Raw genomic sequence first — 144179 nt, forward strand, 5'->3', positions numbered from 1 at the left:
AGTTTGGATAAATTCTATTCTGTTTTTTATGTAGCTGCTCTTGTATGATTTGCCCAGTTGATTAAGTTTTAGCTCATTGACTGATATAATTAAAAATAGATAGTATTTACCAACCTCCTGAATAGTTTTTTACTGTGCAGTATTGTTTTAGTATATGTTTTCATAGTCACAAAACACTTTGAAAGTCAATCATATCAATTTTAAGGAAACTCATAAGAGATGTATATGGATTACATTTATCAAGGCTATAGACGAGAAAAAACATTAACAGTTATCCAATGTCTCACATTCTGTTAAATAAAGCAGAACAAAATAATTTCAGGACTGATCATACAAATTAGTGAGACAACAGATTAAAAACAGCAAATATATAAGGACAAACCACATTAAATAATGTACGGTTGTATATTACATAATAACATTATTTTGTTATAGCAATGGGATACTATTTCATTCTATAACGCAAGGAGGCAGTCCCAGACCCTCTGGCAACCATTTACTGCACCCCTGGGTGGTGCCTTCTGGGCACATGCAACCCCTCTCGCTGCACATCCCTGCTGGCAGTGTGACCCCCTCCCTGCACCCTCTGCATGTCCCTGGTGCCAGTGTGGTGGCTTCACCAGATAGTCCACTCAGCCTCTTCTGTATCTGTTGAGACAAGAAGGCCCTCTTTGGAGGATCCTCATGCATTCCAGGGGGCTCTGTGGGGCTCCGCCCCTCTGGAGGCGGACCCAGGCCCATGCCTGGCCCGCCCTGCTTACCGGTTACCAAAGGATCCAGCACCGTCACCTGACCATCTCGCAACCCACCAGTGCTGAGTCCTAAACTGTGGGGTCTTCCTGCTCTGGATCTTGGCTGGTTCTGGGTGAGGTGGTGGGGCAGGGTTCGATCCATGGTTCGGGCTCTGGCTGATCGAACTCCGCCCTCAGGAGCTCCAGGAATTCCCAGTAACCTATTCTGTCTGTTTCTCCTCATTGCCACATGGCTACGTCCCAGCCCCAAGCTGACCCAGTCAGACGCGTATAGTGGTGATTTTGTTCGCGTCTGAGAGCCACAGGATGCTAAAAAGGACTGGCATGTACCTGTATCGACACACACATATTTGAATTCCAGCTCTGGCTTTTTGTTTTACATGCTTGCTCACCTGTTCCATTAGCGTGTCACTTCTGGGCCTGACTGATGGCAACCATTTCATTTATAATCAGGGCTTTTTTTTATCCACCCGCCTCTGGAGGTTTGACCACAAGTTCTCAATTGGATTAAGGTCCAGGGAGTTTCTTGGCCATGGACCCAAAGTTTCAATGTTTTGTTCCCAAAGCCACTTAGTTATCACTTTGGCCTAATGTCATGGTACTCCATTATGCTGGAAAAGGCATTATTCTTCACCAAACTGGATGGTTGGGAGAAGTTGCTGTCAGAGGAGTTTTGGGGATCATTGTTTATTCATGGCTGTGTTTTTAGGCAAAATTGTGAGTGAGCCCACACACTTGGATGAGAAGCAGCCCCACACATGAATGGTCTCAGGTGCTTTACTGTTGACACAAGATAGGGCTGATGGTAGTTCTCACCTTTTCTCCTCTGGACAGTCAGTTTTCTAGATGCCCCAAACAATGGGAAATGGGTTTCATCAGAGAAAATGACTTAACCCCAGACCTCAGCAGTCCAATCCCTGTACTTTTTGCAGAATATCAGTCTGTCCTTGATGTTTTTCTTGAAGAGAAGTGACTTCTTTGCTGCCCTTCTTGACACCAGGCCATCCTCCAAAAGTCTTATCCTCACTGTGATGGACTCACACCTGCCTGCTGCCATTTCTGAGCAAGCTCTGCACTGGTGGCATCCCAATCCCTAAGATGAATCATCTTTAGGATACGGTCCTGGCGCTTGCTGGACTTTTCTTGGGCAAGCCTTCTTCACAATGCTCTCTTTGAATCTGATAAATGTTTGATTTAGGTGTAGTCTTAGTAGAAGTATCCTTGCCTTTTTATGCAATGCAATGATGACTGCACAGAGGTTATCAGAGGAAGAACAATGATTTCAAGCATCACCCTCCTTTTAAAGCATCCAGATCTTTCACCTATAAAGAGCAAATGGAGCATCATTGAAACATTTTTTTTAACTCTTCAGCAGATGAAAACAAGAATAGGACCAAATACCAAAACCAGAACTCTAAGAACTCATTACCTTGATATCCAGATGATGTGTATTTAAATATTTTATATCTTTACAGCTACCAGGTGGTGCAACATCAGTTTCTAATTTATGAACAGCAGTAGATTACTATTGCGGCTGCTTGGCCCTTGAGAAAACAGGAAGCGCCAGCAAGGCTCAAAAACTGGGGGGAAACTGATTCTTGTGGTGAGGAGTCTCCTAATCCATGAAATGTTTTAAACCAAATCTCCTCAGTGTATAAAAAAGATAGGGCCATTCCACTCTATCAAAAGCCTTTTCAGCATCTAGTGATATGAGGGCGTCCTGAGCTTTGGAGTCCAGAGTGTTATAAATTGTATTAAACAGACATCTAAGGTTAAAGAAATAGTGTCTATTTCAGATAAATCCTGTATGGTCTGCAGAGATGATGCTCGGAAGGGTAGATTCTAGTCTTCAAACCAACAATTGTGACAGTTTAAACTGTTTAAAATAGGCATTCAACAAGCTGAGTTAGAGTTAAAAGATTCACTATACATATCTAATAATAATGGACCAGTTTATCCCAGAACTTTCTATAAAATTCACAAGGAAATCTGTCAGGTCCAGGACATTTTCTGCTTTGTTGAGACATCGGTGCAGTTCAAAGTTCTGCAATAGTAATTGGTTTCTCTAAATCCTCAGCAACGTATTGGTCAGTGGAGGGAATATGGAGGTTTTGCCTGAGACTGTTTGAACCTGTAATATTTGACAGATTGATTGATGGCATATTCATTATCCAAATGAGAAAAAGTTTTTTCTCATAGCCTAGATAAGAGATAATCTCCCCCCTTATATAAGCTGGGTTTCCCACAACAGAAATGCTGATATATCCAGGCTTTTATTCAAGCTAACAAATAAGTCAGTCTGTCGTAAAATGAACTTATTAAACTGGCATCATTTGACAGTCTGATATAGATGTAAGTAGTCTATTATCCACCAAGAAAAGATCAATTCATGAAAAAGTATGGTGAACTTGAGAAAAAAAAAGTCTTCAGGTTTAGTTGTATTAAAGAAGCACCAGACATCAGAAACAGCAAATTCTTTCACAAAAGATAAAATAACCTTAACTGACCTAGAAGGAGCACAAACTGCAGAGGAAGAGCGGTCCAAGTGAGGAATAAGCCAGAAATTTAAGTCACCTCTTAATATTAGATAGTGTGTGGACAGATCAGGAATCATTGAGGGTTGAATCATCCTCATGCTTTCCCCGAAGAGTAAGAGCGGTAGGGTTGATTGACCCAAACCTTCTTAAATCTGACATGTTCTGAGGGTTTAAGATGTGCTTCTTGTAAAAATATTACATGGGCACCTACGTGATGAAGATAATAAAAAATCTTACTATGTTTTATAGGATTGTTAAGTCCCCTACAGTTGAAACTAGTGAACAAAATGTTCCCTCCACCTGGCATCGATACAGAATTAGCCTTGAGCAATCTCAAAGTAGAACTCCCCAATAGAGTGGGAAGTAAAGTAAGCTGATTGAAAAATTACATTAAAATAACATAAAAGCAAAAACAATAAATAAAATAAAAAGCAAGGCCCCACCCAACCTAGCAGAAGCCTTTCCCAAAACTGTCATTTGTTTCATACTCAGCAGCAGACTTTCGTTTGCATCCGCCAGTTTTGATGACAGTGGTGTCGTCTCAGTCCAGCCATGTCAGGTTAGGCTCACGGCTGGTCCAGATCTTTGCAGTCCTTCTGAGGTACTTTAGTGACTCTTCTTCTCGTTTGCCATTGGTGGATTTTTAAAGTGAAAGTGAAGTGATTGTCACTGTGACACGCTGCAGCACAGCACATGGTGCACACAATGAAATGTGTCCTCTGCTTTTAACCCATCACCCTTGGTGAGCAGTGGGCAGCCGTGACAGACAGTGTGTGGGCACAGTGCTTTGCTCAGTGGCACCTCAATGGCACCTTGGATTCGGCAACCTTCTGATTATGGGCTCGCTTCCTTAACCGCTAGGCCACCACTGCCCCACTCTTTACTCTAACTTCCCACAGTTAATGAAAGTCCTGTTGATAGATTGAACAAGCTTCTAGATCAGAGTGAACAAAGTGGCTGACCTAGATGACGAGACCTTTCAAGACAAGGGAGAAAGATGGAGAACATTAGTGCGGAAATTACTTGCATGTTTGTTATGTACTGTCCTTATGCTAATCTATACTCAATATTCAAGTGAATAGACCAATCAGTGAATAGACAGCAAAGGACATGCAGCTGAGAATTGATGAGTACTAGCAAGAACAGAGACCTTCATTACAGGAGGAACCTCCTCATTGTTTGAATAGTCATTCTGCTGTTCTTCATAGTGAGAATTCAGACACCTCACCTGTTCCACTTGTGATTTTTGCATTGCTGTAATTCCCAGTAAACTGGTTAAGTTATGATGCATCATATGTTTCACATGTTGGAACAAGTGCTAGATAAGGTGCAGCAGTGAGATGTGAGACCTGGAAGATTTGAATAGGAAAGATTTTGAATTGCTCTGATTACTGCTTTGCACACTCTTGGCATTCTCTCTATAAGCTTCAAGAGGTGGTCTCCTGAAATGGTTTTCCAACAGTCTTGAAGGAGTTCCCAGAGATGTTTAGCACTTGTTGGCCCTTTTGCCTTCACTCTGCGGTCCAGCTCACCCCAAACCATCTCTATTGAATTTTTAATAAATACCAAACATTGTCAACAGCAGAACACCCCCACACCATCAAACCTCCTCCTCCATGCTTCACAGTGGGAACCAGGCATGTGGAATCCAGCCGTTTAACTTTTTCTGCATCTCACAAAGACACAGCAGTTGGAACCAAAGATCTCAAATTTGGACTCATCAGACCAAAGCACCAATTTCCACAGGTCTAATGTCCATTCCTTGTGTTTCATGGCCAAAACAAATCTCTTCTGCTTGTTGCCTCTCCTTAGCAGTGGTTTCATGGCAGCTATTTGACCATGAAGGCCTGATTCGCGCAGTCTCCTCTTACCAGTTGTTCTAGAGATGGGTCTGCTGCTAGAGCTCTGTGGCATTTATCTGGTCTCTGATCTGAGCTGCTGATAACTTGTGATTTCTGAGGCTGGTGAATCGGATGAACTTGTCTTCAGAAGCAGAGGTTACTCTTGGTCTTCCTTTCCTGGGTCGGTCCTCATGTGTGCCAGTTTTGTTGTAGCGCTTGATGGTTTTTGCGACTCGACTTGGGGATTTTTTAACAGTTGTCCAATAGGCTGTCAGCTGTGTAGTAATCTGACCTCTGCACAACACAACTGATGGTCCCGACCCCATTGATAAAGCAAGAATTTCCACTAATTAACCCTGATAAGGGACACCTATGAAGTGAAAACCATTTCAAGTGACGACCTCTTGAAGCTCATTGAGAGAATGCCAAGAGTGTGCAAAGCAGTAATCAGAGCAAAGAAACTAGAATATAAAACATGTTTTCAGTTATTTCACCTTTTTTTGTTAAGTATATAACTCCACATGTGTTCATTCATAGTTCTGATGCCTTCAGTGAGAATCTACCAACGTAAATGGTCATGGAAATAAAGAAAACACATTGAATTTGAAGGTGAAAGTGAAATGAGCGTCATTGTGATACACAGCACAGCAGACGGTGCACAAAAAAAATATGTCCTCTTCTTTTAACCCATCACCCTGGGTGAGCAGTGGGCACCATGACAGGCACGCGGTGAGCAGTGTGTGGGGACGGGGCTTTGCTCAGTGGCACCTCAGTGTACCTTGACTGCTTCGAAACAGCATGTTTGATTCCATGAAGAAGACTCAGATTGCAGATAATGGAATGGTCTTCCAGAACACTGTCATGCTGGAAATAAGTGATAGTCTCTTTTACATGCCAGCCGTAGTAGCTGACAGAGTGACGTTGGGGGCTATGCTTGACAGTGGTTCCATGACTTGCACCATGAGTGCTTCTTCTGAATCTAAGCTTCTAGATGGCAGATTAATTGGTGAAGATTGCCGTTTTGACAGAGATCCTCCTCATTGGATGTGTCGGTGTACAAGTTAAACCAAAGTGTGTGTACAACATTAACTTGGAAGTTTATGGTTACAAGATGGTCATGCCCACCTTAGTTGTTGAAGGTCAGCATGCTGAGCTCATTTTGGGGACCAACATTCTCAGATATGTATTCCATGAGTCGAAGAAGTGCACCACTTACTGTGTAGAAGTGTAAAATCCTTGCCCCACAATGAATCAGGAATCTGTTGAGTTTTTTTCAGTGTCAGCTGGCTTGTGACAAAGTTGGCACAAAAATTCCTGATTTGGGAACATCTCCTCACATCCTGTACCTTGTCACCAGGCAGTACCGTGATGACTGAACCCACAAGCTCTGATCCAGGGGTGGGTCCCGTTGAAAGTCATCAATCGACCAGTGACAGTGAGACATAATGAAAAGTTGGCTGATATTTTTTCCTCTATTGCTTTATAAGATATGGATGAAATATGGATGCAATGGATTAAAGAACACCTTGGATGGAATTGACATCAATTCCTGTGATGTGTCAGAGCATTGTGAGAGTGATCTTGTTGATCTGGTCTTGCACTATGAAGATGTGTTTTCACGACATCACCTTGATTGTGGTGAAGCTAAGGAATTTGTGCATAGAATTCATCTCATCGATCACAAACCGTTTCATCTTCTTTACAGAAACGTACCACTTAGACAGTACCAAGCGGTTGCTGTTTCTCAGAAACATTTTGATTCCATGAAGATGACTCAGAATGCAGATAATGGACTGGTCTTCCAGAACACTGTCATGCTGGAAATAAGTGACGTTGGGGGCTATGCTGACTGAACAATGTAGACAGAGAGTGTTATACAATAAAAAAGTTTGAGGAATGGACAACAGAAAAGTATTTGAATTGACGACAGAGCATTATTAGCAAAAAAGACTGAAAGAGGAACAAGGAAATTAGCGGATTGTTGGGTATCTGCAATCTGCAATCTCGCTTTGGTCCTATTATTCGTCCTGTGAAAAGTTTTTGGTCGCCATGTTAAGTCAGAGTGTTGTTGATGATGCAAAGTCAAGCATTCATAATGTTTGCAAGTCTTTTGCACACATTCTTAAGTCCTGTGAAAGGCAGAATAAGAGAGACTGGGGGATGAAGTATTTCATGTTTTGGGTTGTTTTGTTTGAGATGTGTAATTTCTTCTGTTCTACACCTGTGGAATGATGGATGGGTTTCCACTAGTGCACTAGCTCATGGTATGGGTTTGTACTAGTGACTGAGGTTGGGTGGGTTGTAGTCTGCATCCTATGTCCAGGAGTCGTTTGGAGAGTTTAGCGCTGCTCTCCATAACACATTTATTATTTTTAGTAATACCTACATGGTTGGTCCTTTGTGACCCATATGTATGTGTAGTAGCCTAGCGGGTATCACACTCATCTATGAACCAGAAGACCCAGGTTAAAATCCCACTTACTACCATTTTGTCCCTGAGCAAAACACTCCGGGGGGGACTGTCCCTGTAACTACTGATTGTAAGTCGCTCTGGATAAGGGTGTCTGGTAAACGCTGTAAATGTAAAAAAAAAAGGTTCTTTTGGGGTGTATTGTATTGTTATGCATTTTGTTTTGTTTTGACTGTATACTTTCCATGTGGTGTCTTCCATTTTGTCCGAATTCAGCAAGGGAGTATGTATAGTTTGTAGCATTGGTGCCGAGGGTTGTGAATGGTTTGTTTGGAAACCCTAGTACCCCTCGCATCTCGTAAATGTGCCAGCAGCTTTGTGGAAGTTGCATAAAGATGTCTGAGTGCATAGGTCCTTAGGTGCTGGTCATCATTGCGGCCTGTCACTCATGGGGCTCCACTCATAGGTCTGTCATGAACTCTTCCAGTAGTTCTGTGTATTTATGCAAGTCTGATGTTAACAAGACCATTACATGGAAAACACTAAATGAGGTGTATATCAACTCAATACAATTGCCTTCCTATCACCTAACCCATCACCTCAAACTCAATTCCAATATTCATTCCAGCAGATTCTTCACCACATCAGGATCTTGCTATTTACCTGGACAACTCACAGCTCTCTCCTTCTACAACAGCCTGCAACCTTGGAGTAACAATAGACAACCAACTCTCCTTCTCAACTCACATCAGCAATCTTTCCCGCTCCTATTTCAGACGAATCCGCCCTTATCTGTCAACACAGGCCACCCAACTACTGGTTCAGTCCTTAGTAATCTCACGACTGGATTACTGTAACTCCCTTCTAGCTGGTCTACCATTATGTACCATCAGACCTCTTCAACTCATACAAAATGCAGCAGCACGACTGATCTTCAACCTTCCCAAGTTCTCCCACACCACCCCTCTGCTACGTTCCCTCCACTGGTTCAAAATACTGATGCTGGCCTACAAAGCCAAACATGGAGTAGCCCATCCTACCTCACAGCCCTTATTACACCTCGCACTGCACCTCGTATACTCCGAGCCTCCAGTACTGCTCGCCTGGTCCCTCCATCTCTGAAGGTAAAAGGAAAACATTCATCTAGACTCTTCTCCGTCTTGGTGGTGGAATGAACTTCCCCTCGAGGTCAGAACAGCTCAGTCACTGAGTATTTTCAAATGACAGCTCAAGACCTTCCTCTTTAATGAATATTTAGATTAACTTGTACCTTTCTTATTGTCTAACTTATGTACAGAATCTACAACAAGAGTGAATAAAAAGATTATATTCATAGTTGAGGGTCCTAATAAACTAGAATTGATCACTTCATCGATGGTAACTTGAAAGCACGTTGTAAGTCGATCTGGATAAGGCCGTCTGCCAAATGCCTTAAATGTAAATGTGAACAGAGGTGATTTCAGGGCCACTAAGAAGAGACTGAGCCTGACATAACCCTTCCCCATTTTTGTCTTGTGTTAAATGTGCAGGCTGCATGTGCATAAATAAAGCAGCTGCAGTTTGGTTTGTTACATCCCGCTCTCGTGTCTTCAATCTACTGGCGGGTGTGAACGCACACCGCCACACTAAAGGGGACCTCAGTGGCACCTTGGTGGTTCAGGATTTGAACCCGCAAACAGCGAAGAACAATGTATCTTGCGGTTTGAGTGCTAGCACTCTTAGAAGATTGCACTACAGTCGTAGTGTGGGAGGGAAGCGGATGCTAGCTGAAAGATGGTTCAGGACTTGCAGATGGTGCAAGTCTTTTATTTGTATGGCAGTAAAGATTGGTGTGGTGTGACTGCATCGCTCGCTTTGCTGAGATCTCTTCCAAGGGGTCAGTGTTGAACTGAATGGCTGAATGGCTACTAACTTCAAGTGAGTCCGTGCTGAAAAAGACTAATTCAATTCTCATGTTCGTCTGTCAGAATGACTGCAGAAAGGTGGCTCTCTTGTCCCTCAGGCCAGCAGTCAGCCAAAATGGGGACTGGAGTTTTAAAAATACGTGAGTGTTTGTCCCATTTCCATGTTAGTCGCATTTAAATGTTTCAGATAATCCAAAAATATTAAGTATTAGTCAAAGACAACACGTGTTGTAAATTTTATGTGTTATTATGAAAGATTTTATTATTAAGGGAGAAAAAGTCCACACCTACATGGCCCTGTGTGAAAAAGTGATAAAAACTTAACAGTGGTTCATTACACCTGAGTTCAATATCTCTAGCCACACCCAGGCCTGATTACTGCCACACTTGTTCTCAATCAAGATATCAATTAAATAAGACCTGCCTGTAGACTAAAAGATCCCCAAAAATTCAGGAGCAAATGAGAAAGAAAGTAATTGAGATCTATCAGTCTGGAAAAGGCTATATAGCCATTTCAAAAGCTCCAATGAACTACAGTGAGAACCATTATCCATAATGACATGGAAGAGTAGTGAACCTTCCCAGGAGTGGCAAATTTAATGTGAAGTAGTAGCTGATTCCACAGGCGGGGCGCAGCAATTGCGAAGGCTCTGTCACCTATCTGCTTAAGGCAAGATCGGGGGATGTGAAGGAGGGTATTGCCACTCGATCTAAGAGTAGGATTAAAATAAACAAGATATTTTATGTATGGTGGGGCCTGTCCATTTAGGGCCTTTATTGCAATCAATACAATTTTAAATGGAATTCGAAAATAAACCGGCAACCAGTACAGTAACACAAGAACTGGGGTAATGTGTTCTCTCTCTTTAGTATCTGTGCAGCCTTCTGGACCAACTGAAGCTGTTATAATAGTGACTGTGGGAGACCAAAATAGAGAGCGTTGCAGTAGTCAAGCCATAATAAAAGCATCTACGGCCTTCTCAAAAATCATTGAAATGTAAAAAGGGCTTAACTTTAGCCAAAAGTCACAGATTATAACATGACTTGTCTACAGAACATATCTACTTATCACCATCCATTACACCCAGGTTCCATACTGAGGACTTAACGAAGAATTCAAGGGAGCCAACGTAATTGGTGGCAATTAAAATCTCTGTTTTGCTGTCATTAAAATGTAAAAGGTTCAAAGCGTTGTAAGTCGCTCTGAATAAGGGCGTCTGCCAAATGCCGTAAATGTAAATGTAAAGCCATCCATTCTTTGATGTCATCCAGGCAGTCAAGAAATGGTTTTAAAAAGCTGGTTAATGTTTCTATTTGGGGGGCAGTTAGATTTGCATATCATCAGCATAAAAATGGAATGAAATGTAATTTTCTTAAAATGGTTCCTAGTGGGAGTGTGTATAAAGAAATCGACAAAGGGCTGTGGGGTATAGAACTGAGTTTAATACCCCACAATGTGCTCCCTGGGTCATTGATCACAACCGAGCCCCTACACCCAAGCTCTCCCTTTCTCCCAGTCCACTTACACCAACCAAAGCATCCACACCCCTCCTTCCCAAGTCCTCCAGCCTCTCCTGCATCATCAGCCATGTTTGCAAATGGGCCACATGGAAAAAAGCCAGAAATCTGAGACTTATTCACACCACTGTGTGCATGATGGAACATGTTAAACTATCAGTCATTAAGGTGCTGAAGGGAAAAGCGCAGGACAGGAGCTGGCTCCACATCTTAATGACGTTCCTTCTAATGACACTGATTGGTCAGGAATGGCTGCTGTGCTTTGTCTTTCTCTGACTGAATGACTGACAACAAGTACACGACCCGCATGAGCCTGACTGAAGGCAGTTCACCTCTAGCAGAAAACCTGACATTCACATACTTCCAGAACTGTCCAGGGTATTGTGGTGCTCCACTGAGCTTTCAGCTTTCTTTTGTACTTCCACCACAGCTCTTTCCATTCAGCAGACGTGTGGATTTGACTCACAGAAAGGGCATGGTTGCCCTGTGGACCTTTCCATTATTCTGACTGCATTGATCTCGGTCACAGATTATTCCTGACAAGTTCTGGTGGTCTTTTCTGCCTTGCATGATAGTATGAATTCCAGTTTATTCAGGCTGAGGCATCTTCTGCGCAAAACTAGACAAAACTATACATTTTCCTCACTGCACTACTCTCCCAAACCACCCAAGAATCCAACAACACATTTGTAAGAGGGGTTTACTGGAAACAATAATGATATAATATTTTGTGAATAAATTATTAAATTAATACAACGTCATTACAGTGATGGCCTAGCGGTAAGGAAACTGAACCATTATCAGAAGGTTGCCGTCTCGAATCCCAAACCTCAAAGGTACCACTGAGGGCTCCTTGAGCAAGCTATCGTCCCGACACACTGCTCCCCAGAAACCTTTTATGGCTGCCCAGGGAGTCACCGTGTGCTGTGTCGCAGTGTTTCACAACGTCAATCACATCACTTTCACGGCAAATACATCTAAGGCTAAAACTACTAATTGTGTGTGACTTAGATTTTGATCCAGGTTTTTTACTGAAACTATATTTGCAATGATTACCATGTTTATCATGACCTGTTTATAGGATAATGGTATGCTGTAAAATGACTGGCTGTGCAGCATCAGAATAAAAAAAGCCTTGGATGCCATCTGGTGGAAAAAAAGTCAAATGATCAGGACCCTTTAACAATGAGTCAAGGTCCTATGATCCCTGTTGATGCTACATTTTGGGTGGTAGGGTGGTAGTAGCCTAGTGGGTAACACACTTGCCTATGAACCAGAAGACCCGGGTTCGAATCCTGCTTACTACCATTGTGTCCCTGAGCAAGACACTTAACCCTAAATTGCTCCAGGGAGACTGTCCCTGTAACTACTGATTGTAAGTCGCTCTGGATAAGGGCGTCTGATAAATGCTGTAAATGTAAATGTACATTTTGGTTTTGTTTCCGGCCTGTCATTGAAAATGAAAAAAGTGAAGGGATTGTAATTGTGAAACACAGGACACAATTGTTGACAATCAGAAGGTTGCTGGTTCGAATCCCGATCTTCCAAGACTGAGCAAAGCACCGTCCCCACACACTGCTCCCCGGGAGCCTGTCATGGCTGCCCACTGCTCACTCAGGGTGATGTTAAAAGCAGAGGACACATTTTGTTGTGTCACCGTGTGCTGTGCTGCAGTATATCATAATGACCATCACTTGACTTTCACTACATAACTTAAACGGCTTTCATCCTTACACTGCAGCTCCCTGTAGCTTTAGAATATAAATAATATTTTAAGTGCATTTTTGTTTTATCTGTGTCTTTTTTTGTAATTGTTCACATTTGAAAATTTCATGCACTCACCCTTCCCAACCCATATGCACACATGAAATTTAATTTATTTTGCATAAATAAAATTTCACATGCAACACACTAGCATAGAATTTAAATATATATGCACTTTTATCATAATTTTACATGTCAAAAAGAATTTGTGGCTCATGGTGCTTTCTCTTTTGTGGAATCCCGCTCTAAATGGCTCTAAATGAGTAATGATGCACTTTTTTTATGGCAGCTGGCATGTCATTATAGAGTCTAGGGTAGTGAGGTTGGGAGGATTTCTTGCATCCTGCCACATCTCCTCTTTGATGGTAGAAGTGTAAAGAGTCTTTGAGAGGGGCGGGAGGGCAGGCACGGAATCTCTGATGATTGATCTCAGTACAATCTTCAGGCCATTACCAGACCAGTAAGACTACTCTTCTGCTCATTTGGAGGACAATTTCATTTAATCTTATCTGATCTAATAACAATTAATAAGGATGGAATGTGGAAGTAAGATAGGTTAAAAGTTTTTCTTTTGTGTAAGACTTGTAGATATCTGATTATTGTCCTTTGAGCAGACCTTGCCATATGTTCATAGATTTTGTCAATTGGTTGTAGTTTTGATCTGTTCTGAGAAACCCTGATTACGTATGAAGGTAGTATGTGTAATGGGAACAAGAGTTGAGCCCTGTGGAATATTACAAAACTTATGTGAGCCTATTTAACTTGTGTATAAAGGAGGCACTGTTATTCCTAATATGGGTTTTAGTTATTAATGACTGTCATCCACAGTAAATACTGAAAACACAGCAAGTAAGGATATTAATATAATAAGACAGCTGCTGCTGTCATATTAACAAAAACCTCAAAGTCTCTTGGCATACCAATGTGCACCACGGGACCAAAGCTCCAAAATAAGACGTAATGGATCAGTTTCCTGTTCATGGATTAAGCCTTTTTCCTAAACTAAATGAGAACGTCAAAGACTAAGCTTAAATCAATCAATGCATGGGAAATTTATTCTAGCATTTATATAAAAACAAGCTAAATTAATAAATTAACAAAGTCCAGTATTTTGCTTTATGAATATGAAATTGGTTACGACCACAGAATGACGGAAACATATACCATACTTGTATATGGTAGTATTAAAAAGTAACTCATTTAGTAATTTTCTGTGCTTTACATGACTGATTCATATATGAAATAGTAAATACAAGCAACAAGAATTTTTAAACCTATTATATTGAGAATCAGACAAAACAGACAGACAAAATGATAATGAAATCATCACATCTGAACATAAGAGTTAAACAGGATAAGCAGGACAAACTCTTATAATAACTGTAGACATTAAGGAAATTCAGTAAGGGAGGGGCAGCAGCATATAAACACAGGTACAAGATACATAATTATAATTAAGAGAAACATTAATATTTGAATATTTATATAGAAAGCAAAAAGGGCTTTAAAAGGTTAATTGGTACTTATCACTAAAAAAGGCACAAAACAATTAATTTTATAACTTCACAATCTGAACCAGAAAGGAAAGAAATGGCTTTAAAAGGTTAATTGGTGCTCATTATTTAAAAAAAAAAAAAAATAAACCAACAATTACGTTTCATAACTACATACTCAGAACCTAAAATAACTACATTTAGGAACTTAAGAAAAACCGTAACATAACATAAGAGGAAGAAAATATACATACACATAAAACTTTATTTTTCTGTGTTCCATTCGCATATGAATTATTTGATTACCAAATATGTATAATAATCTACTCTGTAGATAATGTCAAACTCCAGCACTTCTAAAGTGTTGAAACATCCGTAAAGCATCAGAAAAAGAGATAAGATGTCAGCTACTTGGATGTTGCTAATGAAGCTGCAAATAAGGATTAAATATATGATTATGAACAGACAGGACATTACACTAAGTATTTAAAAGCTGTTAAAAATCAAATAATTTGAGTTCTGTTTAAAATGAAATCCTGCATAGAACTAATATCCATGCTGTAGGTTCATGGGAACTGCTCCATTAAGTACTAATAAGATATAAATAAATAAATAATAAATATGTGATGTACAGAACTCCACCCAAAGATCCTTTATTTCCCACAATATATACTGCAACGTCATGTTAGCTGCAGACCCCTGTGGCTGCAAATAATGAAGGTGAAAGAACCCACCACCACAAAAACACTGAAAAGGTCAGAATCACCTACAAAGACTTTACGCTCCACACAGCACCGAAAACAAAGAAAGGAAACGCATAGACACAGGTGAACACCACTAATAATAGGAACTGTCATTTGTGCTGGGAGATGACTTGTGCCATGGAAGCCCCCCAGTGGAGTTGACTGTGGGCAGACTCAAGGTGCTGGCACTTTTGTGTTTGTTCTTCAAAGCAAAGTTCAGGAATGAAGTCTTCTTAGTTACCTTCCTGGACCGGGCATTTCGCTCCTCATCGTCATACGCCAGGCAGATCATGGAGTAGGTCTTGGGCAGCCCACCCGAGTATGTGGCACTTTTGGTTGGCTGAAGGGAGAATTCAACCTCACATTAAGATCTGATCTATAAACACTACATTATGAACGTCTTGAACAGTATGAACTCTATTCTGGTTCATAACTAACATTCCATAAAGGTGTGACCACAGAGAGCTGCTGCTGCTTGTAAACTAGACGATAAAGATATAATGAAGCGATTGTCACTGTGTGCACAGCGAAATTTGTCCTCTGTATTTAACCATCACCCTGAGTGAGCAGAGGGCAGCCATGACAGGCGCCCGGGGAGCAGTGTGTGGGGACGGTGCTTTGCTCAGTGGCACCTCTGTGGTACCTTGGCGGATCGGGATTCGAACCGGCAACCTTCTGATTACGGGGCCGCTTCCTTAACCGCTAGGCCACCACTGCCCCAGTAGGAGAGCAGAAGAACTCCAGGCCTTTAAAATATCGTTGGGATTAATGTAATCAAACTTGGGATCCATTGCACTCACCACAGGCAGGCTGCTGTCCATCATGCTGACCACCCTGACATCCACACCAGACTCATCCACATCCCTCAGAAGATGCATCACCTCACTCACGCCCATCCACTTACAGTCAGTGTCCCCCACTGCCACCAGGTAGTCTCCTTCCTTTAACCCATCAGCCTGCAGGATGAGAGAAGAAAAAATGTCCCCAACCGAGCAAGTGACAGCAACAGCTGATCAGTGCAGCTGTGGGGGAGCAGAAGTCCTGTGAGCAGGACCGCATTTAGCCACTGAAGTATTCAAAATGATCAGTGTGCATTTCTTTTGAAATTGCTCTGGTACCAGGACCAGTTAGGACCAGGTGTGGGTTGGGACTTTGTTTTTGTGAATAAAATAACCTGTAGGAATTAGCTTTCTGAAGACACTAGGACAGGGGCTCCATGTTACTCACAGCAGCAGGACACAGTGGGTCCAGGCTCTGCACCTGCACTGGAGATTCCCCCTTCAGTGTGAAGCCCAGGTCACGGTCCTCTGTCCGGACCAGCACTGTGCGGGGAGCCGTCCACCGCTGCCTGGCTGAAAATACGGAGAGGGGACCCTGAAATGGCATGAGGACAAGACAGACTTCTGTCAGCGGTTAGACACAGACTGAATGGAGCCCAATAAGTCCATTTCAGACATCTCAGTGCTGTGGAGTCTGCTGAATGGAGACATCTCTTCTTTTATCTTTTATCCTCCTCAGAGCTGGAGGCGCTTTTAATTTTTTTAAAAAGCATGTCCTTATACATTTACATTACATTTACAGCATTTATCAGACGCCCTTATCCAGAGCGACTTACAATCAGTAGTTACAGGGACAGTCTCCCAGGAGCAACTTAGGGTTAAGTGTCTTACTCAGGGACACAATGGTAGTAAGTGGGATTCGAACCCGGGTCTTCTGGTTCACAGGCGAGTGTGTTACCCACTAGGCTACTACCACCCCACCATATATATAAGGGTCAACAAGAAACACACTTCCCCAAACCTGCATTAACTAACAAATAACGCTTGTTATCAGATAGAAAGCCACTTATGCCCTCCCATAATTCCTGAGTGATTATAACATTAGTACAGAACTTTATATTCCAAAAGATCACAAGAGCTCAAGGTAAACTCTGAGCAACTCAGTGGTGTTTTGGAGAAAATATGAATGTTAAATAATTAGTATCCCACATACCAGATGGTGGAAAAAGTCTGTGACTTTCACCTTAGTAGACACAGGGACTTCCATCTCAGCCCTGTGCTCGGTTTTGGCTGGAAGAGGACAAAGGCGCATTTCAACAATTACCTACAGGCAGACTCTCTCAAATATTCCCCACTGCACGTTTCATTCAACTAAACCCCATCATTTACACAGAATGTCTGGAGCGTCCATGTAGTCGGTGAACTCATCCTCCCGCTCATGTTGGGCAAACTTGTCCAGTGAGCGATGGAGGCTGGCCTGCAGGATGTCGTGGAGGATGTCGAGGCGGCGCAGGTCCCGGCAGAGTGCTTGGGTGCGCAGCGCCTCCTCGTGGCACATGATGGCTCTGCGGAGGTGGGCTTTACCTGCAGGGTAACACTCCATGTATTAGATGCTCAATGTGCTAACAGCAGGAATCAAAACCATAAAAATAAATAAATCACCACCTGAACTTCAATACCAAATAGGCACTAGCTGAAGTTCTACTCTCCCATTCTCAACACAAAAAAAAAACAATATGACTGGACCGAAACAAAAGTAATTACAAGACTGTCCAACCTTGCCACTTTATTCTAGCGGAACCCAGCTGACCCCTGAACTGTGCCTCACCTATACGCTGCCTCTCTGCCCGTGCATGGAGAATGTCCAGTGGGGAATGTCCATCAGGCATGGCATCGTAAACCTGGGAGAAGGCCTTCTCCTGTTGGTCCTCATCATCACTGGGGCTGACTGAAGAGAGAAAAAGAGCAGCTCAGTCCAGATTCTGCAGCAGTAGAGCTCTGTCACCCTTTACGGTTACACACGCATGAGGTATACACAAAGTTCTGTCCCACCAGTCTTCTGTTGATGTCAGGGGGTCAAAAGGAAGGACAATTCACTGCACTTACGCTGATGGTCTATTAGGGCGGTGGACAGGAAGTAGTGAGCCAAGGCATGGTAGTGGTTGACCTTTACGAAAGCCATCGTAGACCAAAAGAATGGAGTGTTGTCTTTTATTGGCGGCTGGACCATGTTCTGGTGGACCTGACTGTATGTCTCACCCACCTGCAGGGATGAAACAAGTTCAGGGTCATTTTGGGATCGATTATAAATTGGCAACAGAGATGCTGCAAAAGAGAATGAGAGTGAAAAGCATTTCACGCATGCATGCACGCACGCACGCAGCTTTAAATATCATATTTGAATGGGTTATTTATTTATTTTTTTTAAATATTAATGCAATTAATGCCTGATGGCTGGGGATAGGCCTGTGACTAGTGTGGTTTTAGCAGTTACTGAAAGTGAAGTTTCATTTAAAACAGAAAATAATAAATAATAACACCAACAAATGGTAGTTAGTTTCTGATAGAGATAACTAACAAGCAATTATTTATAGTTATATTAATTTAAATCCTCATTTGCAAGGTTTGGGTTTTGGAAAACAATGCTGAGAGCAGCAAGGCTTGTGGATTTTTCCCCACCGATTACGCATAGAGATCAGGAGTTTTCAGATAAGCAAGCATAACAAACTCTGGATGGATGAACCCTGAGCCAATCCATGTTCAATGCGTAATACAAGCTGCAAAACAAGGTTTTTATATAATGCCCTTGGAGGCTATTATTCAATACCACATTAAACACACAGATTAGAACACTTAATCATCTTTATATTCAAGATCTGTCTAAATATAGAGTCCATATTCTCAGGCTCAGCACCTTGGCAGCCTCCTGTGCCATCTTGATCAGTGTGAGGAACTCGTTGCGAATGCCATTCAGGGAACTCTTCTCAAAGAGGCATTCCTGTGCCTGTGCCAGCATCATCTTGATGAGCATGTTCAACATTGCTGGGCTCATGTCATAGCTTGGTGTGTGGGTGAAGGTCTCCTTAAGGTGGCTCAGTACACCTGAGGGAAGACACACATGTACATCTAGAACGTCAATCGAAATTAACCCTACAGAACAGGCAATTATTGGAATATTTTCACTCACTATAACAGTCACAGAAGACATAAAACCGCATTTTCATTACACAGATGCTTAATTTGCATTTCCATTACCAAACAATAGTCTCGATCACAAGAAATTAGGAAAATATTCATCTTAAGATCCCCAACGTCGGTCATTTTTCTAGAGCAAATCTAGCAGACATGCAGTACAGTAAATCACTGCAGCACCATGAAGTGAAACAAACACACAGTCAGAGCAGGCATATCTGATCATTACTCATTACATACAGGAGTGCCATTGGTTTAGATATTTAAGCCATCTAAGCAATCAAAGCATCTCTCTTTTTAGTCACGCAGTGCTGCAGATGAGATGTGTGCACAAACCTGCAGCCCTCTGAAGGGCAGAGATGGCCTGCAGCAGGCCTTCCTGAGACTGACGGTTGCAGCGTGTGCCCATCTGTGTGTATAGGGCCGCCATGTTGAACAAGAAGCTGGCTCGCTCCAGAGAAATGTTCTGCTGGCAGACCGGCACGCCGGTGAAGGAGTCATACCTGCAAAGACCAACTGGGTTCATATGATGCTGTTCATAAAGTGCACTAACAGCTGCACAATTGAACCAAAACCTGAAGAAACCAGAAATAATATTAACATATAAAGCAAAATAACAAACATTGGCCATAACCAAATCATATGATGGACACACAACTGATGACAACAATGACATCAGTTTCAGAAGAATCATATTTACGTTTGCAGCATTTATCAGGCGCCCTTATCCAGAGCGACTTACAATCATTAGTTACAGGGACAGTCCCCATGGAGCAACTTAGGGTTAAGTGTCTTGCTTAGGGACACAATGGTAGTAAGTGGGATTTGAACCTGGGTCTTCTGGTTCACAGGCGAGTGTGTAACCCACTAGGCTACTAACACCCAGTGGTAGTATATCCAGGCCATTACCCTGGCCTCAATTCCACCTTCAATATTATTTCTAATGTTTCTATCTCAAAACAAGCAGCCCTAAATCATCATAATTAACTGTCCCATGTCCACAGTGTCATGAGTCTGAGGTGAAAACTGATCAGACATCTCAGTGCAAATATAAAATGAAATAATAATAAAAGTAGTGAAACTGAAATGGTTCCATGAATGCAGTAACAGTAATGTGGCCCAGTCCCAAAATCTATTAAAAGTCTGTTATACTTCTGTGTCTGTAGTAGTGACACATTTACTGTCAGATAAAGAGGATTATGACGCAGGCACTGAACATTCCAGGTTTAAAAAGTGAGAAACTCACTGCTGTCGGCTGTCAGGATTCTGTACTGTTTAAACTGATGAAGTGGAGTGATGCTGCATGACATATGAACACAACCCTGAGCTAATCTGTACTGCTATGATGAATAAAAAGTGGCTCAGTGGTCCATTGCGTGCCAGGTTGACGATGGTGGCCAAGAATTGCAAATCATATGAGCAGTTCATTTAAAAAAAATGTGACATTTAATAAAACATATGAAACATACAGAAAGGAGAGGTACTATAGAGCGGAGGTTTGTATATGTTAACTGCTCATTTACCGCACAAGCTCGACCAAATTTGACCAGACTTGACTAATTTATTTACAGCTCTACACTGGGACGTGTCAGGCACTCATGTGGTGGTGAGATTTTCTAGGACAGATGGAAATTGGATGTTGCCCCACATACCATGTGAAGAAGATGCCCATTTGGCGGTTCGGGGCAAAGAAGCGGCTCTCAACCAGAGCCAGGTGGCTGATGTAGCTGGCCAGCATTTGGATTCCCTCCTCATTGCGGCTAGGCGTGCGACAGGACTGCACCATAGAGGGAGTACTGAATTTAAATCACTTTTCAGGGGGACATTTGTTGGTAAGGCTGAAATAAAGTCCTCCTCCTCATTAAGGAAGTATGGCGTATATGAGCTAAATCTTTATATAACTAAATTTCATACCTGTCGTAGATCCATGAGGTCTGCAATTTCATGCTCAAAGTTGGAGCCTTCCTCACTGTAATGCTCCAGAATGAAGTCCTGAAGGGAGTCATGGTGCTGGATTTACTACACAGGAACAGACCACCCTCCACCCAAACACAGCCTGATTCCCTCCCAGCTTGAAGCCATATCAGGAGGAAGACAGTGGAGGCAGGAGAATGCTATTCACGCTCAAATGAGGCATGGAGTGAAATATATAGACAGGCAGTCCCACCACAAAAAAAAACTGCATCTACAGAATCCCTCAGAAAGTGAGAGAACCTTGCCCTGGTTGCTACTTCTTACCTTGAAGGGCACAGAGAAATCCATCTCCTTCGTCTCCTTCAAACCAAGAGCGATAAGGGGGATGCTGGATGTTTCTCTGTATGACGAAGAGAAGGGAAGAACCATAACTGATACTGACCCAAACCAAACCTACACGCACTGTTTATTTCAGCAGCAGCAAAAGAGCATCATTTTCAGTGTTTGGACAGTCCCCCTGGAGTTAAGTCTTGCTCAGGGACACAGTGGTACTAAGTGGGGTTTGAATTTGTAGTCTTGTTGTAACCAACACTCACCAACCCAGACAAATGTACATGACGAGGATGGGATTAGTGAAGAACAAGAAGTTTCCAGAAATGTCCAGCACTGTTTAGACTCCGAGCACCCTACAAAGCTGCATCTGACCTCAAAGGGACTTTGGAATAACCTTCAGTTATTTTAAGAATTTTTATACTTTGCCAGGTTGTGTGTGTGAGTCTGAATGACAGACATTCATTCTCAGGTGTTAATTTTGTGTGGTCCAAGCAGCATTCCTGGCAGCATTATCCATGCGGAGCGCAAAGATTCACAATGAACCAGCACTTCTACAGTGCCTGGAATATCAGACGTTCAGCAGATGTTTGATTGCTTCCACAGTAACCCACCCAAACCCATTTATCAGCGCAGCAGTGATCATTACAGAACATCCTCCTCCTCCTCCAGTACTGTGGGTGTTGACACCAGCTGTTCCAAAACCGGTTAGACCAGTTATTCTCTGGTTAGATCGCTTACCTTAACAATAAACCAGGTCCTGTGTGTTTCAGTGTGAGAGAGAGAGAGAGAGAGAGAGAGAGAGAGGAAAGTGGACACTCACTGCACATTCTGGTAGACCTCCACTGAGCTGTTCAGACTCTCTAACTGTTCCTTCAGGAGCTGCAGGTTGGAGTTGACGTAGCTGAGCTCGAGGAGGACACTTTCTTTGACCTTATTGTTGGATGTGGCCCTGGGAGACAGAAGGGTGGCTTTGAAATACACAGGTCTAACATTCTTTACTGGTTTGATCCATTGGAAATACAAAACCTGTTTAACAGTCCAGTGTTTCCAGTTAGCGTGTAAAAAGTCATGACACTGAGCTCATAACTAAACCACGAAACGACCACATTTTTAAAACTTCATGTTCCGGTTTTACATGACCCATCTATCAATGTCTCGCATTTCCGCATCGCCATGTGTCTCATCATGAGGAGAAGAGACAAACACCTACACATGAAGAAGTGTTTGTTTGGATAGTGTTGGGTGTGCCACAGTTCATGACTGAGGGTGAAATAGCAAATTTGCTGAGACAAACCCTGAGCCAAGAACCAGTCAGACCAGAGTGTGAAACTGGAACAAAAATAGGGAGAATGTGTACTCAGACGTACACATAATCAGTCACATTTTACTAATGTTGCTCTCCATAATCCAGCACCAACCCAACTCTAATATTTACAGAGTAATCTGGCCAGAAGACCAGAAAGAGGGCTGATCTGCGGTGGGACTGTCTGTCATCGTGTCCATACGACACAGAAACCGGCAGCAACGTCCTGATGACAAAAGACGACTGAGGGAAATCTAGAGCTGAAGAATTTAAACCCCCAAAAAAACACAGCCATCATCATAGGTACAATTCAGAGTTCAGATTACAGACACTGCTCACTTCTACACGATCTACGCTTAATCCGAGAGTTAATCCTAGTCCATACCCCGCCAGCAGAACATGCGTGTGTGGGTGTGTACCTGAGAAGGTTCTCGGCCCCAGCCCTCATCCTCAGCTCTTTAATGATCTGCTGGTTGAGGGCGGCTCTCTTGTTCTGCAGTTTGCTGCGCCCCGTCTGGGCCAGAGGATTACAGCCCTGAAACACACAAACATCGAAAATGGAGGTGAAAAGGGAGCAGAATGAAGAACTGTGACACTAGGGTGGATAACACACCTGAAGGTTCAAACCCCACTTACAACCATTACGTCCCTGAGCAAGTCTCCTGGGGGACTGTCCCTGTCACTACTGTCTGATAAATGCCATAAATGTAAATAAGACAGAAGACATTTTATTGGTGTTTAGCAGAATAAACAGGACATGGCCTCAGACCAGAATAAGAGACCTTCTGCTGGGTGCACATGATTATAAAGAAGTGGCAGCCAGCTGAACCCTCATCAGTGAGTAGGAGGAATGCAGCGCAGGACAAAGGCCCTCAGTCTTGCTCAGTAATTACGAGACACAGACTAACGAGCTCCCAAAAACCTCTCCTCCCAAGCACAAAGCGCAGACAGAGCGGGGATCTGTGGAATCTATCTGTGTTCTGGGGCAGATCACTTGGCCTGCATAGTCACCACCACACACGAGCTCCACAGGAACCCAACACCAGGCTGGACAGGAAGAACTGAGGGTCCGCGGCGCGTTACAACCACACACAAGCTCCACAGGATCCAAACACCAGGCTGGACATGAACTGAGTGTCTGCGCCAAGTCACCACCACACACGAGCTCCACAGGAACCCAACACCAGGATGGACATGAACTGAGGGTCTGCGCTGCGTCACCACCACACACAAGCTCCACAGGAACCAAACACCAGGCTGGACAGGAAGAACTGAGGGTCCATGCCGCATCACCATCACACACGAGCTTCACAGGAACCCAACACCAGGCTGGACATGAAGAACTGAGGGTCCGCGGCGCGTTACAACCACACACAAGCTCAACAGGACCCAAACACCAGGCTGGACATGAACTGAGGGTCCACACCGTGTCACCACCACACACGAGCTCCACAGGACCCCAACACCAGGCTGGACATGAACTGAGGGTCCGCGCCGAGTCACCACCACACACAAGCTCCACAGGACCCCAACACCAGGCTGGACATGAACTGAGGGTCCGCGCCGAGTCACCACCACACACGAGCTCCACAGGACCCCAACACCAGGCTGGACATGAAGAACTGAGGATCCATGCCGGGTCACCACCACACATGAGCTCCACAGGACCCCAACACCAGGCTGGACATGAACTGAGGGTCCGCGCCGAGTCACCACCACACACAAGCTCCACAGGACCCCAACACCAGGCTGGACATGAACTGAGGGTCCGCGCCGAGTCACCACCACACACGAGCTCCACAGGACCCCAACACCAGGCTGGACATGAAGAACTGAGGATCCATGCCGGGTCACCACCACACATGAGCTCCACAGGACCCCAACACCAGGCTGGACATGAACTGAGGGTCCGCGCCGAGTCACCACCACACACGAGCTCCACAGGACCCCAACACCAGGCTGGACATGAAGAACTGAGGATCCATGCCGGGTCACCACCACACACGAGCTCCACAGGAACCCAACACCAGGCTGGACATGAACTGAGGGTCCGTGCCGAATCACCACCACACATGAGCTCCACAGGACCCCAACACCAGGCTGGACATGAAGAACACGTCACCACAATTAGTCATGTTGAGATTGATAATCTGGCTCAGGGCCTGCGGCTGCTCCTCATGACCTCACTGGGATATTTAAAGAATGTCTTATCATCTCCACGGGCCACAGGAACTTTCTGGAGACGCTTATCTGGACCCACCTTGAAACTCGCCACAGCCCTCACGCATTCCACAGATGGCAAAATCACTTTCCACCGTTATTATTAGGAGCTACAAGAGCAGCTGATAAAAAGAATCCAGAAATGAAGAACGCAAGGCTGAAGTTGACTCCCTGAAAAGACCCGCATCCCCCCGGCTCATTAAACGGAATCAGGCCTACAGGCTTTTTTACCGCTGCGTCTTCCGCTTTCTCTGGCCAGCTGCTGCTGCTGCTGCTTCTCCTGCTAAAATCTGGTGCTACAGGGAGAGAGCAGCTGCAGAACCTCCACTTCTCCTCAAACACACCCCACCCAGGCCATCCAGGCCACCCAGGAACAGGCACGGACGCACCTTTTTAAAATAGCCATTTTCCGCCGCTATAGTCGTATTGCATCCGCTGGAAAACAGGGCGTCCGTCATGACGGAGCTCTTGGCCACGGCGTCCATGAAAGGCGGAGGGAGAAGAAAGTTCCGGCGAGCTGCTCAACAACAGGTGCGCGTCTCCAAACACTCCACCGCAGGCAGCGCCAGCTCCGCGACTCTATCGCCACAGCGGCGGAGCCACGCCCCGGCCGTGACGTCACGTGCAGAGCCACGCCCCGGACCGTGACGACAGAGGGAGTTGCTCGCGAACAGCGTAATGGCGTGCGTGCTGACGTGGTAGCGGGATATCTGATTAAAACAACACGTATATAAAAGTATATTGTACATTTGTGGTACCATGATCAGTGCTGTTGTCCGTAAAATGTTTCCTTATGAATGAGGAAAACATATTTCGGTTTTTTTCGGTATCAAGAGAAAGTGAAGTATGTTCGATGCATCTGGTTTTTCAGAGTCGCCTTTTTTTACCTTCGTGACTGCTTTGTTCACTGCTGTCATCATCAAAAGCTGCTTGATCAGATGCTCATTAACATGAGTGAATGATAAGAAAGTGTTCAGCATAAACCTTCAGGCCTGTTGGAAACCGTACCTGCTGGCTTTTGCTGCCATCAAAGGTTCAACTTTGTTTTAGCCTTGTTTGCTTTTATTTTTGTCCTATAATGTTTCCTATAACTGTTTCCACTCTTTCTAACTCGTTTCATGACTTGTTGTCTCGTGTACTCAAGCTGTTGTTGTCTGTGACTGTACTACTGGCCCAGGTCAGATGTCTGGCCGCGCTGCGTCTAGCAGCCAGCTTACATCCAACTCGTGCTGCTGCTGCTTGTAGAGTTGTGTAACCCAGTCTACCCAGTCACAACTAGGTCTCCACCGAACTGCAGCCACGAATGTGTGGGAGTCTGTGCTAGGGAGTTCAGTATCAGGGTGATAAAGCTGTGAGCTTTGTATGCTTTCTTCCACCTTCTAGACAATATGCTCACTGAATACAGTTTATATAGTCACAGAGGTTCATGAAGGTTTGGCAACACTTTATTTGCCTACTTATCTCTTTATAGATAACATTAACAATGAGTCATTACATATTTCTGCTACCGAACCCAAGCTACCACACTATTTGTTTCCATTAGTGTTACTATGGCATCACTAATAGCAATTCTATTCTTAATGTCTAGCCTTACAACCAGGATCCAACCAGTCATTACTGCTATACAACCAGACGTTAAAAATAATCTGTGTTATAATTTTAGTTTCATCATTACATGAACTCACAATGCTTAGTTTGAACTGGGGCAGACAAGGCTGTGCTGTAACAAGGCTGTGCCTTGTACCAGTGACTTAGTTTGTCTGAGAGGTGGAAGAGAGTGTGAACAAGAAAATTTTGAGTGAAATATCTCAAAATTATTAAATTTTAACTAAAGCCACTGACATCAAATCAGCAATAAAGACCATTATCTAATTTTACATATACATATAACGTACAAATTCATGATCATCAAAAAAATGTCATACCTACGCCTAATGGAAGTACAGAGCAGAAAGTATTCCATGGTGGGTTTTTTTTTTTAACAAGCCTGTTTTTAATAGACTGGATGCATTAGATGTACTCTGTAGCTGAATACACTGCTTAGTGTGATCTGTTATTCAGTGAAGTAGCACAAATACAAAACCAAGTCTTGTTAGCTGAATAACTGACCTATATACCCATTATACACTACTTTCCTTTTTTTGCACTATGAAAATATGTTTTGAAACATACACTTGAACACTGTCACCACACAAACTCGTGCATTGTCATATGTGCCTCAGTGACCCTGTGATGGCTGGGACCTAAACTGCGCGATTGGTCCAGAGCTGCAAACCAGACAAGAACAGCCGCTGGTCCTCTGGGGTTTGGGTTTGGGCAGTGGGCTAATCGCCTAGACTCTTAAACCAAAGAAGATTACAGAATCAGTACATAGTAGTAAGTGGAATACTAAAAATGGATTCGTAAATAGTAGTATTTGCCCTTTCTTTAGTGGACACATAGCAGTAGACTGCAGTGTGATTAATATACTGTGTTAACTTATGAAAGACCATGTAAAAGACTAATGTTTTTTGTTAAAGACTATGTTCTTTCCTGAAGAGGAGTGATGCTGTACCTCATAACCTTAGTGAATCTCTAAACACAGAACTGATTCTATACATGCAACATCTGTTGCCTGGCTTTTAGATCAGGAGAGAAGAGCTCTTTTTGTAACGTTGACTTGTTTAATAGACAACATTTTAGTTCTCCTTCACATTGATTATTTCAGTGACCTCCACGGTCAGAGGTTTGATTCCTGGCTTTGTTTTATCAGAGCTCTCCACATGTGGCTTTCTGCCATCCACTGATATGCACACTATGTTGGCAACTCTAAATTTCCTTTGAATGTGTGTGAAGCAGTGGGTTGGTGCAGCCTCCCAGAGTGGTTATACAAGTGTACATAAAGTGCGTTGTGCAAAGATGGAGGTGATTTAGAGTATCAGCTGTTTTGGAGGGAGATGGTGAAGGAGAAGAAACTGTTCCTGTGATGGCTGGTCCTGGTCTGCAGGCTTCTATAATGTCTGCCAGAGGGCAGCAGGTCAAAAAGTCTGTGACCAGGGTGTGAGGGATCTGAGATGGTTTTCCCTGCCCTTTTCCTGGATCTTGAGATGTACAGGTCCTGGATGGAGGGCAGGGGGGCACCGGTGATCCTTTCTGCTGTCCGTACAGTCCGCTGCAGTCTGATCCTGTCTCTTTTAGTGACTGTTCCATACCAGGCGGTGATGGAGGAGCACAGGACAGACTCAATGATAGCAGTGTAGAACTGGATCAGCAGCACCTGTGGAAGACTGTACTTCCCCAGTTGCCTCAGGAAGTACATCCTGATACCCTGTGAATTTGACTATGCAGGAGACTACAAGATGGTGCTTTCCTGGCATAGGCCGGACTTTTACACAAATTTTCAATAGAGTTGAGGTCACAGCTTTGAGAAGGCCATTATAAGGTTTAATTTAGTTATTTATTTACATTTACAGCCTTTACCAGACGCCCTTATCCAGAGAGCATTACAATTAGTAGACAGTCCCCCTGGAGACACTCAGTGTTAAGTGTCTTGTTCAGGGACTGAGAGGTAAGTGGGGTTTGAACCTGGGACTTTGTGGTTGTCTGGTCTACAGGCGAGTGTGTTTCTTTGTAAGGTACTGCCACCCTAAAGTAACTTTTTTCTAAAAAGGAAGTTTTTTAGCTTAGGATTTAGTGGAAGTTCATTCCACCACTTAGGAGCCAAGACAGAGAAGAGTCAAGATAAATGTACCTTGATGAAGGTCCCTAGGAAGGTTTCCAGGTACCTTGAGAGATGGTGGTACCAGTGGAGCAGTGCTGGAGGATTGGATACATGGAGGTGCAGCGCAAAGAGTGATGAGGGATCTGAGGTAAGAGGGAGTGAACCTTCCTTGGTTTTGTTGGCAAGCATCAGGATGAGTACCAGTGGAGAGGAGTCCACAAGTAATAGAAAAGAAGAATTGTAAGATTGACAAGCAGGCGCGACAAGTGGTGGAAATTCAGGTCTTTTATAGAGTTGCTGGAGATGATTTTATTAACAGGACGATGAGCTCAGTAATCCAGCATCAAGAGGAACCAGCTGCTGCCACCATGACTCTCATCTGCACAACTAGTACAACAATAAAAAAAAAGAAAAAGAAATAAATAATTACACATATTTACAAAAAGTTGCTTTATGACACGCATGGGACAAGAATGTTTCTTGACAATCCTTGAGCGCTCTCTTGTGGCAGCATATAGTAAATTTGCAGATTACAATAGACTGAGAAGCCATTACACCCTGAACCCGACTGTTCAGGAAATTAGAAACATCAGCCTTAATTCTCTTCAATTTACTGCTGTCTTTGACACAGTGGACCAGACAACTCTTTGGAATGGTTTAGGTCTCATCTGGGGGGGTGAATAAGACAGTGGTGGGCAGTGGTGGCCTAGCGGTTACGGAAGCGACCCCGTAATCAGAAGGTTGCCGGTTCGAATCCCGAGCCGCCAAGGTGCCACTGAGCAAAGCACCGTCCCCACACACTGCTCCCCGGGCGCTGGTCATGGCTGCCCACTGCTCACTCAGGGTGATGGGTTAAATGCAGAGGACAAATTTCACTGTGTGCACCGTGTGCTGTGCTGCTGTGTATCACATGTGACAATCACTTTTTTTTTTTTTTTTTTTAAAAGATGACATTTACTATCAAATATATGCAGATGATTGTCAGATTTACCTGCCACTCCATAAACATTCATCCAGATGCCTGATAATCACCTAAAGCCCTTAGTCACCAACCTTGGAGTCAATATGGAGTTTAAATTTGACAAGCAAGTGAACACCATTGTTAAATGTAATGTTTATCATGTTAGGCTTTTAACCTGATAACATTTTTTTTATCTTTAAAAACCTTTAAACAGGTTGTTCATGCTTTTATATTTTTGGACCTTAAAGGAGTGTACAGATTATGTTATAAATTATCATCCTTGGAGAGCTAGCATAGAAAAGGCAGTGAGAAAATTATGCAAACCTTAACAAAACCATATAATATTGTCTTCCAAGACAACAAACCTTGCAGTTTTAATATTGTAGCCAAGAAGACAGTAAGGTTATCATATATCATATACTTACCAAGCAGGATCAATCAAGGAGTCACAGGAAGGTTACCAGTCTTCTCAATGTCAGCTGGAGTGGCAGGCATCTATTGGAATTAGAAATTAACATCTCCAAAAAACATAATATTAATATTCCACAATGTACCTATTAAAACAAGAATAGCTTATTTAAATGTATACTTCTAAAACTTGTGTTTTCCTTTTTGTTAATATTGACACAATAGATATTTTCAACATTTAATATCTGTTTGTCTATACAGTGCACAGAATACAAGTCAAAATGGAAGATTTGATGTAAAAAAAATTTTGGTTGTTCACTCAGTTATTTTTACGGCATTTATCAGACGCCCTTATCCAGAGCGACTTACAATCAGTTGTTACAAGGAACAGTCCCCCTGGAGACACTTAGGATTAAGTGTCTTGCTCAGGGACACAATGGTCGTAAGCGGGATTTGAACCTGGGTCTTCTGGTTCATAGGTGAGTGTGTTACCCACTAGGCTACTACCTACTACTAGGCTACTAGGCCACTACCACAGTAATCAGCCGGTAATTTGATATATCCATTTACTATCAACTAGCATGAACTAAACCTGTCTACAAATGTACCGAGCTTGCCAATGTAAAGTTGAACTGAGGTAAAATGTCACCAGCAAATGATTTCTCTTGTATTTGAACATTAATGTCACCTAGACAGTTATGGAAAGTTTCAAGCTGCTAACGGCATGTAATTACATTAATTACAATGTAATTACATTAATTACAATGGTTTATAAGTAATTTTTAGAAATACTTATAAACCATTAGAAAAAAACTCCACTGTAATATTTTTAAAGATATGACAAACATTGATAATGGTGCAAACTTACCTCGCTGTGATAATACACATTGCACAAATAAAAAAATAGGATATAATACCGTTAAATAACAGTGACATACTGTTGTTGTTCGATCACTAACCTGAAGTGGACAAGTCTTCCCACAATGCACTGTAAAAAAATGCAACCTACTGATATTTCATAAAAACAGAAATATACAGTGTACCACAGGGCTCCATTCTGGGTCCTCTTTTATTCTCATTGTACTCTCTGAGCTATTTTTCAAAAATACAATGTTTCTTTTCATTTCTGTGCAGATGACTGTCTACTTTCCCCTTAAGTGTAACAAGGGGTTCTCTATCCAACCTCTTCTCGACTGTCTTACTGATGTCATGAGGCGGTTGGCCTTAAATTTCCTGGACCTAAATGAGAGTAAGACAGAATGTATGCTTTTTGGTAGTGTTGATCACCTTGCTTCCTTAGTCCCTTGTAATCATTGATTACAACCCTTGGTGTTAAAATGTACTCAACACTGAAAATGGATGGTTAACAGGTTAACAAGGCGCTGAGGCGCCTGTCTAAACTCAAGCCATTCCTGTCCAAATCTGGAAACAGTTATTCACTTTCATTACATCCTGCCTTGACTTCTGTAATTCATTGCTTTTCGGGATCAGCCAGACACCTCTAGCTTGTCAATTAGTACAAAATGCAATTGCACGATATGTCACTGGTACAAACAAGCGAGATTATGGCTCGACTTCAGCATATTTGTCAGACCTAGTCCATTCCTACTCTCCATCCCGTTCTCTCAGGTCTTCAGACCAGAGACTAGTATCTGTTCCTCGGTCACATTACAAGCTCAGAGGTGACAGGGCCTTTGCAGCGGCTGCCCCACGTCTATGGAATGAACTACCAATCAGTGTCAGACCTGGCGCCGTCAATCACTGTGTTTAAATCTCGTTTAAAACCTCACTTTTACACCCTGGCTTTTAACCCAGTGTGACATGGTTCTTATGCGGTGTTCTTATGCAGTGTTTTATGTGGCTTTTTATGCAATATTTTCTTAACTCTTTTACTATGTTGTCTTTAAATGTTTTCTTTTTTATTCAACCGCTTGTTTAATTCAAATTGCTGCATGTTCTCTCTTATTTTATTTTATTCTGTTTTCTTTTTATTCTTTACTTTTAATGAACTTTTTGACCATGTCTGTCCTGTTCCTTTGGTCAGCTCCTTTGTTGTGTTAAAGTGCTTTATAAACAAATATGGTATGGTATGGTAAGGTGCCACTGAGGAAAATGTTCTCAGCACAAATAATAGATGGCCTGTCATCCTGACAGGCACAAATTATTATTATTATATTCCTTGAATGTGAAATAATGGAAGAAACTATATTACTATTACCAATTGTTTTGTGGATTGTGACAGTAAATGCTGAAACACCTGAACAACACAGGCAGAGCAAATGGCATGAATAGATGATAGCTTGTGCTGGTGCATTTTCAACAGTTTATTTATCCTCCATCATTGCATTATGAGTTCATGACAAGTGCTATTGTCATGATATAACATGTTGGAGTATGTAACACTTTTTATCAATATACGCTACCATTCAAAAGTTCAGTTGACTACAAAAGTTTACTACATAATTATTTCAAACTCATTAATGACTATTTATTATTCTTTTTTTGGTATTTTTTTTTTAAAGACAACGAAAATTGTCAATGATGTTATAACATAGTGGGTAACACATTCACCTATAAACCACGAAGTTCCAGGTTCAGACCATACTTACTTGTGGTATCTGTTCCTTGTAACTACTGCTTGTAAGTTGATAAATGCTGATAAATGCTGTGAATGTAAATTACCCTATTGCTTTGAACTTGGCATAAAGACATTCATGATCTTCAGCTTTACAAATCAGTTAGCAGAATTGCTGATAACTGATTTGTAAATAACATTAAACTACTGTTGAGTGCAATTACATTGTAATAGCAGAAGATGGCATTATACTCCCTTCATCGTTGTTAAGCTGACTTGATCTAAAAGAAATAAGTTTCTTTATTCATACATGCCTTGTTTGTGTATAGCAAAAATATATTAAATATATTAAATTTGACTGTTTATTTGTATGGTGCATGGTGGTTAGCTATGTGGCTTCAAGGCTCTGGCTTTGTATGAGCAGAGTTTACATGCTCTCCCCGTGGTGGTGTGGCTTTCCTCCCACCACATAATGTCCTGTACACAAGGTGGTTTAATTTTAAGTGAAGTGATTGTCATTGTGATACACTGCAGCACAGCACACGGTGCACACAACGAAATTTTAACCCATTACCCTTGGTGAGCAGTGGGCAGCCATGACAGGTGCCCGGGGAGCAGTGTGTGGTGATGGTGCTTTGCTCAGTGGCACCTCAGTGGCACCTTGGCAGATCGTGATTCCAGGGGGACCTGCAACCTTCTGATTAGGGGGCAGCTTCTTTAACCGCTAGGTGACCACTGCCCCGGCATCTTGAAGTTGTCTGTAGTGTGTGAGTGTGTGCATGCGCACTGTGGTGGCCTTGGTGTGTTCCCAGGGTCACGGCAGCTGGAGCCCATCCTGGCGATTATGGAAAGTGAGTCAGGGATTTTCTGTTGCTGACATGTTACTTTTGTCTCTTTACTGTTGGTTCTAGCCATTGTGCTGTTTCTTTCTGTTGAATAAATTGCCATAAGTATTTAAAATGTTGAGCTTCAGCATATCATGACACTCTGAAAAAAAAGTTAGATTTTTTAAGAAATAACACCAGACATCAGCACTGCCAGATAAAGCATTGAGAGAGAAGTACTGTGTTCATTTCCAGTTCACGCCTGGTAATAACGACCAATTAAAAGTGTATGCCTGCACGGTCTGTTTGAGGGGAATACATCTTAAATTTCACTTTTATGCTTCAGTGGCAGAAAACAGAAATCTGCATTTTATGCTTGACTTCCTGATGTGTTGCCCTAAAAGGCAGTGAAAGGCCTCAGTGGTGCCGAGACGCAGTCTAAAGTGTGCTCTGCACTGTGTGGCGTTTCCGTCAATTTCTCTTTCCTTTCTCTGGGAGGCACAAAGCAGATTGTAACAGTTAGTTTCCCCCTTTCACTGGCTGGATGAGAAATGGCCAGAACAGCCGACCCCCGTTCAGGAGGAAGTACACAAGCCCCAAGGCCCCCGCCACTGTTCTGTTGCTATGCAGCGTTAGCCCTCACGCAAGGAACTTTTGCTTCTCTGTTAACAAATTATTTTTTGTGTGGGAGCATGGTAATCCATTACGGTCCCTGAAGGGGTCCTCTCGAAGACCCCTCAATGATCCGTATTGTGTACGCCGCCACAATAGTGCCCTTGGTGCTAGCGTGTGTGTTTGTTGGTAGTAGGGTGTGTTCAGAGGGTGGCTGCACTCCTTATCCGACTGGCATGCTTCCAGAAGAGACATGTCTGGATGTGAAACATCTTCATGTGGTTCTTCTCAGTGAGGTTCTCCATGCTCTTCTTCTCTGCTGTGCATGCAGAGTGCATATTGGGGTATATGTAGAGACCTGCTGTAGATCAGTAGAACACACAGCCATCCACCTCCTCTGTAGCGGCGCCCGTGATATATTTGTTTACCACCCTGTCTCTCACACTCTCTCACACAGTGGCCAGTGTTTCCTGTCCCTTGACAAAGCCTCAGCCGCTTTGTTGCCCTCGTTTTTTCGGAGCTCAGTCCAAGTTCGGGGCCCGCTGTAATTGTGCATTCGCCGGCGTTCGCACGAGAGAAAAGCCCTGCCACGACTTCACGACTCCCTGCGCAGAGCGGGAACCTCCATCAGAGGGGAAGTAAAGAAGGGGTGGTCCCCCTGTCTTAGCGCTGCACCACACTGACATTGCTGCTGATAGTCTGGGGCCTGGGAAAAACCCAGCGAATAATACTGTCTGCACTGCTGCTCGGTTCACGAGTTACAGCCCCAAGCACATATTTCCAGCAGCACCCTTCTCTGTAATGTCAAGAAAAAGAGGATCAAGAAGGTACAGAGAGTGACACTGAGTAAGGGATAAAATATCAACAGCATCTTAAAAACCTGCCAACAAAACAAAATCTGTCCAATAAACACTGAAACATGTGAGCAGAATGTGGTTCCGTGTCTGTTCCTTCTCTTGTCAGGCTGCTTGACAGGCCTAACAGGCTGCGGCTCCTGCTGAAATGCAGTGCAGTTAGCGGGAGGTCAGACACCGTGACACGGCTCTAGGTAATGTGATCAGAATCTGGGCCACATCCTACCAGTTGAGTGGGAGTGGTTTGCAAAGCAGGTATCTGTGCAACTAAACAACAAACATGTGACAAGCATGTCTGTCTTCTTTATAAAATGAAAATGAAGTGACTGTCATTGTGAAACACTGCAGCACAGTGAAATGTGTCATCTGCATTTCCCCCATCACCTTATTAGGGACGGTATCTTGATCAAGGGGACCTGAGTTCCCTGTACATGCTCCACTTAAAAGAAATTATTCTTAAAATGCTAAATATGTAGCAACGTGTATCTGTAGATGTTGTAAAGACATGTCCACTTTTGGCGAAGGAATAGAAATCTGTCTGAGGGCAGGACGTGGAGAAACAGATGAAGCCACTCACAACTAGGTGAGCATGTCTGTAAAGGTGCTGAAAGGGTCACCCCAGGAAACCTGCATCCCATTACATGCTGCAATTCACAAACGTCGAAACAAAGGCAAACAGCAACAAGGCCATAAACCAGAAGACAACTCAGTAATGTTTAACAAGAATGAACAAACAGAGCAGGGAGATACGACAGTCTGGTGCAGCTTTTATCAGTGGCTGATGTGTGCCAGTAGTAGTGTAGTCACAGTAGTGTATTTTAATTAAATCTAAAAAAAAAACAGTTCTTATAGACTCCATGTCAAGGTCACTTTTGCCTTTTTACCTTGAACTTGACACAAATGATGAGGTCAGAATGCAAACTTTCTCTGAGATTCTACTCTTCACCAAGCAGCACAGAGGCCTGGAACAGGGTTAACTGGTTTTCCTCTCCATCCAGGTGGAGTAGTTTGGTTGGAGGGCACCAGTTTTATGGCAGGACAGGGACAAGAAGCAGAGAAGGATTTTATAACCGAGCAAAGTCTGGATCTGGAGTCGTGGTCCGTGTCAGAGAAGGAGGCTGCAGGACGGAAACTACTTTCGCTTCGGGGCGGCGCGCAGGCGCGCAGGCGCGCAGGCGCCCTGGCGAGCGCCGCTGAGGTATATGAACCGGGCGCAGCGCAGCGCTGACGGCGACTCGCGGAAATGGATGTGACCGAGCGGAACCGGAGAAACTGTGAGGCGCAGCAGAGGATGCTGGACCCCCCCGAGCAAAAGGACCCGTCCAGAGACAGAGTGACCCTGAAAAAAGAGATCGGCTTGTTGAGCGCCTGCGCCATTATTATCGGTGAGTTTCCACACAGTTTCTTCGTCACTTTAATCGTGTTGAAACTTTAAAAGAATCTGCGTGGAGTCCGCGGACAGGTAAAGGCTTGTAGTGGGCCATGTGCAGCGGTAGTGGAGGGGATTGCATCATGTAATGAAGCGCGCTGCCCCGCATCCCTCCTGGCGCCTACGTGGCTCCATGCGCCTTCCACGCAGCATCTACACGCCACAGACATTCATGGAACATTTCTCCCAACGTCTTCCCAGTGTTTGCAGCATTGATGAAACTTCACCTGTGCTGTTCAGTAGCTTTTGGTACATGTTATAATATAAAATACATCAAATATAGTTAGATTTATAGTTAATATAGTTAAATATTGTTGAAATGGCGTGGTCAATAATATTAGCTGCATGTGACTGTTTGCTTTCAAAACACAACTACAGTAATGAACAAATCAGCTTTAAAACCAAACCTGTTCAGTCAATTAGCTTCCTAACGATATTCAGTCAGTAAAAAGACTCGAAGGAACAGGGCACTTGACCACATGAGAGGGACGACTGTTCCTCACCATGCCAGAGACAAAGGAATCAGTCTGGAGTTCAGAAAGAAGACAGTACAGGCTCATGCTAAGGGGAAGGCGAATCATTTTGAAGCTCTGTTTGTACTTTCTTGTTTCAACTTGGTGTATCAATAAAATATTCCAGTTAAACATTTAATGTAAATGGTCATTTTCATGGAGAAATCTAATTTAAAGTCTAATTTCGTTAAGGTGGGCTAATAATTTTGGCTTCAACTGTAAAGGCTACCAGGCTGGCTACGTTCATCCTGATGCTTGTGGTGGTAGTGGCCTAGTGGGTATCACACTCGCCTATGAACCAGAAGACCCAGGTTCAAATCCCACTTGCTACCATTGTGTCCCTGAGCAAGACACTTAACCCTGAGTGTCTCCAGGGGGGACTGTCCCTGTAACTACTGATTGTACGTCGCTCTGGATAAGGGCGTCTGATAAATGCTGTAAATGTAAAGGTAAATGCTTGTAGTGCTGAACCCCTGCAGTCGATATTACACCCATACAACATAAGACAAATCAATTAAGTAATCCAGTTCAACAGGTATTATGAGTATCTGAACCTTCTGTATGACTAAAAATCATATACATAACATTTAAAATGATAAATTGTTATAAATAACAATATTACTGGCTTTTCTTTGTCAGCTTTTAAATTCAAACGCATTAAATTCAAAACACTATTCCCTCATAATGGAAGACCAATAATGTCTGCATTTCCTGTGCTGCCATGACTGATATGAAGAACTTCAACCCCACTGAATGCTTTCAGAATGATTGAAAGTGTGGTTTCTTGTCAATATCATTGCTTGACTAAATCTAACAATTCCCCAAATCAATCCAGTGAGAGCTGTCAATCAAGATTCACAATACTGTCCAATACTGTTACACCTTTAATGTGACCTATAAACTGTACAGTTCAATTGAAATAAAAAAAATCTAAAATACAAAAACTATTACCAGCAAATGTGAAACACTGAAACAGAGGCTCACTATTCTTATTTTTGGAATGGCATGACACTTTTTATCACAAACTCGATAATGTGAAGAATTGGGCTGTGAAAATAGGTGTTGCACAGGAATGAGTATTTTCATTTTTCTGTAACCTTCTCCTCTTCTCAGTTGTTCCACTTGCAGCCTGCACTGAATATGCCTCATTGCACATAGGCTGAGATACCAAAACATTTAACAAATTTTAATCATTAAACTTTGTGTCTATTTAATGATAAATAGTTGATTACCAGTTAATTATGAACATGCCTAATCTTTGTACCAGTCATGGTGCAGAGACAAACAAGGTTTAATAGTCAATCTCCAAATTAAAAAGACAGGCAAAAGTTAAAATCAGATGAGCCCATCAGACAGACTGAATGCAGGAAAAGCAAGAAAAGCAGAGACAACCAGCTTCACATTTCCATTTCCAGCATTTACCAGATGCCCTTATCCAGAGCAACTTACAATAGTGACAGGGAGAGTGCCCCTGTGTTAAGTGTCTTGCTCAGGGGATTTTAACCTGGGTCTTCTGGTTCACAGGCGAGTGTTTTACCCCATGCAGACCAGCGTACATGCACAGGAGAAATTGGCTGTGAAGCATTGTATTTATTTTTTTGTCATCTACCTTTTCTGATGCTGACTTTGAATGTCAGTATCTGCTTATCAGTAACATTCTTGGGTTTCAGTTTTGAACTAGATGTTATTTCACACTATGATTGTGATAATTCATTGTAGGTTTATTTCAAGGCTGGAAATGCTTTTCAGAAGCATGTCTACTCTTGGTGTAAGGCACCAAAAAGTCAATTTAAATCCAATACTGTTAATAAGACAAATATATGACATCTGGAATGTTGCCTAGTGCATACAACTCCCCTGCTGGATGTGAATATTTTTATAATAGATAAGGATACCTAAAACTGGAACATTTAATTACAGTTTACAAGCTAAAGTTCAGGAATGTCAGTCTGTCTCCTTGTTCATCCTGACTGATTGTTTTCTAGTTGGTACTAGTGCTGTCCAGAGCAAGGAGGAGATACCAGGACAGGGCTGTAGGAGGGCATCAACCCAGCAGTGTTTGCTCCTTTTTGCCTGATGTCCGCCACTCACAGGCTGGGTTGCATCATTTCTTGTTGAAATATCTGCCATTATACAGAGGCTGGCATTGTGACCCACCTGTAGATGACTCATTTAAGGAATGAGAATGTCAGATTCCTCACAGTGATCAGGTTCTGACAGGTATTACAAACTGGAGTATTAAACTGAATAATTACTATTATTCAGTTTATAAACTGGACTATTAATCTGAAATAGAGAGTGACTGCATTTTTCTTTCTCTTTTCTACAAGGTAACATTATTGGCTCTGGGATCTTCATCTCTCCAAAGGGTGTCCTGGAACATGCTGGCAGTGTGGGCTTCTCCCTCATAGTCTGGGTGCTGGGTGGGGGCATCTGTGCCCTGGGCTCCCTGTGCTATGCTGAGCTGGGGGTCACTATCCCCAAATCAGGTGGGGATTACTCCTACGTGACGGAGATATTTGGAGGCCTGGTAGGGTGCGTACATTACCCGTTTTGTCCCATGTGTCATGCTTGTGTGTATATGCTGGCATATATGTGTGTGTGTGTTGTTTCTGCCCTGGTAGGTTCCTGCTGTTATGGAGCGCAGTACTTATCATGTACCCCACCACGCTGGCAGTCATCGCTCTCACCTTCTCCAACTACGTTCTGCAGCCGGCCTTTCCCAACTGCCTGCCACCCTACGTGGCCACGCGCTTGCTGTCCACCACGTGTGTCTGTGAGTCTTACACAATGAAACTGATTCAGTAACTGAAAGTGAATGTTTCCATTCAGGCTAGTAATGGGCGTGGCCGGGGTCTGATATGCACTGCAGCTGACGCAGCTGTAATGTAAACATATGTGACTTGGCAGCTCCTGTGGAACACACCATGGAAAGTGCTGTGCTGTGCTGATGTGGACCTGAGTGATATAATTGGCAGATTGAGGGTGTGTGTGTGTGTGTGTGTGTGTGTGTGTGTGTGTGGGGAGGGGGTGGGGGGTGTTAGTGGAACCTCGTGACTGGTTGATTAAAGTCTGACCTACAGACGTCCGGTTCAGACCTGTCTGATCCAAGTTGCAGTGTTTGTGGTATGTGGCCTGGTGAAACTCTCCCTCTATTTTTAGTGCTGGAATTTGAAAGGCCATCGGATCTGAACGCATTGTGAATGTGTAGTGTGTGTTTGTGTGTGTTGCTTACAGATGATGGGCACCATCACCTGACTGGTCACACAGGGAGGCGTCAGCCTACATAATGGTGCCAGCCATCAAGCTGAGGGTGTGTCGCACTTATTGTGCATTGTATTCAGGGTGGTCGGGTTATCCTGAATGATGGACAGGAGCTGATGGGGGACAACCCCTTCTGTCCAATCAGCATCCTGAAACAGAAATATGACCTTTTAATAAGGCAGCTGCGGCTTTAAACTATCGTCTTACCGCTGACTGAGACACTGCATGGTCCTTTACCTGCATGTCTGCCTATTTCCATTTTTTCACGTAGTCCAACTGAGGCTCATGAAGGGCTGACACTGGCATGCATGGTCATGCTGTGAGCTCAGGTGGAACAGCGTGGAGGGCTGAGGTGTCCCTCTGGGGCAGTGGTGGGGCTGTGGTGACCTAGCGATTAAGGAAGCAGACCCGTAATCAGAAGGTTTTGAATCCTGACTCGCCAAGGTGCCACTTAGGTGCCACTGAGGTGCCACTGAGCAAAGCACCGTCCCCGCACACTGCTCCCCGGACACCTGGTTTAAAAGCAGAGGACACATTTCATTGTGTCACCGTGTGCTGTGCTGCAGTGTATCTCAATGACAATCATTCGCTTTAGTTATTATAGTTCATAGCTCTGAAGTGGTGTGAGTGTGTATGTGAAGCCCTCCCCTGTTGAATGTTCTGAACAAGTGACATGTTTGGACTTTTGCTGTGTGAACATAACCTCCTTCCTGGGGGTTTAGCACAGAGGTCATCTAGCCACGATTGCGTATTTCTTTCATGCAGAGCAGACATCCAGCACATCCAGAACTGTAATGTCAGTCAACAGCAGCTGGTCACATGATGCACAGGGTTTCTGCAGATTCTTAAATTGGATTTTCGAAATTAAATATCATTAAAAACGACTAGTAATCCTTAAATCCAGAGAAAAAAATACTATACTGCAGAACCAATAAACATATTTAACCTGGAAACTAAATAATTTGGCGACTTTCTAATATTTATTTGCATTTTTTAGATCAAAATTAGCGTAAACGCCTATAGAGCTAGACAGCAAAATAATGCACTCACGGGCAGTGTTCTGATATCTCATATTACTGAATCAGGAATATTTAGGAGGAGAAAGTATGTTCATTTTTTCTAAACCAAATGAAAAAAGCCTTCAATCTGTCAGTAATCCACCGGGTTCAAAAGGGCAACGCTGTGTAATCAGTATGTCATATTTTGCGATTACATGAATGCAAAATTATGCGATTTATATTATGAGTACATGGACTGAAGCAATATTATGTCTCTCAAAGTTGGTCAATTTACTAAACTGCTTGGTCTTACTTCAGTCTGTTAACCGTTCCTGCCGTGTTCCAGACTGGAGTCGAGGAACACAGGGTAGAGCTGGAAATCAATTTCTATCATTTTAATTTGGTTGAGCTTATGCGGTAAATGATCGGTCAGCAAACACACACTTCTGGTCTATAGTACATATACTTTGTTTCTGTGATTTATTAAAAGTTTGTTGTAAATTAAGGTATTAAATATTGTTTGATTAAATGTTAATTTGATTTGCAAATCTCAGCCACTGTCATCAGGTGATGTTATTGCATATACTATATATATAAAACTGTAGGGCTAGCTCCTGTTCTCAGTTGGGTAGACAAATAAATGTATTATTTTTAGTATTTATTATTGCAGGAGGCTTATTACTTTTTACATGGTTTTATCCAAAGTCAGAACACAGTTCATATTCGTTTGCCATTCACCCCATACAACAGCACTGCTCTCTTAAAGCAACATTTTACAAGTCGTATGTGTGATGTCACAACGTCAGCCCAGGCGGGACTGGATATAGTCAGCACTTCCTATATACTATTATGTAGTACAGATTTCTTAAAATGTACCTGTTAAGCCGCAATATTGAGAAAATAACATTTGCAGTTATGCAGATTTAGTAATTATTAATTTTATGTGCTTTTTTAATGATAGGCAAGCAAGTGCATTTGTTATATCACAATATTGATTGCAATAGGATTTTTTTATCTCCTGAATCCTGCAGTCCTGAATAAAAAAACTGAAAATTTTGCAGTCGCCACCTAGTGGCTTTCTGCAGTTCAGTTAATATTGACTAAATCTAACAAAAATTAGGAAGGAAAATTCATATATCAAATAATAATATATTACTTGAGATAAAATACAGTAATACTTTATTTTAGAGGAGCACCTGACCCTTGGAGAAATGTAGTTGATGACCCCGATGAAGGGTGTTAAATTTGATTAAAGTGGCCTTAAAAAGGTCTTAAGAAGCCTTACATTTTTTATTGCTGATATTCTTGTTTGTGGGAAGGGACTCCTATTGGCCTTATGGGTGTTTCATCAGCACTAACAGGTGCTTAATGTCTGCAAATTCTCTACAGAATGCCGTGGGCATGGTGGCTGCATGTTCACTGTTTTCTGTTCACACACGACAGCAGTTTTGTGTGGAAAAGCTCACAGCAGCACACATGTTGGTGATCACACGCTTTCAATCCAGAGATGGCGAAACACACTGCCTGCCCACTTCTCATATCAGGGGCAACTATTCAGCCTGTTGCTGGTAGACCTGCTCATTTTTTGTGAAAATTAGCAGGTCAGAAATTATGAAATTAGTGATGGACTGATGAACAGTGCCAACCCTGCCCTGACAGCTGGTCATGTCTCTCCCCTTCAATCCATTCCTTCCCTCTGACCCAGGAACAATGAATCCTGCATGAAATTTTTCACATGAGGAGCCATGCAAAGGGCTGTCATGCACGTCTCTGTCATCTCAGCAGGAAGAAGAGTTCTAACAGTGAGAAAATCACAAATCTGGCTGCAGGTGTTGACACTAAGACCAAAAAAACAGAAATATCCCATAAATCCACAAACACAAAGTGGCTTCCAGCTCTTCATCTGTTACTGGAGCTCATGATGTTGTTCATTAAATAGAAGGAACTTGTGTTCTGTATCTTTAAGTTTGTGCAGCTTTTAGTATGCTGTACAAGGGCTGAGTTTTCTGCCTGCATTCATGTCTCCAGAATAATGATGTTTCACACTGACACTTTACTGTTTACTGCAATTCACAACACAGACTCACTCTTGTTGTCCGATGTGTTTTTAGAAAGACTCAGGTCTACCTGAGACCTGCTGCACCACTGCCAGCTCCCTAACAAGGGAGGTATACATGCTGGTGGCAGCGGAAGCGGGTCTCCATCCAGGGTGGCCCTAAAGCTCAAATGGCTGCAGGGGCACCAGGGCCCTTCCCCTCTACTGGAGCCTCTTGCCAAAAATCTGCCGTCTGTGTTCAGCCACCTCCGCCGGCTTTGTTTATGGGAAGAGGAAGCATTTTGGAGGGGGGCGAGGGGCTCGGCTTTTTGTGGAGTGGGCGGGCACCTGTGCAGAGTGATTGATGAGAGATCTGCCCGCCTCTGGTGCTACCAGCTGTGGCATTTTTCCCAACATGCCTGGTGGGACCAGAGCCACCAGCCCTGGAGACAAACCTCCGGAAAAGCTCCATAGGAGTGGCTACAAGTGGGGAACACACGGCACCCTCAGCCTGATATGGACAGGGGATCAGTAGTGGAGTAAAATACGAGGCCAGTCCATGCAGAGCACAGTTACACGTGAGAGTTGACCATCTGACTCTGATTTCCACACATGAATGCCATCATGCTGTTCTGGTTAATGTCTGTGGTATAACATGTCCCTGAGAAGCATGTGATCCCACTTATGAGGTTCCACACATACTTCTTAGTGGTTATAACAGCCCGATGCGACGAGTGAAACCCCCGTGTGGGTGTGGTGAGTGAAGGCGGCACATTTCCTTGCTGTTTTAGATTTTTGTAGTTTAGACTGTAAATGCAAAATCTACTGCAAGTGAACACCACTGTCATTAATGATATTATGATATGTTCTGCTGTTTTTCTTCTTCTATACATTTAATGAAAAAAAAATCCTTTTATGACTTTTTTTAATACATTAGAATGACAAATTTAAATTTTGCATGTTAAAATATTCTAAATGGTTTTATAATATACCTTACACACACACACGTACACAATGGACATGTTGGACTGGTTCTGCATTTACAAATTTACAATTAAGTTTGCAGTAATCTGACCATAAGCATGAATGTTTGTCACATGACCAGTGTTGATTCTGACTGTCATACCAACGGTCAATTGGTCCATTCTGGCTGTCACGCAGACAGTCCATTGGCCCTGTCATCTCAGCTTGTCGGTTTTGCTGTCATGCTGATGGTCCAACTGTCCTGTTGTCTCAGCTCGTTGGTTCCAGCTGTCACATTCTGTCGGTTCTGTCCGTGACACGCGGCTGTCCATCAGTCCTGTCATCTCAGCTCGTCGGTCCTGGCTCTAACACCATCTCAGCTCGTCACTTCTGGCTGTCAATCGACAGTCCATCGGTCCCGTCGTCTCACCTCTGGCTGTCACGCCGATGGTCCATTAGTCCTGTCGTCTCAGCTCGTCACTTCTGGCTGTCAAGTGACGGTCCATTGGTCCTATTGTCTCAGCACGTCAGTTCTGGCTCGCACGCCGCCTCAGCTCGTCAGTTCTGGCTGTCACGCCAACGAACCATTGGTCCTGTCCTCTCAGATCGTTGGTTCTTGCTGACACACAGAAGGTCCATTGGTCCTGTCCTCTCAGCTTGTCAGTTTTGGATGTCACGTCAACAGGCCATCTGTCCTGTCGCCTCAGCTTGTCGGTTTTGGCTGTCATGCTGATGGTCCATCTGTCCTGTCGTATCATCACACTTTCTACATGCATAGAACTGCTGATGACAGGGAAGTAACCTTGAACCCTAAACTCCCAAACGGCTCATCTGTTCATTGTATAATGCTTTTGTCTGGAATTTGTGGCCACGCCTGTTCTCACAGCTCCACGAATTGTGGTGATCCTAAGCGATGTAATAAGGTGGACATCTTCTCCATATTGCAAGGGATCAGAATGATATGAGATGTCGTCATTCCCAGGATTCCACACAATCATACAGACTGCCAAGACTGAACAGTTATATGTTCTACCAAAATGTAAACTGTAATGAAGTTTTTTTCTAGTAGTGAGAATAGTGTGTGTGTGTGTGTGTGTGTGTGTTTTGTGTGTGTATGTATGTGTAGTATTGATGATGTGGGTTTCTGTAATGGGGGCTTTGTAGGATCTCCCTTATGTGTGTGTCGTGAGGGTGTATGAACATGATTGTTTGTGTGTCACTGTGTCACAAGAGGTCACGCAGAGGTCAAAGTTCAACAAAATCAAACTTTGGGGTTCGTGTTATAGCTTTTGTATCATATTATAACTTAAATATATTGTGATATTATTTTGATGAAAGCCCTAGTTGAGGGTGATGATGGTGATGTGTGTGTATAGAGTTGGTGTTGATGAGCTTTCACATATTGTTTCATACAGCTATATGGTGACCTCACTGTGAACTTGGTGATGGTTTGGAGGGCACCCAGCACTATAAGCTTAGGGCCAAGCCAGGCCAAAGAATTGGGGAAGAAATTAAGATAAGATGAAGTGAAGGCTTAGGATACCCTTGACAATTGTAGCTTGGTAAACATTTGTTTGAGCTGGCTTATCAGCATTACTTATTAAAAAGATAACAGTTGGGTTGCTGGAGATAATTTATGGTAGGATGGCATTCATGTACCTGATTAGCAGGTCCTGATGGCTCCCATGATGGATTCCTGTTGAGCAGAAGGCATCAGAACCTGTTAAATGCAATAAACAGTTGAGGTGTGAACATTCACTGGTCTCACGATAATTGTAATTTGATTCAATTACAATTATCATTGCAACCCATACATTTTCAACATTGTCACATGATGATTTCAAATACAAGAGTTAAGGTCTCGTACACCTGTGTGGACGCTTTCACTTGCTACAATGAGCAGAAAAACTGTTGGGATAGCACACTGCTAAAGTGAATACATACCTCTGCATAACCATGCCGCAGTCATTTCACCCTTTTTGGAATTGTGCTCGAAAGGCACTCGATAAATTTGCTTCATTTGAATATGTTTTTGTTTTAGGATGCGTACCAGTGTTGATATTGAGACCTGATGGATATCGTTGAATCTGGCATGGTTATTGACAATGTTAGCTTGGAGCTGTTTGAGTGTTATAGCATTGTTGGCTAAAACCATGTTTACTATCTCCATCTCTTGCTGTTCTGTCCCCGTGTCGTTCCTGACCCTCAACCCTATGTAGAAAAATAACAGTAAACAATAGCACAGTAATTTCACAGGACAAGGTAACAGAAGAGCTTATACTGCACAGAATACACTACTGTAATCAGTTACTGAACCTGTGCAGATGGTTTTGATATGGTGATACCTATTTTCCAGCCGAAATGCTCTTATCACACTTGCCACTGTGTATCATCTTAGATTTGGCTTTAATCGCAGTCCAGTGTCCCTCAGCATCAGGCCGTGGTTGACAACGTGGTCAACCAGTGTTGCGCGGCTCTCATTTGTCAGATTCTGTCCTCCTTGAGCACCTTCTTGTCTTCATCTTCCTACCTCCAGCATGGCCTCCATCTCTTCCTCTTCCTCCCCTTCCTCCTCCTCATCCTCTTACTCTTTCTCTGACTCGTTCCATTGTGCTTGAAGACCGATGAACTCACCTGCTGCTTTTTACCATGCTTAAACACCCGATTGGTGTGTCTACAATTAAGCAAACAAGTGTTTGCACACCTGAGGACTGTGTTGAACCGATTGGTTGGACGGTGCGGTAATTTGACAGTCAGTGCTTTGGTATTGCAAGGTAGATAGAATTTTGTGTGTAATGTATGTAGAGTTTTGCAACAAGTGTGAGGTTGACAATGTGCTTATAATTGTGCAAATATGGGATGATGTTTTGTTTCTTGAGTGTAAGGTTTTGCTGATAGTGTACTACTTTTAATTTTAGTGTGTAAGCAATTTCAAACTGCAATTTCAACTCCCCTAGTAGATAGCCACAAGTCATGGCTGCTACAATGATGTGACTGTACATAACCTGAGTGTTCTGTTTCTGTTCTGCCTACGGGTTCTCCCCTTTTTTCTTTTGGCCCCTGTTCCTTTTGACCTTTGTGCTGTTTTTGTGTTATAAACAAATCCTTTTTTCATCATGACGTCTCTCTTCTGCTCCTCATTCCTTCTCCAACACCAAGTGGTGACAATGATTTAAGCATAATGTGTCCATAGCAAAGGCGCTGCAGCAGGAAGTTGTATAATACACGTTTTACAGATACATCGTCACGGCTGGGTGCAGCTGGGGACACAGCTGGCACCAATCAGCTTGACAGCAGGGCTCCAACATACAGCATAACCATATTCTCGATTAACCAACATCTGGGCAATTCTACTGAAAGTAGACTTTCTGTGAAATTCCACGTATTTGTGGAGATGATTGTGTATAGTGTTGGTGTGTGTGTGTGTGTGTGTACATGTGTTTGTGATGATTATGTGTGTGTGTGTGTGTGTGTGTGTCTGATGATTGTGTGTAGTGTTGGTGGTGATGATGGTTGTGTGTGTGTGTACATGTGTGTGTGTTGATTGTGTCTGTATGTGTGATGTAGGGCTGCTACTAATGATTATTTTAACAATCGATTAATCATTTTTTTTTATTAATTGGAGAATAGGATTAAAAATAAAAGCAATCATTTCGAACTCTTAATTAAAAAATCTGAACAAAAATGCATGAACATGTTGCTCATTGAGCTGTTATAATAATAATAAAATAAAAATGGAAAAAAAAAAAATATTTTTTACATCTGCCAAATGTGTAGATTATTTTAAAAATAAAGTGCCATCTGAGACACACACACTAATACACACAAACACATACTTACTCTCTCTCACTCCCTTTGTCCTCCTTTTTGGGCAGTGGTGGCCTAGCAGTTAAGGAAGTGGCGCCGTAATCAGAAGGTTGCTGGTACGAATCCCGAAGCGCCAAGGTGCACTGAGGTGCCACTGAGCAAAGCACCGTCCCCTCACACTGCTCCCCGGGCGCCTGTCATGGCTGCCCACTGCTCACCAAGGGTGATGGGTTAAATGCAGAGGAAAAATTTCGTTGTGTGCACCGTGTGCTGTGCAACAGTTTATCACAATGACAATCACTTCACTTTACACTTTTCACTTTACACCTTTCTTCAGACACTTTATATAGCAATGCAAAAATGTGAGCATGTCCGCATGCTCCTGGCTCAGGCTGCCCTTTGAGGCTTTGTTGCCTGCTGCAGAAAACAGACGCTCAGATGCTGTTTATGTGGCAGGGATGAAGAGGTAAGAAGTGAAGTGATTGTCATTGTGAAACACTGAGGCACACAGTGACACAATGAAATGTGTCCTCTGCTTTTAACCATCACCCTACTGAAAAACAGTGTGAAAGGGGAGCGCTGACCAGGCGTCCTGCATGTACAAAAAAGCACATGTAACGCGTGGTCCTGTTCAGCACGTACACAGACCAGGCGACGTCAGGCAACCGCCGTAAGAAATGCCATTCAAAGCGGCACGTGTGTTTAGCGTAAAACCATTCAAATGCAAAAGAATTATGGCCCATATGGCCTTGTATTTTTCCTTCATCTCCGTTCATTTTTTTTGCTTCACCCTGTCTACGAGGCGTCAAACTCTGCTAGCATCAGTGCGTGAAAGAGACAGAGTATGTGCGCTCCACGCTCAACTAAAGTATTTCTTAATAGTCAAATGCACAACACAACAAATCAATTATAAAATTTGTTGTTGACTCTTTTATCAATTTAATTGATGCGTTGTTGCAGCCCTAGTGTGATAATGATGGTTGTGTGTGGTGTTGGTGGCGACAATGGTTATGTGTGTGTGTGTGTGTGTGTGTGATTGTGTGTAGTGTTGGTGGCAATGATGGCTGTGTGTGTGGGTGTGTTTCTATGTGTGTAGTTTTGGTGGCAATGATGGTTGTTTGTGTGTGTGTGTGTGTAGTGTTGGTGAAGATGATGTTTGTGTGTAGTGTTGGTGGTGATGATGGTTGTGTGTGTTTATGTGTGTGTCATGGTTATGTGTTTAGTGTTGGTGAAGATGATGTTTGTGTGTTTGTGTGTGTTGTGGTGAAGATGATATTTGTGTGTGTATGTTGTGTTGGTGAAGATGATGTTTGTGTGTGTCTGTGAAAGTGAAAAGTGAAAGTGAAGTGATTGTGATTCACAGCACACGGTGACACAACAAAATGTGTCCTCTGCTTTTAACCATCCCCCTGAGTGAGCAGTGGGCAGCCATGACAGGTGCCCGGGGAGCAGTGTGTGGGGACGGGGCTTTGCTCAGTGGCACCTCAGTGGCACCTTGGCGGATCGGGATTTGAACCGGCAACCTTCTGATTACGGGGTCTCCTCCTTAATTGCTAGGCCACCAGTGACCAAAACTGCAGCTCATTTGTAATCCATGTGTGTGTGTAGTGTTGGTAAAGATGATGTTTGCAAAGAAACTTCAATATAAAACATGTTTTCAGTTATTTCACCTTTTTTTGTTAAGTACATAACTCCACATGTGTTCATTCATAGTTTTGATGCCTTCAGTGAGACTCTACCAATGTAAATGGTCATGAAAATAAAGAAAACACATTGAATGAGAAGGTGTGTCCAAACTTTTGGCCTGTACTGTGTGTGTGTAGTGTTGGTGGTGATGATGGTGATATTTTGCACAGATACATTTTCTTCTCTGAGGATGAGGCTTGATGACCAGCCATATTCTACCTCATAATATGCACACTCAAATATAAAATGAATGTGTGTGTATGTTGCAGTGTTCCTCACCTGGGTGAACTGCTCTAGTGTTCGCTGGGCTACTCGAATCCAGGACGTCTTCACCGTGGCAAAGCTGCTGGCTCTGGGCCTCATCATTCTTGTGGGATTGGTGGAGATTTGTAAAGGTACAGCTCACAGTATAATACACTAGACTGCACATAATCTTTACTTAAAATCATCGATCAATTCCATCTTTTTTGGAATATTTGTGCATGTAGTGTCTGTTTATAGACATCTTCCACCTCTATGTGCAAATTTTTAGGGACATCGTGAACAGCTTCATGTTCAGCATGGGGGTCAGGTCATGTGACTTGTAGAGATCAGAATATAGTGCTATTATATTCTGAACAGTAAGTACATCAGCATTAAGTCAGCAATACAGAATTGAATTTCATGTCAAGTAAACTGCCCTGACCAAACAGAGTGGATGGCTATTTTTTTTTTATTCCAGCATTCATAAACAGTGGCATTGTTTAAAAAATCTTACGCAATGTCAAATTGCACAACACACAACATTTGTGATGATGGGAGAGTTCAACCACTGTGTAAAGTCTTCTCCAGTACATCCCAATGATGGGGTCAAGTTCAGGACTCTGTGGTGGCCAATCCATGTGTGAAAATGACGTCTCATGCTCCCTGAACCTTTATTCACAATTAGAGCCTGATGAATCCTGTCATTGTCCTCATGCATGTTCCCTGGCACACTTTTTTACAATTAGCCTCACTAACAAGTGTCTTTCCTGGCCACACAGCAGTTTAGTCCCAATTCCAAAAGGTATTGTTGCATAGTGCGTGGCAATGCCTTTATTTTCACTATTAATCGGAGCTGTGAGTGCAACTGTCCATTTTGTATGGTCTGACTTCACAAAATGGGATCTCTGATCATGCTCTTTCAAGATTGTTTTAATAACGTTTTTAATAAGGGTTGCAATAATAAGGGCCAGTATATGTGCTGTACTTAAAACTCATTAATTACTTAAATATTCTAATGCTTATTTTTTAGATCAGTGGTCTTGTCATAGATTGACAGTCTTTGTTTATCTGGTGTTCAATTATACTAAATGATACTAAGTAAAACTATTTATTTTGATTCCAATTCATTATAAAATTGGTTTGATGTAAAATTTTGAATATTAACTCCTCTAGTACCCTAGTACTGAAAAAGCTGTGGAAGATTAATAAAGTCCATTGAGGAAAATTAGTTTGTGCTTCTGATGTTGCCAAGTGATCTTGGATTAAAGTGTTTTTTTTTCAATCTGTGCCATAACTGTAACAAACTGTCAGTACCCCATGGCCTCTAGAGGCTTTTTCATTTGAGCATAAACACTGCAGGGTATGAAGTGTGTGTCCATATTTGCTGGACGGGCACTGGTCCTGGGACGTCTCAGCAACTGACACATGAATGAATCAGAGAAATGAGTGTGCGTGGAGTTCCTCAGTTTACTTGTGATGTAATGCTGTCTCTTACGCAATGTAATAAAGTTGGCTGTCACTCGCTTCAGACACAAACATAGCAGAACTGGATTCCTTGCTGTAGGGTCAGTTCAGGGACTCAAACAGTCAACCTGCATCCTGCATCGACCACCGATTCACAGGAAGGTTGTAATGCACGATGCACGATGCATCTGCCATCAAAAGATCTAAATTCAGATTTTTTACAAGGAAATATTATGTGTTTAAACATGACAAAAAAATAGCATATATATATATATATGCGCGCTATGTTGTGTGTTGTTGAACAAGCTGTAAATACCAGAGAATAAGAACTTTTCTCTTTTCATATTCATTTGTTGATTGCATACAAATTTCTTGAGGGATATTAATTGACCTGAAAGTATTTCTAAATGTTCCTGGTCCAGGTCATTATGATGTGCTCAGGCCGAATGCTGCCTTTGAGTTTATTAGAGATCCGTCTGTGGGACAGATCGCCCTGGCCTTTCTGCAGGCTTCCTTCGCCTACAGTGGCTGGAACTTCCTCAACTACGTCACAGAGGAGGTGGTGGAGCCACGGAAGTACGATTCAGATATTCTCCATTCCAGAACTTTGTGATGTCTACTCGGTGTGGTGATGATGATAACAAAGGTGCTTTCCTACAGAAACCTGCCCCGCGCCATCTACATCTCCATTCCCCTGGTGACATTGGTGTACACCCTCACCAACATTGCATACTTCTCATCCATGACACCAGATGAGCTGCTAGCATCCAATGCAGTTGCTGTTGTGAGTAAATCTCCCAGTTCTTCAACATACTGCATGGTGGAGTTCAGTATTCATATCAACCTCAGTTACATTATGCATAGGTATATACAGGATGTGTGTGTGTGTCCCTGCCAGACATTTGGACAGAAGCTCTTGGGAGTTTTCTCCTGGGTAATGCCTATCTCTGTGGCATTGTCTACATTTGGTGGCATCAATGGATATCTCTTCACCTCCTCCAGGTACCGGTGCACTTGCACCAGAATGTAATATGCTTATTTCACATGGAAAAATTGTTCAGTAAGAAAGTGTGGTCCATTATATTACAGGCTGTGCTTCTCCGGGGCCAGAGAGGGACACCTTCCCTACCTGCTGGCCATGATCCACCTCAAGAACTGCACCCCTATTCCTGCCCTGCTCGTTTGTGTAAAATACCGATACATGCAACATAATGAAAACTTTCTCTCTCTCTCTCTCTCTCTCTCTCTCTCACACACACACACACACTACATACAGTCCAAACTAAGGTCATCAGGGATTAAGGTAACCTCTCATCACAGACATTCATACATTTTAGTAAGGTTTTTGTTCATAATTCATGTTTTGGACAGTTAGTCAAATCCAGAAAGTGAAACAGCAAACCAGGTCTACACACATGTCTAATGATCCTGATTTATTACAAAAGAGGCAAAGGTCCAAAACATCATCATGTCTTACATGTTTCATGATTCCATAATATAAATTCAGAATTATCTTATTAGTTGTATTATAGGCTGCATGTACTTAACAATAATACAACAGTATTTCAGCAATGTTTTTTCTTAAAAGAACCAGAGAGTCTTAAAACAGACCTAATGTTACAGAAGAAAAATGTAAAATAAGCAGGCGGTCAGAATCTATTTAATTCAGGGTCTGTAGACTGCGGTGTGTTTTCAGACCTGGGACAACTGTAGGTCACCTGTGGTTTACCTGCATGTCTTTCTTGTATCTTGAGCAATGGTGGGCAGCGAGCATGCCAGACTGAGCATGATGCAGTGTGAGGGGTAATGAGAGCTCGAAGTTAATAAGGTGCTGGACCATTTTTGTCTCAGTCAGGCAGTCAGCAGTTAAAAAGTGGATTGTAGCAATGATGTGGTAGTTTTGGAATGACAAGGTACTGAACATGTCCTGGGGTGTCATTTTGTTTAGATTATTTTAGAGTATTATGAGACCATGGACAGTTTGGTTCTCAGAATAGCTTGAATGTACATTGTTTCACATTTACATTGCTTTGTTCAGTGCACGGCCACTATTCTCATCCTCTGTATCGGTGAGACCCACAACCTGATCAACTATGTCTCCTTCATCAACTACCTGTCCTATGGGGTCACCATCGCCGGCCTGCTTTACTATCGATGGAAGAAACCCAAGCTTCATCGCCCTATAAAGGTAAAGCAAACACACTATGCACCTGCTCTCATTCACATCCTGTCTGGTTTTAGGCCTTCTTCTGATTATCATGAATATGGACTAAACATGCAGAGTTCAGAGAGTAAAAACTCTCATTCAGTTGTTCACATTCAAAACAAAATTCTGTGGGATTTTAATGCTTTTGGCTTTTTACACCTGTACATACAACACAAATTCAAGAAGTTTCTTTACTATTCCTGTAAGGAGTTAAAGGACAAGCCCTGCACTTCCAGGCCATGTTTCACGATGGTTCGGACACGGTGCTATTTCCCGTTTCTTTTCTGTGTTTGCAGGTTAACATGCTGATTCCCGTAAGTTACCTGCTCTTCTGGGCCGTGCTGCTGGGATTCAGCCTGTACTCTGAACCAGTGGTGTGTGGGATGGGTCTGGTCATCATGCTTACTGGTGTGCCCATCTATTTCCTTGGTGTTCACTGGAGGAACAAGCCACGTTGGGTCTACTGTGTAGTGGGTGTGTCCATTTCAGTCCTGTCTCCTCTCTTCTTTAATGTGTTGTGCATGGATGTGAAGGATTAATGCTAACAGGGCTATGCTGTTCTGCAGAGTCGGTCACTTACGTGGGCCAGAAACTGTGCTACGTGGTGTTCCCTCAGGACGACCCGCTGGAGAGCAGACTTCCTGTGGAGCAAGCTGAGTCCAAGTCGGAGTTGTGAACCTGTCAGGGATTTTTTAGTTTTTTCTGTTGTTTTTCCTGCAGTCTCTCCCTCTCTCAGTGAAGAGGCCAATTCCTAAGTGGTGCTTTTATTGTTCTGGGCCCTGATTTTATTGGAAACCTTGTATAGTTGTAGCCTTTATGGAACTGACTCTTTTCACAAGACACCACACGAAACATTGATCAATATTTAGTCTCAGTTTGAGTGTGTGAGTCGTGGCCCCAGTTCAAATGCAGGGATATCAAATGTAATACTAAGCAATATCAGCGCAACATGCTGGTGTGTACAGAATTGTTTTGAAATTATTCTGCTGTTTGAGTCTCATTTGTGCCTTGGATCATAAAGTGAAATGTGAAACGTCAAATAGCAGCCAAGAGCACCCAGCATGTTATTTTAAGAAAAACAGAAATGCACTTTCCAACACCTGCATATTTCACTTTTTTTCAACTCCAGACTGACATCACATTTTTGGGGTAAACTATTTTTTTTATATCTGTTAACTGTTGGAACGCATGGAATACACATGATTGGTGGCATTAGCCAGACCAGGTTGGTCATATACCTTTTGAAATATTAGTTTTGTGTTCCCTGTTTTTAGGTGGATTTAAGAGTGTGTATGGTATGGTACAGTACACTATGCACTTGACCTTAAAAATTAAACTGGTTTCTTCTAAGAAAGAGAAGTATGTTAAGAGAAGTTTGACCCATGTGTTAGATGTTCTGTCCGCCTAATGGCTCCTGTCTGGTAAGCTGGTACTGCAAGAGCAGGGCAACCAAAAAAGTTACGGGTAGTGTGATGTGGTACATAATGGAAAACCATTTTGGACCAAAGTTCACAGCTGTAAAAGTGTACCGTACCCATACCTTTTGTAGCACACTGTGGAAAAAGGGAATTTAGTTTTACCAAGGTTCATTTCAGGCCAATTAATTAAAGTCAGGTGACAATTCCATTAATATCAGCACCTAACATATCATCTTGGGCAGATATTATTTAGATAAAAATGCATTTTCATTTGCTAAAACATACATTCCACAGTCTCAAGCCCAGAATTAACAAATGAAGTATTGCCTAGCACTTACCTAAATCTGCACACTTCCTTTCAGGATGTAACGTGTTGATTCCATCTTCTGCTTCATGCTGCCAGTAACCTGCAGTAATTATCTCTGTTAGCCAACACTGCCTTCCCAGCGGAAACACTCAGCCAGTATTCACTGGTTAGATCAGTTGCCTCAGTTCCAAAGGACATTCCGCAGTCTCATCAGTACTACACAGTGAGGAGTTCCTCTCGGACCCCTGCATGGACTCTTGTACTTACCCTGAAATCTTGGCCATTGTGCTAAACTGTGTAACTACTGTGCAGATCTGAAGAAGAAAAGCACTTCAGGGATTTGTCCACATTCCTGAGGTCATTGAATCATATATGCAATACTTGTATGTTGAAAGACTGTTTTGTAAATGATTTGTGGTTAGCATATTAATAGCATATTAAATTTAATTCTGAAAAATCTGTTTGCAGTTTGTTGGGGTGATGTTCACTTGGATCATGCTTTATCTGAATTAATCAGAACTCATTTGCAGTTTCCTAATTTCATCGTAATGTCTGTGCAGATTTGTTACAAAGCACCATTTGGTCCAGAAACCCCCAAGAGATGCACGGTGGTATTGCATTTACATTTACGGCATTTGGCAAACGCCCTTATCCAGAGCGACTTACAACGTGCATTCCATCGATGAAGAGATCAATTCCGGTTCACTAGGACCCCAACTATGAATACATCTATTTATTCACTCTGTTGTAGATTCTGTACACAAGTTTGACAATAAGAAAAAAGTTACAATTTAATCTAAATATTCATCAAAGAGGAAGGTCTTGAGCTGTCATTTGAAGGTGCTCAGTGACTGAGCTGTTCTGACCTCGAGAGGAAGTTCATTCCACCACCGAGGGGCCAAGACGGAGAAGAGTCTAGATGAGTGTCTTCCTTTTACCTTCAGAGATGGAGGGACCAGGCGAGCAGTACTGGAGGCTCGGAGTATACGAGGTGCAGTGCGAGGTGTAATAAGGGCTGTGAGGTAGGATGGTGCTGCTCCATGTTTGGCTTTGTAGGCCAGCATCAGTATTTTGAACCTGATGCGTGCAGCTACTGGGAGCCAGTGGAGGGAACGTAGCAGAGGGGTGGTGTGGGAGAACTTGGGAAGGTTGAAGATCAGTCGTGCTGCTGCATTTTGTATTAGTTGTAGAGGTCGGATGGTACATGGATGGTAGCTAGAAGGGAGTTGCAGTAATCCAGTCTTGAGATTACTAAGGACTGAACCAGTAGTTGGGTAGCCTGGGTTGACAGACTGGTATCTGACTGGTATCACCATCTCTAGGTAGTAGGAAGCCTTCATCTAGACTCTCTGTCTTGGCTTCCACAGAACAACATATATTCAATGAACCTGAGAAGACAAGAAACAGTAAGACTCCTTAAATTCCAGCAACAACAGGGCAGAAAACTACAAACGGCACACGAATACAAAGTACTCACTACTGTTACAAAAAAAAAATCAATTACACAGGGCTTTTTTCAACCAAAAAATGGTTGGGTTCTGAGTTTAATTAAATTAATGGTAGTTACCTTTTGTTAATGCAGATTTTTTTATAGATTGGATACTAGTGAACCAAATTAGGGATTTCATTGATAGACATATATAAGACATATATCAAGTCTAGAAAGAAAGAAATTATTTCTTTTTAAGTCATGTATCAGACACCCTGGATTAGAGGGTCTGCAAAATGCTGTGTTTATAATTATACATTCGATTGACATTGATGGTCTAGGCTTGGTTAAAATTGAGGACAGTTGTTACTATCTTGTTTATGTGTCACATATTGTGAAAGAGAAAGTGAAATGATTGTCATTGTGATACACAGCACAGCACACATCGAAATGTATCCTCTGCTTTAAACCATCATCCTTAGTGACAGGCGCCCGGGGAGCATTGTGTGGGGACGGTGCTTTGCTCAGTGGCACCTCAGATTCAAACCGGCAACCTTCCTTAACCACTTGGCCACCACTCCCCCAAGTGGTGGGTAGTAGCTTTTGGATTAAAACACACACCTCTGAATCAGAAGAGCACTAAGTCCCAGGTTCAAACCCCACTTACTACCATCATGTCCCTGAGCATCTCCAGGGACAGACTGTCCCCGTAACTACTGATTGTAAGGCGCTCTGGATAAATGTAAACTGAATATTATTGATGTATTATTGGTGCATCATTGGTGACACCCATCCACTAAAGTATCTTAACCCACTTCACACCTCCAGGCAGTAATATAATGCAATGTTGACATGAATATTGTATAAAAGGAATCCATGTTATGTGAATTTGAGCTTTGATTTACTGTAAGACAATGATCCTGTGGTTTTTTTGGCAATATGAGAGCCTATACAGTACAGGATCAAAAACACCATCACTCTTTATCCTTTATAATCTCATCTTGTTATTTCCATCAAATTTATTTCTTCAACAGATACCAGGTAACGAAGAACAGAAACAGTTGTCTAAGTTATTTATTTTCAAATGCTATGCTATTTTCAAAGAAGGACTGTATCGTAAAAAACTGTGGGGGTGAAATCTGAGGAATAAAGGCACCGCTGGGATTCGAACCCAGGATCTCCTGTTTACTAGACAGGCGCTTTAACCAACTAAGCCACGGCGCCTAGGACTGCGCTGTTACCTTGAGCATCCACAGTCAAATAAAACTTCGCGATCGCGTCCGGTTCACTGCATCCGGGAATTGTCTTAACTGTCACCGTACGGCGCGTTTAGCTGAAATAATGTCGGAATTAAACTATTATTACCCGATAAATCCCCCAATCTGGCAACCTTCAAAATTCCACACGCAGCCGACGTCACGGAGAAGCAGGACGGGGGACAGGGGCCAATGTCGGGAGATTTTTTACTTTAACTCCAAAATCTACCAACTTCATATGTGTGTGTGTGTATGCATGGAAAGCAGAATTGTCAATAAGAAATAAGGTGTATGTGAATTTACTAAAACACTAGTTAATAATATAGTAAATCTGACTTGTGGTATCACAACACACATTTATAATTTTGTAAATGATTTATTATGTCTTCCCTTTAGGCAGTGGTGGCCTAGCGGTTAAGGAAGGAGCCCTGTAATCAGAAGGTTTCTGCTGAGGTGCCACTGAGCAAAGCACCGTCCCCACACACTGCTCCCCATGATGGTTAAAAGATCCTTAATATGTGACACCAGCAGTTTACAATGACCGTATTTTCAGAAAAATGATCGTACACACGCAATTTCCATTCTGAAGTTGCTCAGAAACTCTGCTTCAATAACACATATCATCATAGATTAAACCACTCATGGATTACTTTGTGCATCATCACGTGTTGTGTCGTGCATTGGTCACATCAACAAGCCAAATAGAGATCTGTACCTTGTCCTGCTAATGAAATAACTTTCATAAAATTCAGGGGCACAATTACCATACATAATGGGATTTTTGGAATTATTGATTGTAGGGTAATTATCGTAGGTCTGCAACACTGATCACATGTCTTAATTTGACAGTCAGATGGGCGAGTCCGGATTTTGGGGATGCCAAGTAGTCCTGAGAGTCGCCCATGTTAGAGTTCATAATTTTGGGGTAATAACTTTTGTACTTTTACTCAAGGATGTCTACTTTGGTTTGTATAATGTTTTACCATGTTGTCCCTAGCACTTTCCGTCAGAGCTTAAAGCAGATATTACCAGAATGACTGATGGAGCTCATGTCCTGTATTTTTAAAAAATAATATTCTCCTCTATACAAGCAAGTACATTAAGATTTCCTGTGAATTCAGGCACCAATCAAAAGTCAACTCGGCAGAGATTTTTTTTTGGTATTTGAATCCATTTTTGAAGAGAAATACCGATACCGTTACTCACACATAGCTCAATAGGACGTTCTTTGCTTTATTCTTTTTTCGGCTTTCTTTTGCACCCATCTACACATCATATACAAACAATGTACAGCAAAGAGCTGCACAAGACAAAGTCCTGAGGTCCACCATGCAGGGTGACTGGCTGGGGAGGGTAGAAAACAGACACTGCACATAAAACTGGTCCATGGAGGGCAGCTTTCGACGTAGTCTTCGGATCACCTCAGCGCATTTTTACTCAAATTCTTCAGTCTGAGAAGCAGAGGTAGAGAGAGATTTGTTTTAAAACTCACACCAAGATTCATTAGTAGGTCATGTGCAGAGTAATACTAGTGATCGGGTTGCAGTGGCATTTGGCAGAGAGTGTCAACTCTCTATCAACTTGAGGTGTTGGAAGCATAATGGTTTGAGCAACTTTCACACGGACTAACTTGTGATGGCTAGTGTGTTGGAGCACAGCATCTATAAAACTACAGAATAACTTCAGGATATGGTATAAAATTTATATAAATTTACCATAGACAGTAGACTGTATATATTGCAGTACATCATTTAATAAGCAAATTTCAATGTAACTGTTTTTGAAAGGAGCTGCAGCAACTGTATAATAAACTTTTTACAGATAACTCAACATATCAAGCAGCATGGCATATGGTTTATGTGTTCAGTCGTGTTTGTGAGTAAAGAGCCGTCCCCACACACTGCTCCCCGGGCGCCTTTCATGGCTGACAACAGCTCACCAAGGGTGATTGGTTAAAAGCAGCGGACACATTTCGTTGTGTGCTGTTTCACAATGATGATCCCTTCACTTTGACATATAGCATAACCGTATACCTGATAAAACTATATCTAGGCTATTATTTTTCCAGACATAAACTGCTTAACTGGGGCAGTGGTGGCCTAGCGGTTAAGGAAGACAGTTGCCAGTTCATACTTTTACATTTACAGCATTTATCAGACGCCCTTATCCAGAGCGACTTACAATCAGCAGTTACAGGGACAGTCCCCCTGGAGCAACTTAGGGTAAGCTGTCTTGCTCAGGGACACTATGGTAGTAAGTGGGATTTGAACCTTGGTCTTCTGATTCATACAGGAGTGTGTTACCCACTAGGCTACTAAAACCCAATCCCGGTCTGCCAAGGTGCCACTGCTCCCCGGGAGCCTGTCATGGCTGTCGTACTGCTAACCAAGGCCGATTGATTAAAAGCAGAGGACACATTTCGTTGTGCCTCGTGTGCTGTGCTGCAGTGTTTCACGATGACAATCACTTCACTTTCAACAGCTTAACTACAGTAGTCTAAAACAATTTCTACCCATTTCTCAGAAACCCAGAAATTTTTTGGAGAAAGTCAGGAGCAGTGGCTTTCTGCGGATCTTACCGGAGATGCCTAGTGAAACTCCGTCCACACAGCACTCCCGTCCATCCCTTCAAAACAAAGTGGTGCTGCTTCTTAACTGGACCAACAAGGACTTTGCACGTTCGGCTGCCCTTTGCTTCACTGAAACTTGGCCCAGTGAGTGCATCCCCAACGCAGTGTTAGACCTGCTGGGCTTCCAGCTCCACCGCGTAACGGAGCTCTCTGGAAGTGTGCTTCCATATTAACAATGATTGGTGAACTGAAATTCTTTATTATTGCAAAACATTCTATTCAGCGTGGGAGTTTCCTTCCTTCATGGTTTGAGTCAACATTCGTGGAGAAGTTTGCAAGATGCTTGAGGGTTAAATGCAGAGGACACATTTTGTTGTGTCACCGTGCTGTGCTTCACAATGACAATCACTTCACTTTCCTGTTTGTGGACTTTAGTTCAGCTTTTAATACCATTGTCCCAAATCTCCTCTCCTCCAAACTCTCCCAGCTCAACGAGTCACCTGCTACTTGTCAGTGGATCACCAGCTTCCTGACAGACCTGAAGCAGAAAGTAAGGCTGGGGAAGACCACTTCTGGTACATGGTCCCTCAGTACTGGTGCCCCTCAAGGATGTGTCTGGTTCCCACTGCTCTTATCCCTCTACACCAATCACTGCACCTCCAGGACCTCGGATGTTAAACTCCTGAAGTTTGCAGATGACACTAACATCATTGGACTCATTCAGGATGGTGAGGAATCTGCATACAGAACGGAAGTTGAGTGTCTGGTACTCTGGTGCTGTCGCACAACCTGGAGCTGAACACGCATGGTTCATGCTACGAGTAGGCGTGGTTTCGCAGAGGTGATGGCGAAGGAGTGGATATTTCTGCAGTAGGCCAGTATAATGAAAATCTGTATCAAATTTATATCGTATACCATTTATACTGCACGTGTCAAAAGTAACCTCCAGCTGATGCTTGACCCCAGGCTTCCCAGCAGAACACTGCCCAAACCATCAGACTGCCTCCAGGAACATTCATTATAATCTCTAATATTCTGTAATCAATATCAGACTGGGGTGTAATAATACTGTGGTGGTGCAGACCTTCTGAGCAGGTCATCAGATGGAAGAACAGCAGTCCCCTGGTCTTCATCACTCTCACCAGAGTTACTGCTGCTCTCCTCCTCTCTTCTCCTCCTTTTCTTCTTGCTGTTTTTCTTGCCCCTTTCTTTTTGTTTCTTTTGCTTCTTTTTCTGCTATTCAAGTCAAAAAAACGATCATCAGAGCTACTTCAACTAAAGCCAACATCTCTCTGGACTGCAGAGACAGATTATTTCACTTAAAACACATGACTTACATTTTTCTTATGCTTCTTCTTTGTTTTCTGCCTTTTCTGCCTTTCTTCTCCTAAAGCTAAAAAGTAAAATGTGTGTTACATGCAGTAAAGCGACTGGACACCAGGCCGCATGAAGATAAAAATCTCTCTCTCTGCTGAGGTTTTCTATTGTTTATTCACATGTATTCCGTTCCAGAACACAGTAAAAAAATTTAATTGTGTAACAGTTTATAATGTTTTGGTATGTGTAGAATTGACACACCCCTCCCACAACACACACCCATCAGAAAAGATGTACTGACCAGAGAGAAAAGGAGGCGGCAACACCGGCCCAAACTCCCTGTCCTGGACTGAATCTGGACCTGAGCGAGGACACAGCAAAATGACATCTAGATGAAGTACCACCACCTTCCTCTCCACATCTCCAGTATTACAGCAGACAGAGGGGAAGTACCTGTGTGACTGGGAGGAGGTGGGGCAGGAGCACAGGGGGTGGTGCTGGACGGCTCAGGTTTCTTTATTTCTTCCAGTCCAGCAGCACCCTCAACCTCCTCCTCTTCCTCCTCATTCTCACTCTCTCCTTCAGAGGAAGATGAAGACTTCTCATCAGAGGAGCTGGCGAATATAGCTTTAAACAGGTCCATTGGTGGGCGACTCTCTGTGACTTCCTCCTCCTCCTCCTCTCCGTCCTTCTTCTCTGCTACTTTCTGCTCCAGATCACGTCCTTCTATCACCTGAAAGTGAGAGTCAAAGGTGAGCTTTAGTAGTCACAGTGGTGTGAGGTTATGATTATATGTGATCTGTTCATAATCAAAATAATGATGCAGAAACACGTCAATATTAAAATTTCTACATTTACATAAATCTACCAAAATGCTGAAGTTTTCACACCTCTGAGGCTGCATGTTGAGGTGGAGGAAGTGCTGCTGCAGAGGTGACCGGCTCCTGCTGACTCTTTGATGTGCTGTTCCGGGCAATGCTGAGGAACTCACTCAGATGGTCATCTACCCGATTTCCAGGTGCCGAGATGTCCCACCGAGACCTCTTGCCAGCGACAGCTTGACAGACAGCAGAAGATGAGAGGCAGCCATTATCCCCACTCAAGTGTCATATGAATTATCCCTAATAATAAAGCTAAATATGCTGGTATGAGATGCTTAGTCCTGTTTATACAGGAAAGACGACGACAGTCCATTTCATTCCTGCATATACAATCTAGATCATCAGATCATAAACTGGATCTGGAACTGTGCAGGAGAACTGATCACGGAGGCAACAGGTCCAGTTCCTGTAAATATACATTCAGGGACATGAATGCCATTTTGGGCTTTCAGTGATTTCCTTTAAATTCTTTTTGGAAAAGCCAGTTTTACATGACCATGGTCTGAGTGTGAAGCTCCTGCAACACCTTCAAGATAGGATGAAATTAAGGGTTAAGCCCAATCCAATATTGGTAGCGGGTCTAATTTTGACTTTTTTTTACAGATTGGATAAAACCAGTTACTGATCCAGATTCCATTCCACATCATATCATTCATCTCCAGCAACTTCACTAACTGACTAAGGAAATTGGTTTGGACATTCACTAAAATGTCCAGGGTTCTTACACATTTTTAGAAAAGAATTTCCATGACTTTTCAATTTTCATGACCATACGTTCTCTGACGTTTTAAGCGTTGTAGATATATACGTAGAAAAACGTTTCTCACGCGGTCTTACAGGAACAATGTACTTCATGTTATTCATTCATGTGTTAAGATTTCAATGACTTTTCCAGAACTTTATATGTTTATTTCGTCTTCCAAATTCCATGGTTTAAAAATGGTTTTATATTTAGGAAAAAACATGTTTTTTTTTGTTACTGACTGCACTTTATTTTTAATATTTTCTGTTTAATCCTTACACACAGCTTTTCTATATTTAAAATATTTTTTCAGTTGTGCAGTTTAAAACTTATGTTACATTATGTTAAAAATACTAGAACATTTACTTTATTTCTTTGAAATGTAACAGTTGATGCTGCTTCTTATTTGAATGAATTTTAAGAACTTCTTTGCTCCATGAATAAGAAGTGATGTGAATTAAGTGATTTATAAACACAACACCAATAAAAATAATATTTTAGTAAAAACCAGAGTCTATATCTGTATGAAATCGGAAATTGAAAAACATGGATCACAATTCTCTAGCTTCTATGCAAGCGTAGAAAAGCTTGTGATGGGAGACTCCTACCCTGTGATGTGGAAGTGCTGGAGACACTCTTCTCCTCCAAGATGGTGTCTGTGACAGTGAGGAAGTTGAAGACAGAAAACTTGTCTTTCTTCACCTTAGGCATCCCCACAATGCCTGAACTGCAAGGAGGAGTGTGGCAAACAAAAACGTACTGAAACGGTTCTAATCTCCACACAGTACACATCTCACTCTCTTCACCTTGGATATGGATCAGGAATGTTGAACCTCTTGCAGAGCAGTTTGTCCGGGTGCCACTCAAACGTGTCCCTTGTCAGTTTCCCAAACATCTTCATCCCAACAGCTGATTGCTTGTCATCTACATTATTCTGAGAAACAGAACATCAGGTTCAAAGTGTCTGTGTTTCAACAGTCACAGCATTAATTGATGATCAGGTTTACAAATGACCTCCTGGTCGCGTGTGACCTCCACGCTGTCAGGGTCGTCCTCGTCATGCTGGCTGCGGGTGAAACGGCTGGCCAGACAGGAGCTGCGGGGCTTGTAAAGCAGAGCGGCGCGGACAAACTCGTCCCTCTCGCGGCCACGCTCCCACTCTGTCATGGTGGGGTCCAGACTCTGGTCCAGAGCATCTGCTCACACACGCGCAGAGGAAACCATGACAACCATAACCATACATTTTATATTATATACAGTGGGGAATTTAAGGACTGAATGTGTACACAGTGAATTCAGTAAACATGCTGTTTTTCCAATGATGCTCTTCACATGAAGGCTACAGTAAAGTCCATTGGGTCTAATAAAGTGGAATGGAACAGTATTTATTTATGGACTAAAAGCCCCCTAAGACACAACAATAAAACTGGTAATGGATTTATTAAAAAAAACTCTGAAGGAGCAAGGTTTCCGACCAGAAATAATCCACTCTACTGGGGTGGCCACATTGTGAGCTTCATTAAAGTTTGCTACACAACATGTGGATGGGCCTGTTTGCCAGTCATACTGCACACCAGGTCTGGAGAAGGTAGTGTGGGGCAGTTTCGTTCTCATAGATTTCTCCACCAAGTATGAAACCGATTTCTGCCAGCATGTTGGAAGCGGCCCCCGTAATCAGAAGGTTGCTAGTTCAAATCCCGATCCGCCAAGGTGCCACTGAGGTGCCGCTGAGCAAAGCACCGTCCCCACACACTGCTCCCCGGGCGCCTGTCATGGCTGCCCACTGCTCACTCAGGGTGATGGGTTAAAAGCATAGGACAGATTTCGTTGTGTCACCATGGGCTGTGCTGCAGCGTTTCACAATGATAATCACTTTCACTTTTTCTGAAAGTTAATATCAATGTGGACTGTACATTTGCTGTACATTTCATGTGAACAGTATAATTGGAAAAATATATTTACTGACACATGCCTTTATTTAATAGAATTGAAGTATCTGATCCTTTCTAGGACCAACAGAACTGTGCAAATACCTTTTTCACCCTGCTTCAGCCGGCTGATGTAGAGCTCATAGCGTGCCTGCTTGTGGGGGTTCTTCTCAAATGGACGAAAGGCGCTGCTGATGTCGATGGTGGGACTGTTCCAGGCTGTGAAGGCCTCTGTTTCAGGACTTGGAACGGACTCTGTGGACAGTAAGCGCCTGGACTGGGCCCGTTGTGCCATTAGCTTGGCTGCAGCCACACCGGATGCTACAGTGGCTGCCCGGCCAACTTCTGAGACCTGACCACCACTAGAGCCCCACCGCTCCTGGGTGGTACTACGGATGCTGCAGAGCTTCTGCTGGTCTTCAGCACTCAACAGTTCAAATACGGAGTTGGGACCTGCAGAGGAACACCGGGTTACAGACGCATTCACACACCCACAAAAACAATGACTGCAGCCGCACTACCTTTAATTGACGACTCTCCTAATAGCTCCCTCCTCTGGGAGGAATCAAGCTGGTGGCGACTGCCCTGCTGCAGTGGCTGATTGGATACCTGTCCATGGGACATCTCTAGGGCCTTAGCTAGCTGAGGGCTGACCGTAGAGGAGTCCACCACAGGGCGAAAGTAGTGCACTGGCTTAAAATCCCGAGGGAGAACAGGGGGAGGGAACACCTAGAAAACGAGATTGTTAGAGATGCAACACACAGAAAAATACATCAGTGCTTAGATGTTTGTGTTGATTTAGAATTTTCCATATTTCAGCAAAAATATCACAAATTTCACACAAGACCTTAAATTAGGGAAAAACACAACAAAATGTTATACTTGGTCATAGGGAAAATTGTGTGTGAATGGCAAAAGAATGTCCATGTCTAGGCAGTTTGAATATGAAATACGAATCAGGGTTTGGGTGTTTCATCTCACTGTCTTGCAGTGGGACTGCTTGAAAGATGTCCTGCAGGATGTCCCTCTATAACCTGGAATGGTTTAGGAGTGCCAGTACCCAGGAGAAGGACAGGGAATCATTAATGTAGGGAGATAATCGTTTATACTTGTAAACCCCTATCCTGTGGGTGAAAGTGGATGGCAAGCATGAGTGGGCTCCCTGGAGGAAATTTAAGAAATTGTCAACCAAGCTGTTCAAGCTTGTGGTGGTGGTATCGTGGTTTGGGACTGCTTCATTCAAGAAACAAAATGAATTTAAAACATCATAAAACCAGTCCAAAAACTGAAGAGGTCTTGTTTCAGCAGCGTTTCTTCATGGAGGACCCCGTTATGAAGCTGCTGCAAGCAGTGGACCACACAGTACATTATAATCCTGTGCAGTAATGTGAGCACTGTGTGAATCAATGCCCCACAAGATGGGATACATCACAAGAACTTACTGTTTTAGTCTCAGCCGCCTTGGAAGCCAATGTGAAACCCTCCAAAATTTTGCCCAGGTAGGAGGCATCCTTCATGGTGTCTGAGAGAAAACTTAGCAGTCAGAAATCAGAGATTTCCAAGAAAAGAAGAGCTGTTTGACTCCAGGATTTCATTCTTCCTCACCTTTCTGACTACGTCTGTACTGTTGAGGGGCAGTCCAGCCATACAGCCCATCTCCTGGTTCCTCCCCACCAAGCACCGAGTCATAGTTGGACATTGTATCCCGGTGGTAGATGTCAGCATCTTCGTCCTCCAGTGCTCCCACCCCAAACGCCTACAAGGACAAAACAGAGTCCTCATCACAACCTTCACTAGACAATATTGATATAATCCCACAAGTCTAGCAGCAGACGTCACCTGTCCTGCCACGCCCCGCTTACGCTGCTGGCCTGCTGAGCGTCCACCAAATAGACTGCTGGTCCGATCGGACTCCGCACTAAAGAGGTTGATATGTACAGGCTCAGAACCACCACCCAGGGCCTGCAGTGGGTCCAGACCCTGGTAGCCCAGCCCCCGAACATCATCCTTCACTGTGAAGTCAACCGGCATCACGTCTTTAGGAGCAAAGGTGACATTTTCAAGGTGAAAGTCCTCCTCCTGTTGATGGTGTAAAAGGGTGGAGAAAAGTTATTATTCACAGGGTTCTTCCAAAATAATTTTCATGACTATGCTATCTGAAACGCAGCTGCGGAGGTGCTGGAATATTTAAGTAATGCACGGTGTAGCACATGATGTGGTTCACTACATAAAACAAACAAAGATACAACGGACCTCCGCCAGTTTAAAATGTAGAAAAACATTTCTCACGCTGTATTACATGGAACTATGTACTTCATGTTATTCATTCAAATTTCAATTACTTTTCCAAAACTTTATGTTTATTTCGGATTCTAAAATTTTTCTTTTCATGCTTTCCAGGAACCCTTAAATTCAAAAAAAGTTCCTGTCCCAACCTGAACAAGAAGAATAATATGGAGAAGTGAAGGTATAAGAGTGAAGGTTCATCTCACAGACACACACAGCAATGTAGAAAATTAATGAGGAGAAGAGCCGTGGGGCTTCACCTCAGACTCCTCGGAGCTGTTGGGGGGGATCTCACAGCCGTACGTTCGGGTTTCTAGGAGGACAATATATGGGGAAACAGCAAGTTCACTCCCAACCCAGAAACTGAAAAATGACAATAATGTAGCCATGCTGACACACCTGCTTTAGGTCTCTTTCGTACTCGGGGTCCCAGCCCCTGCCCCTCCTTCCACCCCATCTTCTTCAGCAACTCCACCCCTATAGACGTTCTGTCACAACACAAATGATTCAGAAAATGAAGCACATGAGGAAAGAGAAAAACCATGTCTGTTCTCATACCGGGCTGGAACCAGGAAATCCAGCAAGCGATCTGCAGGAAATGAGGCCTGCATGGAACTGATGGCCTGAGCTTTTTCACTAATAGGGTTCCTTCTTCTCGACACAAAGTCATCTGTAGTGGTGATTTCGTGAGGAGCGATGCCATGTTCACTAAAATCCTGAATTAAAACACAAAGCAGAATCAGTCTTTCAAATTCCATGAAGTGAGCAAAATGATTGAAGCTGAAGCCCCTGCTTTCTATAACCTCCTCGTCCATGAAATCTTCAGGCCTGGAGCCCTGCCACTCTGCTTTCTGCTGCCGCGATGACACAAAGGTGGAGGGAGCCCATCCTGCAAGAAACACGAAGAGAGAGCATGCCACCATTTGCTCATCAACAACAACAACAACAACATTTATTTCTTATATAGCCCAAAATCACATACAGTATGTCTCAATGGGCTTTGACAGGCCCTACAGTTGACACCCCCACACTTGACCCTTCTGCACACAAGGAAAAACTCCACACAAAAAAAAAACTCTAGGAGAGAGAAAAAAAGAAAGGAAGAAACCTTGGGAAGGAGTGATACAGAGAGGGACCCCCTTCCAGGGTAGAGTGAGCCTGCAAATGGTATCAGTGCAGGGTTGGATATGATATAATGATAAGTCCTACGGTTGTAGGGTTGGAGAAGTCCAGGATGTAGTCAGTGTCATGGTCTAGATTACGTGTCCGTAATGATGTTACTGGTCCATTTGAAGATCCCTGAAGCTGTAGTTGTAATGGTGGTGGTGGCTGTGGTGACCCTCTGGTTTGTTTCATGTTTTGTCCTTGTAAAGCAGTTGTCAGGAACCAGGATGTATCTGCTTGTCTCTTCACTGGGGTCTGCCAGTAGTCTGGGTGCTTGATTCCGTGTTGCGGAGAAAAACAAACAGAAGCAGCGGCAGACGGTTGCACTGTACGACCGATACTGAAATCTGTGGTTATAATGGTATATTGGTGCTACAGTGGCCCGGTACCCTAACTAGGACAGCCTAACTGGTGAATTTAACTTTGTCTGTGTCTAACAGGGGGACTCTGTGATAAACTGGACTTTATAATTGACACTGCGTCAAAATCAAGTGAAATGAGGGTCTAGGACTTTAGCAAAAAGCCAGAGAAAACAGATAGGTTTTGAGATTGGATTTAAACACTGAGACTGTGTCTGAATCCCGGACACTGACAGGCAAGCTGTTCCACAACTGCGGAGCTCTATAGGAGAAGGATCTGCTCCCAGCTGTGACCATCTGCACCTTTGGTACCAGTAGTGACCCTGCACCCATTGATCGAAGGGGGCGTGGCGGTTCGTAAGGAACCAAAAGTTCACTCAGGTACTGTGGGGCGAGACCATTTAGAGCTTTATAGGTTAAAAGTAGGATTTTGTAGTCAATCCTAAATTTGATGGGTAACCAGTGCAGTGATTGTAAGACTGGGGTGATGTGTACTAGCTGGAGTTTACTCATGCACCTACTAGAGCATCCAGACAATAATGCATTGCAGTAATCTAACCTTGATGTAATAAATGCATGGACCAACTTTTCTGTATCATGCATTGAAATTATATTTCTTATTTTCGCAATATTTCTAAGGTGAAAGAATGCTATTCTAGTGACATTATCTACGTGCGAACTGAATGAGAGACCTGCATCAAAGATGACACCTAGATCCTTCACTTCAATACTCGGTGAGATAGAAAGGCTATCCAGGGTTATTGTGTAGTCAGCCAGTTTATGCCTGGCTGCTTGAGGCCCAATTACAAGCGCTTCTGTCTTGTCAGGGTTTAACAGGAGAAAGTTGGTGAGCATCCACTGTCTAATGTCCTTCAGACAATTCTCTATTTTGTTCAGCTGCTGCCTCTGGTCTGGCATTGCTGACAGATACAGCTGTGTGTCGTCAGCGTAGCAATGAAAGCTAATACCGTGTTTGCAGATGACGTCGCCTAAAGTATAGAGAATGTATAGAGAAAAAAGTAATGGACCTAGGACAGAACCTTGTGGAACACCAAACTCTACTTTATTCATCCATCTACAATGAGAAGTGGAACTGAACAAACCTTCTTTAGATCCCACAGTGTTGAAGTATCCTGCAGAAAAGCCGCCAGTGAAGGCACCGTGGAAACGCATATATCGGCCCTTCTCATCCTTGACCGTCTGCTCCTGAATGGGGAGTGGCCGCTTCGCTGGTTCATCTAGAACCACATATCAACATTAAATATTAGAACAGCTGCATGGAGAACACTGGCACTTATTATCAGTGCTGAATCCCCTTTCACTTGATGATAATTTAATTTATGAAGATATACAGATACACATATACTCAAAACATCCCTAATAAAGAAGTGGAGCTGCAAGTGGTGACCACAGACCACTTCTCAGTTCCTATGCTTTCTGGCTGATGTTTTGGTCACCTTTCACTCTGGTGGTAGCATGAGTCTACCATTTAGATTTACAGCATTTATCAGACGCTCTTATCCAGAGCGACTTACAATCAGTAGTTACAGGGACAACTTAGGGTTAAGTGTCTTGCTCAGGGACACAATGGTAGTAAGTGGGATTTGAACCCGGGTCTTCTGGTTCACAGGTGAGTGTGTTACCCACTAGGCTACTACCACCCACACAAGAGGTAGTGCTCAGGTAGTGCAGCTCAGACAGGATGGCACATCAATGCGAGATGTGACAAAAAAGTTTGCTGTGTCTGTCAGCATAGTTTCCAGAGCATGGAGGCACTACCAGGAGACAGGCCAGTACATCAGGAGATGTGGAGGAGGTCGTAGGAGGGCAAAAACCCAGCAGCAGGACCACTACCTCCGCCTTTGTGTTGGAGGAACAGGAGGAGCACTGCCAGAACCTGCAAAATGACCTCCCGCAGGCCACAAATGTGCATGTGTCTGCTCAAACGGTCAGAAACAGACTCCATGAGGGTCGTTTGAGGGCCCGACATCCACAGGTGCTTACAGCCAAACCCCATGCAGCACGTTTGGCATTTGTGTTTTGGCATAGTGTGTTTTTCCACATTTTTTTAAAAATGTTACTCCAAGTCCAGACCTCCATGGGTTGATTCATTTGATTTCAATCAATACATTTTGTGTCAGCACATTAAACTATGTAAAGAACAAAGTAAGAATATTTCATTCGTTCAGATCTAGGATGTCTTATTTTTGTGTTACCTTTAATTGAGCAGTGTAAATAAGGCAGTAGGCAGATGCTGTTTTTCTGTACTATGTGCATGAGTTCACCCTCATATGCAATATAGAACATGATATGCCAGGCTCGGAGATTGTCTAGTTGCTGTTTGGTTAATGATCATGTCTCATTAACAGGGATCCACGGGGCAATACGCCTGAAATGACTATGGAGCTCCACAACTACCACAAGCCAATTCATACACGCTCAATAATTCGTTTTTTCTCTACACCGAGGGTGTGCGGGTTTTATTATTTGCCTAGGTCAGAAGTCAGTGTGATTCAGAGAAGCGCTGCACGTCATTCGTTTTAGTGTAAACGCAGCTTCAGCTTGTTGCGTCTCTCGACTGAGCGCTGCGTCCAGTCTGTTCATGGTATGTTTGTGTCGGGACGTGAGTGATGAAGCCAGAGTACCTTCTTCCAGCGGCTCCAGAGCTATCCCGTACGTTACGAAGTCTTCCTCGCCGTCGGACGCCATGTTTAAACCATACGGTGGCCTACTGGTACCAAAACACACGAGCATTTTCATTCGCGAAAGGCAGCAGCGCCCCCTGGCGCCGCATCCCAGCACTTCTACTTGTTCATCTGGCTTCTCCATTCTCCACATTGCGGTTTTCCTGGGGTGAACACCCAGCTCAAACTGTACGAATGTGCATATGTGGAGATACATATGATGTGTGGTGACATATCTCTAAAGCACATCAAAAACGCATCCAGCTGAAAATAGGCGTCTTTCTCTAACTGCCATCTGTTGTACACAATCATTTGGAATTTTTTTTATAGTTGATGCTGACAGAAAATTAGCATTTATTTTTAAGAATATATTACTATATTGCAAATAAAGGCAATGTTTACTAACACTTTTTTTGCCTCCGAAACTATTCAAGGTTAGAGAGAGCATATTATGTTCCATCTTTACATTCCAAATATTCCATATTTTATTCTGATGAAACAGGGGCATGATAAAATAATTTCATGAAAAACTATTCTAGCATACTGATGTCAAAAGACAAAAACGAGAACATACTGCTATTACCCTCATCAAACAACAATAATAATACATTTAAAGTTATGATTACACATTGTGTAAAAGTACCGTCCCCACACACTGCTGTGTGCACCATGTGCTGTGCTTCAGTGTTTCTTAATGACAATCTCTTCACTTTCATGCTTTCACTATTGATGTGCACACAATTTACTTGAATTTAAACAATTCAGCACCAAAATATGTTTTCATCAAAGTGCAGAACATGAAGTGGATGCTCATTCACATTAGAACTGACACACATTCTAAAAATGTGCCTTTTTACCCACTAGGTGGAAGAAGTGACCTATAAATCGGGAGAATACATTGTTTAGTTCCCTCTCATGAATAATGGCAAGATTCAAGATTGAACAACTTTATTGTCATTGTAAATAACCCACAAAAAAGTACCTGGTGCATTAGTCTGAAATTAAATTAATCATTAGAAGCAAATACTAACAATTTGTACAAATAAGTCATTCTGTAAACAATGAATTAAATGTACAGTTCACCCAAACTTGCGCATTGATCAGTTTTCCTCATATTGTTGTTGCAAATTCTTTAAGACACAGTACTGCATAACAAGAAAAGCAAATATTAGTATTCAGTATGCACTGGATTTAGTTTATCCCATGAAGCTCTCTGCTTGTGATCGCCTGGGGGTCGAAGTTTTCCTCAGGACCCCTGTTTCTCAACCTGACCTGTCTTGATGGAGCCCTGATTCCATTTTCACTCGTCTCACATGCACAGTAAATGCTGCCAAGCAATTACACCCCCACATCGCTCTGTTCTGGAAAGCTTGCTCAGATCTGGCAGTCGTCTGCACCCCAGGGAAGGCTTTTTTTTCACCTGATTTTTAATTTATTTGCAGAGTAACTTTATTTGCCTGATTAAAACCCATACTGATGTTATCTTCATGGAGTATGCAAGTTCTGAGCTGATAGTTTACAGCCTGGTGATAAAAGATGGCTCATAAATACAAAGCGATCTTTCTGTAAGGCGATGCAGTTCATGGCACAGGAGCAGAAAGCTGCAGAAATCTGGCTTCAGCCTCAGTGTATTGAAATAATCTGTATCCCTGCTACACACAACCAGCCAAACAACAGCAATGCTTCAAGTTTTTAAACTGAAACAAGATGTTGGCACCAAGCACGCTGCCCATACAGCAAAATGCAGGATCATGTAGGAGAAACAAACTGACCACCCTGCCCATGTCCGCCAGCAGTCAGGTGAGCGGTTCCTCACCCCTCCCTGGAGAACACAAGCTGGGGCCTGCCACGCCATGGAAAAAGCTGAACACACACAGAGCACAAAAATTCAAGTTAAGCTGAATTTCTGATGCAGAGCATGAAGAACATACGACTGTTTCCTTCATCCTGCCACATGCCAACAGTAACCACATCTAAAAATTAATTAACAATAATGGTGTTCATCTGGAAATGAATTGTCTTTTTACATTCATTTGCATGCTGTCACATAAGTTCGTTTGAACAAAGGCTGAACTAGAATATGGCCCCAAGGATGTACTGTGCATCCGGGAAGAATTCTCAGTACATCTTTTTTTTTACATTTTGTTATGTTATAGCCATATTCCAAAATGGATTAAATTCATTATTAAATTCACCCCATAATGACAACATAAAAAAAGGGGTTTTTGAGGTTTTGGCGCCTCCTGATTCTCCTGATAATCCTAGAGATGTCACTGCAGCATAATTGGAGTCCATCTGTGGACAAAAACAGTGGATTTAACCTGTTTCGAAAAGGCACACACCATAGTGTCCCACAGTGGACAGTTCATGTCAGCACAAACCAAGCATGAAGTCAAAAGAATTATCTGTAGACCTATCTGAGACAGGATTGTCTCCAGGCACAAATCTGGGGAAGGTTACAGAAAAAGGTCCTAATGAGCACAGTGGCCTCCATCATCAGTGGAAGAAGTTCAAAACCACAAGGACTCGTCCCAGAGTTGGCCCGCAACCTAAACTGGGCAATCATGGGAGAAGCGCCTTTGACCAAGAACCCAATGGTCACTCTGTCATAGCTCTAGAGGTGCAAGATTATTAGGTGGCGCTTTCTGCCATCTGCGATTTGGATCCGTAAGGCCAAGTAGTGTCTCTGGGCAAGTGGAGCTGTTGATGTTTCTTAATGTTTTTGTAAATATTAATTTTAAAGAAATATTTTATGGTTAGCAGGTCCGTTTCTCAATAGTGTAGTGCTGCATCCCTTCTCTCTCTCTCTCTCTCTCTCTCTCTCTCTCTCTCTCTCTCTCTCTCTCTCTCTCTCTCTCCCTGTTATTGAAAGAGTAGTGAGGTTGGTGATAGGACAGTGTGAAATGGGGTAAAAAAAAAATGCTGGTTCTTTTCTTTTATGGGGCCAGTGTAGTTAAGACACCCCCCTCATTACTCCTGTTAGCCTTGTACTGAGGTTGCTGCTGGCATTCAAACCAATCATCAAACCAACCATTTCTCCTTCAGGAAGAGAAAAAGTCATCACCATGACAGTAATCTACAGATCTTGCAGCCCTATATTTAAAATGTCAGGTGACGCCCTATTCTGATTGGTTTATTGCACGTCACACCCAATGCACAATGCTGAACAATAAGGAAAACCCTTTTCCACTTTTTGCTGGATAAAAATTACATTTGGACATGCCACATGGTGGACAACAGTCTTGTGTAGATCAAAAGCAGTTGAGTATTTATAGAAATGTCAATATGTTGAAGTGTAAAGGCTGCTTTGGTGTAGATGATAAGCTGCTTGTGAATAGCATTATCAACACCAGCCTAAGCATTCAAGAATCTTTGAGAAACTATTCACCTTGAGCTCTGAGGAGAGGCTTTAAAGAGATTAATGCAGCTTTTCCAATGGTTCACTGGGAGACACAAGACAACAATCTTGGGGACATAATATGTCTCAGCTAGTCAAAAATAGAAGATGTGAAACACTGCACACGATGACCCAACGAAAGGTGTCCTCTGCATTTAACCATCACCCTTGGTGAGCAGTGGGCAGCCATGACAAGCGCCCAGGGAGCAGTGTGTGGGGACGGTGGTTTGCTCAGTGGCACATCAGTGGCACCATGGCAGATCGGGATTCGAACCGGCAGCCTTCTGATTATGAAACCTCATTGAACTGGACTGACAGCACCGGAATCATATTCACGATGGGACATCATGAGAAATACAGATCTATTGACGTCAAATGTAGTGGAATAAAGTTAAAGTAAGTGACAAGGATGTTAGTAACCTTCAACAAGAACACTCGAAAGAGTATTATTCACCATAGTTAGAGTTCAGGGTGAAGGTTAACTTTTACTATAGATAGGTTTTAGAAGGAGAAGCCATCCTCCTAATTAAAAAATGGTGTTTAGCAGTTTTCAGTGAAAAAAGAAGAACACGGGGAGAGATGCAGTGTATTCCGGGATCTGTAAGATAACAATAGTGCAGTGTTTGGAAGGTTCGGAAGTTCAATGACTGGAATCAGTTAATACAATCCAAATTTTTTAATGTTTTGTAATTTTAGACAATTTATGGAATAGAACAACTTCAACTAGGGGATGCTGGTGTGTTTCCTCAAATGAACGGTTCACTTCTACAACATTTCTATTGGTTGTGAGTCATTTCCAACTCTTTAAAGATGTTTGATGAGCAGCAGCAACTCTGAGGTTCTGAGGTTCATGTCATGAAACAACCGCAAAAAAACGATCACAAACTTTCATGCACCACTGAACCTAATCACCTTGAAAAGGGAATTAACCCTGCTGTTTGGGTTGAATTAGCATATCGATCCAAATCGATCCAGAGGTGACACAGCAATACATCTTCACAGTGGTAAAACATCATATATTAATTTATGATTCCAGTTTGTCCCCGCCCCTGAACGGACTCACATGGAGGGGTGATAGTGGAACAGAAGTGACCAGTTGGCCATCATAACAAACAGTTCATTCAGAACTATGTGGCTAATCTACTCAGAGAGTGAGAACTTTCTAAACTGTACTGAGTTTATGTAACAGGTTCAAGAGCAGAGAGGTGCAGAATGTTCATGAGCAGGGGCACATGGTCCATAAGAGGATCAAACACTCCATACCACAGCAAGCAGGTCACCCACCATACCTGTTCTCGTGCTGTGGATGTCAAAATGACAATACTATCTGCTGCTTGATACACATCCAGTAAATGATGAGGCACACACTCACACACACTCACCACTTTAGACATGAAAAAGGAACTTCTGACCACTTCCCACTGTGACCATCAGTATTATGCTGATTTAACAAACACCCTCTACAACCATTAAAATCATCAGACAGCAGTGCAGATGATCAACCTCAGCAACAAGGAGGATGTAGACGCTAGAAACCAGGCAGAAAACGTTTAGGAAGGAGAAATACCAATGATTTCTTCCACACACATCAACCCATTGATGTGTGACCTTGAAGTTATGAGCAGCGTATCAGCATGCATACGTAATGCTACTTCATTGATTAATGAGAAGTTTCTAAAAGACACATTCCACTAAAAGCATTTGGTCCATGCTGCAGGCCCCAACTTCATCCTCAATGGGATGGGATTATTACCCACACCCCCACACACAATTATGGATTGTGAATATCATGAACAAAAGGAAAGTTCATTGACCAGCCCAGGGCAGTCTAAACTTCTTAACTGGTTCCGTTCCTACAGCTTCTGTAACCCTCTGTACTTTGATTGCATAAATATGTTCCTCTTACAACAACTGCCACTCCATACAGAATACAGAATACAAATCTCACATCTCACACACTAAACTACTAAGCCTGTCCAATCGGAAATCCTCATTTATTCGTCCAAAAACTGTCAACGCTTATTATGTCCAGCTCCTCTATCTCTAAAACCCCATCCTGAGTGATGAAATCCCAACATGTCAGCCATGTCCACACTGAGTGGTTTTGAAAGCTGTGGGTAAAAACGGTCTCTCTGTTATTGATGTTTGTGGTCAGGCAGTTCTGCAAAATTCAGGCAATAATTAAAAGCAGAGTGAGATTATTCACTCATAAATGTATCAAAAAGAATGATTTTTTTGTGATTTACATAATTAATTAGGTTATTGGTAAATCACACAGTGTGTAAAAAATGAAAAGTATGAATACATGACAAAACAAGAAAGTATAGTTTAGTCTGTTTAACGCCTGTCGGAAAAATGTAATATATATCATGACTTTTTACATGCCAGTACAGACACCATGGATCCAGGTTCCAGGATGATAGCCAAGTCTAGAATAATTTCAGGGAGATTATTTCTGCTCTTACTCATGAATGCACCATAAAGCCTCAATAAGTACCAGTATTAGAAATTGCTTTATGCCACTTGTGTCTCAAACAAACTAATTACACTGGACAGTTATCACACTTCCTCATTTTCTAGAAGGATATATCAAATTGAGCTAATTTGGGATATTTGTACACATGCTGACCAGATCTCCCAGCACCCTACTTTTGCAGGTCTTGAGTGATGACTTATCCAGGCCACACTGAGAGGTGCCATAGTTGAGTTGTTGTTGCCATGATGATGCAATTTAATATGTTATTTAATATTTGGATGAATTTTGACAACATTTGAAAACAGAGTATTTAAAAGCTTGGCATGTTTGGCTGAATTCTTGTGGGAAATAGACAGTAATACTAATGTTTGTTAAATGTGTCCATCTACAGTTTACCCATGTCTGGCTATCTGTAGCCGAATTTCATGCATATCAAGCATGTCAAACATCAGCATTCCAAAATGCACAAAACAGCTGGGAATGTCAAATGATGGTTAGTATTGGAGAAATTTGTGCTGCTGTTTACTGTCATCTGGACCCTCTACTTTTTATGTGATGATCTCCTGCCTTTGCCACAGTCACTCTTGACACGGAGCCCTGATGGTGTCAGTCTTCAGTCTGCAGCGTCCCCCTTCTCTCGCTGACATTCCTCTTTTCACTTGCCTTTCACTTCCTCTTTTAGTGTGCTCCTCCCAGCTGGACCATGTACTGGTCCAGTGTTTGGTGGGCCTGCACCTAACTCATCAGTCTTCTACTTCCTTATCTGAGATAGAAAAAAACCCTAGTGATAAGGCCAGAGCTGGATCTCTTACACGTGGTCCTCTCACAACCTATAGAAGAAATGAAAAAGTGCCACAATTCTGTTTTCCTGATGCATACTGGGAGGCTCTTCTTTTCACTTTTCCACTCCGGATTTCGCAATTATATCCGTGATATGCAACAGCTGTCTGAAAGAGGAGGCAGCTGTCATATGAACCATTCTTATGTATTATACAGAAAAGACATTTATAACCTGTCGACCCAGTTTATTTAACACAGTAAAGTAGTATTAATAATAGTCATTTAATTTATACCTATTTTAAACAACCTAATTTCATTCGTGGCAGTGAGGGTAGGACACTTTCACACGTGTAGCACAAGTAGACAGCGACATGAACACAGAGGTACATGCAATGACTGGGCAGGAACAGAGAACATTTATCCTGGACACACACACACACACACACACAATGCAAACTCCGGTCTGGAATGTGGACCTGGAGAACAGAGTCAGGACACAGCACAGTATTTAACACTGTAAATTTAACACAGATTAAATGTTACACTCATTTGGGTTGGTTTGACATTCATTTGGATTGGTTGGTTAAAAAAAAATATTTTAAATGTCCAGCTCATGTTTGCATTTTTTTCTGCATGTTCTGTACGTAAACTATTCTTTCTCCTTATTCCACTCTCTGTTGAGTTAAGTTGTGGTTCTCCACTTCTATCCTGATGTACTGTGGGGATTACAGTTTCAGTTGTTCTGTTTTTTCATCTATATACTGTATTTGATGTGTGTAAGAGAAATTTTTACGCAATAAAACAGTCACAGTGCTACAAGGTGTCATGGGAAACCTGTTTACTTGTGACGTCACAATCTGCTGCTCCTCCAACAGACCACACCACCCCTGACACGAGGGCTGGAAAAAAGCAGAACAGTCTCATTTACCAAATACCAAGAATAAGACATTTCCAAATGCAGCATTAACTCTGAACATAGAGATGTCACTGAGTCAAACAGAACAGAGAAAAAAGTGTAAAGTTCTTTGCGTGTGTGATTTTGTCTTGACTCATTTGAATCTTGTGTTTTTTATTCGAGCAACAATCTACAGAAAAAGGGAGAAGTGGTGGATGAGCATGTGAATGCAGAAGACATGACCACTGGGATTCAGGATGTTTTCTCACATGATTTCTTTCCTTTTTTGTACCCTGCAGCCAGAGTCATTGTACTTCTTCACCTCTCCCTTCAAACAGGCCGAGTCTCCAGAGTCGGTGCAGGTCGCTCTCTCCGGACATGACCTGGACCTTGCACCTGGCAAGGAAAACTCTGACTAATCCACACATTTGCCTTTGCACGTTCAGTGCACGCCTGTACACAGCTTCATATGTTTCTGAATGGAATTAAGCCTGACATTCAACACTATTTTATTCAATTGCTGAAAAAAAAATCCACTAGGGTTTTCCACAGCACTAGGGTGGTAGTAGCCTAGTGGGTAACACACTCGCCTAAGAATCAGAAGACCCAGGTTTTAAATCCCACTTACTACCATTGTGTCCCTGAGCAAGACACTTAACCCTAAGTTGCTCCAGGGGGGACTGTCCCTGTAACTACTGACTGTAAGTTGTTCTGGATAAGGCTGTCTGATAAATGCTGTAAATGTAAATGCACTATGAACCAAAACCTGTTTCAGTTTCGCTTTTGCTAACTTTCCAAAACAAGTTTCATGTCAAAAAGACAGTTCAGGAATCAGTGGCAGTGTCACTAAGCATGCGTCAATCCAAAACTGTGTGAAGATATTCTCATGGTCCTGAAATCTGAATAATACAGACACACACACATTCACTCATTCTACACTAGGGGCCTCAGTGGCTGATATGCGTCTCTGGCCCTGGGGACAGAAGGGGTATCTGAAGATCTGAAGATACCCCTCCACTAACTCCATGGTTAGTAATAGCAACTCCCAACAAGGTGATGAAGTGCAACTGAACGCTAATGGGGTAGCTGCGAAGAGCCGCTCCTTTCAACAATGATAGCCGAGTTACAAGTTCAGGTAACTGACCAGCTTTTGGACCTCTGAATTAAAATATGGCATTATATGATGATTAAATCCAATGAAATATAATGAAAGATTTATTTTCAGTTCAGGATTCCAACACAAACATTTAGGCTGCAGCTGCACAAGACTGAGGTGTTTCAGGCCATGGAGGAGACCCAGGTAATAAATTTTTTTTATGCATAAGTCACAAATGCATTCTGCAAAAATGAAATCATTCAAAAATGAAGACATTCCAGTTGCACACGGGTGTGTCCAAAAACAACACAAACAGCTAAAATAGGAGGGGGAGGATGGAAGTGCTGTGTCTGCACTGCTAACATGCAGAGAAGCCTGCACTATCAGATAATACGGATTAGCAGAAACATTTCTCACATGCTATTAGCCCTGGTCACGGGAGTGAACTTTTTGGCTTGCAGCAGCGTGCAACTTGGCGTGAATGAAAAACATGATCCAAACTGACACTGGGTGATTGTCATGGCAGGATGCAGCCTGACAATGGAGCCCTGATCCATCACAATTGAAAGCAATTTGGCCTGATTGACCAGGGCTCCATGAAAGAGGGACACAACCACTGCAACGTTAACGTGGGAGACTTTGTGTTTGCTGAGTTCCTGTCCATTTTGGACACACGCTTTAGGGTTAGCTTCTTTGTGTTTATCCCTGTTTAGTGGCCCTTGTGCCTGTTCAATAAAAATCCTTCCCTGTCAACATGATGTCCCATTTCTGCGCCTCATTCTCCCTTCAAGTCATGACGGTGATGCTGCAGATCAGACACATTTGCCACATGAACACACTTTAGTGTGAGGTGCACCATCCTGTGTAGGGAAATGTATTTGATGCCTTGCGATATGGGCTGTTTTGTGAATTATATGCAGTTTAAAGATCAGAGGTTTCTGATTGAAAGAGCCGTAGTATTACCACTGAATAATGCAAAATGGCTGCAGTAGAACAATTACCCAACACAGAATAGCTACCATGCAGCACCACTGGACCACGTTCACAATGATGCTCAGATGGCTCCAAAGTACCTAAGTATCTAAGCAGAGTCGTGACCTCTCAGCTTAGCGTAGGTGTCAGGGGTTGTGGGGCCTGTGAGTTTGGGTTTACAGGGGGCCTTTACGGGCCTGTGGTGGATGATTTGCAGTGCATGTTTGGGCTTCATTATAAACACTCCCATTTTTGTGTGCTGCTGTAAATCACTTTGGATGCTGTGTTTTTGGGGTTTTTCTTAGCTGCAGTGCTGGTTTTACCCCTTGCTGCTTGACGCCCACACCCATAAAGCTCAGCTTTTTTTTCTCTGCAGAGTGAGTGCATGAAGGTCTGCAACAGATCCCTACAGGCCTAGAAACCTCCCTCCCCCACACTCCACCCCACCCCTCTCTCCGTCAGAGCCACGGTCATGTCCACACCTGATGACAGCAGCGCTCACATTCCAGCAATTACACACATAATTCTCATGCTGGAGATATCTGTGCGGGATCTTGGTACTTTTGACCGGTTTTTGCAGCCCTAGACAAAAATCATTTGGGGTGTAAATCCCATCAAAGCTGAAGCCTATGGATTACACTGTCCAGATGTCTTAAGATCTTCCTTCTGATTAAATGAAATGAAATATTACATCAAAGTACTATCTGTGGTCTTACTGTATCTACTGAAGAAGCAGAGTAAAAAAAAACATAACCCCGTTCAACATACAAATACCACACAATCCTTTAACCACTTTATTTGCTTTAAATCTGTTGTCCTCTCTATTATTCCAGATCCAGGAAGGTGGCAGGAGAAGTTGAGAAGTGTGAATTCTTGTCTGCCAAGGTAAAGCACAGTACTTGATTAGCTACAATTTCTAAATCTCAATATGAACTAGGAACGGTCTAAAAACGGCCTGTGGCTGTGTTGAGACAGAGAGACAGATTACAGGCTCAGACAGACAGCTAACTGGTTTAACCGCTCAAACCTCACAATTACCCACAGAAACAGACTGAAAATGGCTACAATTAGCTCAATGTAGTCAAGCGTCTGAAAAAGCATTTGAATGCCTGTGCTGACAGTTGAGATGGGTTATGATGAGTCCCAGACACACCCTGCTCAAGGAAGCAAGGCAACACACTATAATAGCAGCAGCACTGGACATCAATGTGAATTGTGTGAAGAAAAAAACCCTCAAAAACTAAATAAAATCTGTAATAATTTAATTGTAGTTTGTTTTATTCTGTGTTTCAGGCTGTAGTTTTTTGCAATGCTGTTCTTTGTGGAATTTGCATGGACTTTATGGATATTGGTATAAGAAATAACTGTCACTTTATCTGCTGCTTAAGAAAAACACAAAGTCCTTCATCGGTCACGGTGTTCCGAGCCCTGCATCAGAGTTAATAATTGAAATGGAATGTTCCTTTTCAGACTAGTTCCATCAGATCGCCCTGCTGTGTGATGTCCCTTGGGTCTGCAGTCATGGATTCAGGCTAAAGATTACAAAGAAACAAAAGCACTTGAACTTTATACACAAAGCCAATAGAGATAGCATGTTCAATGGTGTAAGAACCGCAAGGTTCTGTAAAATGCTGATCTTAAACTAGTCATCGCTCTTTGGATTTTCCTCAAAAAGAAACTCTTCGAGGGACAAGAAAGAAGTACATTTACCTTTACTGCATTTATCAGACGCCCTTATCCAGAGCAACATACAATCAGTAATTACAGGGACAGTTCCCCATGGAGCAACTTAAGTGTCTTGCTCAGGGACACGGTAAGTAAGTGGGATTTGAACCTGGGTCTACAGTTCTTTAAACAAACGTAACTGAGCTTAATTAAAGGCAGATAAAATAATTAGTTCACAGTAAATACTCAATACACCAAATCATATCAGGTTTACACTTTGCTAGTGTCCCAGTGTCCCACTAGTACAACATTCCTCCCCTTTGTGTACCCAACTACACTTGAAAACTGGAGGAGCAACACAGATTTAGTTTAGAAATGCAGCAATGTTTGCAGCAAAAAACAACAGGATTTAAGACAGCATTAATTTTTGTTGTGTATATAAGGACACAAGCACTGTATTAAACACATTCTGATGCTATCTGGCATGAAAGAGGCATGGCACAATAGAGGTTACAAGAATTAACAGTTTCTAATTTATCAACATCAATAGATTACTGTTATAGTGACATGGAAATATTGTATGTAAAAATGATACCAATGTTACAGAAAAACCTCAAACAAGAACTTTCTCGTCATGACACCTCAAGCCATTTGCTGGCTTTTGACACTTCTTGCTTGTGGGATGCCGCAGCTTGATAAAGATACAAGCGGGGGACAAAAGCACAAAATGCCATGGACCTGGAATTTCCCATCTTATAGTTGCATTGCCATCTTATCTTATATAGCATTATAACCACAAAACATAAGCAGGTCGTCACTATTGTTATTGGAAAAGTTTTTTATTTTTGTGTTGTGAGGACAAATCTGTCCTCTGCATTTACAGTGCAGCCGGAAAGCATTCCCAGCATGTCCATTATTCACATTTTGTTATGCTATAGCCTTATTCCAAAATGGATTAAATTATTTTCCCCTCAGAATTCTACACACAACAACGCATAATGACAACTTGAAAAAAGTTTCCTTACAGTTTTGCCAAATTTATTAAAAATAAAAAATAAAAAACTGAGATATCACATGTGCATAAGTATTAACAGCCTTTGCTCAAGATCAATGCACCTTTGGCAGCAATTACAGCCTCAAGTCTTTTTGAATATGATGCCACAAGCTTGGCACACCTAAGCGTGGCCAGTCTGGCATTTAAGGGGGTCCGAACACGTCCCGAACCCACTGTATGTTGATCACTCCAAGCTCAAACTAATTAAGCACAAGTGATCAAGACTCCTTCAAAGAGGGCATGCAGCACCCAAAATCTGCTGCCGCATTGACATGGACTTCGATTCTGCTCCTTAGTGTTCATGTTCCTGGCCTTTATGCCACACACCTTTTTCTGTTTATCTTGTATTCCCTTTTTATTTTTTATTTCGCTTTTGTGCCTCCTTCTCTCCTAACCCTGAACTGTGACAATTGTGCAAGTATGTTGGTATTTTATTTTATATTGTATTGTACATTTTGTTCTTACTCATTTAATGTTGTTGCTATTTAATCAATGTTCATTTTTGTGACTAGATAGATGCATTTAATGCAACTATGTAAATGTAAATGTAAATGTAAATGTAAATGTAAACTAAAAAAGTACAACGAACATTTGGAGCAATCCAACAGATGCATATTTAAACTAGCAGTTTCAATCATAATTATTAAAGAATTAAATAATAGTCTACAATATTTACAATTTAAAACAGCAAAAAATTGATACTGTACAGCACTTTGGTCCAGTGTAGTTGTAAAGAGCTCTATAAATAAAGTTGAACTGGAGGTAGAAGTTAAAATTATAGCATATTTTTCCATGTGGAATCATGATTCTAAGCTTATGAACTGGGTGCTGGGTGGGGCTGTCAGAATAGACCTGTTCTCATCTCTGTTCCTCATGCAGGAGTTGATATAGGTCCAGGGCAGGAGCCCTGAGGGTCCCCATATGTAACAACTGAGATAGTGGAGTTCAAATCAGAGGGTCATAAAAAGTCGTTGATCAGATATCCTGAGGGAAGTCAGACAGACTGCAACCAAGAGTACAGGAGCAGGGTGTGGGTGTGGTTTCAGATGAGAAACAAAAGACATACTAGGTGATGTAACATAATTTATTATTTAGTTTGCAAGTGATGCATCGTTTAGAAGACCAGCCAGAGAAAGCAGAGCTAAAAAAAAAAAAAAAAAACTGAAATGATTAGGGCTCATAATTGAGAAACAGGTTTGTCATGATCTCACTTTTTTCTGTCATGCTGCGTTCAGCATGAACATTTGTTACACTCGGAACAGATGAAACAGAGATGAACACATATATAACATCAACTGTTCTTCTGCTTCTCATCCATCAGCAGCTTAAAGAAAAAACTAAATAAATGAATCCTCCCATTTCCTATAGTTGCTTAAGTCATTACAGAAATGTTTCATTAATACTTTACTGCTTTTTTAATGATATAAAGGGAGATGCGGTTTGTGTGTGACATCACATTTACAGCAGCAAAGCTTTGGACAATAATTTCATGAAGAAATGTATTTTAATTGTGCTTGATGATTGTGCCATTTACACATGAAATGAAACAGAGCCCTGTATATACCAGGATATACATTGTATTATGGTGGTGTTCCATGATTGAAACCTGAATCGATATTACAGTTCCTGCGGTTATCGTGGGGATCATTTTAATAGATTGTCAATGATTTATTTTTTTGCCCCATTGCCATGCAGACCTCTGAAATGTGCAACACTGCAGGGTATTCCACATCACTATGTAGCCCTGTCTGGGAGGATCTACATGTCTACAAGTTTTGTTTTTCCTGAGATGTTACTCTTGAACTGCCCATGTCTCACGTTTCCACTTTATGTAGCCGGTTTGTCTGTCGCACATGTGCATTTTTGTCAATCTCCAGTAACTTTGTTTAAATGACATATAGCACCAGGCTCTAGAGAAACTTTGTTTTGTTTCACTATGTTCACTTTACTTGACTTGACGAGGAGAAAAACAGAAGTTTGTGCAAATCTGTCTAGGATCTGTGTCCCTAAATCTGACTGCAGTCCTCAAATTAACCCGGACCGGAAGTGTTGAGAGAAGCTTGTTTTTGTCGTCAGCCTTTTTCACTTCTTCTTTTCCCATCCGAGCAGAGGGAGCTGTGGTGATGGGCCTTGCAGGCGTGGCCTTGTCTTCTGCTGTGACTCATTCCATATGGATGAGGAGAACACCTCTCTTTACCAGTACAGTCACATGACTTAACAGCTTTCACAACGGCCACTGGAGATCATTACAAGTTCCACAGATGTCCACGCTGCTACACTGGACAAACCAGTATGATCAGAAATCTGAAACTGGGGGTTGGCAAATGTGTGTTGTTCAAAATGTCTTCCTGAAGCATTTACTGAAACTGAAGAGCCAAGCCCATGGAAGATCAAACCCATACCATAATAACCCCACGTTCAGAGCTTGTTCATTTCGAACCAAACCAAACTCAGGCCAAACTCGGCGCTGTACTCAGATCAGGCAGCCACAGACAATACTTTTTAAGAAGAATTTTTATCAGCATATGCTGACACTGTGATTTTACATGGCCATCCACTTCATGGTTGAGTTATTCACCACTGCTGCCACATTGTCAACTCTGCCACTGACAGTTGAGTGTGGAATGCTTAGTAGCAAGAACATTTCCCATCACTGCACCATGCTTGCGCTCCTGACAGCAACCCATTCTTTTACAATTGTTTATAGAGCAGTCTGCCTGAAGAGGTGCTTGGTTTTATGCACCGGTGATTTGGAGGCATGTCCAAATATAGTGAAATTCCAACCAAATTCATTATTTCTCTGCAGTTGTTTTTTGATTTTGTTTTGTATTGAAGTAAATAGTGCTTCAAAAATGTGCGGTTAAATACTGTTAATGCTAATGGTGACTTGATGCTTTTTTTGTGTATTACAGTTTGCTATGCTACCTAATGCTCTGTTGATAAATCAAGAATGTAGCCATATATGAGAGGAATACATTAGAAACCTTAGACTCATCCTCCTCATTTCTTTTTTTTAACTCAGATAATTGGTGCTGGTGAAATTGACATTTGTCAGGATTGACGCCAGCTGTGCTCAACACCGGTGGCCAATCCTGACGGCGCATAAATGCCGGATATTTCCGCCCCTTCCAGGTCTCCGGCATTTTCGTGGACGTTAGTGCACGTATCGTAGGTGAATGTGTATTTTCAGTTCAGGCAATCGCCACACGCCCACCGCACCATTGTTTCTTTGAGTTTATTGTTTGTTTATTAATAAAACCCCTTCCCAACATGGTGAAGATGGTGTAAGACACTGGAGGGGAGGGGAGAATTACCAGAATGAGACTGAATGCCAGGAAATTCTGCTTGAAGGAGGGTGAAGTTGACTTCCAGATTAGAAATATCACCTAGTCCTGACTGATTTGCCCAGCCTTGCCCAGGCCAGATGCTGCCAAATGAGACACACCCACGACACACACACACATTCTCCCATTTATCCGTACAGTTCTTCTGTCACCTACATCTCATCACACTGAACCTGAATGTCACACCACTGTCGGTGCATCCATTGCACCGTAAAAGGCTTCATATGGCTACTTTTTTGGATGAATACCCAGGGTGAACACAAAGGGTCAACCACTTCTGCCTCTCAAACTGAAAAGTCTTGTTTTTGTTGCACAATAGCATTCATTGTATTTAAAAGAACATTAGGTTCTCTAGAGCACATACGTAATGATACATAACCATAATTTTTGTTAATACAATATTTAGGTTACTTAATCTGCTACATTCACATAGTTCATACTGCCGACAGAGTGGTCTGTACTGCTCAGGCAGAAATATTAATCTGACTGAACTAATCACATCAGGAAATGTAAAACTGAGTCTAAGAAGTACAGCAAACATTCCAGAGTATAAATCAAATCAGCATTTCCACTATTGAAATACTGTATGTGAGGTGGGATTTAACCTCACTGAAAAGGAGGAGAAGGGGCCACAGCACTATTGGGCAGCAAGCCATTGTGGAAATCCCTGGGTGATGTGACCATGTGTGTAGCAATAAGTGAATATGGGCCATGTAATGAGCACTTACAACATAACACATCTAACACATTCCTGGAGCACAGTATTAAACAATTATATGATATGACAGGAAACCACCTCACAATCTCTTCTGTAGAACAAACCTTCAGAGGACAAAATATCTGGCTGCTCAATTTCATTACAGTTTTAGACCTGGTAGAAGCAGATGAGAGAGCAACAACGCAACCTGCCTCTGAGAGATTCAGCAGCCAGCGAGGAACAACAGATGGATAAATACTGTCAGCATCACTACATTTCACCACAAAAGAACAGGATCATGGCGAAAAAGCCTGTGCACCTCCATTCAGAGTAAGAAGAAACAGACAGTGTGAAGAGTGTCATATGGAATGTCTATAGAAGTATGCTTTTTCATATTTCACCATTTCTTGTTATTTGAGGCTGAAGACTAATCGGTTCATCATGAGCTAATCTTTGTTGATGACGCAAAACTAACACAATTTTGACAATACTTTTAATCACTCAGCACAATTCACAAAAACGACACAGCAAAATGCTGCAATGCTGCTAAATGAAGCTCTGTTTTCAACACAGTATAAAAATATAGAAGAGCTCATCAAAGGCATGTAATGCCACATGATATTTGTGCTATTGAGACCATGTGTTTGTCCATGTGTCCCTGATTTGATAAGAAAAACTTAACAACTGCATCCCTTGTGACCTGACCCAACCTGGACAAATGAAGAAGATGGTTGACTTTGTTACATTCATTTTACAGGATGTAATTTTGTTCATGCATTTGGAGCAGTGCAACTGGGATGAATTCAATTTTGATACTTGGTATGCGTACATTACAGTATGAGAAGAATTTAAATAGTAAACTTTGATAGGTTTGAAATATCTGGTTCCTAATTGTGGTGTAGAGCAACAACAACAACATTTATTTCTTATGTAGCCCAAAATCACATACAGTATGTCTCAATGGGCTTTGACAGGCCCTACAGTTGACAACCCCCCACACTTGACCCTTCTGCACACAAGGAAAAACTCCACACAAAAGAACTCTAGGAGAGAGAAAAAAAAAGAGAGGAAGAAACCTTGGGAAGGAGTGATACAGAGGGGGACCCCCTTCCAGGGTAGAGTGAGCCTGCAAATGGTGTCAGTGCAGGGTTGGATATGATATAATGATAAGTCCTACAGTTGTAGGGTTGGAGAAGTCCAGGATGTATTCAGTGTCATGGTCTACATTACGTGTCCATAATGATGTTACTGGTCCATTTGAAGATCCCTGAAGCTGTAGTTGTAACGGTGGTGGTGGCTGTGGTGACCCTCTGGGTTGTTTCATGTTTTGTCCTTGTAAAGCAGTTGTCAGGAACCAGGATTTATTTGCTGGTCTGATCACTGGGGTCTGCCAGTAGTCTGGGCGCTTGATTCCGTGTCTCGGAGAAAAACAAACAGAAGCAGCGGCAGACGGTTGCACTGTACGACCGATACTGAAATATGTCGTTATAATGGTATATTGGTGCTACAGTGGCCCGGTACCCTAACTAGGACAGCCTATCTGGTGAATTTAACTTTGTCTGTGATAAACTGGACTTTATAATTGACACTGCGTCAAAGTCAAGTGAAATGAGGGTCTAGGACTTTAGCAAAAAGCCAGTGAAAACAGATAGGTTTTGAGATTGGATTTAAACACTGAGACTGTGTCTGAATCCCGGACACTGACAGGCAAGCTGTTCCACAACTGCGGAGCTCTATAGGAGAAGGATCTGCTCCCAGCTGTGACCTTCTGCACCTTTGGTACCAGTAGTGACCCCGCACCCATTGATCGAAGGGGGCGTGGCGGTTCGTAAAGAACCAAATAAGAGCACTATCATGAACTAATCCATGTTGGGTCATGTGGTCATTTGTGCGATGTGTGTGAGTGAAAACTTTAAAACTTTGCGTATAACATCAAAACATTAGACAATTCAGTATTATTCAGAATATTTAATGAAATGTCCCTCAACACTAAGCACTGTGGTAAAAGAATTGGCTAAAGCCCATTTACACATGTACATTTACAGCATTTATCGATGCCCATATCCAGAGTGCCTTACAATCAGTAGTTACAGGGACCGTCACCCTAGAGTGCCTTGCTCAGGGACACATTGGTAGTAAGTGTGGTTTGAACCTCTTTCAGAGGTGAGTGTCTTACCCACTATGCCACTACCACCCAATTATCACCCTAAACCTATTGAAGATGCAAATGTTGACCTTTTCCTTTAACATTTCAGAGAGTGTGGGTTTCTTTCTTTTGTGCACCCACCACCACCCAGTGTTGTGCCCACCAGATTTTATATACTGCCCATATATGCTTAGCGTGTAGTTCTGGCTACCCAGCATGTTTCCAAATAAGACATATGACTTTGTGTATGACTTTGCACCTTGGAATTAGACCTCATTATCTCAACTGGAGCTGGAAAAGCAGCCCAGAGGTAAAGTAATTTTGATCAGAGACTGTAAAGCAGTGCAATGCCGAAATGAAGGAAGCCACGACTGTGAGAGACTTTGCCAGATGTGACAGAAAGTCTTGGCTATTAAGAGTCTGCTTGGCCTTGGCATTGGTTTATCAGCAGAAAGGGGAGGTGAATGAGAGCTGGGAAATGTCCTGGTCTTTCAGGGAGGGTCACTGTCTGGGATCTAATGCTGCCCATGGCAAACCTGTGTCTTGTACCAGTGACAACATCAGATCTGTCCCATTACATCATCACATTTCACACACACACACACACACACACACACACACACATGTAAATCCACAAACACACATTGCACACACAAATTTCCACACACACACACACACACACACACACACACACACACACACACACGTCTACAAACACATACACAGAAAATCATACAGCCAAACACTCACAAAGGTCCACACGTGTCATATGGCCTCTGTGGGTCCTTCTCAGCTGTTGTGAGTAATCACAGCCTCTTCACACCAGAGTACCATTTTGGTCTGAAATCCTCCTGTCATCTATTAAATCAGACCAAAGAGGCCAGAGAGGCGACAATGGAGAAATTATCTGAGTGAGACAAACCACAGACCAGACCATAGACATTTTACTCACAGGGACGTTATCTGTCTGTGTGTGTGTGTGTGTGTCTGATATCATTTGGCATACTATATGTGTCAAAGTTTAACATGGGCATGGAGCAATGTTAAAAAAGAAGCAGGGTTTTGGATAAATGAAGGTTAAGTATGAAGTTGTCTCTGTGGGACATGGCACAAACACAGGGACTATGGTGCTTTCCAAATGAAATGAACTAAATCTCAATCCACAGAATCTTTCATGTTACACATGAATTTGTGACATCTATGATGGATGGTGATTGTAGATTTGAATATTAACTTTTGTAAGTATTGTTACAACAAAATATTTAGATTATTTTATTGACCAAAGGTTGATGAGTCATTGTTTATGTTATTCTAATACTGTAATAAATGAAACTTTTAAAGTGACTATCCTGCATTAGTGAACACCTGGAACCTGGAAAAGACTAATAGCTGCTGATACAAGTTCTTCTGTCCATGTATGCATATATTCCATCATTACAGACAGTGTCAGCTACCAGAGCCATTTATGCCATGAACTGGATTTTCATCATTATGATAATGGCTTAATTGAGATGTATTGTGCACTATGGTTTAGGGTCTTTTAAAAATGTCCGGGTCTGCAAGTAGACCACCCCCAGACCCTGGTGCCACACACTGTTCCCAGGGTGCCTGTCATTTCTGTCCACTGCTCAATAAGGGCGATGGGTTAAAAGCAGAGGACTCATTTCATTATGTGCACTGTGTGCTGTGCTGCAGTGTATCACAATGACAATCACTTTACTTTCACTCCTTGTGTCCAGCAGGGAGGTGTCCTGGACCCTCTGTCTGCATCCATCCTTGCGTCGTGCAGAGAGGCTGTCCCAGACCCTCTGGCTGTATCCTTCTTTCATTCTTCAGGGAGGTGGTCCTGGACCCTCAGGTTCCATCCATTCTTGTACCCTGCAGGGAGCAACCCAGGGCCAGGGCAGTCAGTTCTGGGAACATGCAGGCCCTGTCCTTGCACATCCCATCTGACCTCTTCAGTAAGGCTCTCTCATGGCTTAGCCCAGTTTGCACCCTTTGGGACACGAGGGCCCTGTCCCTGCATGTCCCGGTTGGCCCCACTTACTACCCTGGAGACTCTTTGATGCCAAGTCCCCCAGGAGGCTGACTCGGGTCTGACCTTAACCCGCCCACACCCATTTAAAAGGAGCCGCCAACCTGTACTGCACACCCCTACTCCAAAAAACTTGCAGGGACAGCCCCCCTGGCTGGATCTAGGGGCATCATGGGCCAGTCCTCAGTGCCCTAGACTGGCGCTTTCAGGTCAGGGGTCACCAAACTGAGGGTCTTCTTGTCTGCGGCGCTGCCACCTGGTGGATGAAAAGAGCGGGAGAAGAAGCAACAAACAGACACACACACACACACACACACACACACACACACACACACACACACACACACACACACACACACACACACACACACACACACACACACACACATCACCGCATCTTCACTCTCTGGTTGGACTCTTTCTGTTGCTTTCCCAGGGACTCTGTAAGCTGCTCCCTGATTTCCTGATTGTCTGCATGTTTATGTGTATAAATGCATCCTTCTCTTTCTTGTTCTTGTCTGGTCATTAATGTTTTACTCTGCGCTGTCTATGTTTCACTGTTTATGTAAATTGATTATTTCATCTTAGTAAATCACCTGTTTGCATTTGTGTTCTTGGTAGTAAGTGGGGTTTGAACCTGGGTCTTCTGGTTCATAGGCGGGTGTCTTACCTGCTTGGCTATGAACAACCCAAAGTTCCACACCAGTCTACACCTTGCAGCTGTTCAGTGAGGAAGACAAATTTCTGGGTGAAGGAAATTACAAGGATGCAACTATACAGACAAATGAATCACGAATTGAACTCACCCATAGCATCTCTCTTTCACACAATACATATTATTCTGCTTTAATAAACTGAAGCTCGGAGAATGAACTCTCCTTTGTAATTGTGGGCTTTTTTTTTATAAAATACACTGTCATTTGTGATGGTATTATTCTCTCAGTCAAAACTGAAATCAAATCTATGCATGTGGTCAGGCTCTGATTTTGGGCGAGAAGGCCTGGCACACAATCTCTGCTCTATTTCATCTAAAAGATGTTCTACTAAGTTGAAGTCAGGGCTCTGTGCAGGCCTGTCAACCACACCAAACTTGCCTGTTGGAACATGACATCCCCATAGTTGGGAGCCTGAAATTGTCCAAAATGTTTTGGTGCTAAAGCTATGAAAGTTCATTTCACTTGAACTAAGGGACCAAACCCAACCTGCACAACATAATCCCACCTCCAATAAAGGAGGTACCATTCTCCTGGCATTTGCCAAACCCAGACTTGTCCATTGGATGCTTGGTCAAGAAAACCCATTCCATGAAGCTCTCTACACACTGTTCATGAGCTAATCAGGTCTCATCAAACCATGGTACCCTGCTGGAATACAGTGACTCCTTCTTTCAGTATGCATGTCTAGGTGCTTGATTTTATGCACCAGTTAACATTGAAGTGAATGGAAAACTTGAATTCAATGATTTTGAGGGTGTCCCAAAAGTTTTGTGACCAACTGTCATCTGACCAAAACATTTTTCCTACAGACGGCCTTTGGTTTTTCCATGTGGGTGGCTGCAAATTTCTGTCAAGCTTAATTTTTTTCCTTCTGTTCCATACCATGGCAACATAAAACACACTTAAGTGTATACAGTGACAGTGGTGTTCCAGAGGCTTCCAGTTCATGACAGGTTTGATCATTGGAATTTTTTCCTTAGCATCTTTATTATTTTCCTCTCAGCAGTTTCGGTCTTCTTCCAGACCTGTTTGAACAGGTATTTGCAGATATTAAGAAATTATGGTGACCAGAAATTATAACATTATCACTTTCTGAACATTTCTGTCTCCCAGACCAGGTTGAATGTGTCCTGATGACTTGATCTTATTTGATTTTCATTTAACAATCCCAATACATTTAGAATGGAGGTGAAGGTTAATCATTTTTAATCATTTTAAATGTAATACATTTTTTTTTAGTTATACATTAATCTCACTCTTGACTTAATTAATCTCATGTGCAATACATTACATGAAAGCTTCCTCAACTGAATCACATGAAAGAATCACCCCCTTGAAGCTAGAGGAACTTTCAGGGCAGCAGTCCACCACATGTAGAATTTTGTTCATATCTCAACAAACATTTCCTTCTACGATCGATGGTAATAGAATATTTCATATCAACCCTGCAGTGACACATATTTAATTTTTCATCCAAGTTTTTTCTTGTGTTTTGAATGGGTGTCCTCTGTATGCATTTGTTATAGCATTGAGGCATTTATTTTAAAGACGTTATGTGGATTTGAAGAGATGAATACAGAGGTGATGGGTGACATAAAGTCATGCAAAATGAGAAGGTGGAAGAAGGTTGAGTGCAAAGATGGATATTCTTAGCTAAATATAGCATTAAATATAGCCTTTTAAGGTTGTTTCATACTCCATTGCTACTTCATTGCTGAAATTAAATTTAAAAAGCAGTCCACATATATGAGTCCACATATAGACAGAGTTAACATTGTGCTTCTGTTGAGAAATGGACAAGTGAGCAGAAGGAGAGGAAACCACCTCTTACACCTCTGAAAGAATGCGGTATAGATGGTCGTAACTGTCCTGAAGATAGGATATTTCAGTCATGATAAGAGGATCTGTGTGGTGATTAGAGAACATACACGCAAACTCCACAATAAATGTTAGTTTAAAGCAGATCAGCTTGTGAACTCTTTTCAAAGTAAAATAATCTAGAAGAGATTCTATGGTGTAGGAGAAGATGACTCTTTCTGCTTGTCATGTTTGTCCATCTGATCTATGCACCCACTATTGTTATCAGTACACATTTAGATTCATCATCATGAATTGCTTGAGGGTTTTCTAAAGGTGGAGTTGACTGTCGGGTCACCTCCTTCCCCCATATTCACTCTGAACATCAGTCATTGGGCAATCAGCCTCAATCTTGTCTTGTTTTATGTTCAATGATCTTTAAGTCTTGCACTGTAGATTTTGTTTTTTGGGATAATTATGTTGTTTTTATCTTGTTAACTTTTTTTTTTGTTTTTTACAGATGTTATCATCTTTGCTTTCCTCAACCAATGAAATGTTCCCTGTACCAGTGGCCACAACACAGAAAGCTCCTGTTTGTTCATTCATTTTCTGCTCACTTGCTAGTAAACATTTTATTTGCACTTCTGTTTAACAATCACAATACATTCAGAATGTGGGTGAAGGTTAACAAAGGAATGAGGGAGTATGTGAGATAATTTGTCACATTTTTGTGTAGTGTGTGGAGATTAAGGCTCAGTGTGCTGCCAACATTTGAAGTTATACTAAGCTCCATTTTCAATTCCTGAGGCAGACCACATGAATGCAAAGTTTGGCCCACCATTTCAAAATGATTTATCAACATTAATCTTATAACATTATAACAATAAATCGTGTTGAACATCAATCTTCCTCCTAATGCAATCAATTTTACAAATTACATGAAAGCTTTAGTAACTAAATCACATTAAAACTTTTGTTGTAGGAGAAGAGAAGAGGATTGTGTTCCACACACGATCTGAACCATCAGTGCTGAAGCTTTCAGACTTTCAGGTCAGCATTCCACAGGAGGATTTGCCTGTACAGTGACACACAACGATGGCCAAATTAATGATTCATATCTCAGCATTGTGGATAAACATGGTGGACCAAAAAAATAATTGCACTTCCAACCCTCAGCTGGCCAAGAAATAAACCTTCATCAAAAAGTGATCATAATGTATGCTACATTATTATTATTATTTTGAATGAGTTGGGATAATTTCAAGTTTAGATCCACACCAGGAACAATGAGTGACCAATTAAAATGCAGGCATTGTTGCTACAGAGAATGTCAATATAAATATCAAATCTTACATTCTGAGGTCAGTGAAAGAGACACAGAGAGAAAGAGAGGAGGCCATATCTTCTGTATCACATAAGCATCAGGTGGCACCATTGTGTTTCTTCAGTCACTTCACCTTGTGTGATGCTCATAAATTATGTCAGCATATGCTCAGTGTTCTTACAGGACTCAGAACAGGATGTGTACTGTGGTGAGTGTGTGTGTCTGTGTAAGAGAGAGCTGGGGTGGAGGTTATGTAAGACTGTGCAGTGGGGACTGTGGAAAGAGGAAGTGCTGTGTGTTTATCTTGCCTGACTCTCATCGACCATGCTTCCTGTGGCCGCAGTGGATGGAGGAGCCGGGGCTCACAGCGTGCTCTGCGGTCTGCAAACACCTATCTGGCCCTGCAGCCCCCTGACAGAGTGACCCTGCGTCTGTTACAAAATCCCCAGCAGCTTATCTGATGAGTGAATTGGGGAGCCACCGCAGGCTCGATAAGAGCAGAAGCATGAGCACCTGCCATAGCACACACCTCTTCACAACTTCACAATTTGCAGCCAGGTCAAAAAAACAGCATACACACCTCAAAACAGGCAGAAACAGAGGCTTGGGAGAGCAGTTGATGTAAAATGGAATTTGTGCAAAGGAAATAGAGAAAAAAAGAAAAATGTGAATTAGACTCACACAGCAAGTGATTAAGGTGTCCTGATCACTCAAGCTGAAGAAAAATAGGCACGAGTGATCAGGACTCCTTAAGAGAGGGCATGCAGCACCCAGAAGGTGTGGCCACATTTACGTGGACTTTAATGTTGCCTTTCGTGTGTCTGTTCCAAGCCTTTATGTCACTTGCCTCTGGGTTTTTTTTTCAGTTGATATTTTGTTATCTTTTCTGGCCCTAGTGCCTGTTTATGTTGTATTTGAAATAAAGATCCTTTTTATTATATCTTGCCTCTACTCCTTCTTCCCCTTCAAACACCGAACCATGACAATTCTGCTTGTACGATTCCCTGTACTGTCTGTAGTATGCACTGTCTGTGCATATGTCTCATCATCCCACAGTGATGAACAGTGACACTGAACATTTGCATGCTCTAATATGTTTTTGCACCGAGTAATGTTGCTGAAACCAGACGTGACAAACCGATGAAATGCTCCCCTGGCCTGTACAGTAGGCACTATGCCTACTGTAGAGTCCAATTTGCACTTCCTAACAAATAAAAACCTATGGCTTACTTATGACTTTCATACAACTGTTTAGCCTGCATTTAGGTGTTATTTCATAATGTGTGTGAAAATGCTTTTACATGGGCATTCAACATTGCTTTCTAATCACATTTTGGCTCTACTAGTGTCATGAAGGTAATTAAATGTAACATGTTGCCATCTTAATCACTGCAATGATGAATGAACCAAGCCTCTTGTCTGTTTGCCCATTTATATGCAGCTGGTGATTTCACATGGTGGCAGCATGTCAGCATCTGACAGTAGACACACTAGTTACAGATCTTTATTTCATATAATTAGTACTTTATTTTCAACTTTGATACTCACAAATACTATTAACCAATACTATTCATGAAAATGCATTAATTTGAACAATGAATAAATTATATGAATTACTATATTTATCTGAAATCTGGAATGAGACATGAATAACTGGACAAGAGAGAAAGTGATATTGGGTGACATCAAAAATGTAATATGAGGTAAATGAAGAAATGGTGCAGGATATTGAGATGGAATATACTCCAGGTTGTGGTGGGGATAACAGAGGCAGGTGCCACCCTCGAAACCTCACCTCAAAACCATGTGATCGTTTTCAGTCCTTCTAAGCCCTGGATTAAGCAGACTGTCGGAGTGTGAGGACGGCGTGAGGAGTGTCTTTCTTGTTTACCCGACGTTGAGTACCAACCTATAATTACCTTATCAGATGGGCTTAAAGCACAGCTCTCATTACCACAGTCATTCCTGTGCAGCCTCTGTTTACCTGTCACAGCGTGTTTTCAAAGCTCCAACAGAATAATGGTCAGTGTTTGGAGCTATTTTAAAACAGAGAACAGAGGGGGGAACCACGCCTCATTCCCACCACATTTACTAAATCTCAGAGAGCAATCAGGCCTGCTAATGTAGGTTGATGTGCTGCTGAAATCAGTCAGATTTTTTATTTCCAAGGTTTCCCACCCACCTTGCACTACACTTCCACTTACCTCCCAAAGCCTAGCACCATCAGATGGGAAATGAAGTTAATTCCCCCATACACCCCAAACTGCCATGATGGCATGGATTAAACACGCTCCATCCCAGGACCACGCACTGATTTCACATGCAAACATTAGAAACATCTTAAAAAACAGAGGCTATTGTGGTGTATTGCAGTTTTCATGGAGTGAAGATCAAGCTCAGATTGCAAATAAAAAAACACGTACATTTTAAATTGAATCTAATCCATCAAAAAGTTGTTTGCTTTATCATGGGTACAAATGTTACTGATAAATGTGCACTAAAATGTGCAAAAATTACCAAAATGAACATAACTAATGGGGCAGTGGTGGCCTAGCGTTTAAGGAAGCGAATGCCAATCCGCCAAGGTGCCACTGAGGTGCCACTGAGCAAAGTACGATCCCCAAACATTGTTCCCCGGTTGCCTGTCATGGCTGCCCACTGCTCTCTCAGGGTGATGGTTAAAAGCAGAGAAGTAATTTCCTTAATAAAATTGTAAAAATTAATAAATAAAAATCCATAATAATTCATTAATTAATTAAAATGAATATAATCTATATAATATCTTTTATAGATATTTCTCGCTATAAATAACATTATATGTTATTTTAATTGATCAATTGGCTTGCTACAATCTTACTATAGATGCTTCTGCTCTGACAGAGACTTTTAATGAATTTTATTATTTATTTATTATTTCGCTTTAGTTCATTTCCTCAGTGGGATTTGCTCATGGTTTGTGTGATTGAGGTAAGGATGCTTGTGGTGCTGACATTGATAATTGGGGTAGTGAGACTGATGTTTTTTCAAATGGCTAAAAGTCAATTCTTCTTGATATGGCACCATTCTGTGAAAGCATATTGTGATAAAGACAAAGTTACAGTTGATGACTCTGCAGCAAGGCGTGGTTGTCCCAAAACAGAGTACTTGTTTGAAATCTGAATTTCCCTTTTCTGAAAAGTTTTTAATCACCCTCTGGCAGTTCCCTTGAATTATTGCTCACATTGCCAACTTTAACAGTATAGGTAACAGTCTCTTTACATTGTTGCCAAGAAAGGCAATTATATTAATCTACATGCAAATGCCAATTATGTGAGGACAACTTTTACATTTTCATTAAATGCTTATAAGAACATTACAGTCACAGTGCTGGAAGGGAGTCTGCATTCAAGAGCAAATTTAGAACTGGTCACATGATGGTGTGTTTAATTCATGTACATTTTGTGTATTTTAGCATGGTGGTACCTGGCAGAAGATTTTTGTGAGTGAAAAATGTGAGTGCCATGTTACACTCACCTTGCCTCTCATCCTGGGCTAACCTTGGCTGCCGAAGCCTCATACTCCACTGTGGCACTCACTGTAACCCCTTTTCCTGCAACTCCAGCATGACCAGATCTCGGAAATACAACCAACTGAAGCCCTTTATCACCTTGCCCTTGTAGACCCCAGTGTCATCTCATTCTCCTCCCGGTGGCGGCCCCATCTACTACATGGAATGTATTTTGGGTTCCCGTGAGAGGCATGCAGTACTTAGTCCACTGGCCGGGGTATGGCCCAGACGACTCGACTGAAAAGGAACCCTGCTCACAGTGTACAGTTTTTGTACTGCAGCTTTCATCCCACTTGTCTACCCAAAGAAAGATTTCACCTGGTCCCTCTCACCTCATCACACACTGTTGTATTTCCGGGATCTGGTCATGCTGGTGTTGCAGGAAAAGGGGGTCACAGTAAGTGCCACAGAGTATGAGGCTTCGGCAGCCAACTCTCTCCTAGAGTTTTTTTGTGTGGAGTTTTTCCTTGTGCACAGAAGGGTCAAGTGTGGGGCCTGTCAAAGCCCATTGAGACATACTGTATGTGATTTTGGGCTATATATGTTGTTGTTTAAACGTAACACCAGTGGGTGTTTCAGTTTTTCTGTAAACTTGTGAGAGATTTAGTGGATGTTATACATTCACTTCAGACGTTTTTGGGATAGGGAGCCAATTGTATTGGGGTGATAGACACACCTCATTTTGTGTTTTCCATGTAAAGGTCTCAGGTGTGTACAGGTGTGCCTTATATTGGGGCCAATACCAAGAGACAAGCTTTCTCAATGTGGCATCAATTTGATCATTCTGTGGATATAAAAAGCTGCTATTATCAGTAAGTCATTCCAAATTCATCATTCAAACAGCCATAAACACACAACGTCACTTAACGGACAAGTACTGTCACCTGGCCATTGCACGTCTTGGGGTCGGTGGCAGGCAGTCAGATGTTGCTCGTAAACTTGGAGCGTCTTAGAGTGTCATCAGCACACTTGCATCAAGACAGAGAACTACTCGCAGCGTTCATGACAGACCCAGGAATGGAGCCCCAGCAGTGACAGACCACAATGATGACTAAGGACCTATGCACTCAGACATCGTTATGCAACTTCTACACAGCTACAAGCACGTTTATGAGATGTGAGGGGTACTAGGGTTTCCAGACAAACAATTCACAACCCACTCCACCGCTTTGTCTTGAATGCGACCGTTGCAGGTGACTCCACTGACACCAGGATACCACCATGAACATTTGCAGTGGGCACAAGACCATGTGACCTGGACAATGCAGCAGTGGTCTACTGTCCTGCTCACTGATGAGAAGGTAAGGTGAGTGATACACTGAGGTCAACATGGTCCCCAGAGTTTGCTTTGATGAAGGAGGTGCAACAGTCTGGGCAGGAATCACCAGTCAGTGCAACACAGATTTGGTTGTTGTACATGGCTCAGTCACTGCACATTCTTACATCAGGGACAATCTTAGAACCCATCATCATCCCTCAATTCCATTTACATTACATTTTACATTTATGGCATTTATCAGACGCCCTTACCCAGAGCGACTTACAATCAGTAGCTACAGGGACAGTCCCCCTGGAGCAACTTAAGGTTAAGTGTCTTGCTCAGGGACACAATGGTAGTAATTGGTATTTGAACCTGGGTCTTCTGGTTCATAGGCGAGTGTGTTACACACTAGGCTACTACCACCCTACCAGCACACCCCCAACTTCAGAGCAAAATAGGAAAAGCACTCATGTAAATAACAATATTCCTAACTTATTGTGAGTAGTATATAACTAAACAACATGATTTGTCTTCTAAGTAAGTATGTTGTTTCATGTCTTCTGCTACTTGCTTATCCAGGTTACTGTCAGGATTGACTGCAGCTGTGCTCATCACCGGTGACCAATCCTGACGGCGCATAAAAACCCTAGTTTTCCGCCCCTTCGGAAGGGACGACATTTTCGCGCTTCCTTCCCCTGTAAGTCCGTAGTCGTGACAGTTACAGGTTTCTTGTCACCAAAACTCCTGCCTCTCGATAAGAGCTAAATAACATGTAATTTCTGTGATATTTTCATATCCTCTTCAGGGTTTGCTCTTGCCCTGTGATTTTTGAGATTGACTCCAGCACTCTGTAACACCCTGGACAAGCAAGCTTTGAAAAATGATGGATATTCTCATTACACATGAAAGCTAGAGACGAAATACTACAAATACATGGATTTACTAAACAAATCAGGTATCCTGTTATACTAGTTATACTAGGTCATGTCAGGTCAAGATCCATTCAAAATATGACAAGAATGAAACTAAACAAGTCCACTAGTTTTAACATGTGTTAACCTGGCCTATACTAATGGAAAATAACCGTTGTTCATATTGTAAATTTTACAACACAGTTGTCTTACTGTGTTGTAAGGGACATTTTGATGTCTAGACACTGCACACATGATGATCAAGCATTTGAAATGTAAACCATTTATTTTGACCAATGAACACTTTGACCAAGGTCAGACTCATACAGGATGTAAACTAATAATTTTTTTTAATATTAGATATTTATTAATGATATGTGAATTGACCGAGTTTAGTTTGTTTTTGTGTTTTAAACTTTTTTTCAACAACCCTACACTGGCAAATCCACCACCATGGAGTGCATTAAATACAGTAGAGACACAGTAGAGACATCTCTGCTATTTTTACTAAAATCTCTGCTCTTTTTACTCTTTTTTTTTTTTTGCTTATACATTGACTTTCACTCATTTGCACTCCTTCAGCCTACCTGTTACACATATTTTATGTTAAAGACATAAAGGTGTAAAATTTGGTTATTGGTCTTCATTGTATACTTGCAACATTTGCAATACTGTGGTCTGTAGCAGTCACATTTAACTGCATATCATTCTGTGTATGACTATGTATGTGACAAATAAAATTTGAAATTGAATTTGAATTTGTTTTTGACCCTCGAGCCTGGTTTTGTTTCTGTTACTAATAAATCATAGTTTTAAGTATGTCCTGCCTCTGCGCTTCCTTCCCTCGTCAGCTCGCCGACGTGACAGAATGTCGCAGCCCTAACCGAAAGCGCATAGAGATAAGGCAGAGCAGAACCATGCAGGAGAAGAACTCAGCCAGTCGGAGTGAGTACGGGCACCAGCGGGGAGAGCTGGTTGATTGCCCGTGTGGTAGGGTAGTTCTGCAGGACCGGGATACAACCCCCACGTACTGGTAGAGTCATTTCTTCCCGGTGATATGGAGAGGTGCCGTGGTATGACAGCGACCCCTGGATCCATAAAATCTGGAACCGGCAACATCTGCAGTTGAGTGGGTGGAGTGAGGACGAGGGCGTCGGCAACAGCGAGAAAGTGACGTGGGCAGCAAGAGGGTCTGCATGTGCCCAGAATGCACCACCCAGAGGTGCTGTAAACAGTCAGCAGAGGGTCGAGGACCGCCTCCCTGCACGGGGAAAGGAACGACGCAAGAGGGGACATGCAGGGGGCACTGGGCCCGCACGTAAACGAAAGGGTTGTGAAGGTTGGAGGGACCGAGGCCACCATGAGGGACCACATCTGAGAGCCAGCCAGAGGGTCCGAGTCCACCACTGGGAGGACACAGCAGGGCAGGAGCCCTGTGGTTGCCGCCTCCCGCCCACCTCCTCCTCTGATGATACTGCTGGGGCTCCGGGGACATTGATACTCACCTGAACCCAATAAGGATGGCAGTTAAAAGGTGCTATGCAGTCTCCCATCAGCGGCTGCAACATTCTTCGTGAACCCTGCAACTGTTGAGTTTTGAGTTCTGGCAATCGGCATACGCCTGTGGGCTAGTTTAAGTTCTCCCCTTGTTTCCCCTGTTTTTGACCATCGAGCCTGGTTATGTTTTTGTTACTAATAAATCATTATTTTCAGTATGTCATGCGCTTACATTCCCCGTCAGCTCGCCAACGTGACATGAATTTTAACGATTCACATTTTATTGAATCGTAATGTTGCATTGCTAAATTATTATTATTATTAGTTCATAACATCTTTTTTGTCTTTATTTGTGGAATATACAGCAAACAATTTTACACATATGATGAAAAAGAGATAAAAAAATTCAAAATGAAATAAATGTGAAATAAATTGCCTGAATGAATACATCCTGTCAGATGACTAAGTATATGTTGTGCTGGGATTAATAAACAGGTAATTTATAAAGTGCAGTACATAAAGCAGCATGTGTGCCATGTGATCAGAAGCTTTTACAGTTCTGGATTTAGTTGCACAGTGTTATTGGGGATAAACTGCCTGCGTTTCTCGAGGTTCCGCTTGTCCAGGATCAGTGGCTGGAAGATGGAACTGCCAGGATGAGAGGGATCAGTGCATCTCCAGTAGTAGAGGATGTGCTGGTAGTAGCCTAGAGGGTAACACACCTATGAACCAGTGTCCCTGAGTGTCTCCAGGTGGTGAAGACTGCTGACTGCATCCATTTCCATCTACAGGATTTATCAGACGCCCTTTTCCAGAGCACCTTACAATCAGTAGTTACAGGGACAGTCCCCCTGGAGACACTCAGGGTTAAGTGTCTTGCTCAGGGACACATGGTAGTAAGTGAGGTTTGAACCTGAGACTTTGCACTCTGATTCAGAGGCAAGTGAGTTACCCACTAGGCTACTACCACCCATGTACTGTTTTTATTAAAAGTTTATTAAAAGTACTTTATTAAAAGTATTAAAAGTTTATTAAAAGACAAGGTGTATAGCATATTCATGTTTTCTGAGACGCAGAGGAGCATCTGTAGCAGTAGGACAGCCATAGAACAGCCACTGCACACACACACACACACACACACACACACACTTGCAGTGGCTGCTGCTGCTACTACTGCTATATATACACCCTTGTGCTTTATTGTCTGCGTCTGAAATTCCAGATCAGGGCTTGTTGGTGGCTGCAGGAGCCCCTGGAAATAATCTCAGAGTAAGGCAGGAGGATTAGAGTGTTATTCAACAGGTAATTGCTGTCTGATCAAGTATGATTCACTTGAGGGCACACCTTATGACAAGACGTAATCCCTGCACTCTGTGGTTGGGTGAGTGAGGAGTAGCCCCTGAGTGGAAGAAGGACAGAAGCAGATCAGCACACAAACAAATGAACACAAGCAGGAATTCATACTATCTATTTTTATTGGTCATTTCTGGCCCCAGACACTGGACTGGAAAATGAAAGCACACTTTTTTTCTACTGTGTCTCGAGCTCAGGGTAAATTTAACTAGTAACAACAACAGAGGAAAAGGTAAAGGTGCAACTAAAATAAGCTGGTAACAGTCTTTTAAGCAGTAGTTGTTAGTGGTTCCAAAGACATTTGCTACAGCATCTGCATAGTGAAGGGAAACAACAAAAGGTTTTCTCCGGGGTCTGTCAATGGGAAATTTGTGAGCCGAGTTGGACAGAAAAGTATATATGTGATAATTTCCCAAATGCTGTGGTTTTTATCTGGTGCAGCTGCAGCATGAGTCTAGGTTGGTTTAATTCTTCTCTCCCAGGTTTGGAATTGTTATGGCCAGGGATTTAAAGAGGGGTGGCCACAGCATCCACACCACAAGAGATTTCATTCTCCCTTGACTTTAGCACAATCACTTTGATGTTGACAACTGACCGGACCACATCATTTAATAGATCTGTCCTCCTACAAGATCAGTTTCAGCACTTTCAGGTATGTTTCAGAAATGGTATTCTCCTGTCTAGTGCCAAGTGCTCTCTACTCCGTCCAACAGCTAGCAGCAGCATCATCGCCAGGTTTCTGACCTGCATCAGTCCTGATTCAACCAAGCCAATTCAGGTTCAAGGTCCACTGGTGCGGCTTTCTCTTTGCAGATAAAAAATGAAGACATGTTTTCAGAGATCCTGCAACAGCATCCAGCATGACCAGTTAAGAAGTGGTTCATGGGCTGCATGTACCTGAAGAGACACACAGGCCTCAACGGCTCTGTACACATCATTCATCAAGATCCAATGTGTGATTTGATATTTGCCATGCTGGATCATATTTGAAGAATTGCAGGATTTGAGAAAACTGTTATTCAGACATGGCTTCAGATAAGATGAAACTGCATCTGATATCAAGAACATGCCACAACAACAACAAAAAAAGAAAATATAACATAACAGGAACCATGCAGCACCCTTTCTCCTGAAGACCTTTACTTCAGGAGATTTCCAGACCACCAGAAATTTGTGACAAAGTAGTGTCCACAACTACCACCATTATCTTCATCATGCAGCCTGAGGGTGATCATCTGGAGGTTGCAGGTGATTATGCACTTGCTGGAGGACAGGGTCCAGCTGCTGCAGCATCTTGTATAACTTGGAGATGAGCCCTCATGGTTTGCTGATAATTACCCTCTGAAAGACTGCAGGGAGGGGAGCTCGAGTTTCTTTTCTTTGGAAGCTGAGTTGACTCCTTAAATCCAAAAACACCCCCTTCACACCTCCACGCCTGCAGATCCAGGCTTACAGCTTCTCTCCTTATCTCCTCTAATTGTGGCTCATTAGCAAGGGGCAAGGGGTGTGCGGTGGTCCAGGAAACAATCACTGTCAGCGCTGGTCTGCAGTCTTGCAGCCATTATTCTCACTTTACTTTGGCAAAGGGTGTCTGTTCCTGCAGTTCAGAAGCCTTCGTTCCAACCCACAAGGTGCCATTTCAGATCAGAGAAGTTATAAGATCAGGCCTCCACACACACACACACTCACACACACACTCTCACCACTCACACACACTCACACAGAGCTTCTGTCTCTGTGGGATCTTAAATAGAATAAATTAGATGATGACTGAGTCAAATTTAAAACAAACAATGAAATATCATAAATTACCTTAAAATTACACACTCCCACACACACACACATACACACACACGCACAACACAAACACATTTCACATTCCTTTTGACCACACACTCCAACACACAGTCACAGTAAAAACATAAAAGCACACATGCTGCTAACAGTCAACACACACACACACACAGCATCGCTGTCATCACTTCTTTAAGCTGGAACGATGAATCATGTGTCACTGCTGTTACATGTTGTTTTATCACAATTTATGAAGCTCTGCTGCTTCAGTTCCTCATACATGTGACAATTCATGTGCCCCCACCCACACACACACACACACAACTTTCACATGCAACACAAACTCACACACACACACATTCAGAACATCCATCCACCCACCCACACATACACACAACATGCACCTGTAAGACACACACACACACACACACACACACACGACATCCATAATGAAATCCTCTGGAGAACTCACACACAGTGACTGCATCAGCCAGTAGAGCATGATAAACACCATCCTCTCACACAAGTGATGTTGAAGTGATCCAATCACTCATTTGTTATATCTGGTGCATATTTGAAATATATCTTCAGAGAAACTGCCACCGATGTTGTGTTAGATCAGGAGTGACAGATTTCACCGTTTCATGATCATGCTGCAGAGGTAAACCCAGAGGTGAAAGGTCATGTTGCCATGAAGACAGCTAAGGATGGAGCTCAATCTCACAGGGCCTAATTTAGCAAACAAGCTTATGACCGAAAAATGATGCAAGTTATCAGTCCCTTTTACTCTGCTTTTTTAGCTGCCAAACAGCACCCTCTCCACCCAAATAAATGAGCATCTTCATTCTTGTTGAGCATTCAGGACAATAGCAATATTAGAAAAAGTCTTCTCTACCTTGGTTTTAATTTCGTTGACTAATTCCTCTTCTTTGCCACCTTCCGTTCCTTCATGTTGCAAAGTTTTGGGATGCAGCCATTTAAATTCCTCAAAAATTTCAGCCTGTCTGATTTATCAAGACGCACATGTTACTATGCACAGATCGGCACACCTGTTTTATGAATCACACGTGAAACTTGGCATATTGTGATTTTTCCACCCTAATATACACTCATATTGATAAATGAGGCCAACAATGTTGATTCCCACATCACCTACACATTCGCACTTTCCCTGACTCGCACATGTACATGCAAATACACACTGAAATACACACTTACTGTCATTTGGAATGACTATCTCTACCTCAAAATGTGTTTGGCTGAGATGCTGCCACCCTGCCCAGCACTAACTTGCACTCCCTCTGGACTGTTTATATCTGGGATTACAGAAAGTGCTGAGGATAAAACCCAAACCTTTGCACTTATTTAGTGGAACACTGTTTGGTTACCTTGGCAACAGCCCTCCTCTGCAGCACCCCTGCCCTTCTTCCTTTTTTAAATGGTCCCATCTGTAAGCGTCATCTCACTTCTCCACCCCACCATCGTCGTTGTCTCTTGTTGTCTCATGTTGTCTCTCATTCTTCCTTCTCTTCATTATTGCTATTGTGAATGCATTTTGCTTTTCTCTGCATTTGTATGTTATGGTAAATGTAATGGTTGGCTTGCATGTTTCATGTTGCGGTTTGATATAATGCACCTGATATGTTTGGTGTTGTTGTGTGTTTTTGTGCATATCAGGCATCTGGTCCTCAGCAGAAAGCTCCAGTAGTCAGGGGTTCTTCTCAGAAAGCACAATTCATGGCTGAAAGGAGGACTTAGGACTCATGGTAGTGCTTGCAGTTTTTGCCTGTCATTCACCTAACCTTCTTCCTATCCAGAGGAATTCTGGCTTGAAAACAAATAACTAGTCCACCAGGAACTTCAAGAGTTGATCAGTAACTTGTCTGTGAAGGAAAGCGGTTTAAAATTGCCTCTGGTTTAAAGTCTGTTTTGATAAAAACTACTTATGAGCTCTTGGACTTTGGTCCTGTCCTGGCCTGAACAGGGTCTAGGAACAATATTGAGCCTGTGCGTTATATAAAGTGTCTCATAAGAATCCTTCAGAATCAACAAAGGAGGTTGAAAGACGTCTGTATTTCATTACATAAGAGTGTTAGAACTGGGCCTACAACTGCCCTGTGGGCAAGGGATCATGAGGAGGAGGTCACATGCTGTTATCAACCCACTGTACATCACATTGTTAGCATCCCTCAGACAGCAGACGGCAGCTCAGGGTTTCTACGCTCGGAGTAGTTTTATAAGTAAAGAAGTCTTTCCAGAGAGGGGATTAGTAAGGTAGGTCCCTGAGACGCTCGCTGGCTGCTCTGGTTAGGTGTGTTTGTATTGTAGGCAGTCCAGCAGTGAAGTATTGCGGGCTTGTGTGAACATCCTGCTTTCCCACAGTCCAGGCGTTGCAGTAAACATGCAGCTTAGACAAACGTACATTACCAGGGCTGCACATTTCAACCAGTGAATCCGAACTGGGTCATAGTGGACAGCAGAACAAGACAGCCTTCAGCTGTGCACTCATGTTCATGAAGACAACACGGTTTTATTCAGCCTGCACAGGGAGTCAGTGCTTCAGCAGCAACATGGGATATAACAAATGGCGACAGTACCCTACTGTTCAAAAGCTTAGGATAATTTTATATAAAGTAAAAAACATATAAAAAGGGCTTGAACACATCAGCACAGCAAGCAGTGACACAACAAAAAGGGAGCAGTGTGTGGCGGTTTGGGATTTGAACTGGCAACCTTTCAGTTACAAATCCGCTTCTTTATCCGCTAGACCACCACTGCCCAATTTGACCAGTTGTATTGCAAATAATTGTATTTTCTAATAATCATTGAAGGTTTGAAAGTGACAGACTTGACTTAACAAATGCTGCATTTTATTGGAGCTTACTAAAATTCCGTTGGATTAATGGTTGCTGATAATGAGCTAGATACTCCATTAGTAAGAGATATTTCCAACAACCATAACCATTTACAACTGAATGAGTTCTGACTCATTTGACGTCTTTTGCATGTAATTCACCAAACAGTTGTTTCCCACCAAAACAAGGACAAAATTTTTTTTTTCAATCATTTTGATTTTAATGAGATGTCCAACAGTTTGAATGTGGAGCACAAACTGTTTGGACAACAAAAAAATGTGTGCGTGTGTGTGTGTGTGTGTGTGTGTGTAGTCATGTTAATGAAGGGAAGGTTTAACCTTGAGAAAATACATAGGAAAGGAAGAAATATCATAGGGAAAAGGGCCACTGGTGATGTTGACATCACACTGTAAATAAATGCCAGATTGTTCCATTTAACACTGAGCAACTTTTTTTTGGTTTTCATCTCCACCAACATCCAGTGGCTGCAGCAGAAAGGGAAGAGGTAGGATAATGGAAGGGATAATGCGGAATTACACATACTGTGGCCAAATGAACAGTTGTTTTGTGAATAGTTTCCTTTTTTGTAATCCCTATATTCTTTCTGCTTATTTTAATTTAGGAGTGGGGTGTGGAACAGTGGGGCACTGCTTATTTTAATTTTGGTGTGGGGCAGTGGTGGCATAGTGGGTGAGGAAATGGACCCTTAATTGAAAGGTTGCCGGTTGGCAAACTGTCGGTTAAAGTTTTCAAAAAACAAGTTCACATTAGAATGATATTATATTATATAATTTGATTATCATGTGTAGCTTGCATTATAACATGTTTCATGGAAACGTGAAGTACTTGTCTTCTTTTTCAGTTTTCAATTACCAAGCAGATTTAGATTTTGTATTTGAAAGAATTGGTCATCCTGAGTGCCATGCCTCTCATTGGTTGTTCAGACCACACCCCCTCACACTGAGCATCCAGACCCAGTACCTGCATTTCCTGAAGAGATCCAGTATGGAAAGTGTGTGAAATGAAAGAAGCAAAGTGCAGCGGAAATCAGATCAGACATGTAGTCTAAACAAGTGACTTTAACAGCTGTCCAGCACCCTGCCAGACCAGAGAGGGGGAGAGGAGCGTCCCAAGCTCCACACAAACTGATACAGGCACCTGACCCCCACATTCTGAAATGAACAGGACTGTGTGTTTATTCATCCGTTCTTCTCCTTCCCTCGGCTTCACCCATTATGAATCGACCTAGCAGATCAACAGGTCTGGTTGTCCAAATAGCTGATTTTGCTAAAGTTTTACACCAGATGCCCTTCCTGATGCATGGGACCACCATCAAGAAATAAAGTCCCTCAGGGTCCTGGTGGCACATTTACTAATACAAATCGTAACTATTATTTACTGCCGATACCATCTTGTTGTTGTGTGGCATATCAGAGTGCAGTTTATGTTGTGTTTACTTAACTCATTATCCACCCCTGGGTTCATGTTCATGGTATCTGGCACCAGACTGGCATTTACTTTACTTTACTTTACTTTACTTGGCAGACGCGTTTATCCAAAGCGACTTATAAGAGGAAGACACCAGCAATTCTCATTCGGTTTCCATTGACTGACTAGCATCCCATTGTTCATTAGGTTGAATGGTCAGCAAACTTTACTCTCGGTGGCCATGGCATGTAGGAAGGAATGTCTAGAATCAGAATTCATCTCTCATATTTCGTCCATTTTCCTATGATTAGAAAATATGAAAGATGATTTTTTGGATTATTTTGTGTAATTCTACCTAGAATTCTACCTGAAGGACATGAGTTTGGTAGAGTATGGTAAATTTTTAATATTAGCCTGATTGTGGAGAAATTTGACTGTACTACTGAAATCTACTCTGGCACTTTCTAACATGCAGATAAAGAAGGTTGCTTGGTTGGCAGATGGTTCTATGCACATTCTTCAACCTTTTGAAAAGGTCACAGATGTGTATGAACTTTATTAAAGAATGTTCTGGCATATATTCATTAAAACATATTTAACAGGTAGAATCTCATGTCCTGAAGTCAGATCTTTCTGTTTTACACAGACCCCTCCTCTCATCCCTCCCTCCTTCTGTCTGTCTGTCTCCACCTGTCACAGGTTACATTTGTTTTCTCTTGGTTTTGGACAATCAGCAGATATGCACCCACCACTACAGACACACACACACACACACACACACACATTCATTAATAATATAAGTGAAGGAAAGTGAAAGTTGAAAAATTGAGGGTTTTGAATGTTTTTTTCCAGAAGTATCTTGTGTTTCAGTAAATGGTTTCAGGCCCCCACTGGACGGTAACCCAAACTGTGTTTTCAAAATGTTGGCACGCTGTTCATAGTCCATGTATTCACAGGTCTGATCCAGCGAGGGACATCGGACCGCAGAATCCCAAAAAGACATGACCACTCAGCTGGCACCGGAGCGACGGAGCAGACCAACCTCAGAGCTGCAAAGAAGCCAAGCCTGCAGATACGTGGGACGGGGCCTGGTCAGCTTGGCACCAAGTGGCGCATCATATTAATGCTGAGGCCTGCTGTTTGTGCTGGTGCAGAGCTGGTGCTCTCCGGGGTAAATCAGTCCCCTCCACCATATCATTACACGGGTTTCTGTGGTGCCATTCCTGCTGAATGTTTTTCTATGAGCAAAACCAAAAAAACAAGCTCCCTCCAACCTCCCCCATTGTCTTCATTTCTCATTTTATTTACAAACCCTAACAGCATGTTCGCTGACAAAAGGCTAGTCCATTTTCCCACGTCCGGCGCCTTCTTCAGTTTCAGCAAACCGCCATCCCCACTGAACCTCCGTCACCACTTTATCATCTCACAGTCCTCCAGTCGCCTGACACAATAATAACAAGCGTTCTCCAGACCTGGGAGAAGCACATACATACACAGACGGCAGTCCAATAACAGCAGCAAGTTCATTTTAATCAGGAGAATAATTGGGAGAATATTTATAGACAGGAGTGCAGTTTTAGTTCTGGGGTACAGGCCTGCAAAAGACTAAACAATCAGGTGAGAGCCACACACTGCCTCCTGTGGACAGACCTGGTGGTGACATGATCTTGGGGTTAGCACCATCTGGATTCAATGCTGCATCAGCATTATCAGACCTCCAGAACCTTACAACAGAGGTGCACCACAGGAATTATGGCCCACTGCTCCAGAGGTGATGGTTAATTTCACTGATTAAAACCTTGATAACGAAGCTCACACACAAGCTAAAGCGCGGCTGGCTGCTTTCTGGGATCTGGTCTGAGAAATTATAAAGCAATGAGTGGTAAAGGAGCTCCACACTGGGAACAATGTTATCAGAGTAGCCAGAGTTCAGGACCATAGAACTGTGTGTGCGTGTGTGTGTGTTTGTTTGTTGCTCCTCGTGCTACTGCAGAAGGGATTTGGGGGCTGGAGTTTTTAAGCTGGGATGGTCCTGCTCAGCCCCTGGGAGGCAGATTATGTAATTAAGTTTGCATGCCTGTGGCTGCAATGTCATTTCCAGCACATGACAACCATAACTAGGTGAGAAAATATCTCTGGATGTCAAATAAATTGGAAGGAAGTCTGTCAGAGATGGGATTACAATATTTGACTGTGAAACCATGTTCAGAGATGACTGTGAGGCTTCGATCCGCCTGAAGACGCGATGACTCAGATAATGAACAGCGTAGTGGAGCGGGCCAATGTGATGAGTGTGAGGGATTTGTGGTTGTGTGTTGGTGCTTGACTGAGAGGTGTGTGTCGTCTACTGGCATAATGAGGGATCTGCTGCCCACGGTCGGGACGGCTGGGTGTGGAGACAGAACAATGGAGATCTAAACACACCTATTATGATCCCAAACAGACATGCTACATATGTCCTGAAGTGGAACTCATCAGTCCTACAACGACCCAAAGCAGTGAGAGACCAAATCAGATGTGATGTGTGTGAACCGACTGAAGCCATACTAAAAACACAGAATCAAACTGAACAAAAAACAACCATGAACTGAAACCGGATCAAATTGACACAAACACACAGAACATGAACAAACCGAAAACCAAAACTTATTTGCAAAAGCCTGTCACATGAGAAATGCTCATTCTGCTTAAATTGGGGTCTGTTTAATAGATTGCTCTTGTGGGGTGTGAACACAGTAATCACATTCAGGAACAAATGAATGTGCCGATGATGCTATCAGTTCTTGGCATGACCTTGGCATGACCCAATCAAGGAGGTGCAGGCTGTCAGGATGTGCAGAGTCAAACAAAAAAATCCTATAATTAATACAAACGATGGATTCAGCACATTAGGGCAGTGGTGGCCTAGCGGTTAAGGAAGCGGCCCTGTAATCAGAACGTTGCAGGTTCGATTCCCGATCCGCCAAGGTGCCACTGAGGTGCCACTGAGCAAAGCACCGTCCCCACACACTGCTCCCCGGGCGCTTGTCATGGCTGCCCACTGCTCACTCAGGGTGATGGGTTAAATGCAGAGGACAAATTTCACTGTGTGCATCGTGTGCTGTGCTGCTGTGTATCACATGTGACAATCACTTCACTTTAACATTATTCTAATTACATTTACAGCATTTGGCAGGTTTATGTTGTTGCAGCTGTTTTGTATTATTTTATTATTTATTTATTATTTTATTTTTGTATAATTTTTGTATTATCAGTCAGTAGTAGAAGACAAATGCATTGTGGGAAAGGAACCAGGCCATCACGACCATCATGACCAATATTTTATTAAATATCTGAAAATGACCTCCAAAGCATGACCTGTCACAGCAGCAGCAGCAACAGCAGCTCTAGCTCTCCTCCATCCTGTTTTCAGCCCATTCAGTCTCATTCTGTTTGTGCACAAATATTTACATCTTCCAGCTAGGGACACTCAGAAGCCCAAAGTACGCAGCAAAGAGACAAAAAGATGTGAACCATCAAGGGACCTCATGGCCAGAAAAAGGTCATTTATCCGGAGCCAGGGCTTGAAATATTCCTTGTGTCATTTTCTGAACTGTCCAACTGTGATTAAGTAAACAGAGCAGACCGAGATTGTTGCTCTTTCTTCCTCTCCACTTCCTTTTGTTTAATTAGACAAACATAAAAAAACTCAGACATGTAAACTTCCAAACGGACGCCATCCAAAAGATCTCAGAAGAAAGAACAATCTTGAAACAGTGAGAAAAAAAGTGAGATCAATACCTGGATCACAAACAGGCATCAATAATTCAGTGTTAGCAAAATGTGTGACAGAGCAGCCTGGAATCCCTCCAGGTGCTTCGCTAAATGAACATACCTCAACACCGCCAAGCACATTTCATGGGGCTGGACCATCGGCAGGAAGCGAGTGGGCGTGGGGTGGCTACCGCACTCTGGACAGAGCAGGGCAGAAACCCATAAACAGTTAAATATTTCAACAGCTTTAATTGTAAGCAAAATGAAAATGTTGTTTTTGTTTCCTAATTCTCTTCTCTCTCCCGCGTTCATTCCCTCCTGCTCCCTTTTGTGGAGCGTGAAGAGTGCCTTGCCAAGAAAGCGAAACAATGATGGGCCTTCCAAAACCTTCCTGGCTTGAAATAATACCATCAATCACACAGAACAGAGAGGACATGCAAACACAAAATTAGGAGGAAAGAGGGATAAAGCTCTTTTCTGACTTGGGGATTCTGGGAGGTTTATAACTCCACTGGAACAGCATGCCGAAAATCTAAAAACACATACTGAAATCAGGTCCATTCCCAATCAGAGCTTCCTGACTGGCTCTCAGGTTTCACACGATGATGTCAGCACTGCAGAATATCTGTCTGTCTGACAGTCATTCCTGTCTCCTGTCAGCATGTGGGGCTGAAGTGCGGTGGTCTTCCTGGGACACTTATTAACTAAATCTCCACCAGCTCCATTTATGCTTCCAAAGTTCACAACATGCTTCCCCCTCCTGCCCCATCAGTCCAGCCGGCTGCTGAAAGGCCGATTAAACGCTATCAGCCCTCTGCAAACACTCATGTGATGCCAGGGATATTTCTTTACTGTGTACATTTCAAATCTTTTGTGAGGGCCTTTGAATGATCTTGGAACTTCAGCCAAAAGCTCAGATGTGAGGGGGGTTGAAGCGTGAAGCTTAGCGACCCCCTCCCTGAACAAACACACCACCAAGAGCAGTGTGCTGGGGCCATGCAGCTTGTTTAAATGTTATTTACTTCCTGCAGTCTGCAGATGTCGAGCCGCTCGGGTTGGAGGTACAGAGCTGTATGATTGTGTATGTAAAAGTAAAGATTCGTAAGATAAGATAAGATAAGATGATCCTTTATTAGTCCCACAAGTGGGAAATTTATATTGTCATGGCAGAAAGTGGCCATTGTCATAGCAGAAAAAGACAATAGCACAGACAATGTGTTCAATGTACAAATAAGCAGTCTAAATAGTCCTAAAATAGCAAAATAAAACAGTGAATGTGAGTTGTAAAATAAAAAAACATGTCGGTATATACATAAAAGATATATTTGTAAGATTTTACCTATGTACAGCGTGGGTAGATATAGACATATTGCACTTAAGAGAAGTGGAGATGGTGTACTGGATGTGTGTGTTTGTGTAGTCAGCTGTTGTACAGTCTCACAGCGGTTGGCAGGAAAGACCTTCTGAATATCTCCGTCCCACATCATGGGTGCCACAGCCTGCCACTGAAGGAGCTGCTCTCATGCATGGGGTGGGAGAAGTTGTACAGCAGGGAAGAAGTATCTCAAATTGAATATTAAAGAATAAGACAGTAATAACAGTAATGGACAGAATAGAAGCGACGCTGATGTTTGTCTCTCAGTATCAATGCATTTTTATATAAGTATATGTTGTATATAATGTATATATCTCCTGCAATATATTTTGCCCTCTACTGCTCCTGCTTACTGCTCACAAACTTTGATCAAAGGGCTGACCTTTAAAAGGGGTGTAGCCACATCACGCTCTGCCAAGCACACTCCAGATTGGCAAAAGTGTTCAGAAAAATCCCAGATCCATGGCAGGTGTTAATGCCAGATTATGGCCCGGTCAGTGGAAATATCAAATTCTCTCACTGACCCCTTCTTCTCCACCATTGGTAGTTGCATTTTGTTGTATATTTTGCCTGCTGTGTATTTAGGTTTTGATTTAAAAGTTCATGCATTCTAAAAAAATATAATGCCAACTATAATAAGGCAATTTATTTCACTTCAGGTTTTGAGTAAAGTCAACATTTAAGCAATAAATCAAGTAAACTTACAAATGTAATTTTTCAACATTTCAACAGTCCATCAAACACTCATACAGAGACAACTTAGAGACAGAGACAACTTAACCAGTTGCTTAAGTCACTAAAAAAAATTGGTGGTTAACAGACCAAAAACAGACTGGACTGATATGGACTGAAATCCCGCCCCCCTCAGTCACATTAATTCAGCTAAAGGGCATTAATTTACTTGAACTTTTATGCCGCAAAGTACATATGACTTACTTAAAATTCGTGTTATTAACAGGTTTATACAAATTAAGCTGTGCCCACTCAGTATCATCTTTGAAATTAAATATTACCTTTTACAGTCTAGCATTTTGAGTCAAGTACTTGCAAATAAATTTACTTACAGTGCATCCGGGAAGTATTCAGCCTTATTCCAAAACTGATTTTCTCAAAATTCCACACCCATCATCCCATAATGACAACATGAAAAAAAATGTTTTGAAAAATGTATTAAAACCTTTTTTAAAAACGGAGAAATCACATGTACATACGTATTCACAGCCTTTGCTCAATACTTTGTTCATGCTTTGGCAGCAATTACAGACTCAAGTCTTTTAGAATATGATGCACACCTATCCCATTTCGTCTTGTAGCACCTTCAAGTTGAATGGAAAGTGTTGGTGCACAGCCATTTTTGATCTCTCCAACGATGTTCAATCAGACTAAAGTTTGGACTAAGCATTGCCTGGTTTCCTCCAAATGTGACAGCTGGCATTCACACAATCAATCAATCTTTGTCCCATCGGACCAGAGAATTTTGTTTCTCATGGTCTGAGAGTCCTTCAGGTGCCTTTTGACTAACTCCAGGCAGGCTGCCATGTGCCTTTTCCTAAGGAGTGGCTTCAGTCTGGCCACTCTACCATACAGGCCTGATAGGTGAATTACGGCAGAGATGATTGTCCTTCTAGAAGGTTCTCCTCTGTCTACAGGGGGAACACTAGAGCTCTGATTGAGTGTCCTTTGGGTTCTTGGTCACCTCCCTGACTAAGAAAACAATCCTGTCTTGGAGGTCTAGAGATAATTCCTTTCACTTCATGCTTGGTTTGTGCTCTGACATAAACTGTCAACTGTGGGACCGTATAAAGAGTAGTGTGTTCCTTTTCAAATTAGGTCCAATCAACTGTTTCTTCCACAGGTTCCACAATTAAGCTGCAGAAACACATCAAGGATGATCAGGGGAATTTACACTTCTTAGTTTATTTTACCCAATAACATTAATTTAACTTTTTGAACGTTCTACTGTGTCACCACACCTGTTTACTACAGCAGAATTAGTATTCACAATGGCAGCTCACTCTCTCACTATTCATATGAAGTGAAAGTGAAGTGATTGTCATTGTGAAACACAGCACATGGTGCACACAACGTTTAACCCATCACCCTTGGTGAGCAGTGGGCAGCCATGACAGGCGCCTGTGGAGCAGTGTGTGGGGAAGGTGCTTTGCTCAGTGGCACCTCAGTGGCACCTTGGCGGATCGGGATTCAAACCGTCAACCTTCTGGTTAAGCCGCTTCCTTAACCGCTAGGTCACCACTGCCCCATATCATGCTTCCCGAGATCTACCCGGGGCGGCGACCTTCCCAGGCGGGGCACACACAGCATACACATACAGGGAGCCAGGATTCAAACTCAGTGACTTGAAAGAACATTTGATCACACATTTCATCTATAGAAATCATTTATTTTTTCATTTCAGTTTATTTATGCGCCTTTAGTCAAGAAACTGGGAATGAAAGAATGTGCTTTGGTCTGCTCTGTGTTGTTACTCTGTGCTGTAGACTTGTAAGAATCTGCTTAGGCATACGGCACCAGCCTTAAAAATAATAATAAATCACACATTTACACCATAATTACATTTAAATGCTCTCCCCTGGAAGTGATGATCCAGAGTCAGGATCATCTCAGGAGAAGATGAATTTCGTAACAGTCCATTAAAACATCAGCTTTATACTTCAGGGCAAATATGCTATTAAGGAACTTAAATACAGGTTTTCTTTAATAAATGCTGCCATTTTTACAACTGTTTGCTAAATTCTGAAGTAAAGGCAGTGTTCATATTTTTTAAATGCACATATATTTTAGACCAATGACTTTTCACAACTAGATTCTATTTTTTGTGACACAAAGAGAACACTAAAATGTTGGAACATCACCAGCAAAGTCATTGAGCTCTTTAGCCCCAGGTAAATTACATACAGAACAGAAGCTCAGGACAAAGAGGTTCACTTCCATATACACCCCTCAAAGAAAAGGGAACACAAAAAGAAGACATCCTAAATCTGAATAAATGAAATATTCTTATTAAATACTTTGTTCTTTACATAATCTAATGTTGTGACAAAAAGAATCACACAAAATATCGATGGAAATCAAATTTATACACCCATGGAGGTCTGGTTAAATTAAAATTAAAGTGGAAAACACACTACAGGCTGATCCAACTTTGATGTAATGTCCTTAAAAAAAGTCAAAATGAGGCTCAGTAATGAGTGTGGCCTCCATGTGCCTGTATGACCTCACTACAACACCAGGGCATGCTCCTGAAGAGGTGGAGGCAAGAATGGATGGAGCGAGACATGATGTCCCAGATGTGCTCAAATGGATTCAAGTCTGTCTCCTGGTAGCGCCTCCATGCTCTGGACACTACGCTGACTGACACAGCAAACCTTCTTGCCACAGCTCACGTTGATGTGCCATCCTGGATGAGCTGCACTACCTGAGCCACTTGTGTCAGTTGTAGACTCCTTCTCATGATACCACCACATGAAGAGTAAACATCAGCCAGAAAGAACTGAGAAGTTGTCTGTGGTCACCTGCAGAACCACGCCTTTATTGGGGATGTCTTGCTAATGTCTATAATTTCCACCTGTTTTCTATTCCATTTACACAACAGCATTTGAAATTGATTGTTAATCAGTGTTGCTACCTAAGTGAACATTTTGAATTTCGTGTGATGACGTTTGATTGACTTGGAGTTACTTTGTGTTGTGTAAGTGTTCCCTTTATTTTTTGTGCATTGTATATTAACACAGCAGCCATGCAGCGTGTGGGATGTGGTGACATCAGGGTCCTGTGGCCATCACATGCTCAGAAGGGAGCAAACACCACAACTAGGATAAGGTGGTATGGCTGGAAGACACGTCTAATGGTTTTAAACCCTAACAATTACTTTGAGAAATATTACTGCTGTCCCTAAATTTCTGGCAAATTCAATATTCATCTTATATCTTATATTCAATATATTTCTTGGTTTCATTTTAAAACACTTTAAATATTGCAAGAACATGGGAAAACACCAGAGATAAAAAAAAAACAAAGACATAAATGCTGAGTATTTGTTCTGCAGTTAAATGGAGTGGAAGCCAAATCCAACATTGTTTCACTCAGCACCAAAACAAGGCTTCATCTGTTCCTATAAAACAGCAATGGCAGCAGTGTGACTCTCAATCTCTGAGGCACAGTAAACGCTCAGTAACGCAGTCCACCATTACACACTCATTAACTACCATTAACTACAACAATTACCTGCTGGGTTGTATCATTTACTACATTAAAAAAGAAATCAATCATGGAGACATTTCAATAAATCAGGCAACAATAACAGTTTTAATTTTAGGATGAGTTTTAAATACACTGCATACCAGACATTTGGGCTCATCTTATGGTTTTATTTTAATGGACGCTACGCTGTTCTTTACAAGAACATTTTTAAATGACTTAAAACTAATATATGGGTCAGGTTGCTGTGTCAGTGTACACTGTAAGTGGAATGGATGTAAATAATCCTCCCAAATTCTCTTTTTTTGAACAGTGATATTACCAGTTTTGAGAAACGGCCACCACAGGTCTTGGTTAGTGACCAGAACCAGACCAGACCAGGCTTTTGGTGATGTTTGGGGAAAAGCTGAGCAGGGAGAACTGGACAAGTAAGAGTTCAGTACATGGTACTCTGCTCAGTCAGCAGCCTGCAGGCCAAGCCAGTGAAGAGGTCTGGTTAAATTTTATCAGAAGGCAAATACAAAAAAAGTCAGTTGCCAAATAAAGCTCACACACATACATACACAGAGTTCTGATAACAACATGACTTATGCAAAACAATATCAGGTTCTTTGGTTATTTCAAATCATCTCTAGAATCCAGATGTGAAGAGTAGCTGTGAGGTGGTACAGACCTGAGGTGTATGGGGGCGGGGGGGTTCATTCGGATTTCAAATGTAATCAACTGCTGGGCTCTCAGCTGATTGAATCACTGAAAATGACAGAGGCAACCTGCGCAGAAGTGAATAAAATGTCTGTTGCGAGACCATTTGAGTAAAAATGTCTCTCAGGGGCCATCTATTGAGTGGTACAGCCAGAAGTGACGTTTTGAGACAACTTTAGACAATAAATCTTTGGAGCTTTTGACAGATTTTTTACTTCTGCTTATTTTGAAATGCAAACATGCAGGTCAAGTTTGGACACAGACAAACATGTAGAGAAACAGACACATTCAGGGTAGGAAAACCAGCTGTTTTATTTTCATTCATCTTTTAAATTCATTATATATAATGAATCGTTGGTATTGGAAACTTGTTATAGATTGGTTTGTTTTGTTGGTTATGAGAAAAGTGCTTTTTAATGCTGTATCTCATCATCTTCATGTTACACGTACATTATCCAGAAGTTCAGAAATGGTCTAAAGGCACAGATTGTCACCAAACGCGAGTGTTTCTTACAAAAATACAGTTGAGGTGTAAAAGGCACCACAGGTAAGGCAATAAACCGCAGTTCACTAAAAGAGCACGTAGCACAAAGTTGATCTGCCTGGAGACATGAGCACCATTTGACAGGGGGTCTGCAGCGCCCACTGGGCTTGAGAAGAAGGACTTTGGTGAAGCCCCCACGATAATTCCATCTGAGTTCTGATGAAGCATTTCCACCATTCCACAGATTTTACATCTGCAACCAGCCGCACTGCAATTAGCTGCACTTACACACAAACACACACACACGCACACACACACAGCGACCAGTCCACCGAGCTTATCATTTGTGTGTGTGTGTGTATATATATATATATATATAAATTCTGATTCTGTAGCGCAGCTGCCTGGTCCTCTGCTGAGTGTCTCGGTTACGCGCAGCTGCCCATGGCTTTTACGAACGAGCCGTCGGGCATCTGCCTGAAGATGCCCCGTAACGTGTCCAGCTCTCGGCTCAGGTGCTCGACGCGCTTGCGGAGCCGCTCGTTGTCCGCGGACAGTTCGACCACTTTCTGCTGCGTCTCCACGTTGCGCAGTTTCGCCTTGTCCCTGCTCTTCCTCACGGCCACGTTGTTGCGCTCCCTGCGCAGGCGGTACTCTGCGCTGCTCTTGTCGACGTGCTTTTTGGACTTGCCCCGGTCTCCGCCGCCCATCATCTTCACGCTGCCTGCGTGCTGCTGGTGCGGGCTGGGCACCGGGGTCGGCGGGGGAGTGGGGTGGCCGGGCTGGAGGTGCATGGTGGTCTGCGCGCAGTGCGCGATCTGGTACTGGAGGTGGGGCAGGTGTTGCGGGTAGTGTGGAGAGCTGTGGTGGTGGTGGTGGTGGTGGTGGTGGTGAGCCGGGGCCATGTCCTCCTCCCTCGGCTCCTGCTTGATCGCCACGGGTCTCATTCTCGCCGACGGGCTGTCGTAGACGGGCTCCAGCTTGGACTCCGAGTAGCTCGCCGCGCACCCGTACAGCTGCTGCGGCGGGAGCGCGCCGTACTCGAACTCCGCGCCGGACACTTTAGCCTTTTCGTGTTTGGAGCTGTGGTGGAACAGGTCCGCCAGGAAGTCGTCGTTGAAGGCTGCAGGGTCGATGTAGGCGCTGATGTCGATGGAGTTTTCGTTCTCGCAGATCTCGCTCAGGTCCGCGGCGCCGGCGGAATCTTTGTAGCAGAAGACGCTTGGCTGGTTCTGGCCCAGGCTGGTCATCAGGGGTCGTGGGGCGACCTCGTAGAGGTTCGGCTGCTCCATGGAGTATCTAAAGCCCGCCAGACATGGTGAGGAGCTCCGGGAATCCAGCTTTGCTCGCAGGGGCGCAGAAAGCCGCAGTGGCGGAAGAGAGGTGGTGGTCAGCGGGGGGGTCAGTGGGGGTCAGTGATGCCTCCCAGATGTGCGGCGCGGCTGGAGACTCGCTTCTGCTGAAGTGCAGCGACCCAGCCCGCTCTTTATAGGCCGGAGGGCCAGGATCTCAGGGTCATAGCGCCCGTGGGCTCCCTGTCACGACTGTTCCCCTTCACGTCCTCCGCCCCGCCTCTCCCACGTCGCGTGCATTTCACCATTACGCACAAGGCAGGAGCAGGCCAACTCAAAGCTTATGCGCAGGAAGGTAGAAGTAGCTTGTATTATGCAAAAAATATATATATTACCATGAATTCGATTTATAAGATTTATAAATCCCATCAATAAATCATATTTATTTAAACAAAATCATATTTAATGTACCAAACTAATAAAACGCAATAAAGCAGAATTCAAGGGGCACATATTTAAAACCGTGTTATCAGTTATCCAGAAATGGCGCTTCTAGTTGCTTCTAAAAAATTAACGGTTTGAGGAGTGGTGATCGTGATTTGATACTAGAAAGTACCACTTCATCGGTTTGTCCTCAATGAAATGTTCAGAATATATAAACTAAATTACATTATAGAACATTTGATAATTTGATTTGTGTTAGTTTTGTAATCATGTGATAATATAAATTCTATACAGGCTGTTGGACGCTGGTTTTACCTCTATTCCGGTTTATTCTCTAGTTATGTGCGAATGAATTCAGGACGAGCGCCGCTGTGTGGCTCCGCCCCGGCCCCTTTGAGAGTGTCCTATTGGTTAGAAGCACCATCACTCACGCCCTCACACGTCACACTCGCCGTTGTCCCCCGTGCTCCCCGCTCATTGGCTGAACGGACAGATTTCCCTACAAGGTAAAGGGGGTTTCGCAATAGTTGAGAAGCGGCTCCTACTGAACTACTGCTGCTAAACAACAACAGAGCCCGGACCCGACCTCCGAACACTTCTCTAGCCTGGATGGAGGAGTAATACGCGCTGGCGGACGTCGTGAGTGAGTCGCTGTTCAACAATTAGCCGCCATGCTAACGGGCGTGCGACTGGCAGTTTTTATTTCCATGGCGGAGCGCTTCGCACCTTTCGCCGCTTCCAGGGGAACATGTTCGCGTTTTAGCTCCATTTCGTCTCTCTCCGTTAACCTTGTTCTGTTCAGTTGGGCTGAAGCGGAACGGCAATCGCTGTGTTGTCTCTCTGCCTGTGGGTTTTATGTGCGTGTGTGTGACTCCGCATCTGATCTGCCACGTATATGTTTGTGTGAGATCCGAGTGCTGGATGATCACGGAGTTTCCCTTTCCCATGGCGGACAGGACGAGGGGAGGAGGGAGGGTGAGGCGATGATGCAACCGAAGGCAAGAATGTGACGATACGAGGTGAACCTCTGACATACGTCTGGTCTTTAAAATCAGCTGAACAAGCGCTTGAATAAAACCTCTACAGCTTCCATCTTGTTTCTTGTGTATGAACTCGACCCTCCTATTTCAACCGACATGTCTCGGTGTAAATATTCTCTCGACTTCCGCTGAAAACATATTGCAGTGTATCAGGAGGAAATCTGCCCAATCAGAGGCCGCCGCTGAGCGCGGGGGCGGGGCTGCGTCACTTTGTGACCAGCTCGATGCGCTGCCGCTCTGGCGCATCTGGTGCTGTCTGAATGTGACTCCAAGGCCAGGCCAGTCAAAGGTGTGCGACAGAGAATAGGGATTTGTCGTCCAAATACAACGTGTAATTATCATATGTATTGACAAAAGAAGTGAAGTGAAAACGTTATTTCACTTCAGTTCTTTAGTCAGTACAAATGGATAATTACAAGAAGTTGGAATGGTTGAAAGATTTTATTTTTTTATTTTTTATTTATTGAAGACTGTCTTTCAACTTTTATTCAGGCCTACACAAGCTGACCCTTAAAATTCCACACTACTCAGTGGGGCAGTAGGGAGAGCAGCGTGTGAGGGCAGCCTGCAGTCGATCCAAATGAGCAATCCATCGCAGCAGAAGCTCCCAACAGACCAGAACGGCGTGAGCGTCATCCAGAGTCAAGGCCACAGCAGTGCAGCAGCATTGAGCGCAGGACTTCAGCAAGTAGGCAGCTTACCTCACCTCAGGGCTGCAATCCTGAAAGCCACTGTCAGGGTGTGGGTCTTTGTGGGTCTCCAGCTTCTTCGGCTTGGATTCAGCTTGCTGGCAAGATCTCACAGGTGGTGGGAGATGGAATGGCATGGAAGTGCATGCAGCATTTGATCTTAGAAACAAATCGTTCATGTGTGCAGCTGACATATCAAAGTTTATATGGTCATCTTATAACACCAGACTTGACTACACCCCACCTTGGTTGTTAAACAGACCAGAACAATCCAGCTGCCATCCCAGAAATGCATTCTGCTAACTGTTAAGCAAACAATGGGACATCTTTTCAGGAACTAAATGGGAAGAATATATACTGGAATTCTGGATGGTGGGATCTGCGTATAGGAACAGATTTCACGATTCTTACTGTCCAGTTCAGAAGAACCTTTTGAAGTTCATATTTTCCTGTTTTTTATGTTGTAGGTTCCACAGCTCGTGCCAGTTAACCCCAGTGGAGGTGGGAAAGCCACACCCCTGAGCAAGATGAAGAAGGCAGTGGCAGACAAAGACAGTGAGGAGTACCGTCAGAGGCGAGAGCGCAACAACTTGGCGGTGAAGAAGAGCCGCATGCGCAGCAAGCAGAAAGCGCAGGACACGCAGCAGCGCGTCAATGAGCTGAAAGAGGAGAACGAGCGGCTTGAGGCCAAGATCAAGCTGCTGAGCAAGGAGCTGAGCGTGCTGAAGGACCTTTTCCTGGAGCATGCGCACAATCTGGCCGACACTACACAGCCCGTGGGCGCCGCCTCTAGCACCGCCACTGGCAACAGCAGCTCCACGGCCACCAATGGCAGGAGCACTGGCCAATGAGTGATCGCTCACTCCAAAAACTATTGTATATTGCAAGGACCCACCCCCACACCAATTTCACTTTCATTATTTACTGTGTGCGGAATCTAGACAGATGATTTAATACAAAGAAAAATAATGAATGTTTCCTTTTCAGTTGGTTTTATTCAAGGTGGATATGTTTGCTTGGGGGTTCTCGCCTGTTTAATTGGCTTCTCGTGAGGCTTTGTAAATTTGGATACAGACCTTATTGGATGCGTCACGTAACGCTAGTCACTCGGCACTCGCATCTGTTTTGTAGTCTGAGTTACCTGTGTGGGGAATGAACTCTTGTTCTCCCCTGGTGAGAGGATTTAAAATTTGTAAGACTACCAAGGTATTACACCAGTAAATACACCTGTACTTTTCATGGATGTTTGATTGTACTCACACTGCAGTTTCTGTGTTTTCAGTTTAGATTTGAACTCCCTCTGTGTAAATGTGTTACTTATATCCCAGTGATCAGGTTTAGGTGTCATCGAAAGCCCCTTTCCTTTTCTGTCACAGGAGGACAAAAGTGTACTGCATTATGGACATTGTTAACGAACAGACTGGCATTATTTACAATAAAGGAATCTGGGAAATATCCAGGCATATATTGTAAAGATTGTTCTTTAATTTAATTTTTGTCTTTAAATTGTCTTATACTGTCTTGTACTGTTGACCTCAGAAACCATGGCTATACATACTTTGAAACCTAGTAACATCTTTTGTTTTTTTTTACATTTGCTACAAGTAGTTTGATAGGAATATAATGCATGTTTACTAAATCTTTTTTTATGTTTTAATTTGCAAGTTAAATTAAGAACTTTGCTAAAAAGATTTTGTCACGTAAACGAACAATGCTTTAAACTGTATGGCTCACTTAAATGGAAATATTTTCTGTGCAAACTCATCTAGAGCCAGGTTGATAAACATTTTACAGTAATGTTGCTGGACAGCATTTCTCATGTGACTATCTTTTTATAAGGATGTATGGGTTTTTGAGAATTATAAATTAAACACACTTTTTCAATGTTTTTCTGTCTGCTGTTCCTATTTCTAGTTTTTCTATTCTTAAAGGATTTTGGACCAAAAATGACTATTGTATGCATTAACTAAATATATGCATATATTTTTATGTCTTCATTTGTGTTTTCCATGTAGATGAGGTCCCTAGGCACGAGTAAAACCAACCGGGGAGGTGTTGAAGATAGTACCAGTCAGCTGATGTGAGTGGTCTGATTTTTGAGTTTAGTTAAGATCTTGCTGTATGGCCTCTGTATCATTTATGTTTCAACCACTGCTGTCTGGAGGTTTTTCAGGGGGTTTCTTTACGGCTCTCACCACTTGTCTCTCGACAGTTGTTATTGTATGCTCAGTTTAGTTCTTGTTGCTCAGCATACCAGTGGTTTCCTTCTTTTTCAGAAGATTCCAAATGATGGTGCTGGCTATGCCTAATATTTTTGAAACACCACTAATGAATTGTTCGAATTTTCCCAGTTTCACAATGGCATGCTTGGCTTGTGAAATTTTTCACAATGTTTTTTTCTTCTGCTCACCTGAAAAACTGTGTATAAAGTGTGTTGTATTGTTTGTACTAGCTGTACATTCATCTCTTCATCATTCATCAATGGATTGTTCATTTTCCTTGAGAATGAGAAGTCTTTATTGATAAAAAAAAAAAAACAGCATACTAGATGCATTCCAGTCAGGTCTGGAATGCATCTTTGGGGCAGTGGTGGCCTAGTGGTTAAGGAAGCGACCCCATAATCAGAAGGTTGCAGGTTCGAATCCCGATCTGCCAAGGTACCACTGAGGTGCCACTGAGCAAAGCACCGTCCCCACACACTGCTCCCCGGGCGCCTGTCATGGCTGCCCACTGCTCACTCAGGGTGATGGGATAAATGCAGAGGACAAATTTCACTGTGTGTGCTGTGCTGCTGTGTATCACGTGTGACAATCACTTCACTTTCACTAGACCAAACCACAGCACGAAAACAGCCCTTGTCAGAGTTACAGATAATCTGCTTGTGTCATTGGAAAATGACTGCATTTCAATACTCATTCTACTTGATCTCAGTACTGCATTTGATACTGATGACCGCCTCACTAGCAACAAGATGGAAAACTTTGTAGGAATCAGAGGAAGAGCACTTTCTTCCTATCCAACGGGTCGATACATTTTTGTCAGTCAACATCAACAACAACATTTATTTCTTATATAGCCCATAATCACATACAGTATGTCTCAATGGTCTTTGGCAGGCCCTACAGTTCACGCCTCCACAATTGACCCTTCTGCACACAAGGAAAAACGAAGGGAAGAAACCTCTGCTTTGTTTCATCTCATCTCGTTTGTTTCAAGTCATCTCGTCAGCAGTTCATTGCTAGGGACTAGAATCCATCTGGTGGTCTCTTCAGTGGAGTCTGCAGATGGTCTGGGTGCTTGATTCAGTGCCTCAGAGAGAACAAATAGAAGCAGCAGGAGATGGTGGCATTGTACGTCTGGTACAGAAATATGTGGCTATAGTGGTACATTTGTGGAACAGTGGCCCAGTACCCTAACTAGTACAGCCTAACTAAAGTGAATTAAACACTGTTTATGCTTGACTAGGTGACTGGTTATAAAGTGGACTTAGTAATGGTGAAAGACCAATACTGTTCTCTCTGTAAATGCTTCAACTTGAAATTCGGAAACATGGTATAAACTTCCACTGTTACGCAGATGACACACAAATGTACACAACTGTACACAATCTCCACCAGACATGGAGAAGACATTGATATAGTTACAGTTTGGGGAAAATGGGTTTTTATTTAAAAAGAAAAAAATATTCCAGGCATGAGGTCCAGAAAAGGGAACACAAACCCAAAGAAACTGTCAGGAACAAAAACACAGGTGGGCAGTGTCAATGTCCACATTGTCAACATTCTGCAGAGAGGTGTCCCTGAACCCCCTGCTGCAACAACAGCAGCAACAACATTTATCTCTTATATAGCCCCAAGTCACATACAGTATGTCTCAATGGGCTTTGACAGGCCCTACAACCCCCCCCCCAACTGACCCTTTCTGCAAACAAGGAAAGACCACCACAAAAACTAAGAGAGAGAAAAAAAGAAAGGGAGAAATCTTAGAAAGGACTGAAACAGAGAGAGATGACACAAAAAAAAGTCCAACAGGTCATGGCCAAAAGTTTTGAGAATTACACAAATGTAGTGTTTTTAGATCTTTTTGTCCGTAGTTTCTGTGGTGTATTTAAGTGTAATTACAAGCATTTATTAAGTATCAAAGGCTTTTATTGACAATTACATCACGTCAATGAGTCAATATTTGCAGCATTGGCCCATTTTATTCCAAGACCTCTGCAATTCGCCCTGTCCTGCTATCAATCAACTTCTGGGCCAAATCCTGACTGATGGCAACCCATACATAATCAGTGCTCTGAATTTTCCAGAATTTGTGGATCTTTGTTTATCCACCTGCCTCTTGAGGATTGATCACAAGTTCTCAACTGGATTAAGGTCCAGGGAGCTTTCTAGCCATAGACCCGTAATTTCAATGTTTTGTTCCCCAAGCCACTTTGGCATGGTGCTCCACCATCCTGGAAAAGACATTGTTCTTCACCAAACTGTTCTTGGATGGTTGGGAGAAGTTCCTGTCAGAGGAGGTTTTTGGTATCATTCTTTATTCATGACTGTGTTCTTAGGCAAATTTGTGAGTAAGCCCACTGACTTGGATGAGAAGCAGCCCCACATGAAGGGTCTGAGGATGATTTTCTGTTGGCACGAGACAGGACTGATGGTAGCACTCACATTTTCTTCTCCAGACAATCATTTTTCCAAATGCCCCAAACAATCAGAAAGGGTCTTCATCAGAGAAAAGGACTTTACCACAGTCCTCACCAGTCCAATCCCTGTACTTTTTGTAGAATATCAGTCTGTTCTTGATGTTTTTCTTGGAGAGAAGTGACTTCTTTGCTGGCCTTCTTGACACCAGGCCATCCTCCAGAAGTCTTCACCTCACTGTGCGTGCAGATGTGCTCACACCTGCCTGCTGCCATTCCTGAGCAAGCCCTGCACTGGAGGGCACCATTATTTTTTATGCAAATGTAATGGGGTTGCCTGTATGTCTGAAGGAATATAAAGATACAGAAGATCTCGCCTGTCCCTGGACCAGTAACTAGGTTAGTCAGAGAGGTGGAAAGGGAGACACCAAGCAACAGAGGACAACCACATATAAATGAACAGATTTTAACTTTACTTGATCTTTCTCTTAACACATGTGACTGGTTGTATTCAATGATTTCCTGCACAGTGAAACCATTAAACATTAACCAGAAACACAACTCAACAAGGTAGACCAGGGCATGGAAAATCAGACAGTGATTTACATAAATGAAAGCAAATGTTCTCTCAAAAATAACGGATGACTTCTGAGTGTGAAGAACAGAAGATGTGTCCTACTTGTCCAATAGTGTCTTCTGGAAACAACTTGGAAAAAGAGAAAAAGAAAGTGGTCACAGTTCCTGGCTCGCCATTATTCCTGGGGCTTCACTGAAGTGTTACCAGGAGTGAACAACTAAAAAAAACAAAAAAAAACAACGCGGTTCACAGAGAGAATTAAACAGAGACTTGCACGTTAATTGGACGCGCCATCCCTAACGTGCCGTTCCAAATCAGCCTTTCCTTCCACCCCACTACACGATACTTGCAGTACTGGCGCAACTTTGGGCTCCTCCGCAGATGTTCCCGCTGCACGGATATTTCTCTTATTTCTCTTTTCGGTAATTTTATCTAAATATCTGAACTAATTTGCAGCATACACATACACCTCTTCTGACGTACAGGAAGAAGAAGGCGGAGCCTGCGAGCAAGGTGCCTCTCAATTGGCTAATACTGCTCAGGGCCACGAGTTAAATTAAAGTGAATCTAATTAAAGTGAACTTTCCTTTGTACTCATATGGAGCGCAAATCACATGGGACAACTTTTGATGACCGGGCCACTTCCTTAACCGCTAGGCCACCCCTGACAGGGTAACAATTCCAACACTTTTTCTACTGATACTGCTGGGCTGTTTTTTTATCAGATATAGAAGATATTAAGGTTTACATGGATCCCTTGAAAACAACTTGTAGCTCAGATGTCTGAAGAGCTGTCAGATGATACAGGGTTCTGTCTGTTTAGGTCCTCCCACAGTGTGTTTGTGTTACCGGTGGGATGGTGTCACTGGCAGGTCATAGTGCTTCTAGTGCCAGTGGTTTCTGGCATTGACACATCAACAGATTTCTCTGGTTTAAAGTAGCAAATAAATCTCCTCAAATTCATGCACAGAGGCTTCACTGAAGTTGAGTATGTATTCTGAAAAAGTGTCCAGTCCTGAACTGACTTATTGTGCCACTCCCATGAGTACCTTTTTTTACTTTTTGTTTACCTTTTATTACTGATCTCCTGCAGATGACCTGTTAATGAACATCACCATCATTAGTGTCAGTTCCAGTCTGAGGGACAAAATGACCCACTATCCAATGTAAAATTGTCTCCCTATGTAGGACAGAAGCCTTACCTTCATACATCCCTAAGCAGAGTGTGTGATTGGTGCAGAGATTACAAAAGCTTTTTTTATGAATGTAAAGAGAGAGCATCACTGCTAATGAATCTGAAGTGAAAATTATGTCACGTGACATCCACGTGACTGAGAGCAACTCCAAAATGAGGTGACGCGAGTCCTATAAATAGTCAAGAAGAACGCTTTTTCACTATTCAGTCATGACTCGGCCCATCGTTGTCCCCATCGTCTCCAAGTAAGACTATTCCTTGTTCTCCTTCCTGCGTGTTTTTCTCCTGATTGTTCCTGTTATCCTTCCCTTTCCATGGATGTTGTGACGCTGCTGGTTCACATTTGCAGATTGAAGCAGCGGCTGCCTTGCGCTTCATGGCACCGGAGTTTTCATTACCACCTACACACACTCAATCACCTGCTCTGTCTTATCGGCAAAACTGATTCAAACATTAATCCTGCGGAATTCGCAGCTTTGTCTGACCAGGTGTGCCGCCAGGCCCCCATCATTGAGCGTAGGAGGTTACCCACCTGCGGCAGCATTTGCATGAGGTGGCTGCTGGGAGCATGGAGCCGCGGCTGCGGCACAAGGTTCTCCTCCACCTCCTTCAGTTCCGGAGCCCAGTCTGGCTCTCCTGGAGCACTGGAGCGGCGAGGCCCTTCTAACCACTCTATCTCTAATTCTAACTACTATCTCTCCTCACAATCCCAGATTGCCCTCCTGCTCTCCTTGCTGACTGGTCCTGCACATCTCTCAGCCGCACATCTCTCAGCACTGAACTCCACGTTTCTGTCCTATCCAGCCTTCGTAGCGCAACTTAAAGCCACCTTCTGCCATCCGGACATTGTGAAAGACATCTCTTCACAGCTGTGCCAGGGTTCTTCCACTGTCAGCCAGTTCACAAACCTTTGTTCAGATGCTACTCTGGATCGACTGCCACCTGCTGGCCTATCCAAGAAACACTGACCCAACCACTTCTGTGCAGTAGACTCCCTGACCTCCACCTTCACCACGAGACGTTCAGAAAACCTGGGGGAACCCATGCAGGTACCACCTCATCAACCAGGCGAGATGGCCATAAATCTGCTGCTGGGAACGACACCACCCCGTGGACACCTCTATTCATTGTCTAAGGCAGAGCACATGCTATGGAGCAGTTTGGCAGAGGACCATCAGACCATCTATTTCACCAGCCGCGGCAGGGTTCTTCTTCGTTTCCAAGAAGGATGGCATATTTCTCAGCTATAACATATAACATAGTGTGTTACCCACTAGGCTACTACCAAGGACTAAATAAAATCCCCATCCAAAAACCAGACACCTCTTCCCCTCACCAACACCACCCTCAATGCCCTTTTGGGTGCTGCTGCTATCAATTTCACCAAGCTGGACCTCCGCTCCGCCTACAACCTTATTCGCATCCGAGAGGGCGATGAGTGAAATGAGCCTTCATCACTCCCACCAGTCATCCCCTTCGGGCTGTGCAACGCACCCACCGTCTTCCAGCAGTTCATCAATAGCACCCTACATGACATGCTGGATGTACACCTACCTAGATTATGTTATTATCTATTCACCGACCTCCAACATGTGAGAGCCATACTCTGGAGATTGCTTGCCCTATGATTGTACTGTAAGTTGGAAAAATGCCCTTGCAACCAGTGCTGCACCATGTTCCTGGGTTTTACCATTTTACCCCAGGGTGTGGCCATGGAGCCCAAGAAACTTTAAGCAGTGGTGTCGTGGCCCCTACCCACGATGCTGAAACAGCTGCAATGGTTCCTCGAATTTCATCTGTGGCTACAGTCCAGTCGCAGCACCACCCCTTCCTCATGCACGCCCCTTCCTTGTGACTCCTGCTGCCATCCACGCATTCAAGTCCCTGTGTCACCACTTCATCACCAATACTGCCCCTGTCCTTCAACACCCGGTCACTTCACTTGGGGCTCTACTCCGCCCTTGCCAGCCACCCAGGACGCCGACGAACCATATGCTTCATTTGGCGGGCTTTCTGGTGGCTGTCACTGGCCAGGGACGTGCAGGCCAACATCACGGCCTCTGACGTCTGTGCCCTGACCAAAAGTCCAACATTTCCAGCAGTCGTCTCCCAATCCTTCATCATCCCTGGACCCAGCTTGCTTTGGATTTTGTCATTGGACTCCCTGAAGCAGACAGACTGATCACCATCCTGCCCATAGTGGATCGCTTCTTAAAAGAGGTACACTTTGTTGCCCTGCCCGGCCTCCCATCCTAAGCCATGACTACCAACCTGGTCCTTCAGCACGTTGTGCATCTCCATGGGTTCCCCCGGGTCATCGTCTCCAACCAGGGAGCCCAGTTCATCTCAGCTGTATGGAAGGCATTCTGCTGTCTCATTGGTTCCACCTGCAGTCTATCCTCTGGCTATCAACCTCAAACCAATGGCCAGACGGAGAGAGCCAACCAACAGCTGGGACTATACCTGCAGTGTTTTGTGACCGACCATCAACACACCAGGTCACCACTGCCTAGCATGATAGTCGACATCCCCGACGACTGCACTTCTGAGTGGGACAGCAAGTGTGGCTCTCCTCAGACTCATTTTGAAACACTGCAGCACACGGTGCATACAACAAAACTTCTGATTACGTCTCTGCTTCCTTACCTGCTAGGCCACCACTGCCCCAAGAATTTAGGATTGACGAAGCCGGGATTTAAATCCCGGTTGGCTGCGCCAAAGACTGACGACATAAGCAGTAGGCTGCAGCAGCTTCTGAATCTGTTATTTTCTCATGCCTTTGAAACATATTCTGCCACAAAATACAAATATTTTTCATATTTCCTTAACAGATGGGCAAAGCTGAAAATATTTAAAGTTTAAACAAAAGAATAATAAGCAACGAGTCCTCATCTCTCTTTTTTGCATTTTGGCGATCACAGCAAGATATATTTGTTAAAAGTGAACCTCCTCAAAGAAGTTGGCAAGAATGTTATAGCTGAGAAACATCTGGAAAACATGTCTGCAAACTGATTTTTTTTTGTTTGCATCTAAAAACCAAAGCCCCCTAATGCTTTTTTTTTTATTATTTAAGCATAAAGTAAAGGATATTATTCTCTCTAATCTTTCATTCATGTAGGGCCTCTTATAAAGCTGAGCTGAGTGAGCATCTGGCCCTGGAGAGTCAGGAACGCTGAGTTTCATTACGCAGGTCAGATAAGGCGATGTAGGCTCACTGTCCAGCCTGAGGCCACTGCACTCTGCTCCAAGCATGATGTCACAAGTGCCTCAGCAGTTTGAGAGAGCCCATCAATCTCAGGCCTCTTACACAGAGCATGCTCACCAAGGGGACACAGCTTTGGGACTGTGGGTCCACTGGTCAGATCACCAGCAGCTGATAAACTTCAAAAATAAAACTGTCCAGGATCCATTTCCAGCTCACTGACGCCCCCACCTTCATGCTGAGTATCCTGCAATGGCCTGAGATGAACCAACCAATGAGGAGAGAGGTGTGTCTCTGGGAGGCCTGACAGACTAACTGGAGACTTCTGTCTTTGTGAGTAATGAGTAAATGAGTAATGGTGACTGGAGACTATGTATTTGGTGATGTAACCCAGAGAACTGCTTCTCATCATCACACCACAATAAACCATACACAAGAAAAGGCCTGAAAAGAATTTGTTAGGAAAGGTGGTGTACCTGCCATCAGAACTGAAGTACGACTCTGAGCCGACAGGTCTATGAGGATGTCTCAGAGTCAAAACAATATATAAAAAAAGAAAGAGACTGGTGCTTCTCCAGCAGCTCTGTCCAGATTATGGCCAATGGGAGTCCAACAGGAAGTTGTGCTGAACAGCTCTGTGTGAACTGCAGTTATCAACACATAGTTATACTGAAAATACCTTCAACATTACCTGCTATACCTGGAGATAAATAATAATCTACACAAATGTTGTATAAAATACCGACAGGACATCACTTGGCTCACTGTACTGTGGCATAATTTCTTTGAATGTCCCATAGAACAATGTGAACAAGACCACTTAATGACACATAACCCCGGAATTTACTTTAACTTTTAAAGCATTTATCAGACGCCCTTATCCAGAGCGACTTACAATCAGTAGTTACAGGGACAGTCTCCCTGGAGCAATTTAGGGTTAAGTGTCTTGCTCAGGGACACAATGGTAGTAAGTGGGATTCGAACCCGGGTCTTCTGGTTCATAGGCGAGTGTGTTACCCACTAGGCTACTACCAATGAGTCTTTAGAAGGTTTAGATCAGAGTTGGATTGTAACTGGGCCTGCAAGACCTCAAGTAGCACATCTGAGGCTGGTGTGCATGCCCTGCACTACAATGTTTTATCTTGACCTTGACCTTTGATCTTGGTGGCTGTCCAACTTGCAAGTACCCAGGTTCTTTAGTTTGTGTCTCCACAAAACCTGATGCATTTATCTTATTATTATAGCATAGCAACAGGACTGGCACACACACACACACAGAGACTCATTTGCACAGGCCTCACAAAACAGCAGATTCAAGAACTCTGTGTGTGTGTGGGCAAGCAAGACCCATGTGAGCCCATTCATTGGCCCATGTGAGCGATTTACTGCTGGGTTTGGGGTGGAGCCTGAGCAGCATAAAACTGGATGAATAGGCAGGGGAAACCTTCACCACTGGGCTCCACTGACTGGGTTGTGCAAAAAGAAAACATTTGGGCTCTGTGGCCAGATCATAAAATATAAAATGCCTTAGAGGATTTGACTGATTGGGGTTAAGGTGCATGTTTACTGGACCAATTGATCAAGGAACCAAGAGTTCAAGAAAGCTGTCAATCTTCCAGATGTCTGCAAACAATCAAGATCATCGTGATTTATGGGCTCCAGCAAAACAATTCATATGTGCTGTCAGAATGAATTATGCTGTGAAAAGCCCCTCCTGTATCTGATTCATGGTTTGTGGGTTGGTGGGGTTTGGTCGTTTATCACATTCTGCAGCTCTCCACTGAAGTTATCAGTGAGATGTGTGGTGTCCCAGTGTTCACTTTTGTGGTCAGTACAGATTTTGCCCCTGCTGCAGCTGTGCTGAGAGGTTGTTTGAGGACTCTTATCACAGTCTGGGTGGAGAAGGACCTGTTGACACACAGCAGTAACACATGTACAAGCATTTTCATACCGACATGAATAAGACACCCAGGCCTCCAAACACACACAGATTTACTCGCTGCAAGAAATTATGTCCAGCTGGAAGACATCTGTCCAAGAAGAGATGCTGAAGCATTAATCTCTCTGCTCATCCTGCCCCTTATTGGATGATGCTCCCAACCAAAACAAGAAACAAATCAGTCAGCATGGACCTTCACCCCATGGTGAGTGCTGTTTGTACTGCAGCAGTCTGATAGACACCCATTCTGTGCATATTTGAGGTGGAGGTGTTATCTCCAGGATCTGGGACAGTAGAAGAAACACTTCTATTGAGAAGTTCCTCCACTGAGCCTCCTAAATTAATTCAGCCTATTTAAACACATGGTCAAATACTACTCAGTGGTCAAGCACTGACCATTAAAAGGCTTATACACATCACATTAAAAAACATTCACTTGGGGCACAGTATGTAGTGCATTTTTTCAGTTGAAGTTAAATTTCACACTAATATGTTCACTAATGAGTTCAGAGTGTCCCTCCTCTACTCTTTATTATGTAGAAGTATTTGTCCATTTCTCTGCAATAAGACCTTGGAGGATGTAGGAAGGGTTAGCAGAATCTCAAATTCAAATTTTATTTGTCACATACATAGTCATACACGGTATGATATTCAGTGAAATGCTTTTTGCGACAGTATTGCAAATGTTGCAAGTATACAATGAACCAATATGCAAATATTGCACTTTTACATCTTTAACATAAAATATGTGTAACAGGTAGGGTGAAGGTGTGCAAATGAGTAAAAGACAATGTATAAGATTAAAAAAAAAGAGCTGAGATTGTGCAAAGAGAAAAAAGCGCAAAGATTTTGTGCAAAGTGATTTTGAGCAAAGAGTCCAGAGTCATTGAAAGTGAAGGTCTGGTGATTAGGACTGGGATTTTTCAAGTTGATAACAGTTTAAACATGAAACTTGTGACAAAAAATTTAGACATTTTTCACCATTACAAAGCATATTAATTAAATTAATCATTTATGTGTAATTTATAAATGAATATGAGCAAATTTAAAAAGATGCCAATTCAGCTGATAACAATCGTGTGCCAAATTCATCCTTTATGACATGGCTTGAGATGATCACATGACACGGTGGTCTGATTGCACCAAACCATTGGTTGTCTGAAATATTTCAATGCTGAGTCCATGTGTATTTCTGGAACAATGTCAGGCCAACAGTCAGTCCAAATTGTGATTTCAACAAACACAACAATACCAGAACAGGACAGAAGGTTACTCATAAAAGAAATAAATGGGTGGTAGTAGCCTAGTGGGTAACACACTCGCCTATGAACCAGAAGACCCGGGTTCGAATCCCACTTACTACCATTGTGTCCCTGAGCAAGACACTTAACCCTAAATTGCTCCAGGGAGACTGTCCCTGTAACTACTGATTGTAAGTCGCTCTGGATAAGGGCGTCTGATAAATGCTGTAAATGTAAATGTAAGTGTAAATGATAGAGAAAAACAATATTCTTGTGGATATTATGAATTTAATTGCTGAGGCAGTTTCTGTTCTAGTTGGACTAATTCTAAATTCTGAGTTTGAAACCGGGCTCATGCTTTAAGTGTGTGTAATTTGCATGATTTCTTCTGGGTTAGCTCATTTCTGTTATTACCGTAAATTGGTTAATACGGTAAATTGGTGATTCTAAATTGACCCTACATACCATTTAGTTACCGGTACCCACCCTAGATGAGTCCTGCCCTTAAATGGGCAGCCACCCTGTTTAGCATTAAGTGGTAATGGGTAGTAGAGTGAGTTAGTAAGTGAGTGAATGAATTCTATCTATACTTTTGGCTTCAAAGGACGTTACGTGGGGTTTGATATATTTATGATAGGCCCAAACAAAACTCAATGATAGCAAAGGTTAGAGAGTGACATCATGAAGATAAAATGTGAAGACACCTTTGATCTTAGAATACAGAGCATGATAAGCAGTTGCAGATTCAACACCGAGCCAGAGAACCACCGACGAAGAAATCTTGATCCATCTTTCATGCTTGCCTTCACTCAAAAACAGTTATGTGGACCTCCTCTATCCAGGTCCTGTAAGCCTTCTCTTCTCCTTAAATTAAGCTCAGCTGACTGGAAACACCTGACTTTAAGTTCATAGAGAGGAATTCAGGATGGAAGACGTTCCTATTCTCAGACATGCATTGAGGAACTTTATCCTTCTGGACATTTCTACACTCATTTCTATTGTCCATAATCTGTTGCCCACAACATTGCTGCTAAACCGTCTCCACGTATGAAGAATGTCAGCGAGGCAGACAGGCCGACTAGACGCTATGTGCGCCTCATCCTCCAGAGGTATGTCTGATTCCAGTGCCAGGGGAGCGGTCAGTGCCCAGTCGGTTCTCCTGCACTGACAGTGGCACAGTGCTGGAGCTGCCAGATCAAACTCTTTATTCTGGGTCTGCCAACAGTTAACTGGTGCAGAGGTCAGCAGCACAAGGTCTCGGGGTGGCCAGCACGCGTTAAAATTACTCAACTGCACTAAGTGAGGACACAGAGGCAGGGGAGAGAGCAGAGGAGACGAGCTGTTGCAATGCCTCTGTTTGGAACAGAGAAGACATTTAGCAGTCATCAGAATAAGGTTCAGGACAGAAAAAGTGTATGCAGATATGTTTACCATAATCATACCACAACAAGTATCGCATCAGCCTACCATCAATAGCCACAGACCAAAAAACTTGTTGGACATCAACAACAAATGGAACCATAACATCCACTTTATTTAGCTTCAGCTTGAACTTTAATATATATGTGATTAACTACTTCCTTTACTTCTTCTGACAACAGTCCTCAAAGGAAGAACACACAGGGCTGGAAAAAGACAAACCAAGAGTCACATTGGCACATGTTTGTATGCACAATACACACAAGACAGAGATGAGTGGAGAATAAGGCCACCATTAATTACACTAAATGTTCTGGGCGGAATCTCCTAAACTTTTATTTTTATTTTATCACTGTTTTTTATTTGAATCCTCATAACCGAGAGGTGAGACCCTGGCCAAGTTCTGCGGGAGAGTACGTGAGTCTCTGGAGCGTCATTTGGCCTAATCCACTGGAGCGATCAGGGCATTACATGGACGTATCATCCCTGAACTCTATGAACTGACTGTGTTATCTTACATTTCCTGCTGTTCTTATACCCAAGACCTTGTTGACAAAATTGTCAAGAAGCACCAATCAACTTTCTGCCAATTTTTAAAAAGAATACAGTTTTTTATATAAAACATTGCGCAAGAAACATTTTACTTTCTTTTGGGAGTAGACCTAAACTAAGCTGCTGGCTGGGTTTCTGCAGCCAACCTATCGGCTAATCTGCGCGACACCCTGGAGTTAAAGAAGAGAGATGGCTTTACACGCTGCATACTCATGGCAGAATTCCTGAGAGAGGCCAGATTAGCGTGCTAGAAAGAGGGAGAGGGGGAGCAGAGGTTGCTTTTAAGGCATAGTGCTGAGTGCACCCAGGATTTACAGCGTTTGGCAGCATTTGCTTTGGCTGCTGCCAGAGGCATGGTCAGGGTGATCTCAGGACAGGCACGCCACGCTGTGTCGAGCAAACAGAGGTCTTCTGACTGCTCACGCCTTATCACAGCCATAAAACAAACAGAACATGCAGCCGCAGTGGGCAGGAGCAAGCTGGGAAGCAGTGATTAGGGAAACCTGAGGCTGCTGCAGTTGGGACTTCTGATCAGGCCAGTACAGTACAGAGGTCAGGTTTTTCTGCAAATTTATTAATAATAAAAAATTTGAAGTATTTACAGCCTTTGCTATGAAGCCCAAAGCTCAGATGCATCCTGTTATCCTTGATCATCCTTGAGATGTTTCTGCAGCTTAATTGGGATCCACCTATGGACAAAAACATTTGATTGGACATGGTTTGAAAAGGCAAACACCTGTGTATATAAGTTGGCACAGTTGACCGGTAATGTCAGAGCACAAACCAAGCATGAAGTCAAAGGAATTGTCTGTAGACCCCCGAGAGCTTGTCTCAAGGCACAAATCTGGAGAAGTCTACAGAAAAACCTCTGCCGCTTTGAATGAGCACAGTGGCCTCAGTCATCCATAAGTGGAAGAAGAACCCGATGGTCACTCCAGAGGTCCAGAGGTCACACTGGAGAACCTTCTAAAAGAACAACCATGTCTGCAGCAATCCAGCAATCAGGCCTGTATTGTAGAGTGGCCAGACAGAAGCCACTTCTTAGTAAAAGGCACATGGAAGCCCACCTGGAGTTTGCCAAAAGGCACGTGAAGGACTCTCAGACCATGAGAAACTAAATTATGTGGTCTTTGGTGTGAATGCCTGGTGTTACATTTGGAGGAAACCAGTCACTGCTCATCAACAGGCCAATACCATCCCTACAGTGAAGCATGGTGGTGGCAGCATCATGCTGGGGGGATGCTTTTCAGCTGCAGGAACTAGGAGGATAGTCAGGATAGAGGGAAAATGACTGCAGCAAAGTACAGAGATATCCTGGATGAAAACCTGTTCTAGAGCGCTCTGGAACTCTGACTGGGGTGACAGCAGGACAACAACCCAAAGCACACTGCCAATATATCAAAGGAGTGGCTTCAGGACAACTCTGTGAATGTCCTTGATCTCTGATCTAGACATCTTGGGACCAAGCCCACTACCAACTCTCAAATTATTAGCATTCTGAGGGATGAACACTGTTTACTGTTATTTTTGTCATTTAATCTGGTGTTGCGGTTTATCTAATGCTCACACTCTTTTTGTTTTTAATACGCAGTTTTGTGTACTGTCGCTTTGTGATTCTGCCTTGTAAAGGACACATTCCAATGTCACTGTTCCTTCAGTACACACAGACAGATACACTGAGGTTTTGTGCTTCATTGTGAATTTGGACTGAAAGGTGACAAGTGCTTTAGTGGGATTAAAGTTGTGAATAAATGTACTATGTTACATTATTAGAAAGCTGCTTTATTGGACACTAAATGACAGAACACAGAACTGATTTCTATTAATTTTTTCTATTTGTGACTAAATAAGTAAACTGACCTTTCAGTAGCAGGCAGAATTCTGAAGTTTTGTGGAGTCTGATCATCAGAATACATATGTTTTGGCAATGCAGCATGCAGAAATTAAGCAAAAAATTCCATTCCGGATGATAAGAGGATCAAGGAATTTGCATAAGAGAAAACAAGCGAAACAGAAGGTTTCACTATGGTACTTGCTGAAGAGCATTTACATGGACATTTCAACACTGGTATACACTTTCAAGCATAAGAACAGCTATTGGCAGGAATAAAAAAATGTCTGTCTGGTCACATGAAATGTCCATGCAGTTCTATGTTTGAGGACGAGTCAGTCTGTGACATCAAATGGAAAGACTCAAAATTAACTGAAGATGATCCAATATGTAGGTAGATAAGTACAATAATCCTTGTCCTGACCCACGTGGTGGCCTCACACCTCCAAAGTCACTGGTTAAATCCAGGTTCCAGCTTAGTGTGTGTTTGCAAGATGTCCTGGACTAGACTCGGGAAGCCATGACCATGATCTGGATTCAGAAGTTATGGACAGTGATTGGAAAGTGAGTGAGCCTTGTCCTTTTAGCAGATACAGTGATATGCAGAGTTTATGAATGAAACTCATTTGGGTTGAATTCCTGGTAAAGTCCCAAAAGGGGAACAAAAATAAAGGATGCTGATCATACTAACCCCAAGCCATCATCTGGTCTAGCCTGCAATCCAAACAGCCAGCTGCTGTCAGATCTTATGAGCAAGTTATGTTGATCATTGGACTGAGCTCAGATCCTTTAGACACCCACCGCCTCGGCCTGAAGAGCGATGGCACACAGTACTAAAGCCTGCCTTTCATTATAACACCTATATGTGATAGAAGCTGGGGGAGGATGTTGGCTGCTACTTATGAGCAGCTAATTTAATCTAATATAATTTGTCATCTTGGCAGTGAGACTTCCCAGGACCCGCTTGGAATGCACCTCCCGGCTTTCCATCAAATCAGCAGGCAGATGCTGAAATCATTACATGCCATTTCACAATTCTCACAATAACAGTAATGATAAAAAATAGTAAGAGAGCTTTTTTAATAACCACCCTGTGGCTAATTAATAAAATGAATATATTTCCCCCTTTTGTGCTCTCTGATTAATACTGAGATATCAAACACACATCTGCCAACATGCTGACATCCTTCTAACAAAATGTCCAGCAAATGTAATAGAAACATGGGACACGAACACACACACACACACACAAACACAGTGTCTTCAATGTGTTAAAATGCAGTTTCTTCTGTAAACAGCAGCATGGTTTTGAAACCCCAGCTGTGATTCGTATGGAAATTAGTTACTTGCCAGTGAGTTTTTCTGTTTTATCATTTTGATTATATTTGTTTAGTGCTGTTACAACATAATGCAGGATCTGAAACTCTGGCTGTAGCAGATTAACGGTCACTGTTCGGGGGTCCCTGGCACAGATTTGCTGATATTACCTCAAACTGTTTATGTGGCAGCTATTTGAGTATTCTACTTTGAGGGGGTCTTCAATAAACCAAGTCAAAAATGAAGATGAAGATTCAAGGGTAAATATCATGAACACTTTTACACCCATGCAGTTTCACACACATACACACACACACTTTATGCACACAATTTCACATGCAGTTGCACACCAAGGTTTGCATGTGGTTGCACCCATGCTTACATGCTAAGACAACAACAATAACGTTTATTTCTTATATAGCCCATAAGCACATTAAGTATGTCTCAATGGGCTTCGACAGGCCCTACAGTTGTCACCCCCCTTCTGCACAAAAGGAAAAACTCCACACAAAAAAAAACTTGGGAAGGAGTAATACAGAGTGGGACCCTCTTCCAGGGTTAAGTGAGCCTGCAAGTGGTGTCAGTGCAGGGTTTGTAATGATGAAGTGAAAGTGAAGTGATTGTTATTGTGAAACACAGCACACGGTGACACAACAAAATGTGTCCTCTGCTTTTAACGCATCCCTCTTAGTGAGCAGCCATGACAGGTACCTGGGGAGCAGTGGAAATGTCCAAAGTGTATTATAGAGCATCTGTCCATGTTTGGAGGAACATGACAGTGCAGAGTAGGTTTTAGTCCAGTGTCATGGTGTACATTGCGTGTTTAATCTGCACTCTTGATTCTGTGTTTCGGAGAGAACAAACAGAAGTAGTGTCAGATGGTGGCATTGTATGACTGGTACTGAAATATGTGGCTTTAATGGTATATTTGTGCAACACATATTGTTTTCTGTAAACACCAACTCACTGTTATTTCAACTATGAATGATGATAAATATAATTTGGATCAGTCATGTAAAGTCTGTCACTTTGGTGGCATTGGACCCATCCCCCATCCTTTATCCTTATTCCACTTCATCACTTTGGGCAGTCAGTCAGTATCAGGTTATGCAGTCACGCGACCCCAAGTGAAGGTTGAAGTAGGGGATTCCTACAATAGAAAAACAGCCCCTGCCATCAGTTCTGCACTCATTCATTAAGCTCAACTGGTCTCAAGTCAAGTCTGCTCTGATTATTCTGGCTACTTTCCATGCCTGGAAAGTAGCCAGTGATTATTCAAATGTAAAAATGCTCTACGATCATAGAATAAAATCAAAAATCACCTTCTGAGTAGTGCATCTCTGAATTGGTGTTTCCCATTTCACAACATTTCTGTTCTGCATCGGTTCTACTACACACCCTGTAACAGAATGAGTAAGACAGCAAGCATGAACCCAGTGGAGTTCACAGCACTATGTGATATGGTTTCTTGGCAGTTAACAATCATTGACCACTTGTAGCAGGAAGGGTGCAGAGTGCACATGACCTGACTGCCAAGTGCCGTGCTCACAGAACGCTGCCCACTGCAGCCAACACAACCTTCACCAGAACCCCAGCTCGTGCTCCCTGGGTATTGGGATGGTGACGACCGAAAGTGTAATGCCCTTCTT

At 42.8% G+C, this 144179-nt stretch overlaps 5 protein-coding genes and 1 non-coding gene across 11 annotated transcripts; 2 read left to right on the top strand and 4 right to left on the bottom strand.

Annotated features, from left to right (window-relative positions):
- Nucleotides 1–13989: 13989 nt before the first annotated feature.
- On the bottom strand, nucleotides 13990–25328 carry rhpn2 (rhophilin, Rho GTPase binding protein 2). Of its 2 annotated transcripts, none has more exons than XM_028957193.1 (15): nucleotides 25093–25328; nucleotides 22903–23018; nucleotides 22001–22129; nucleotides 21172–21247; nucleotides 20848–20925; nucleotides 20586–20710; nucleotides 19270–19436; nucleotides 18656–18843; nucleotides 17848–18004; nucleotides 17570–17689; nucleotides 17131–17325; nucleotides 16985–17031; nucleotides 16190–16336; nucleotides 15763–15918; nucleotides 13990–15302 (listed from the first exon to the last, which is right to left on the bottom strand). In XM_028957193.1, the coding sequence occupies exons 1-15, from the start codon at nucleotides 25186–25188 to the stop codon at nucleotides 15057–15059; spliced, it is 2043 nt and encodes a 680-aa protein (XP_028813026.1). In that variant the 5' UTR covers nucleotides 25189–25328; the 3' UTR covers nucleotides 13990–15056. The 2 variants fall into 2 exon arrangements, with proteins under 2 accessions (XP_028813026.1, XP_028813025.1); XM_028957192.1 differs by having other exon boundaries at nucleotides 16955–17031; nucleotides 25093–25327.
- Nucleotides 25329–35706: 10378 nt separating this feature from the next.
- Nucleotides 35707–55428, top strand: slc7a10a (solute carrier family 7 member 10a). The gene is made up of 11 exons (XM_028956574.1): nucleotides 35707–36022; nucleotides 38909–39113; nucleotides 39203–39354; nucleotides 49601–49726; nucleotides 51461–51614; nucleotides 51699–51822; nucleotides 51937–52040; nucleotides 52128–52224; nucleotides 53077–53226; nucleotides 53541–53718; nucleotides 53811–55428. Exons 1-11 carry the CDS (start codon nucleotides 35881–35883, stop codon nucleotides 53918–53920), a joined length of 1542 nt encoding a protein of 513 aa, XP_028812407.1. The 5' UTR covers nucleotides 35707–35880; the 3' UTR covers nucleotides 53921–55428.
- Nucleotides 55429–57548: 2120 nt separating this feature from the next.
- On the bottom strand, nucleotides 57549–57622 carry trnat-agu (transfer RNA threonine (anticodon AGU)). The gene has a single exon. It is a non-coding gene; the product is annotated as a tRNA-Thr (tRNA).
- Nucleotides 57623–58866: 1244 nt separating this feature from the next.
- On the bottom strand, nucleotides 58867–71627 carry gpatch1 (G patch domain containing 1). Of its 3 annotated transcripts, none has more exons than XM_028957160.1 (20): nucleotides 71546–71627; nucleotides 70004–70138; nucleotides 68181–68266; nucleotides 67936–68093; nucleotides 67777–67865; nucleotides 67638–67690; nucleotides 66931–67170; nucleotides 66697–66847; nucleotides 66534–66613; nucleotides 65613–65820; nucleotides 65197–65544; nucleotides 64178–64359; nucleotides 63970–64097; nucleotides 63772–63890; nucleotides 62431–62597; nucleotides 61994–62273; nucleotides 61842–61901; nucleotides 61561–61616; nucleotides 61308–61456; nucleotides 58867–59105 (listed from the first exon to the last, which is right to left on the bottom strand). In XM_028957160.1, the coding sequence occupies exons 1-20, from the start codon at nucleotides 71607–71609 to the stop codon at nucleotides 59072–59074; spliced, it is 2787 nt and encodes a 928-aa protein (XP_028812993.1). In that variant the 5' UTR covers nucleotides 71610–71627; the 3' UTR covers nucleotides 58867–59071. The 3 variants fall into 3 exon arrangements, with proteins under 3 accessions (XP_028812993.1, XP_028812992.1, XP_028812994.1); XM_028957159.1 differs by having other exon boundaries at nucleotides 61308–61459; XM_028957161.1 differs by lacking the exons at nucleotides 70004–70138; nucleotides 71546–71627 and adding an exon at nucleotides 68360–68414 and having other exon boundaries at nucleotides 61308–61459.
- Nucleotides 71628–120959: 49332 nt separating this feature from the next.
- Nucleotides 120960–122615, bottom strand: cebpa (CCAAT enhancer binding protein alpha). Its single transcript, XM_028957140.1, is given in 3 exon segments — nucleotides 120960–122025; nucleotides 122027–122058; nucleotides 122061–122615. Coding segments are annotated over 3 exon segments (861 nt in total). The 5' UTR covers nucleotides 122449–122615; the 3' UTR covers nucleotides 120960–121584.
- A 757-nt stretch (nucleotides 122616–123372) lies between these two features.
- Nucleotides 123373–126509, top strand: cebpg (CCAAT enhancer binding protein gamma). 3 transcript variants are annotated; one of them, XM_028957141.1, is made up of 3 exons: nucleotides 123373–123535; nucleotides 124425–124620; nucleotides 125089–126509. In XM_028957141.1, exons 2-3 carry the CDS (start codon nucleotides 124513–124515, stop codon nucleotides 125470–125472), a joined length of 492 nt encoding a protein of 163 aa, XP_028812974.1. In that variant the 5' UTR covers nucleotides 123373–123535; nucleotides 124425–124512; the 3' UTR covers nucleotides 125473–126509. The 3 variants fall into 3 exon arrangements, with proteins under 3 accessions (XP_028812974.1, XP_028812976.1, XP_028812977.1); XM_028957143.1 differs by having other exon boundaries at nucleotides 123373–123531; XM_028957144.1 differs by lacking the exon at nucleotides 123373–123535 and adding an exon at nucleotides 123617–123911.
- Nucleotides 126510–144179: the final 17670 nt, after the last annotated feature.

The sequence above is a fragment of the Denticeps clupeoides genome, chromosome 16 (genome assembly GCF_900700375.1).
Source record: "Denticeps clupeoides chromosome 16, fDenClu1.1, whole genome shotgun sequence".
Lineage (NCBI taxonomy): Eukaryota > Metazoa > Chordata > Actinopteri > Clupeiformes > Denticipitidae > Denticeps > Denticeps clupeoides.

Excerpts from the sequence above, each read along its gene's own strand:
- cebpg (XM_028957141.1), top strand. The coding sequence starts at position 124,513 with ATGAGCAATCCATCGCAGCAGAAGCTCCCAACAGACCAGAACGGCGTG. Across the intron at positions 124,621-125,088 it reads TGAGCGCAGGACTTCAGCAA|GTTCCACAGCTCGTGCCAGT; the intron begins GTAGGCAGCTTA and ends TTTATGTTGTAG.
- rhpn2 (XM_028957192.1), bottom strand. The coding sequence starts at position 25,188 with ATGGACGCCGTGGCCAAGAGCTCCGTCATGACGGACGCCCTGTTTTCC. Across the intron at positions 17,326-17,569 it reads GGCAGAGAGGCAGCGTATAG|GTAAAGCCCACCTCCGCAGA; the intron begins GTGAGGCACAGT and ends GTTACCCTGCAG. Across the intron at positions 17,032-17,130 it reads GGACGCTCCAGACATTCTGT|CCAAAACCGAGCACAGGGCT; the intron begins GTAAATGATGGG and ends GTCCTCTTCCAG.
- gpatch1 (XM_028957159.1), bottom strand. The coding sequence starts at position 71,609 with ATGGCGTCCGACGGCGAGGAAGACTTCGTAACGTACGGGATAGCTCTG. Across the intron at positions 70,139-71,545 it reads TCTGGAGCCGCTGGAAGAAG|ATGAACCAGCGAAGCGGCCA; the intron begins GTACTCTGGCTT and ends ATGTGGTTCTAG. Across the intron at positions 67,171-67,637 it reads ACAGCTCCGAGGAGTCTGAG|GAGGAGGACTTTCACCTTGA; the intron begins GTGAAGCCCCAC and ends CACCATCAACAG.
- slc7a10a (XM_028956574.1), top strand. The coding sequence starts at position 35,881 with ATGGATGTGACCGAGCGGAACCGGAGAAACTGTGAGGCGCAGCAGAGG. Across the intron at positions 36,023-38,908 it reads CGCCTGCGCCATTATTATCG|GTAACATTATTGGCTCTGGG; the intron begins GTGAGTTTCCAC and ends CTTTTCTACAAG. Across the intron at positions 52,041-52,127 it reads TATCTCTTCACCTCCTCCAG|GCTGTGCTTCTCCGGGGCCA; the intron begins GTACCGGTGCAC and ends ATTATATTACAG.